The sequence below is a fragment of the Pelobates fuscus genome, chromosome 1 (assembly GCF_036172605.1).
Source record: "Pelobates fuscus isolate aPelFus1 chromosome 1, aPelFus1.pri, whole genome shotgun sequence".
Taxonomy (NCBI): Eukaryota; Metazoa; Chordata; class Amphibia; order Anura; family Pelobatidae; genus Pelobates; species Pelobates fuscus.
The window spans coordinates 301,302,796-301,446,974 of NC_086317.1; the positions used below are offsets into that span (position 1 = coordinate 301,302,796).

Consider the following 144,179-nt stretch of genomic DNA (forward strand, 5'->3'; position numbering starts at 1 on the left):
CCAGTCCATATACTCATTAATAACCCCGACAAGTTCTTAGATAAGTATGGAAATTTATTTGGGTTTCAAATATACGGGACGGGTTTAGATCCTGGGACATTATTGTTTATAGGAATAGAGACTGATACGGTATCCTCCCAGACTCATCAAGTATACCATTCCTTTTACGAAGAGATGAGTATAGATAATAAGATCCCCCATAATGCTAAAAACCTGTTCATCGATTTAGCTGAAAGTATTGCCGGTAGTCTTAATGTTACCAACTGCTATGTGTGTGGAGGTACTAACATGGGAGACCAATGGCCTTGGGAAGCAAAGGAGGTAATGTCCGGTTCTGAGGCAGTTGACCAATTAATATCTTCACAAGCCGATTATCAGATGAGTGTTAGAGGTAAATCTGAGTGGAGATTAAAGACCTCCATCATAGGTTATGTTTGCATAGCAAGGAAAGGAATAATGTATAATACTTCTGTAGGAGAATTAACTTGTCTAGGGCAAAAAGCTTATGATGATGATACAAAGAATACAACTTGGTGGTCGGCTTCAAATGTCTCAGAACCATCTAACCCGTTTGCTAGATATGCCAATTTAAAGGATGTGTGGTTTGATCTATCCATCACATCTACTTGGAGAGCCCCAGCAAATTTGTACTGGATCTGTGGTAAGAAAGCCTATTCGGAGCTGCCACAGGACTGGGAAGGGGCATGTGTGTTGGGTATGCTCAAACCATCCTTCTTCTTGTTACCGATTGAAACAGGTGAGACTTTAGGTGTTAAAGTGTATGATGTGAATCATAGGAAGAAAAGGGGACCCATAGAGATAGGCGCCTGGGAAGATGATGAATGGCCTCCCCAGCGTATTATAGATTACTATGGGCCAGCCACGTGGGCTGAGGATGGTACCTTTGGTTATAGAACCCCTATTTATATGCTCAACCGTATTATAAGATTACAGGCGGTGGTTGAGATTATCACAAATGAGACATCACAAGCGCTCAATCTTCTAGCGAAGCATAACACCAGGATGAGGACAGCAGTCTACCAAAATAGATTAGCCTTGGATTACCTTTTGGCAGTAGAGGGAGGTGTATGTGGGAAGTTTAACCTAAGTAATTGCTGTCTTCAAATAGATGACGAAGGGCAAGCAATAGCTGAGCTTACTAGCCATATGGTTAAACTAGCGCATGTGCCTACTCAGGTATGGAAAGGGTACAATCCAAGTAGTTGGTTTGGTAGCTGGTATGAGTGGTTTGGAGGGCTTAAGGCAGTGGTAGGTGGAGTCCTACTGATTTTACTGTTGTGTCTACTCCTACCGTGTCTTATACCCTTAGTAGTTAGGTCTGTGCAAAGCCTGATAGGAAGTATAGCAGAGAGGAAGGCTGCTGCACAGATAATGGCGATATATAAGTATAAGGCTCTAGATCAGGGAGAACCAATGCAAGAAGATGAATGTTGAAGATTCACATCATAAGATAAGTCTGGTCTGGTTCATGGTAACCTGAGGTATATGCAAACCAAGGTTAAGTGATGCCTCAAGTAATTGTGAAATATCAGAGGCATCAAAGGGGGGAATGTGATGTAATTCCAGTAAAATACAAGTTTAGCAGGCTAAGATTGCCACAAGGCATATGTATGTATATGTGTTTGTAGTATCAGTTGGTTAATTACACGTAGCTAAGATACTGTCATCACTGTACTGACCAGGTGCAGGAATGTAAGAACTGGAATTACGCGTCCCTCTCCTTTGTATCAGATGAGCCACGTGGTTAGACCGGATGGATGAGTTTAGACTCTATTCATTAAATAGGTTAAGGGTATGTGTGGGTGTAGTTAATTGTGGGAGGAGCTACAGTGCTATATAAGGAATGTACTCTATGTATTCAGTACTCAGACTTTGCTGTATTTTGGTGACGCTAGTCCCTCTGAGTCCCGATCGGTGATCCAATAAAGAATCTCTTCCTTCCTGAAGAAACCTGTGTCCATCTCTCTGTGCTTGGCTTCCGTCAGTTTCTCCGGTATCAGTTGCAGTGTGTGTTTGTTATTAGGTGCAGTATGTTTATTATTAGTTGCAGTATGTGTTTGTTATTAGGTGCAGTATGTTTATTACTAGTTGCAGTGTGTGTTTGGTACCTGGTGCAGTATGTTTATTACTAGTTGCAGTGTGTGTTTGGTACCTGGTGCAGTATGTTTATTACTAGCTGCAGTGTGTGTTTAGTACCTGGTGCAGTATGTTTATTACTAGTTGCAGTATGTGTTTGTTATTAGGTGCAGTATGTTTATTACTAGTTGCAGTGTGTGTTTGGTACCTGGTGCAGTATGTTTATTACTAGTTGCAGTGTGTGTTTGGTACCTGGTGCAGTATGTTTATTACTAGTTGCAGTATGTGTTTGTTATTAGGTGCAGTATGTTTATTACTAGTTGCAGTGTGTGTTTGGTACCTGGTGCAGTATGTTTACTACTAGTTGCAGTGTGTGTTTGGTACCTGGTGCAGTATGTTTATTACTAGTTGCAGTGTGTGTTTGTTATTAGGTGCAGTATGTTTATTACTAGTTGCAGTGTGTGATTAGTACCTGGTGCAGTATGTTTATTACTAGTTGCAGTGTGTGTTTGGTATTAGGTGCAGTATGTTTATTACTAATTGCAGTATGTGTTTGGATTTAGGTGCACTATGTTTATTACTAGTTGCAGTGTGTGTTTGGTACCTGGTGCAGTATGCTTATTACTAGTTGTAGTGTGTGTTTAGTACCGGGTGCAGTATGTTTATTACTAGTTGCAGTGTGTCTTTGGTACCTGGTGCACTATGTTTATTACTAGTTGCAGTGTGTGTTTGGTATTAGGTGCAGTATGTTTATTACTAGTTGCAGTGTGTGTTTAGTATTAGGTGCAGTATGTTTATTACTAGTTGCAGTGTGTGTTTAGTACCTGGTGCAGTATGTTTATTACTAGTCGCAGTGTGTGTTTGGTACCTGGTGCAGTATGTTTATTACTAGTTGCAGTGTGTGTTTGGTATTATGTGCATTGTGTTTATTACTAGTTGCAGTGTTTGGTACCTGTTGCAGTATGTTTATTACTAGTTGCAGTGTGTGTTTGGTACCTGGTGCAGTATGTTTATTACTAGTTGCAGTGTGTGTTTGTTATTAGGTGCAGTATGTTTATTACTAGTTGCAGTATGTGTTTGTTATTAGGTGCAGTATGTTTATTACTAGTTGCAGTGTGTGTTTGGTACCTAGGTGCAGTATGTTTATTACTAGTTGCAGTGTGTGTTTGGTACCTGGTGCAGTATGTTTATTACTAGTTGCAGTATGTGTTTGTTATTAGGTGCAGTATGTTTATTACTAGTTGCAGTGTGTGTTTGGTACCTGGTGCAGTATGTTTATTACTAGTTGCAGTGTGTGTTTGGTACCTGGTGCAGTATGTTTATTACTAGTTGCAGTGTGTGTTTGTTATTAGGTGCAGTATGTTTATTACTAGTTGCAGTGTGTGATTAGTACCTGGTGCAGTATGTTTATTACTAGTTGCAGTGTGTGTTTGGTATTAGGTGCAGTATGTTTATTACTAATTGCAGTATGTGTTTGGATTTAGGTGCACTATGTTTATTACTAGTTGCAGTGTGTGTTTGGTACCTGGTGCAGTATGCTTATTACTAGTTGTAGTGTGTGTTTAGTACCTGGTGCAGTATGTTTATTACTAGTTGCAGTGTGTCTTTGGTACCTGGTGCACTATGTTTATTACTAGTTGCAGTGTGTGTTTGGTATTAGGTGCAGTATGTTTATTACTAGTTGCAGTGTGTGTTTAGTATTAGGTGCAGTATGTTTATTACTAGTTGCAGTGTGTGTTTAGTACCTGGTGCAGTATGTTTATTACTAGTTGCAGTGTGTGTTTGGTATTAGGTGCAGTATGTTTATTACTAGTTGCAGTGTGTGTTTGGTATTATGTGCATTGTGTTTATTACTAGTTGCAGTGTTTGGTACCTGTTGCAGTATGTTTATTACTAGTTGCAGTGTGTGTTTGGTGCATGATACAGCATGCTTATTACTAGTTGCAGTGTGTGTTTAGTACCTGGTGCAGTATGTTTATTACTAGTTGCAGTCTGTGTGTTTTGGTATTATGTGCATTATGTTTATTACTAGTTGCAGTGTTTGGTACCTGTTGCAGTATGTTTATTACTAGTTGCAGTGTGTGCTTGGTACCTGGTGCAGTATGTTTATTACTAATTGCAGTGTGTGTTTGGTACCTGGTGCAGTATTTGTATTACTAGTTGCAGTGTGCGTTTGGTACCTGGTGCAGTATGTTTATTAGTAGTTGCAGTGTGTGTTTTGTACCTGGTGCAGTATGTGTGTTACTATTTGCAGTGTGTGTTTGGTATTAAGTGCAGTATGCTTATTACGAGTTGCAGTGTTTGGTACCTGGTGCAGTATGTTTATTACTTATTGCAGTATGTGTTTGGTATTAGGTGCAGTATGTTTATTACTAATTGCAGTATGTTTTTGGTATTAGGTGCAGTATGTTTACTAGTTGCAGTGTGCGTTTGGTACCTGGTGCAGTATGTTTATTACTAGTTGCAGTGTGTGTTTGGCACCTGGTGCAGTATGTCTATTACTAGTTGCAGTGTGTGTTTTGTGCAGTGTCTGCATACAGCACTGTGCCTGTAAGCCAGCTATAACAGTGCACAAAGCCACCAGCAGTATCACTGCAGCCAAGCTCCTGATTGTGAAGGGGGAGAGAGATAGAGACATAGCCTGGTGGGGGAGGGCAGGGGATGGGTGGATAAGTGGTGTGTTCTCCTGTCTGCAGCTGACTGATACCGCTACCCCAGCCTGCGGATTATTATTATTACTATTATACACACCCTGTCAGGCCAGTATGAAATTCCCTGGCTCAGTCTTGGTGTCAGTCTCCTTGTTTGTGGCAGAGACAGTGACGGCCCTCTACCTGTGTTTCACATACAGCTTGGCCGGGGACAGGATCTGGCAGGACCTGACCCTCCTGTTCTGCTTGCTGCCCTGCTTGCTGGTGCAAATCTGCCTCATCTTTGTCCACCGGGATCTCAGCAGGGACAGACCCCTGGTACTGCTACTGCACCTGCTGCAGCTGGGACCCCTGGTCAGGTGAGGAGGGGCCTATAGGCAGCAGGGGGTTAACTTACCTCATTGTAACCTAATGCTGGTACATGTAAGGATACAAGGGATTTAGGAGAGGCTGTTCCTGTTCCACTCTTCCCGATTTATTTCACCCTCTCTGCATTGCATTGTCATCATCCCCTGCATCTTGCCAATCCCCAGTCAGTAAAGCAATTTAAAAAGACAAATAATTTGGGAATTATCCTCTGGCACTTCAGCCCTGATAAAGTATATGTAAATAGATATTCAATGTTTGTGCAAATAACTCTTAGTAAAAGTATTAATAGTAATAATAATAATGACAAAAAAAATTATAATTTCCAAAACAATATTGATCTCTTATAGTGCTGCATATATTCGAATAAAGTATTCAATTTTCAGCAAAGTAAAAATGGTTACTTGACATTTTAAATGAACAGAAATCAGTTATCAGAATTCCAATAAAGTCAAATTATCTTTGTTAGCATAATGTCAGATACAGCCATTGAGCCAATAAATCATTATAGAATTCTGGGAAAGAAAACAGGGCAAGCGATTAATAGGTGTTTTATAGCCACTTTTAGATCTTATGGATAACATTGTTTTGTATATCATAACAGGGTTTGTGGTTTGTATATATTATTGCATGTGATGTTGTGAGGAGAGTTCAACAAGACATGAGACAACTGATCATTGATGTGTTATAAATAAAAACATGTTAAACTGGTCCTATTTATGCTAAATAAGTTGTTTTTTTTATATTCTTTATTTCTGAAAATGCTTTCAATGAGTTTTATACCATTTTTATATATTTATGAAGGATTTGAAAAGAATACAAAAAATAAATGTAACACATATCCATCTATTCTATGTCATATTTTGTGTTCAGCAAGCTAAAATGTTTTATGGTTATTGACAGGTAAACAATGAGTTTTTCCACAACCTTTTCCTCTCCTGGTGAAGAGTGTTTGGCGATAACTTACAATGTAGCTACATATTACAACATTTATGAATATAATGTGTGAAGTAATCACAATGAGTTGTGTAGAATGCATGAAAGTTTTCACATAAAATGTTAAATTCTAGAATGTTATTATTATTTTTTTTTTCTGTTATCTGTGTTAGAATGATCTTCAAATCATTCAAGGGCAAACAAGATAGGTAAAATATGATGCAGCCCTTATCACCCCATTGTTAAATCACCGATATCAGATGTAATCTACTTCCAGGCGATGTCAGGAAGATGACATAATCTGAATATTATTTGGTGACACAGCAACAGAAGAAAGATACGGAATCCTTGCCCTACTGCCACGTGAACACTAATATAAGGGACTAAACAACTCATTGACTTTTTAGAATTAAAATGTTCATCCTTTGAGCAAGGAGTTTCTGCCCTTGTGATTATTAAAGTTAAAGTGCTCCTTTCTTATCCACGCTTTGCTTGTACACATATTTGAATTTTTGTTATAACTCCTTTTTGCGTATAATATTCTTATTTAATACCTCAAGAGATTGACAAAATACGTGAAGGAGACAGAAGACAGTCTGTGGCGAGGGGGACCTGATGTTATTGCTCTTCCTGTTCCTCACACTGCTATCTCATGCCATGCAGCAATGCCAGGAGCCAGAATAAAACACCACTCTAATAACTACCGCCCCGGCATCGCTACACAACGTTAGAGGCACAATGAGGAACTGGAAGATTACAAAAGCCACTGGACCCCAGGGAGAGGATTCACACCAACTCACCCAAAGGTAGAGAGGAAGGAAGGGCCTAAAAAAAAAACCAAGATAAGATAAAACTACAAGAAATAAAATTAATTTGTGAGTGTGTGTGCTCAAATGTGTAAATGTGTGAGTGTGTCTGTCAGTGAGAGTGCGTCTGTCAGTGAGTATGTCTGTTGGTGCGTGTATTTCAAATCTGTGAGCTTGTGTGTCTGTCATTAAGAGTGTGTGTCAGTGTGTCTTTCATTTTGTGTATGTGTCTGTCAGTGAGTGTTTATGTCAGTGAGTGCCTGTCAGTGTGTGTTTATTTATGTGTGTGTCTGTCAGTGAGTGTGTTTCAAATCAGTGAGAGTGTGTCTGTCATTGAGAGTGTGTGTCAGTGTTTCTGTCAGTGAGTGCCTGTCAGTGTGTTTTTGTATGTGTGTGTCTGTCAGTGAGTGTGTTTCAAATCAGTGAGAGTCTGTGTCTGTCAGTGAGAGTGTGTCTGTCAGCAATAGTGTGTGTCTCTCAGTGAAAGTGTATGAACGTCAGTGAGCCTGTGTCTGATTTCAAAGTAGTCGAGACTTATAGATGGAGAGGTGGAGTTGTTGCCATTCATGTCTGGACTGGACATTTGAAAAGGGGAGGAATTAGCAAGATGACCACGCCCACCTGGGTATCAAATGTCTGCACCCAGGCCTCTGTGATGCTAGTATCGCCCTAAATGTATTATCTTTTACTACATATAAATATTCTAAAATACAAGGCTTACTTAAAAAGGGGGGAAACTTATGTTTTTCTAAACCCACTAACAGTGTATTATAGCAAATGAGTGCACAGTTTGTCAAGAGTAATTGGGGGCACACCTGGAACATGCATTTCTAAGTAGAGGTGCTACTGTAAAGAACAAAATATATACAAAATACAGATTAAGGAACAGCACACATAAAAAAATAATGATTACAATTTTACAAGGTTACTTAAAATCACCTATCTTAGCAAACAAATATGGGGATTCAGTTCCACCATATGGTCTCAGTTCCACCATATGGTCATAATGTGTTAAGCCCACTACCCCAATTTAGTTGGGTCCTACACTTATTTTAACATGGGAGATTAATATGCTAACTAAACATAGAAACATAGAAACATAGAATGTGACGGCAGATAAGAACCATTCGGCCCATCTAGTCTGCCCAGTTTTCTAAATACTTTCATTAGTCCCTGGCATTATCTTATAGTTAGGATAGCCTTATGCCTATCCCACGCATGCTTAAACTCCTTTACTGTGTTAACCTCTACCTCTTCAGCTGGAAGGCTATTCCATGCATCCACTACCCTCTCAGTAAAGTAATACTTCCTGATATTATTTTTAAACCTTTGTCCCTCTAATTTAAGACTATGTCCTCTGGTTGTGGTAGTTTTTCTTCTTTTAAATATAGTCTCCTCCTTTACTGTGTTGATTCCCTTTATGTATTTAAATGTTTCTATCATATCCCCCTGTCTCGTCTTTCCTCCAAGCTATACATGTTAAGATCCTTTAACCTTTCCTGGTAAGTTTTATCCTGCAATCCATGAACCAGTTTAGTAGCCCTTCTTTGAACTCTCTCTAAGGTATCAATATCCTTCTGAAGATTCGGTCTCCAGTACTGCGTACAATACTCCAAGTGAGGTCTCACCAGTGTTCTGTACAATGGCATGAGCACTTCCCTCTTTCTACTGCTAATACCTCTCCCTATACAACCAAGCATTCTGCTAGCATTTCCTGCTGCTCTATTACATTATTACTACAATATCACTACAATATTTACTGCTTAAACTGCTTCCAGTGACTCCACAATTTAAGCTTTTCTGTGGTCACCTCCAAAGGGGTGCCTATAGTGAACTATTGGGGTGTGCAGCCCAAAAGGAATCTGGTTTAAATTCCAAATCTATACAAAAATGGGGGAATTATGGGCAGACCTCGAACATGCATTTCCATGTAGTGGTGCTGCTGTAAAGACCAAAATATATAAGAAATAAAGATTATGGATTAAGAATTAGCACATACAAAACAAAAATAACACCTAGTCCTCGTATTAAAATACACCCTTTAGTTTTATTGACGTTTAGATTTTTTCTTCCCTTACTTTGTTTTAGTTCACTTTATATTTTTTTAAATGTCCTTATTATCCTTAAGAAACTGCTACTACTGCTAAGTATATTGTGTGATCAAAGATAAACTGGAAAACAATTTATAACATTCCTTATAAACAGTCAATAAACTAAATTGATACCGGAGAAACTGACGGAAGCCAAGCACAGAGAGATGGACACAGGTTTCTTCAGGAAGGAAGAGATTCTTTATTGGATCACCGATCGGGACTCAGAGGGACTAGCGTCACCAAAATACAGCAAAGTCTGAGTACTGAATACATAGAGTACATTCCTTATATAGCACTGTAGCTCCTCCCACAATTAACTACACCCACACATACCCTTAACCTATTTAATGAATAGAGTCTAAACTCATCCATCCGGTCTAACCACGTGGCTCATCTGATACAAAGGAGAGGGACGCGTAATTCCAGTTCTTACATTCCTGCACCTGGTCAGTACAGTGATGACAGTATCTTAGCTACGTGTAATTAACCAACTGATACTACAAACACATATACATACATATGCCTTGTGGCAATCTTAGCCTGCTAAACTTGTATTTTACTGGAATTACATCACATTCCCCCCTTTGATGCCTCTGATATTTCACAATTACTTGAGGCATCACTTAACCTTGGTTTGCATATACCTCAGGTTACCATGAACCAGACCAGACTTATCTTATGATGTGAATCTTCAACATTCATCTTCTTGCATTGGTTCTCCCTGATCTAGAGCCTTATACTTATATATCGCCATTATCTGTGCAGCAGCCTTCCTCTCTGCTATACTTCCTATCAGGCTTTGCACAGACCCTACTACTAAGGGTATAAGACACGGTAGGAGTAGACACAACAGTAAAATCAGTAGGACTCCACCTACCACTGCCTTAAGCCCTCCAAACCACTCATACCAGTTACCAAACCAACTACTTGGATTGTACCCTTTCCATACCTGAGTAGGCACATGCGCTAGTTTAACCATATGGCTAGTAAGCTCAGCTATTGCTTGCCCTTCGTCATCTATTTGAAGACAGCAATTGCTCAGGTTAAACTTCCCACATACACCTCCCTCTACTGCCAAAAGGTAATCCAAAGCTAATCTATTTTGGTAGACTGCTGTCCTCATCCTGGTGTTATGCTTCGCTAGAAGATTGAGTGCTTGTGAGGTCTCATTAGTAATAATCTCAACCACCGCCTGTAATCTTATAATACGGTTGAGCATATAAATAGGGGTTCTATAACCAAAGGTACCATCCTCAGCCCACGTGGCTGGCCCATAGTAATCTATAATACGCTGGGGAGGCCATTCATCATCTTCCCAGGCGCCTATCTCTATGGGTCCCCTTTTCTTCCTATGATTCACATCATACACTTTAACACCTAAAGTCTCACCTGTTTCAATCGGTAACAAGAAGAAGGATGGTTTGAGCATACCCAACACACATGCCCCTTCCCAGTCCTGTGGCAGCTCCGAATAGGCTTTCTTACCACAGATCCAGTACAAATTTGCTGGGGCTCTCCAAGTAGATGTGATGGATAGATCAAACCACACATCCTTTAAATTGGCATATCTAGCAAACGGGTTAGATGGTTCTGAGACATTTGAAGCCGACCACCAAGTTGTATTCTTTGTATCATCATCATAAGCTTTTTGCCCTAGACAAGTTAATTCTCCTACAGAAGTATTATACATTATTCCTTTCCTTGCTATGCAAACATAACCTATGATGGAGGTCTTTAATCTCCACTCAGATTTACCTCTAACACTCATATGATAATCGGCTTGTGTAGATATTAATTGGTCAACTGCCTCAGAACCGGACATTACCTCCTTTGCTTCCCAAGGCCATTGGTCTCCCATGTTAGTACCTCCACACACATAGCAGTTGGTAACATTAAGACTACCGGCAATACTTTCAGCTAGGTCAATGAACAGGTTTTTAGCGTTATGGGGGATCTTATTATCTATACTCATCTCTTCATAAAAGGAATGGTATACTTGATGAGTCTGGGAGGATACCGTATCAGTCTCTATTCCTATAAACAATAATGTCCCAGGATCTAAACCCGTCCCGTATATTTGAAACCCAAATAAATTTCCATACTTATCTAAGAACTTGTCGGGGTTATTAATGAGTATATGGACTGGGTTGCATTCCATAGACTTACAATAAGGGCTAGTCGGCAACTTAGTCACTATCATGTCTTTGTCTACTGTCTGTCCCCAAGTTGCCCACCCCACACAAGACCAATATGGGCAAAAGTTATAATCTCTATTTGGGCATCTAGGACTTACATATTTATTTTTGCTACTGGGACAAATATATTTATCGTTAGACCCATACGTCCTCTCCCATCTAAGATCCCCACATACATTCCACGGCTTTCTACCACTCGATATCGCTTTACACGCATCAAATAGCAGAACACCCGAAGAATGTACGGATTCTAACACCGTTTTATTAATTAGGGTCCCCTGAGGATCTCCATTCCTGAGAGTCAACCAAATTGTACGAGGCTGATACTCCGGACTGAAGCACTTAGGTTCTCCTACTCCTAAATGGCACACACTATAATCTATATTTAAGTATCTACATCTCGATACATCTCCTTTACATTCGTATTGTGAATGCCAAATTAGGGTTTGGGAAATATGGTTACCTGTTCTCGTAGTCTTAATGCATACCTCACAGCTAGGAGTGTCGGTACCTCTACCTTCCTGAATATAAAAACACATATAAATAAACACTATCAAAAGCACATCTTTCGCCGTCATCCTCAGTCTTCGTCCGTGCGATGGCGCCTCAGCTTCCAGGATGTGAGGGGCTGCAGGGAATGGAGTTCTGCTCATCTTCACAGGTGTCCCTTCGAGACTTTCCTGGCTTATACACTATGTGATGGTAAGCGGACAGGCTTTATTATGGCCTTCTCACTCACACCTGTAACAATAAAATTTGTAATCCACAATAATTCCTCGTTACTCCGACTGAGTAGTGCGTTTCAACCGGATCCTGCAGGGATTCTCTGGATCTGCTGTAACTTGCCAAGAATCGACTGCTGCTGGTTTAACCCTGGAGTGATGTATCCACGGAGTCACTTCTGCTACTTTTATCGCTGTAGGGGTAGACAAAAGAACAACATAAGGACCTCTCCACTTGGGCCCTAACGGTACATTATTCCACTCTTTAATCCACACTTGATCTCCTGGATGATAACTATGAACAGGGGGATAAATATTCACAGGTAATCTATCTTGTACCCATTTCTGTACCTCCTCCATAGTCTTACCCAACTCTACAACCTGCTGCCGGGTAATTCCTTCTCCCAACTGACTCAAATCCCCCCTTAAGTTACCAAGTACGGGAGGTGGTCGCCCATACATAATTTCAAAAGGAGAGAGGCCCATCCTTCTGGTAGGGGTACTGCGGATTCGCAATAGAGCTATAGGTAAGAGAACGTTCCACTTAAGTTGGGTTTCCTGACACATTTTAGCCAACTGGTTCTTAATAGTTCTATTCATTCTCTCTACCTTACCAGAACTCTGGGGTCTATATGCAGTATGAAGCCTCCACTTTATACCAAGCATATGAGTCAGTTGTTGTAGGCACTGATGAACAAAAGCTGGACCATTGTCCGATCCTATAGAACAGGGTAGTCCATATCGGGGTATTATTTCTCGTAGCAGGAATCTCACAACTTCTCCTGCTTTCTCTGTACGAGTAGGACATGCTTCTACCCAGCCTGAATAGGTGCACACAATTACCAGCAGGTAACGATGTCCACCCGACTTAGGCATCACTGTAAAGTCTATTTGTAGATCGGACATGGGGAGTCCCCCCATAAACTGAACTCCTGGTGGCTTTACTGGTCCTTGTCTTGCATTATTCTTAGCACACGTTACACATCTGCGTACAATGGCCTGAGTCAAGTTGGACAATCTTGGTATGTAGAAATGTTTCCTGAGAGATTCTTCTGTACTGTCTCTCCCAGAATGTGTCCCGTTGTGATAATTTTGGACAATTTCTACCGCTAGTGATGCTGGTATGACTATTCTTCCATCTTCTAGCTGATACCACTTGTTCTCCAAATACTTTCCCGGTTCAGTCTTTAACCACTCCTCTTCTTGAGCTGTATAAACTGGAGTCCATTGGGACAGTGGAGTTGGTATAAGAGCAGCTATATGCCCTACATACTCCTGTCTTCCTGATTCAGCAGCACGCTTAGCTGCACTATCTGCCATCCGATTTCCTTTGGTTACATCACCATCTCCTCTCAGATGCGCTCGACAATGTATGATACCGACTTCTTTCGGCTCCCACACTGCTTCCAATAGTTGTAGGATTTCGGCTGCGTACTTGATTTCTTTGCCTTCTGAATTCAGTAGTCCTCTTTCTTTATACAAAGCTCCGTGGGCATGAGTGGTTAAAAACGCATACTTAGAGTCCGTATAGATATTTACTCTTAAACCTTCAGCCAATTGTAACGCTCGTGTTAGTGCTATTAATTCTGCCTTTTGTGCTGATGTTCCTTTCGCCAGTGGCCGAGCTTCTATCACCTTGTCTATTGTTGTCACTGCATATCCTGCATAGCGGATCCCTTCTTTCACATAACTACTGCCGTCGGTGTAATATTGAACATCGGGGTTCTGGATGGGAAAATCACGAAGATCTGGTCTACTTGAGAATACTTCATCCATTACTTCCAAACAATCATGTTGACTTTCAGTAGGTTGTGGCAAAAGGGTAGCTGGATTTAAGGTGTTTACAGTCTCTAAATGCACTCTTGGGTTTTCACACAACATTGCTTGATACTTGGTCATACGGCTGTTACTAAACCAATGATTTCCTTTGTAATCCAACAACGTCTGTACTGCATGTGGGACTCGTACATAAAGTTCTTGACCCAGAGTGAGTTTATCGGCTTCAGCTACTAGAAGGGCGGCTGCAGCTACGGCTCTTAGACAAGGTGGAAGTCCGCTGGCCACTGCATCCAGTTGCTTAGACATGTAGGCAACAGGTCTTTGCCATGATCCCAAGTACTGTGTCAATACTCCCACAGCCATTCTTCTTTGCTCGTGTACATATAAGTAGAATGGTCGTGTGTGATCAGGTAGACCTAATGCTGGGGCACTCATCAAAGCCTTCTTCACATCTTCAAATGCCGTTTGCTGTTCTTGGGTCCATAAGAAGGGGTCGTGCTCTGTACCTTTGATGGCTGCGTACAGAGGTTTTGCCAGTATCGCATAGCTGGGAATCCATATCCTACAGAAGCCTGCTGCCCCCAAGAATTCTCGCACTTGTCTTCTATTCTTGGGTATTGGTATTTGGCAGACAGCTTCTTTTCTCTCTGGCCCCATAATCCTTTGACCTTCAGAGATATGGAATCCCAGATACTTGACAGTTGGCAAACACAACTGAGCCTTCTTCCTGGACACCTTGTATCCTGCCTTCCAGAGAATATGTAGTAGATCGTGCGTTGCTTGCTGACAGATTTCTTTTGTAACTGCTGCTATCAACAAGTCATCTACATATTGTAACAATACACACTCTCCTGGGATGGACTCGAAATCCAATAGATCTTGACTTAGGGCTGAACCAAATAGGGTAGGTGAATTTTTAAACCCTTGGGGCAGTCTTGTCCAAGTCATTTGGCGTTTTGAGCCCGTTACAGCGTTCTCCCATTGGAAAGCGAAAATACATTGGCTTTCTGCGGCAATTCGGAGGCAAAAGAAGGCATCTTTGAGATCTAAGACTGTGAAGTAAGTAGCCCCGCCCGGAATTAAAGCAAGCAGGTTATATGGATTGGGTACAACTGGATGTATGCTAACAACCGCATCATTGACTGCTCTTAAGTCCTGTACAGGTCGATACTCATCTGTACCGGGCTTTTGAACAGGCAGCAATGGGGTGTTCCAGGGGGAAGTACAGAATTTTAGGATACCATACCGTATGAACTTATCCAGATAGGATTGGATGTTCTTCTTAGCCTTCTGTGGGATGTGGTATTGTCTTAGGCTTACTGGATAAACCCCAAGTTTTAGTTCAATTTTTATTGGTGGAATATTGCGGGCCAGTCCTGGTGGGTTGTTCTCTGCCCAAACTCCTGGTATGTTAAACAATGTCTCATCACTCCTAGGGTTTTGGCTAGTCAACACTGTATAAAGTCGCCACTCTTCTTCCTTTGGTACGGATAAAGTCATAATACCTGAAGGTCCATTAAACTTTAAGGATGTTGTTCCATTTGGTAGGAACGTAATCTGCGCTTGTAATTTTGATAGCATATCACGTCCCAGCAATTGGACTGGACATTCAGGCATATAAAGGAATTGGTGTTTTACTACGTGGCCTCCCAATGTACAGAGTCGACTTTTAAGAACCGGTTTTTCAGCACTTCTTCCAGTTGCTCCTATCACAGTAATAGTCCTTCCAGATGGAGGAGCAACTAGATTAGTCACCACTGAATGTTCAGCACCAGTGTCGATCATGAACGCACTCCTTTTTCCCCCTATTGATACATCGACCATAGGCTCCGCTCGACCAAGGGGGATGGAGCCCGGTCGGTATCAATAGTCCTCCATGACAGTGTCAGCCAATCCTACAAAGTCCCTACCTTCTCTATCGCGGGACCTTTGCGCTGCTGGAATATACCTATCTTCCCTAACACTTCCTCTGTTCCCATTACTCCCTCTATACCCATTACTCCCTCCGGGGCCTCCTCTACCTCTCGCTCTGCCTCTAAAGTTTCCGTAGCCTGCCCTGGGTTGGTCTCTCTCGTACTGCTCTCTTTGCGGACATTCGTTCCTCCAATGCCCTTCTTCCTTGCAATACGCACACTGATCCCTACTCAAAGGCTCCCTACTCCATCTATTATTGCCTCTATCTGGGCCCCGTTTATCTACGCCTGCGATCGCTACCGCTAGCATATCAGCCTTTTTACGCATCTTGCGCTCCTCCTCTTTCTTGCTTTCTGTTTCCCTATTCATATAGACCTTATTAGCTACCTCCATTAGTTGGGAGATTGACATACCTGCAAACCCTTCTAACTTTTGTAGCTTGCGCTTAATATCTCCGTAAGCTTGGCTGACAAAGGCGGAGTTAACCATTCGGGAATTGTCTGCGTCTTCCGGATTAAAGGGGGTGTACAAGCGGTACGCCTCCAATAATCGGTCATAAAAGACACTGGGCGCTTCATCGCTTTTCTGGATCACCTCAACTGTCTTCGACATGTTAATGGCTTTCTTTCCTCCGGCTTTCATGCCAGCAATTATAGCGTCTCTATAGGCTCTGAGTTGAACCATATCAGCACCATTTACGTTCCAATCGGGATCAGTGTTGGGATAATGTGTTGCGGCCCATGCTGCTGGATTAGCTTGGTTCAAAGCACGGGCTCTATCCTCTAATGCTTTAATGGCTGCTTGATTTATTCTTGTCCTTTCCTCATTGTTAAATAAAGTCATTAATAACTGCTGGCAATCAGCCCATGTCGGATTATGTGTCTGTACTATTGAGGTGAACAGATCAGTCATGGCTTGTGGTTTCTCAGTATACGAGGAATTATGGGTCTTCCAGTTTAAAAGGTCGGTAGTGGTGAAAGGGACATATACGAAGACAGGGTCAGCGTGTGCCATTTGACCTGCGGCATCGATATAAGCTGACCCGGGATTTAAGCGAAGAGGCATCTGATAGTGCTTTAATTGTTGGGCACCAGTCAACTGTCGGGTTTGGATGGGGCTACGTAGAGAGGCGTCAGTCATGGGTTCCGGTCGGGGAGAGATAGGGTATGGGGATGTGGGAGGTCGGTTTTGGGAAAAGGTCGTAAATAAAACACTTCGAGCCGAGCTAGATGAAGCTTGACCGGAAGTCTGAAGTGGCGCCAAATCAGGATATTCGTTTCTAATGGGGGTGGATTCTGGTTCCAGAAGGGGAGATTTAGTACGAGGGGGGGTGGATCCTGTACTGGAGGAGGAAGCGGAAGTGGATGAGGGTAATGAGGGGAGGGGTGCAGGACTTCCTGCGTTTGCGTCACTTCTTCTTAACGGAAAGTAAGGGGGCGGCAAAGGGATCTCGGACTCAGGGGGCGTGTCCAAAATGGGCCTAACACCAGTCCTAGTGGACGAGCAAGTCCTAGCTACCATGAGGCGACACTGCTCCTCGTGGCATGTCTGGAGCCATTTTGGCGAGTCATTTACGGCCTGTCTCCAACAGTCAATATAAGGAAACTGGCCGTAAAGTTCAGGCCTACCCGATACAGCCACGTGTAAGCGCTGTACCAGAGTTGGATCCAAACTGCCACGTGGCGGCCATGCCGCAACCAAAGTAGGCCACTCCCTAGTACACAAAGTGACCAAACGTACAGGAGACATCTTTACCCCAAAATCACAAACTTTGAATCCCTTTTTAAAATTCTTAACCATACATCCTAAGGGATCCGGAATCGTTGACTGCGACGCACCCATACTTAACAATGGAACGTCGTCGACAACGAATACTATACACGCGTACTATTCAACAGTCACACCCGTTTCCTCTGGCAACAGCACCACGTGGTACGGTTACCAAGTGAAACGTACACAATAACAATAAACACTCAGGGAATTCCCGTACACACACAGCTGCTACACCAGTCACTATATAATCAATATTATGCCCTTTGGCGTAACTACACAGTCACCCACGCTATAATTCTCTATATACGAATTACCCGTCTATAACACACCCCAGTAACATCGTCTTTTACAAATAGCGGTTACAGTACGGTTAGCATAGGTCAAAGCACAAGTTAAGGTCACAATACAATTATTAGTGGTTATGGTGTTAAACATGCAATGGACGACAATGATTAGTACTTATTATATAATGTCAGTAAATATACAGGGTTATGGTACCGTGCACTATAATACAGCAACACACTATTAACACTCTCGCTAGACGGCTGAGCTCGCGCTATCTAACAAGATATACACTTTACTAAAACAATCGTTAACACATTTACAATTCCCAACTAAACTATTGGCCAGTACCTTGAATGGACTACCTAAAACTATATACACCCGTTTTGGTTAGCCACACTGCCCAATCACCACATATACATAGCGAGCTAGAGAACCGAATTTACACAGGCGCCTCTTAGTCGCACTATACAACGAGCTAGAGATCCGAATTTACACAGGCGCCTCTTAGTCGTACTATCAAAAGTCTAGTGGGTTCCAAATTTACACGCCTTCCCACTTAGCCCAGATAGGATGAGAACTAGCGAACCGAATTTACACAGGCGCCGCTTAGTCTCCCGGTCCCTCCGACCTAGCGAACGTAATATACACCCTAGAACGCTAGTCTAGACAAGACACCGGTGTCCGGCTAGGGCTATCTTACACCAGGACCCCGCCTGACTAACCAAATCAAACGGTCTGACTAAAGAGCGTTCGATCGAGCGGTGCGCCTTCGCTCCTTCCCTCCGACAGAGGGGGCAGATACACAGATTCAAAACCCCTTTGGGCCTACCGCACAATCGGTATACCCCTAGTGGGTCCTGCCGTCTAAAACAGCAGTTGTCTTACCTCCTCGTTCCTGAACCTGAGTTCACACTCATCGACGGGGACACCCCAGCACTTCTCACGTAGAGGCCGATGATCTCCTGGACAACAGACCAGTGGCGCCGAGACGAAGGGAGGTCCACGCAGAAGTTCAGGGGTGCAGCCGTAGAGAACGTGGGCAAAGATAGACCGTCTCACGCCTCTGCCTCTCAGCTACCGTTGAACGATGAGCTTCCCGGCCAATGCACCAAATGATACCGGAGAAACTGACGGAAGCCAAGCACAGAGAGATGGACACAGGTTTCTTCAGGAAGGAAGAGATTCTTTATTGGATCACCGATCGGGACTCAGAGGGACTAGCGTCACCAAAATACAGCAAAGTCTGAGTACTGAATACATAGAGTACATTCCTTATATAGCACTGTAGCTCCTCCCACAATTAACTACACCCACACATACCCTTAACCTATTTAATGAATAGAGTCTAAACTCATCCATCCGGTCTAACCACGTGGCTCATCTGATACAAAGGAGAGGGACGCGTAATTCCAGTTCTTACATTCCTGCACCTGGTCAGTACAGTGATGACAGTATCTTAGCTACGTGTAATTAACCAACTGATACTACAAACACATATACATACATATGCCTTGTGGCAATCTTAGCCTGCTAAACTTGTATTTTACTGGAATTACATCACAAAATGATGCCTAATAAATACAGAATGTTGGTCACAGCACAGACATCATTAATTATTTTGATTATGGTTTTATAAACAATTGATAAATAGCCTTAAGAACCCTCATATATTGTTACCATAATAGCTAAGAATACTAGGCATTTATCCCATAAAAAGGTAAGTAAATGCAGTTACCAGATATTTCTACCAATGTCTGTACACAATCTGGTTGTAAGGCTTACGGCTTTTAGTATAAATAATAACAGACACTGGGTACCACGTCTTAACTGATGTATAGGAATGTTTGCTTGCAAGATAGCAATAAACACCACAATCTATTCTCTATTTGACAACATGATAAATATGTTCTTCCTTTATGGTGATGTATGTAAAACGGTGTATGTAAAATAACACGTATGTCCACATATTTTACAGGTGTGTGGAAGTCTTCTACATTTACTTCAGGGCTGATAAAATAGAGGAGCCTTATGTCAGTATCACCAAGAAGAGGCAGCTACCCAAGGGAGGCTGCTCAGATGAAGTGGAGAAAGAAGTGGGTCGAGCTGAGGGGAAGTTGTTTACACACAGATCTGCTTTCAGCCGAGCCTCAGTCATCCAGGCCTTCCTGGGGTCGGCACCACAGCTGACACTCCAGCTCTATATTAGTGTACTGCAGCAGTACATTACCCTGTCCAGGTGTAAGTCATCAGTTCGTTATCACTTCTGTCTATTTGGAAATCGATGACAGCATTTATTAAATACAATAAATATACACCATTACTCATTAATGCTAATTATCTGACAAGCATCCACCTTATAAGGTGTTGCTTTTATAAACAATTTCATAAAAAATAATAATGTATATGTAGTAATTAAATAATATGACAAGATACAGTTACAAAGCACATTGTAGGGCTTTGGAGCCTGTGGCAGGGTTTTCTTCTCCTATAGATGTGTGTTTCATAAATTCCCCAATATATCCAAGTTGGAAAATCATGTGCAAGTCCACCAATCTACATATTTTTTTCAATTTTGGTCTTAATTTAGCAGCTTGTCCTAAGCACAATTCTAGACTTGCATATTCGGGTTTGAACGAATAGCAATTTGCCCAAATTTTAGGAGATTGTCGATTTGTCTGAAATACCAAACCATATGAAGGTAGCAGGAAACAAACAAAGTGGCCGAAAGGACAAACTGTTTAATATGTTTCATGATTCAAAATTTAAAATACCAACTATCTGCATGATGGCAGCACAAGCAGCCAGTGGGAAAATAGTTAAAAAACAAAACTCAACCTAGTCAGGGTTAATCATTATATAAGCACTGATAACTTACAAAATGAATACACATTTAGATGTCTATAATGAGCCACCGATAGCCAAGTGTAAATGATAATAATAGATTATTCTTATTTAAAGGGACAGTGTTCTTACTATTTGCATGTGATAATCACTGACAGCCCAGCTGCAGAGTATTCCCATTATTATGTGGGTAGTGCATTTAGAATGTATTTACTATACAGAGAAATTAAGTGGTTTATTGGGAATCAATTTTGAATTGATAACAGTGTTGCATAAATTGACCAATATATCCAAGTTCGAAAAGAATGTGCAAGTCCACTGGTCTGCATATTGTTTTTTCAAATAAATCTGTTTTGGTCTTGATTTAGCAGCTTGCCCTAAGCATACTTCACTGTATGTAGTTATTATTTTGACATGTGATGCTAACAATGCCACTGTGATGCTCTTTGCACTAACCTAAAAAGGTCATTCCTGCATTCCTGATAAAAGACACAGTTTTCAGCTGTCATTACAGATACTTGACTGATACTCGACTGTTGTACACCTAGATATGTCCTTTACAGCACTATTTTTAAAGGGACTATTGAAGTGCCATAACCACCAATACTTCATGCAGAGATTATAAAACAAGGAGCCCCTCTGTCTATCTTTCCTTATATTCTGTTGCTTATAGCTGCAGACATTTGGAATAAAAATTGGTACAGCTGTAAGCCCTCTCCCTCTCTCTATGATGTCACAGGGAGAAGAAATAATTATACCGGTTTGTGATTCTAGCTTTATAAAGGAGAGCCTATGTTTTGTTCTCAGCTGTCTACATTCATGAGTAAACAAGAATAAAGCGATTACTGCTGTGACTTCTAAAGGCTTGTTCAGTCTTTTCATCTGCTGAATTATATCTATTAAACCTGCTGGCCATGCACTCATACCATGATATACACTCAGTATTCAAATAAAGATCTACATATGGATTTGGATACTTACTAGGTATATTTAAGACAAGTAAACTAGCCTGTCTCTTTTATCAATCTTGCAGTGTTCTACTGGGATGGAGGTTGTGGGTCTGTTTCCCTTGCTCTCTTTTCAGCTTTGGCTTGAAGGTTGTGATTTCTCTATAAAGGAGGTACTTTGGAAAGAGCTAAATGTATCTTATAATGGGAACATAGGCACATTATATCAGCATATTTATTATATCTGTGAGGGAACTAGCATTGACTGATTGTGGCATTCCAAAGAGGTGTCCCTTCCCAGAGCCACATATTTATTGAGCATGAGTTGTACCTGCTGACTATGGAATTTAGAATGCTTCAGTACAGGGAACGGAATTTTGCACCTGCATTTCAAGTATAGGTATCAGCAACAAATGTAAGGAACTCCTCTCAATAATATATATTTATATATAATATTCTTATTGCAAGATAATATCAGACAAACAATTTATCATCATGATTTATCAAAGAACACAAAACTAAATAATAATATAGTGGATGATTAGTTATACACTGATCACTGTGTATCAAATTGTAGTTCACACTATATTTAAGGTTTTTGCCCTATGTTATCCATGTAATTTAAATTATAAATGTAAATGGCAACTCCAAGCATCATTCATGACTACTTCTGTTTATTAGCTTATGTATCCTTATCAAAAAAAGTTTTATAGGGACACTATAGGCATCCAAACAACCTTAGCTTAATGAAGCAGTTTTGGTGTATAGATCATGCCACTGTAGTCTCACTGCTAAATTCTCTGCCATTTGGGAGTTAAAACAAATTTGTTTCTGCCCATGCAGCCCTGACCACACCTCACCTAATTGTACCTGACACAGCCTGGATTTGAAAAAAAACCCAAATAGTTTTATTTTAAATCAGATGTTATTTTACTTTAGAAGTCTTTATTCTGCGCTGTAAATTCAATTTGAATCACACAGGAGGCTCCTGCAGTGTCTATGAGTTTATTAACAGAGCAGGAGATACGAAAGTCTAGATTAAACAGACTGTGCAATACAGGAACCTGAAATATCTAGGTTCTTCTTACGGAAGTGTTTAGGAAGGCTGTGTAAGTCACAGGAGGTTTGTCTAGGGCTGTATAAACAAAGTGATTTAAATCCTCAATTACAGAGAATTGATCTACACAACAAAACTGCCTCATTATGCTAAAGTTGCTTTAGTGCTTATAGTGTCCATTCAAATCCCCTACTACCATAAAACCTGTTGTTTAACGGAACATTTTCTTATTGATTTTTCAGCCATATTTATGAGCATCTCTCTACTGTCCATTGTCTATGGAGCCTTGCGGTGCAACATCTTGGCCATCAAAATCAAGTATGATGATTATGATATCAGCGTTAGACCAGCTGCCTACCTCTGCATTTTTCTTTGGAGAGTGTTTGAGATTGCTACCAGAGTCACCGTACTTGTCCTCTTTAGCTCAGTTTTACAAATCTGGACCCTGCCTGTTGTTTTGCTAAACTTTTTCATTTTCTTCTTTTACCCATGGATCCTCTTCTGGAAGAGCCAATCTCCTTTTCCTGAAAACATAGAAAAGGCCCTATCAAGGGTCGGTACAACCATGGTTCTATGCTGTCTTACCTTCCTGTATGCTGGAATCAACATGTTCTGTTGGTCTGCGGTCCAACTTAAACTAAATGATTCTGATTTAATCAACAAATCTCAAAACTGGTACTGCATGGCAGTGTATTATATGCTACGGTTTGTTGAAAATGCCTCCCTATTATTGTTATGGTACATATTCAAAACAGATATTTACATCTATGTCTGTGCTCCTCTGTTGGTCTTGCAGCTGCTTATTGGGTATTGTATCGCTGTGCTGTTTATGTTGATCTTCTATCAGTTTTGTCATCCCTGCAAGAAACTATTTTCATCAAGTATCTCGGATGGGTTGCTGACATGTTTTAAGTTTTTGTGTTACATGTGTATACCGTCAAGAGCGCCATCAAAGGGAGATAAATTTGGAGCCAAATTATCTGACAGTTCTGAGATCATGGATCAACCAATCTCTAAAGGTATGGAGTCACAAAATGGAAACTCTCACCACAATGTATCTTCCAATGCGTGAAATGGAATTTGGTGATAGAGCTACATTTCTGATGAATATTTTCCAGATAACCTGTAGCACTGTGCAGTCTTTACAAACATAGAAAGTACTGTCATTGCCAAATGTGCAAATATGCAACAGTACCATAATGAGAAAAATGTGTGTACTCAGGTAATAACTGTTGGAGATAATGTTGAGCTTCATCCTTTCATTGGAGAATTGGACAATATGTATTTCACTGCGTCGAAGAAGGGTAGTACATTGCAGTGTGCTCTATTTACATATAAGAGGAGGCGCTTCTGTTTTGTTGCACGGTAATATAGAAAATAATGTATCCAGAATATAAAAACTAACAAGCTGTGAATAGCAGTCACGTACAATAGGAGTTTTTGACAGAAGGAGTCTCTTTAAAGTGGTAAAGATTTTTACTCCCAAATATTTCACAACAGCTTTTATATTTGAATGGTCATCTAAAATTTCAGGAGGTTCTTGCTTCCTAGAATTTCAATTATCTTAAGGATGTATATGTTATTAATGCATTGATGGAGTTTAAAGATGAGGTCTAACAAGTCCAATAAGTTTACATTGCATGTATATGCAGTATATCTATTTATACAGATTGCAGTAATTAATTGTGAGCACTATACTTATGAATCATGTATTTATTAATGAATGTCTATGCCCAGGTGTGTCTATTGTATGGGTATATGTATAATGTTAGTAAAGGTGTGTGTGTGTGTGTGTGCAAAAGCTATTATATAATTATGACATCTACTGATGTGGTAGTGAAATGCACTGTAAAAGGCTAACTGCAGGTATTGTTCATAATTAAAAATGATAGAAAAATAATGTATCAATGTGAAATAAAACTATGCTTTTGAAATGTATGGACATGCTAGTCTTTTCCAATAAGTTAAGTAAACCGTGTAGCTACATATATTGGAAGCTTGTGAAAAATGCATTTAGCATCACCACATGTGATACTGTTAATCTTTCTTAGCACACTGTGTTATTTTATAAAATAAACACATTTTTCAAGTGAAAATTCTCTCTTGTAAATCTTTTTTTTTTTTTTTTTTGAGTGTGCTGGAAAATGCATCAAGATTTACAAGAGAAGCAAATGTAAAGAGGTTAAGGTTTTCTATACACTTTTTATGTTTTTTTTGTTTGTTTTTATTACCAAACTAATAACAATAAAACAAACAGCATAATTACTTCAGGGATATATTATCATTTACTACCATGAGTGGATCTGTGGACACCATTAAAAGAAATATCCGAGAAACAGTCAAGTAAACTGCTTTGATTTAACTGTATATGTTAAATTGATAGGGTCCATTTTAGGATTAATTTAGTTCAATATGACTGCAAACTTATATCCAGGACCTTTCTAAGGTCAATAATATCTGTATCATAAACATGAGTAATAATTGCAGGTAAAGCTAATATAAACGTACCTTTATTCTGGTTAAATACCTTGATATAATTAGAGCAGAAAATTGACAGTAGCAAATTATATAAATGGCCTACGGATGATGTCTATCTATCTATCTATCTATCTATCTATCTATATATATATATTTGTGTAAGGGGGCAAATAGCCGTATATGGAGTAAGGATCCAGCATAAGCGTAGGATAGTATAAAGGGAGCAAGTCGGTTGTGGTGTGCCGAGACCGACGATACGGTAGGCCTGTAAATAAAGAGGGCCCACCAAGGAGTAAGAAAGTAAAGTAAATGGAAAGAAAAGAGAAAGTGTTGAAATGAGGAGTGGGTGGGAGGGTCATTCTGATGCTGACCTCAAGCGATATGAGTCAGGTAAGGGGTGTCCCTTATATAGGGGAGTGAATTAATTTAAGCCCCTCCCACAAATACAGGCCAAACGGCCTCAATACTTGTGTAAGGGGCAAATAGCCGTATATGGAGTAAGGATCCAGCATAAGCGTAGGATAGTATAAAGGGAGCAAGTCGGTTGTGGTGTGCCGAGACCGACGATACGGTAGGCCTGTAAATAAAGAGGGCAAAAATGAATAATCAAAGATTTAATACAGTCAACAAATATATACAAATTAACCAGACATTTCCTTAAATGCATTACAGTATTTAATTCCTGGAAGAATTTTGAACGTAGGAATCTAGGACCGAAAGTGAACACCATTTGTTGTGGGTAGGATAGTATGTTATCTCTACTGTTGGTCCGTGTTGACTCGTTTCGGAATGTGGTAGAGCCAATAGGTAATGAAATATGTGTTTACGTATGTGGGATCGTTGAAGACAATGATCTGTCTGAGAGGTGGTGATGGTAGTGAATTCTCTGGCCTGAGAAAGGCATAAAAGGCAATGTGCATGGCTGGTAATGGCCGACTTGGTAGTATAATTGAATGGTTGTAGATCTAATAGGTCCGATAAGGATGAAAAGTTGGATGGCTATGGATAATCTCTGAGAGGAACGTGGGAGAATGGATTCCTGAAAACCTCTGAGCATATTCTTGTCTGGTATGATAGCATGAAGTTATGGTAGTTTTGGCCATAGGTTATCCTGTGTTGTTGAATGCCTGTAAACTATATAATTAATGGTGTGTGAGATAGTTGAAGTTTAAGGTGGCAAAAAGAAGCAAAACCTAGGAGAAATGTTATGACACAGGTTGAGCTATGTCGTGTTCCAATGAGATTCTTTAAGCCAGGTGAAAAGCTGTGTTATGTGTTCTACAAGTATGGGACGAAAGTGCTAGGTGGGATAGTGCATGCTATGCTGCATGAGTATGTCTAATCCATGATTTTGTCTCTGGAACGAAAGCGTGGCCGTGACTGTATGGGCGGCTGTAGGAAGCGTATGATGAACATGCCTGGAATATAAATGAGACAATTATCGGCAGGGATGTATACCCCCGTCTGGTACATGAAAGTGAAATGTGATAAGTGGCCAACCAAGTGAGTTCCCCAGAAATATCATGACCTTATGGATGAGTAGTGGTGATTGTTGATGATATGACATGTGCCTAGTTGTCAGAGTAATAACGGATTGATGACCCTGACCATGATTTACCACATGCCACAGCAGCTGCTACAATGGGGTAGATCTCCCAAAGGGGCTGAGGTGGTGGAAAAATTTCCAAACCTGGATGCCATGGCCAACAGCTCCAAAGCAATCGTTCCCGGTAGATCGCTGCCAAACCCGTGGTAGACGCCGCATCTGACCATCTGGTTGGAGAAGTGTCAGACAATCCTGGAAGGAACATGCTTTTACCATGCCAAGTGGTTAAGAAATTCCCCCCCATGTGCAGGTCTGCTGTTGCTGAGGTGTCTAGGGACATCCTCTGATCATCATGTTGGAAGTGTGGAAAAAAGGGGAAAGTACTCTGGATGTGAAAGCGTGGTCTTGTGGTATGATTGGCATGGCAAAATTAAGGAACCTGGTAGGGATTGTAGTTCCTTGCAGTTGTAAGTACTAAGCAGGAGGTAGTGATTGATGTAGATGAGAATGTTCCCTATTTGTCTTGTGGTAACTTGCGTGTATGGATGCCGACTCAAGTCATATGCCCAGTAATGTGATGATAGTGTCTGGGCCTTCTGTTTCTTATGGGGTACTGGGACGCCCAAGTGGTCAACCAGACTAAGCTGCCGTGAGGCTTCTAGTGAAAAATATGTTATCTTTGATCAACAAGAAGTCTTCTAGATAGTGTATGACTGTAAGACCTCTGGATATGTTATCATAACCAGCACAGAGTATCTGCGAATATCGATAGTAGGCTAATCTGTAGCTCGAAAGTTGAGCGGGGAAAGGATTGCCCAATTTATGCCATGTAAGTGCCAGTGTGTAGGGTAGATGGTAGCCGTTTACTGCGTTGATTATATTGGTCTTACTTAACCAAGCTTCAACCCATGCTTGAGTGATAGCTGTAAAGGTAGATCAATTGTGTTGTATAGTAAGAAAACTCCTCGGAGGGTATGAAGGAGTTGAGACTTGGGGTAGCGGAGGTGTGTGGTGCCAATAAGTCTATGGTTAGTCTTTGTTTAAGGGAAGATTCCTTGTCACAATACCAATGTGTTTGTGTTTGGTGCCCTGCTGTAAATGGTGGAGATTGGAAGACCCCTCTGCAAATCTTGGCTATGAGTGTGTTTACAGCCAATGGTTTTGTTGTGCTGACTGTAAGTGAGGGCATGCTATATTCCTTGAAGGTGTGTTTATGATACCTGTATGGGAGCCCTTTGAAGCTCCAGAGCTTTAGTAAATCTACTACAAGTCTGGAAGGGTGATGAGTCAGTAGTGTTGAAAATGCATTGGTGTGTACGTTATTTGTAAGTTGTATTGGGACACATGGTTTGTCATGTGCCCTGAACCATTTGAACATATATGCAACAGTCTATATGCAATGCAACTACTCATATCAATGGTCTCTGGTAGTTCAGAGGTGCTGGTACCTGGAGCCTGAGAGCGCTCGTCCATTTGTTTGGGACAAAATCCCTTCTGTATGGGTACCTGCAAAAATAAACATCTCTACATATTCCAATTGCCAACCCAACCAAGGGATGGTCAGTTCCCGATTTACCTGGAATCCCTGGATCTGACCACCACAGATACATCATCATACATATATATGCCTTGCTTCCCCAATGTGCTGCGATCATACGTGCAGGGTTAACGTCTTGTGTGTCATAAGAATTGATTGTACCAGGTAACCGAGTTTTGGTTGGTGCTGGTTGTACAGTAGCGTGAGGCCCAGCCTTGTGAGGGCTGTGGTGACCAACTCGAGATTGCCAGTCTGTCATAAATTTTTTGGCTCATGAGTTTATGAGTGAGGCTAGTATAGCCTGGGTGTCACCTGAGTTGATGTAGCTGGGCCTTCCGCTGCCTCCGTGTTGTCCGTTGATGTATGGAGGAGTTTGAATAACTCTGCTTTCCTTGCTGTAGCAGGGTAGGGGATTTGTCACCTCCTTAGGTCGGTGGTAATGTGTGGGATCGTCCAGGATCTGATTGCTGCTGGACTAGCAACATCTCCTCTGCTTGAAGGTGTATCAATTCTAGCCGGGGTGCTAGGAAGAGGTGATTCTTCACCATCTTTTTGAGAAATACTTAAATAACAATAAAGACTGCAATTATTATTTGTAACCAGGGTTCTTGTACTGGCTTGCTAGCTAAGCCGTAAGGCGAAACGATTAGGCTTGGTGTTTTTTGGTGACTGGTGAGGCCCTGCTAGTTGCCAAGTGGCTTGAGAGGCTCTATCTATGCTTGGCGCGAGGGGATTTTGAGTGGCCACCGAACGTTGTGGCAGGATGTTGGCCTCTCGGTGACAGTAACCAGAAAATAGGAAGGGGAGTGACAGGTGAGGCCCTCTCTATGATACAATGCGAGGCGGCTAGCTCACGAGTGGCCCGAGGGGTGTATGCCTCAGAGTGTGAGGCAGGGTGTTGACCTCGCGGGACCACTAACCAAAGCATAATGCAGAGAAAAAAGGGGGTAATACCTATTGGGCCCTAGAACCCTAATTGCCAGTATACTATTACTATTCCAGGGAAGGTAAGAGATGAATAACTACGTGAGCAGGTGTATGTACTTGGTAGTATGGTATTGAACCTGACAATCCCTATAGGTTTTTTAGTAGTAACTGTAACCTGAATGGATAAAACTGTATGGCATAAGGAAATATGGCATAGACCAAGCTTATCTTAATACGTACAGTATATGTGAAAAGTAAAGTGCCGTGATGTGTAAATATTAAACATCGTAGCCATACTGGTTAAATATGTATCAATCTTAACCCATTAAGTGCCGTATGTACAAGTGAAAATGTGGTCTGTCTCCACCTTGTATGTTGTATGTCCCCTTGCTAGGGGAAAGTCTGTTGCGCGAGCAGCGTGCTGTGAAAAATGTATGTGAACTATATTAACCAGTTACGTATATACAGATGCGTCGGCTATTGTGTAATAATATATGTATTTATACCAGATGTTGATATAGTGCTTGCTATGTGAATTGTTGGATGTCTTATTGAATGGTAGGGGTCAGTGAACATGGTGTTACAAAATGCAAGTGCACTGGAGATCTGCCGAGTGCCCTATAGGTGGCAGTGTAGTTGGATACTGATTGGTATGTTAAATGTTGTTTGTCTGTTGACCTATAGGTGTCAGTGTTTTGGTGTTTGTAAAACCCCATGAAAATTGTCAATGTACTTGACAGACCTGTAGGTGGCAGTGTTGATAGAACCACTGTTGGTCTTGATGTGAAATGTAAATTATTGTGAATTAAACCTGAAGTTGAGCCCGTGCTGGAGTTTAATTTATGGTTTATGGTTATGTTTAAAACAATCTTATGTGTAATTTATATTGGCTGGTAAATTGGATATGACATGTGAAGACTGTTTTGCTGTTGACCAGTAGGGGTCAGAAATGCTGATTGTATGTTAAAATACCCTTTAACCCCTTAAGGACCAAACTTCTGGAATAAAAGGGGATCATTACATGTCACACATATCATGTGTCCTTAAGGGGTTAATCCTACCGTTTGACAGATAGGAGTCAGTATAAAAGCGAAAATGCTGTAGTTAGTTTGTTTGCTTATGAAGTGAAATAAAGTCTAAGAAGCCTATAGTATACCGATTGACCGGTAGGGGTCAGCATGTAGGCGAAAATGCTGTGGTTAGTTGGTTTGTACATGAAGTGCAATAATGTCTGAGAAGCCTGTAGTACACTGAATGACCGGTAGGGGTCAGTGTGTAGGCGCAAATGCAGTGGTTGGTTGGTTTGTACATGAAATGCAATAATGTCTGAGAAGTCTGTAGTACACTGAATGACTGGTAGGGGTCAGTGTGTAGGTGAAAATGCAGTGGTTTATTGTTTTGTACATGAAAAGCAAAAACGTCTAAGGAGCCTGTAGTACACCGAATGACTGATAGGGGTCAGTGTGTAGGTGAAAAATGCAGTGTTTTGTTGGTTTGTACATGAAATGCAATAATGTCTGAGAAGCCTGTAGTACACCAAAAGACCAGTAGGGGTCAGTGTGTAGGCGAAAAACGAGTTGTTCGTTGATTTGTACATGAAATGCGATAATATCTAAGAAGCCTGTAGTACACCAAAAACCGGTAGGGGTCAGTGTGTAGGTGAAAAATGCAGTGGTTGGTTGGTTTTTACATGAAATGCAATAATGTGAGAAGCCTGTAGTACACTGAATGACCGGTAGGGGTCAGTGTGCAGACGAAAATGCAGTGGTTTGATGGTTTGTACATGAAATGCAATAATGTCTGAGAAGCCTGTAGTACACCGAATGGCCGGTAGGGGTCAGTGTGTAGGCGAAAATGCAGTGGTTCGTTGGTTTGTACATGAAATGCGATAATGTCTAAGAAGCCTGTAGTACACTGAATGACCGGTAGGGGTCAGTGTGTAGGCGAAAATGCGGTGGTTCGTTGGTTTGTACATGAAATGTGATTATGTCTAAGAAGCCTGTAGTACACCCAAAGACTGGTAGGGGGTTTAAACAAATGATATGCATGAACATGCAATAGTTTTAGAACAGACTTAGACAAAATGCAGCCGTAAAGTGAGGACCTGACCCGTGAATGGTGCCGTGGGACTGATGCCTGGCGTAACGGGTAGGTCGACTAACGGTTTGTGAGTCACTTGGGCACCATCCACGGCGATGGATTGAAGAAAGAAGGTGGTAGGCCGGAAAAGCCTGTGGCTGGATTCCTGACACAGCTCTGCTTAGAAAACCTCATGGAGTAATCAGGTAAAATGGCGTCTGGATGACCCGGAAGTGGAAATCATTCTGATGCTGACCTCAAGCGATATGAGTCAGGTAAGGGGTGTCCCTTATATAGGGGAGTGAATTAATTTAAGCCCCTCCCACAAATACAGGCCAAACGGCCTTAATACATATACTTTCCATCTCTTCTTCCCTCTACTCCTCTGCCATTGTTACCTCCCTCTTTCTTCCACTATCCTCTTCCCACTGTTTCCCCTTCAACCCACTGGTTACTAACCTAGTCACTGCTGACTTCTCACCCTCATCTCTTCTCATTGCTGTCCCAACTTACTTTTTCATTATGACTTAACCTTCATTTATTACCAGCAAACCTCTCCCTGTGGTACATCTTCCAGTCAGTGTTCTTTGAATGATCCCCATTTCCAAATGTTTCTCTCTTAGGAAAGGGGGATCATTGAATGAGAGAGAGAGAGAGAGAGAGAGAGAGTAAGAGATAAATAATATCAGGAAGTATTACTTTACTGAGAGGGTAGTGGATGCATGGAATAGACTTCCAGCTGAAGTGGTAGAGGTTAACACAGTAAAGGAGTTTAAGCATGCGTGGGATAGGCATAAGGCTATCTTAACTATTGGGCAGACTAGATGGGCCGAATGGTTCTTATCTGCCGTCACATTCTATGTTTCTTGCTGACTTGGCAGAGTTGGTGGGTGAGGTTGTGGGGCTGTTATATACAAATAGTACCTAACTATGTAGCTGGCACTGAGCTATATCTTATTATTGTAAATACAATGCATAAAAGTCATAAAACACATGATGATTGCAGAACACTTTACAATAACTCTCAGTTGGGAAAGTTTATAAAGAAATTGGTGTAAAGAGAAACACACATCCATTTGGTTTGATGAATAGCCCTCTATCCATACCCATGCTCACTCACTAATGTAGGACTAAACAAAATACACAGATGTCATAATAAAGTAGCCCACAGCCCCACATAGAAATAGGCATGAGTATCTGTGTCTAGCTGACGATTGCAAAATATAATGGAAATATTTTATTCCACAGCCTGATATCCATAATTTTGTGACACTGGATTTCTGTAGATTAAGTTACATTAATATAATTACTAGCATTTATAAAGCTCCAACATATTCCGCAGTGCTGGTAGAAGACCTATAAATGATCTGCATTTATGATAAGTACTCAGTGTCATATCTGCTTCAAATTGCACATATATAGATTACAATCATATTTTTTTATATTGCTTTAGCAGACCGTGGTTTCTTGTGCATGGTTATAATTACAACAGTATTCTATTTTGTAATTGTGTCTTAGCAGCAGGTTTTTGTCGTATCTGCTGGTAATCAGTGAATTAGTTCCTATTGGCTTATGTAAAAAAAAAATCAAACACTCAACAATCAAAATTATAGTATTCAAAAATAAGTACTGTGACAATCCTGAAGTCCTTTAACTCCTTAAGGACCAAACTTCTGGAATAAAAGGGAATCATGACATGTCACACATGTCATGTGTCCTTAAGGGGTTAATGTGACAAAGTAGCCAATTTTATCAAGCTAGCAATCTAGGTTTTATATAAGTCAGTCTTTGACAAGAGCCAGTTTTATCTTTTACGGTAATCTTTGTAAACGGGAACCACATTGGTGATTGGTTATTACAACTCTACACAGAAGTCACCCACATTCTAGCCAGGCTATAACAGTGTACATATAAGATGTGACTTTTGTTATAGGAATACAATCTAATTTAAATATTTCACCAGTAATAAAAAATGTATCAGTACTGCAGTGGTTCTTAGTTTCTGCTTGAGAGAAAAGAACTGGTGTGCTTTAAAAACCATGGAAGGACTGGCGAGTATGGGCAGAAGGGTAATTTCCCTCCTTTTAGCAGATATGTGTTTATGTGTAGTGGACTATACTATCCAGTAAAATAGGAAGTGCATTTTGATGTTAAGTCCTGCAATAGTGAAGCAGCAGGCAATATGTGTGGGTTTTTCATGAGCTGGTGGCCCACAATCGTAATGCTATCCAGCCTTGGACTGGCCAACTGGGATATTGACTGGTGCTATGCAGTATCTGTGGCTGATCAGACAGCCAGACTATGATAAGTAGTATAATACATGTGTTTTTATGGAGGTTTTTATGCGTGACCACAGGGTAAGATATAACATTGCTCATGAACACATGCTGGTTGCATATCTGCCAACACTGGCAGCCCCAGGAGTGATACACCAGTTGGAGGAGTTAAATGGGGCCAGTGAAATGATCTTATAGCTGGCTTTTCACAAAATGGGGGGTCTGTCCAAAAAGGGGGCCAAACCACCAAAATTACTGTCAGGTCAATCAATTAAGCAGGCCAATCATTCTGTAAGGATCCTAATACAAAATGCAATGATTCACAGGGACAATATCATTTATTTGAATTTCTCAACATTCACAAACAAAAATTACTATCTAGTGAACACAATGTTATCTGACAATTCTCAAGGCATCCGTAAGCCACTTGACCTTTGGTATTTTCCCCCAGTGGATAGTTCACCATGTTAATCTATCTCTCTCTAAAATGTATTATACTGTTTTTTTTTTTTTTAGCATGAAACATGCTATACATATCAAATTGCATTTAAATTAGCAGGCACATTTTCTAAACCCATGCACATAAAAGGTAAATTCATAAATAAGCAGATAAATTAACCTGCTGTTAAATCTATCAAATGTTATGTTGCTAATGCCATTTTAGTTTTGTCATTACTTCTGTATCCTATATAACAACATATGATACCGCACTCAATAATTTAATTAATTGCTCTATTTAATAAATAATTAATTATATTTGATTAGATATATGCAAAAACATGAGAAGATACTACAACATAAGTTTTCTGAAGATGATATATCCTATGACAATCAACAATATTCCATGCATATATAAATGAACCCCTACAAAGTCCGACTTACTTAATAGTAATAGTGTTTAACTGCATTTATATGTTTGAGAGCCCAGATTGCTATCTGGAAGATTTCTTGGAAAAATACAAAAAATAAAAATTGAGAAAAATGAAAAAAGTGAAAAAAATGTGAAAAAGTGTCGGTAAAGTGCTGGGCGTCTCTCAAATGTCTGTGGGGTGCTGGGCTGCACGTTTGGGACCTTGATAGCACCTTCGATGGCCATCCCCACCGACATTTGAGAGACGCCCAGCACTTTACTGACACCGGAGAGATCTTATATGCATCCAGGGAGGAATAGCAGGACTACAAGGATATATTGAGAACAGCTCATTAAACCATCAAATTGTACATATTACAGCTTTGCCTTCAACAGGACCTGCCTCTACGGAAAGATTGGTGAGATTCACCCAAACATCATAGTGTGTACACACTGGGACTGTATATAAATTATTTTTATATTTTTTCATTTTTCCATTTTTTATTTTTTTCACATTTTTTTCACTTTTTTAATTTTTCTCAATTTTTTTTGGTATTTTTCCAAGAAATAGAGCAATTACTTAAATTGAGTGCAGTATCATATGTTGTTATATGTTTGTTTTGAGGTAAAAGGGCTACCTTGATACCTAGCACCGATACGGATAAAAGAGTGCCTGTACATATAATTATTGTTCTGTATCCTATACACACATATTTTCAGGATGTGATGGAAATGAAAAAGAATATTAAAACTACTTATGTTATCACTTTATAACGTCATGGTATTCTATGAAAATGGAGGCAATCTTAATTATGGTTTTACTTCCTTTTAACATTAGGTGGCAGTATAGTACTTCATTGCATTCATTTAACAGGGATTTCATTGGAACTTCATATAATATATTCAAATTTCTGAGTTGTATAATTGCCTTATAATCTACGCTTTCTGAAATATATTTATGTTTAACCCCTTAAGGACCAAACTTCTGGAATAAAAGGGAATCATGACATGTCAGACATGTCATGTGTCCTTAAGGGGTTAAAAGACATGTGATCTAAAGCAATATCATTTTGCATGCACTTATTTGCTTAAACCCTGACCATTGTAACCAAACTTCCACAAAATGACCTATTGCCTTGTTTTGCAGTAACAATTTATCAGATGCACGGAGGTATGCTAATGCTTTGAATAAGTTTTTTTTTGTTTTTTTTTTATGAAGATGAATCCTTATGAAAATTAGTGATGTCGCGAACATAAAAACTTTTGTACGCGAACCGCGAACGCGAATTTCCGCAAATGTTCACGAACCGGGCGAACCGCCATAGACTTCAATAGGCAGGTGAATTTTGAAACCCACAGGGACTCTTTCTGGCCACAATAGTGATTTAAAGGGGGGCGCAGACCTACTCTCCTTCCCCCCCCCCGGCTCCCACCCCTGGGTGGCGGGTGGGGGCCATAAATATAATGAGGGGGGGACCTACTGTCCTCCCCCCTAGGCCCCCACCCCTAGGCGGCGGGTGGGGGCCATAAAGATAATGAGGGGGGACCTACTGTCCTCCCCCTCTCCGGCCCCCACCCCTGGGCGGCGGGTGGGGGCCATAATGATAATGAGGGGGGGACCTACTGTCCTCCCCCCAGGCCCCCACCCCTGGGCGGCAGGTGGGGGCCATAAAGATAATGAGGGGGGGACCTACTGTCCTCCCCCTCTCCGGCCCCCACCCCTAGGCGGCGGGTGGGGGCCATAAAGATAATGAGGGGGGACCTCCTGTCCTCCCCCTCTCTGGCCCCCACGCCTGTGCGGCGGGTGGGGGCCCTAAAAAAACAAAAAGGGGGGACCTACTGTCCCCCCCCGGCCCCCACCCCTGAGCGGTGGGTGGGGGCCCTAAAAAAAAACAAGGGGGGACCTACTGTCCCCCCCTGGCCCCCACCCCTGAGCGGTGGGTGGGGGGCCCTAAATACTAATAAGGGGGGACCTAATGTCCTCCCCCTGGCCCCCACCCCTGAGCGGCGGATGGGGGCCCTAAATACAAATCTTTGGAACTTTCCCACGCTGTGTAAAATGACACAGAGCACTGTGAGTGGATGGATTGTTATAAAGGGGAATATTCACTAAATGCAAAACATTGTTATATAGGGAAATATACACTAAATGCCAAACATTGTTATACAGGGGAATATTCACTAAATGCAAAACATTGTTATATAGGGGAATATTCACTAAATGCAAAACATTGTCATATAGGGGAATATACCAATGTTTTGCATTTAGTGAATATTCCCCTATATACCAATGTTTTTCATTTAGAATTAAAAATAAAATAAAAATAAAATAATACTAATAAAAAAAATAAAAAAATAAATGATTGCAGCTTCCGAATGAATCTAAAATGGATGCTGTCCAGTAGGTGGGAGGGTCTGCTGCTGATTGGCTGTAATGTGTCTGCTGACTGTGAGGTACAGGGTCAAAGTTTACTCAATGATGACGAATAGGGGGCGGATCGAACATCGCATGTGTTCGGGACATCAAAAATGAAGATGAATCCTTATGAAGATGAAGTGAGTCCAATGCAAACAAATACTGTACTACGGTGACTTCGGGACTGATGCAAATATTGGTTGTGTTCTGTGTTTTTAGAGTTTGATATCTGTTTGACTTACTGATAGACTTGAAGATTAATTTTGGACTGACTATTCAGCTGAATTTGGGCTGATCAGGTATTCAACCAAATTACCAAATTCCAAGACAAAATATACCTGAAATAAAATTAAGCGGACATGTTTGGAGAGGTTCAATATTCAGAATTCTGTCCATGGCGCCAAAATAAATAAATAAAGAAAGGTGATTGATTATGAGCGAATAGCAACTAAATGTTGATTTTTATTCACAGATCAAGTGAGAAGTGAGCAATAGATGGAAAAATAGTTAGGGAAATATATAAAAAATCTAAATTAATAAGTATAGTTAATTTTATTTTTTCACCGCTCACCCCCCTCCCCCTCCATTGGTTACTTTTTCTCAGTTGATCTGTGAACCAAATGGCAGGAAAATGCTCATATCGTGGTGCAAAATGTATACAGCATATTATATTATGTTTATAATTTGCAGCTCATTGTTTGGCCCATGTTTGTCCCTATTTGATTTGTTATTCTGATTCTGGCTGGGGCAAACCAACATCCAACTGAAATTCAGGTGTCCCAAAAAATTATTCTGAAGAACAAAAATGTATCTCCGTGCACAAGTCTACTTACTGTTATCATATGACTGATATAATTTCCTAAAATTAAAATTTGTTACCATGGGTGTAGGAACATAGGGGAAAAGGGCTGACCATGCTGCCAGACTATTTTAAAAATAGTATTAGTGTTTATATCACTGTTTCTCATACTTTGTAGGTTGAATCTACTGTGGTTTCTACAACCCTGCATCTCTTGCTACTACATTGTTGTGTCTCATGGGCACCACCATTCAACCATCAACCAGGTACCCTTTCTGCTTCTGGGAAGGGGGGAGGAAAAAGATAATCACACTGAGCATTATTGAGATGACATAAAAAATCAAACTAGCCATCCTAAACTCTTACTGAAAAGAAGTGTTCATTTGAAATCTACATTAGCAGAGTATGTTTACTTTAGACATTTTTAATTCCTGCTCTGTTCATTACCTGCAAGTGTACATCAGCCTCTTGTGTGAGATTAGATAAATTAGAAAAAAGAAGGAAGAAATGAAACCTTCATAGGGAGAAACAAGATTTTCCAAGCCTGCAGAATTACCTGCTCAGACAAACGCATTGTTTGACCTTTTAAAGCACAATATGAATATTTTATTTAATTCAAACATTTTGTAAAATATGTAGTATTCGATTATTTAATACTGTTATAGATTTTCATTTACTAATATCAATTTTTATATATCCTATTTTAATAGTTTCCGTGCACTCATTGTGGCTACAATACTTTTCTATGAGAAACACTTGATGGACACAACATGAACACGGATGTTAGTACTGGCTAAAAATACGGTGTATCATCAGTATGTTATATTGTTCTAGCAGGTGGACCCAGTCAGTGTCTTTAAGCTTCTTCACATGGAGCTTTCCAACTTTCATACGCTTTATCTGTCTCTTTTCTCCATTTTCCAATAGAATGTCTATGACTTTTAGTACCCCCCCTCTTTTAGCTTCCTACCTTTAGCCTTTAAAACCCTCCTTTAAGGCTTACCTTTTCTTCAAATGTCTCAGACCTGCCCTTCCTTGTATTACTGTTTAATCTGCCAGCTCCCATGTCTCTCTGACATCATGTCTCTGCACTCACTTTCTCAACTTTTATTGAGGTTAATCTGTGCTTGATGGACCCACAAGTAAACAGCACCATTATGCAAATTGAGCTCTTAAATTGTGCTCTTGCTGCTGCAAGATCAAAAGATCTCCATGTTCTCCTTTGTTAATATAAGAAACCTTGTGGTCTTCACTGCGGGAGGGTGAAAAGCACTTTAAATGCATTCACAGCCCTGAATCAGAAGGAACCTTTACAGTGATCTGCATGTAAACAACATACACACTGTCACCCATTCACCCATTCACTTACACAGACAGATATTCACAGCCACAACTCACACTTCCCACACATCTATAGCACTTACAGCCACCCTACAGCAATGCCACCTGCCTTTAAAAGGAACACTCAAAATATCAAACCCCTACAGCCTGCTGTAGTGGTCATGTTCCCAGGAGTCCCTTGGTGCCCTCCCAGAGTAAGTAGTCAAACCATTTAAGAATGGATTGACAATTTACCAGGGTCCCGCTGGAACCCTCTGCAACCACCCATGCTATCGAAAGCTCCTGACACTAAGTTTTGCCCGGACATGTATGACTGCATTCATTGGCTGACAATCTCAACCAATGAGTCGCTCTGCACAGTAAGTCTTAGTTCAGTGGAGCTAACAGAAGCTCAATGACCAGGAGAGGCAGGGGGAGGGGTACATTTTAGACCCAGGTAATTTGTCAGACAATTATTGAATGGTTTGACTACTTATTCTGTGAAGGCACCTGGAGACTCCCTTTAACAAATATACACCTTATATGACATTGCAAAATAACAAAGGGAAATAATTTCCATGTTCACATCCTAATAAAATGTGCGAATGGTCAAATGGATATGAGTATTTGACAGGACATAATGTTCTGTAGTAAGCAAAATCACTATTGGAGGAAAAAGTATGGAGTGAGTACAAGGGGTAAGAGGTAGCATGAAATGTAACACATACATACTGTTAACTTAAATAAACTGCATGATCTGAAACGAGTGAGGAAGCAAATTAATGTAATTTGTCATGGTCAAAAGGAGTTTAAGAAGAAGCATTTTCGGGTCTGGTCAGATGGTCAGAGCATGCAACAAAGTTTTATATTTCATGAGACAAGCCAGTGGTCAGATATCAACAACACAGGTAGAAGCAGAACCAGAGGAGTCTTCTAAAGAACAAAATAAGTGCAGGCATAGCTTCTGGCACAAAGGAACCAGTAAAACTGTGTCACGGGAGTCATACCCCAACACGAAGGAAAGAGGAAACCCACAAAAGGTGGATCCGAAAGACATATTACCAAGCTTTAGAATGGCCGGACGTATTAATACAACAAGAAAGAGGGTCAAGATAAATCAAGGTCAGGAGTAACAGAAATACTCAGAGTCAAGACAAAGCTGGGTCAGGATACCAGAAATCACGAGCCAAATACAAAGCCGGGGTCAGGATACCAGAAATCACAAGTCAGATATGAAGCCGGGGTCCGGATATCAGAAATCACAAGTCAAATACGAAGCTAGGGTCAGGATACCAGAAATCACAAGTCAAATACGAAGCTGAGGTCAAACACAGGAAATTCCAAGGAAATCACAAGGAGCACTTAATGAGGTGCTAACAGAAACCATGATAGGGCAATGAATAGGGGCTACAACAAGCCTTAAATAGGCTTACCTAATTTCTGATAGGTCCACGTCATCTCTGCGATCCAAAACAGATTAGGATCGCAATGATGATGACATGGTCACTTTAAGAGTGGGTGTGAGTGGGTGTGACGCAGAAGTCCTGCCGCGAGGCCGCATAGTTTGGTCAGACCACGTGGCAGAAAAAGGTCTGCAGGGCTTAAGGGAAGTGAGTCCCCTTCAGCGTGCGGCGCGGAGCAGTCGGACCGCGCAGCAGGAGGAGGTCTGCAGGGATCGAGGGAGGTGAGGTAGATAATGCGGGCAGATCTGCCCTGGCCTTGCTGCAAATTGCAGATTGAGCCTGTATTTACTTAGAATATAGAGGCACACTGTCATGCAAAATTCATGATTGCAAGTTGCACCAATGTGACACATAATGCACTCAGGCTCTATACTGATGGCCTGCAATAGACTATAGGACACAGGAAAGGGATCTAACTGTGCCATGTGTCCATGACAATGATCTGCAGTCTAGCTGGATCTTTGTATCTAAGATTTATTGAGGTCTAGTAGGTTGAGTAGGATTGACTCATTCATTGATCCCGATGTATATAAATTGTCTAGGCATTATTCCAACACAAAATATACATTGAAGTTTGTAGTTTAAAATTGTATTTTATTTGGTTGTTTATTACAGTCATATTAAATGTTGTTGGTTTTTTTTTTATCTCAGGTGCATTTAAATGGAAAATTATATCTTCTTTAAATTGCAACTTTTTCTTTTGAGATCTTATATTCCTTTCTTTTTTTTTTAAATAATTTATTTATTATTGTTTTTTTCCTATAATAACAAATATAAATATAAATACATATCATACGTTGCACACATTGCATTGAAATCTTACAGTGTGTGCTTACCAAATACAATAAATACAAAAAAGACACAAAAACAACAAAAACAGGACATGTACATTGCAAACTGCCCAATACAGAAATTCCAATATGCTGACACACAAAAAAGACAAAGACCAAACAGAGTTGACCGTCCTATCCTATTCTTTCAACTCTATCCTCAAATTAAATATTTAGGTTAAATTTCCATTCCTTCAGAAATTGCCACTTAATTGTTACAAAATATGAGCTTCCATTATTAGTTCTCTAGGACCTTTATCCAATCATCCCAAATCTCAAATTGTCTAATATTGATACTTAGATTGGAGGCTATTCCCCTTTCCATTTTACACTGATTGATAATAGCTGCCTTAATTTGTGGCCATGAGTCAATCGTTATGCTCTTCCAGTTTTTTGCAATAGCCATTTTAAAGGCCATCAGTGCCTGAATCAGCAAGTCCCTCTTATCTTTAGATAATTGCGGTAAATTTAGATGTAAAAGCAGGTTGTCTGGAGTCCACAGATAAGTTATGTCCAGTATTTTATTTATATGGCCCATAAATTGGGCCCATGCCTCCTTAATTGGTACACAGTCCCACCATATATGTAGTTCATTAGCTTCCTCTTTTCCGCATCTCCAGCATTTATATTTCTTTCTTATCCTTTCATGCTGGTAACTGTTACAAATTGATTCTGCAACAGGGTGTTTTTCGAAAGACTTACAACAGTTTACAATTGTGCAAACAAACTTTACTTAACCTTTCCTGCTAATAAGTGGTTTGGAACTTCCTCAGATAGTTGTATGATAAGAGCTGTAAAGAAGCTTTGTAGAATGACTGTACTCTCTATGTTAAAATGGGCATTATCAACTGATTTCCATCATACTCCTTTAGCCCACCCTCAGTCATCAGACAACATATCTTTAAAATGGCTCAGTCTGGATCTCCCAGGCAACTCCTAAAGTGTCACCTTTTTGTAGGGGTAATTATAAAAATCCTTTGCACATAGTTGCTCTAATTGTACATATGTTGGAAGTTTTATTTTTGGGATGCTATATATACATATGTGCCCAAAGCTACGGGGAGTAAGACCTGGAGGTTGTAAGTTCTGCTCTATTTTCTTGAATACATAATGCATATTGATAGACAGTATATTAAAAATACTGTCCTGTAAGACTGAAGCATTCTGTTGCTGCAGGAGAAAAATCATAAAAAAAATTTAGGTAGTTCTTTTAGACAGGGCCAGATTTACCTTCCTTGCTGCCTCAAGGCCGGTTTCCTCAATACACCATATATACAATATTTCAGCCACTATGCCTATTGACACAGCCCCTATCCACAAACAGTCCCAATTTACATGATCATACACATACTACAACCCAAACAGCCCCATCCACACACAAACCGCAACCCTACAAGAAGCTCAACCCGCATACACAACTCCACAAGCAGCAAACCTTCACAAATATCCACCACACACACGCAACCCCCAGCATCTCGAGAAACCTTGTATTAACACATATAAACCCAAACTTTTACATATATGTATGTGTTATATATACAGGGAGTGCAGAATTATTAGGCAAATGAGTATTTTGACCACATCATCCTCTTTATGCATGTTGTCTTACTCCAAGCTGTATAGGCTCGAAAGCCTACTACCAATTAAGCATATTAGGTGATGTGCATCTCTGTAATGAGAAGGGGTGTGGTCTAATGACATCAACACCCTATATCAGGTGTGCATAATTATTAGGCAACTTCCTTTCCTTTGGCAAAATGGGTCAAAAGAAGGACTTGACAGGCTCAGAAAAGTCAAAAATAGTGAGATATCTTGCAGAGGGATGCAGCACTCTTAAAATTGCAAGGCTTCTGAAGCGTGATCATCGAACAATCAAGCGTTTCATTCAAAATAGTCAACAGGGTCGCAAGAAGCGTGTGGAGAAACCAAGGCGCAAAATAACTGCCCATGAACTGAGAAAAGTCAAGCGTGCAGCTGCCAAGATGCCACTTGCCACCAGTTTGGCCATATTTCAGAGCTGCAACATCACTGGAGTGCCCAAAAGCACAAGGTGTGCAATACTCAGAGACATGGCCAAGGTAAGAAAGGCTGAAAGACGACCACCACTGAACAAGACACACAAGCTGAAACGTCAAGACTGGGCCAAGAAATATCTCAAGACTGATTTTTCTAAGGTTTTATGGACTGATGAAATGAGAGTCTTGATGGGCCAGATGGATGGGCCCGTGGCTGGATTGGTAAAGGGCAGAGAGCTCCAATCCGACTCAGACGCCAGCAAGGTGGAGGTGGAGTACTGGTTTGGGCTGGTATCATCAAAGATGAGCTTGTGGGGCCTTTTCGGGTTGAGGATGGAGTCAAGCTCAACTCCCAGTCCTACTGCCAGTTTCTGGAAGACACCTTCTTCAAGCAGTGGTACAGGAAGAAGTCTGCATCCTTCAAGAAAAACATGATTTTCATGCAGGACAATGCTCCATCACACGCGTCCAAGTACTCCACAGCGTGGCTGGCAAGAAAGGGTATAAAAGAAGAAAATCTAATGGCATGGCCTCCTTGTTCACCTGATCTGAACCCCATTGAGAACCTGTGGTCCATCATCAAATGTGAGATTTACAAGGAGGGAAAACAGTACACCTCTCTGAACAGTGTCTGGGAGGCTGTGGTTGCTTCTGCACGCAATGTTGATGGTGAACAGATCAAAACACTGACAGAATCCATGGATGGCAGGCTTTTGAGTGTCCTTGCAAAGAAAGGTGGCTATATTGGTCACTGATTTGTTTTTGTTTTGTTTTTGAATGTCAGAAATGTATATTTGTGAATGTTGAGATGTTATATTGGTTTCACTGGTAAAAATAAATAATTGAAATGGGTATATATTTGTTTTTTGTTAAGTTGTCTAATAATTATGCACAGTAATAGTCACCTGCACACACAGATATCCCCCTAAAATAGCTAAAACTAAAATCAAACTAAAAACTACTTCCAAAAATATTCAGCTTTGATATTAATGAGTTTTTTGGGTTCATTGAGAACATGGTTGTTGTTCAATAATAAAATTAATCCTCAAAAATACAACTTGCCTAATAATTCTGCACTCCCTGTATATATATATATATATATAGATCTATACATATATGTAAAAGTTTGGGTTTGCCTATTTTTGCCTATATTTTGCAATTCAATTTTTTTTTATATACTACAATTTGCTGTTTAATGAACAAACATGTTTGGAAACTTCCCAGGTGTTCTTATTTAACATTTGTTACGTTGGGATGTGTCAACATGGGATGTGTCATTGTGTAGCTATGAACCTTAAATAACAATATATAGATTTGCCCAAGTGCGGATGGTTTATCTTGCAATGAGAAAGCACAGTGCAGTATATATTATAAACAGTTTATCACCTACATGTGATAAAAATGCAATATTTTATTAAGTTTATTAATTACAAGCAAACTATCAAAAACTTGGAATAGTTTCTTTTTGGAAGATGAGTTTATACATTTACCTATTCCAGACAGGCAAAGGCTACCATCCTTGCCTACAATTCTTATTTAAAAAAAAAAATAATAATCAAATTTGTACAACTCCTTCTACAACAAGGAAATATCCAAAGAAGAAAAAAAAAAAAAGATTTTTCCCATAGGATATAGGGCTCAAAATAAGATCCTGGTACTTGCTTACAAATCTCTACACAATGCTGCTTCGACCTATCCATCCTCACTAATACACAAACATGTCCCGTCTAGGCCCCTACACTCTGCTGAAGACCTATGTCTAACCTCTGTTTGTTCTACCTCTGATACTTGCCTTTAAAGGGACACTATAGTCACCAGAACAACTACAGCTTATTTAATTTGTTCTGGTGAGTAGAATCATTACCTTCAGGCTTTTTGCTGTAAACACTGTCTTTTCAGAGAAAATGCAGTGTTTACATTACAGCCTAGTGATAACTTCACTGGCCACTCCTTAGATGGCTGTTAGAGATCCTTCCTGGGTCATGGCTGCCTAAAATGCATCCAAACATTCAGTATCTCCTCCCTCTGCATGCAGACACTGAACTTTCCTCATAGAGAATTATTGATTCAATTCATCTCTATGAGGAGATGCTGATTGGCCCGGGCTGTGTTTGAATCATGCTGGCTCTGCGCCTGATCTGCCTCCTTGACAGTCTCAACCAATCCTATGGGGAAGCATTGCGATTGGATCAGGCTACCACTTCTGATGATGTCAGCAGACAGCTTGTTTTTCTGAGGCAATCAGCATGCAGATTTACAGCTTCAGGCTTGAATACAGTAAGATTTTGCTATATTTATGAAGGCATGAGGGGCCCATGGGGTCTAGATGGTGGTTTTAACACTATAGGGTCAGGAATACATGTTTGTGTTCCTGACCCTATAGTGATCCTTAAAGACTTCACTAGGGCTGCACCATTCCAATGGATTCCCCTTTCCCTCTCTGCTAGACTTTTACCCAGTCTCCATTCCTTCAAATAATCTTTGAAAACTTACTTCTTCAGGATAGCATATTAATTAAAATGTCAACAGCTTTCTTTCCTGCAACTGTCATCAAAACAAAACACTAAGCCCTCAGTGAATACTATCCAAGGAACCTACTTTTCTACCCTACCAGAGGCGGCTCTAGACTTTGTGAGGCCTTAGGCAAAACTCGAACATGAGGCCCCCACTAACACCCAAAGAGACAAAATAAATAGGGGTTGCATTGTCTGTCTAAGGTGCGGTAATTATATTGAAGTACGGGGCTTGCAGTGCTGCATACAGAGAGCTAGTCTCTGTATTCATTGTTCAGAGGCTTGCAGTGTTGTGGCTCCCTGTGCCGCTGTGATGTTAATTCTCTGACTGAAGTTATGACATAATGTGCACACTTAATTTGCAATAAATAAATGCATTTATACACGACTGCAGGGTATGGTTACATAGACTTGCAGTCGTGTATACGGAAGTGCCGATGTTTATATTTCTGAGTGTACCTGGTATTGTCTACCTGTGCATGTGCCTGAAAGTGTGTGTGACAGAGAGTATCCTAGTGTGTGAATTCATGTCTTTGTGAGCATGTGTCTGGGACCATATATGTGTGTGGGGTAGCTGCTTGCGGTGTGTTGTGTTTATGGGGGCTGCCTGTGGCCTTTGTGTATTGTGTTATGGCAAAGCTATGTTTCATGACTGTTTGTGTCTATGATGAATGACTTCAGTTAGTGCTGTAACTGGGAGAGTAAAGGGGTAACTATGGTAGGGTGAGTGTGACAGGGTGAGGGGCGGTAAATGAGACTTGGAGGATAGAAAAGGATTTGAGGAGATTAATGCGAAAGCGTGTGTGTGGCATAGTTAAGGGATGCATCACAGATTTGGGGTGAATGTGCCAAGTTTGGAGGAGGGAGTGTGACAGATCGAGAGGAGGTGAGTGTGGCAAGGATGGGGGGGAAGTGTGACAGGGTTTGGGGTGAATGTGAAGGGCAGGATTTGATGGGGTTTATGTGGTAAGGTGAGTGTGGCAGGGTGAAAGGGGTAGTGGGGCAGACTGATAGAGCACCACAACCAGAACAGCGTTCTGTAGTGTTTCGGAACAGTTTGATTTCTTACCTGGGGTTCACCGGGCACCACTCCTTGCCTTCACTTGTTCCTATTGAAAGTCAGCAGCTTCTAACCATTAGCTCTTCTGTGCTAAACTCAGTTGCTGAGAGATAATTGATCTCAGCCAATTAGCTAAGCCCTGCGCCACTGGACTCAGATAGAGGGCTTACTTTCTTCCATAGGAAGTAAAGAAGGTGGGGAATGATGCCCAGTGGACCAATGGGAAGAAATCAAACCTTTCCAAAATGTTTTGACTCCTTAAAATGGAAGAGGGGCAGGGCACTCATTGGTGGTCTGGGTGCAGTGTCCCTGTCCTTCTTAGCCCTGCACTATAAAACATTGCAGTTTTACAACATAATCTTAAACAGATGTGGGAAGCAGACTTGGCGGCGCTCACTACAGAAGTGCAGGCCATGACTGCACGCACTCAAGCAATAGAGGGAGAAGTCATAGACCTAAAGCAAAGCCTCCACACGCTGGGGGACACAGTACGACAACTGCCAACAGCTCAGGAGAATCTGTCCAGCCAAGTTCATCTGCTGGACGACAGGGGCAGATGTAAGAATATCAAAATCAGGGGGTGCAAGAGACTGTGCCATTAGAGGAACTGACTCACTCCATTCGGCGCCTAGTGAACGCGGTACTGCCGACAAGACAGGCCAAAACATTCCTATTTCATGGAGTTTACAGAATCTCCAAATCACCACAGGCCCCTAACGCAGCTCCACGGGACATTATCCTAAGGTGCCAAACAATGTCAGATAAACAGGAGCTGTTGGCAGCACTTTGAGGGAAGACCTTCTATGAGTTTGAGTCATGACGACTTTCATTTTTCCAGGACTTAAGCAGGGCCACACTTCTATGGCGCAAAGAAATGTAATCCTTTACCAAACCACTCCATGCAGCAGGAATAACCTACAAATGGGCGACTCCCAGAACCTTATGGGTGACAACAGATGGAAAAGAATATAAGGCCACGACCCCCAAAGGATGGCCCAAATTTACTGGACACTGGGACTCTCTAACCAGAGCAACACCAAAACGCCGCAACCTTGGGATGTAGACAAGGCTGCATTCTTCCAGCCCAGAGAGAAGAGAAACACATCAACATGTCTTGGACCCCATCAGCAGCCATCTTCCGCTTGATCCAGCTGACCAATTTCAGCAATTCAAAATTGTATTAATTTATGTTTTTTTTTAAGTTGCGCTGTAGGATAAACTTACACAGCTCGCTTTCCACAAGAAGAGAGCAAACCCTCACGAGGCCACCTTGCCTGCTCCGGTGACGAACCCCCCCCACTCACCCCTAGGAAATGGGGACCTACTCACAAAGAGCCACCTGTACCTAACCCTCAACAATTTATAACTAGCTTCACCACACACCTAGTTGCAACACAACGACTCAACATGGTTACGTGCACCCACTTAGGCTCTTACCTATATAGGCTTACAATAGAAGTGCTTCACAAAGGTATGACAAACACTGCCCTGACATAGCCCTACCAAAATACATGCTCGCCAATCAAAGTCAGTGAGACACATACCCACATAAGATCCCCACAGACGCAACTAACATACACCCACGACGAATACCCAGACTGGAATAAGCGACTCTATAAGGGGGTAATATAATGCATCTCTACACCAAATTTACCCAACTGCCTTCAACCACAACGGGACCATTTCACCCCGACTCCTCCAAGGAAGCATGGGTCAACAAACAGACCATAACCCCCCCCCCCCCCCGGCAACTACAACCACCTCCCAGTCCAGAAATATGAGCACTGACCCGCATAGATAGGTGACCCTCTCACCCCCAACCCATACGCCACCAACATTTCAGGCTGTTATATTATATAAAAAATTGTGCGAAATGTATCCTCACCATGATATGTACTATTATGACATGTTGCTTAAATACATGTTTTTGCTGTCATGGTACGGCATGCATATCTTTTATTATTTACTTGCACCAAAAATAAAGAATAATAAAAAAAAACATTGCAGTGCTAAGACTGCCTCTTGTGGCTATCTACCCAACAGCCACGTAAGGCACTTCCTGGCCTTTCATGGAACTTGACTCCGTGAAATGAAGCTTTCTATGAGGGTGTCCATTTGCTTTAAAATCCCCATAAGGAGGGGCGGAGCCTGGCTTCCAGGCTGCATGGACGTGCTGAAACAGAGCTCCTGAGCATAATGGCACGATTCGGGGCAAAAACCCCAATAAAACTGCACGCACAGCACCTGGAGGGTGACAGCATAGTCAGGGACACCCGGGCAAACTGATTGATACCAGTCATTAACTCGCTACTTACCGGGAACCGGCACCAGTACCAAGAGGCCTACCCGAGGCCCTGTAGGGGAGAGGCAGCCGCTCTCCTCGCGGGCGACCCTGCGGATAGAACCTCCACGCTACTCACCTCCTACCCCCCCTCTCTGGACCGGCGGGGGTCATCCCGGTCCGCACTGTGTGTTCGGAGCCACCAGCTACACGAAGGCGCGAAAAAAAGATAAAGCAGTGCTGGCGCCCACACGGCTCTCCCAAGATGGCGGCCATCAACAAGCTGCCTGCACTGAATCAGCTACAGCAAACGATGATCCTACAAGACACCGCACAGCACCTGAATGCAATATTCAGCTGCTTCTGGGCGCAACTCAGAGACCGCATGAGAGCAGCACAAATCACACAGAAACCTGCACGGACGGCAGGTACGAGAGGCAGCTGGCAGCGAGGACAGGGAAGTGTACCCTTGGGCACAGCGACAGGCGACCCACACCCCCCCAAACCACAGAGCCCACCCGGGCTGAAGGCCAAAAGGGCGAAGACCCGGACGCATCGCCCACACGCAAGGAGGCTTTATCGCCGCAAGCGGCCAAAGCCCATCAGACCCTTCATTGCACCCGTCAGGGGAAGAAACTCAAGCTCCAGTAGTTGCAGAGCTTGTGGCGCCGAGATGCAGGCCTACATAACAGCCTGGGGCTGGAAGGATATCTTCACACTGCCCACCGCTGCTGCAGCCTTCAACACCACACCAATCAATGCGCGCTGCTTCACAAGAGACGGCATCGGCTGATAGTGACTCTCTACACAAAGCCTCCAGACAGGTCAGCACCAGGCCCATCGTCACTCAGTTTAAGCCTGTTAAACTAGGTGTCCAGGACTGACAACCATGGAGAGCGGAAAGCATGAACACTCACAACTCCGTGCCACAGTGCCTTACAAGCAAACAGTAATGCTTAATGACGAGCAAATGTTATATATATAGTTTTTTCTTTTATGTCTACTTTTCTGATCTCACATCACGCAACCTACACATTATACCTTAAGCGTCAACAAAGCATGTTAACCACATCATTTCTCACTATGTCTATGAGTATGTATAGCTAAGTACCCCTCTTTTAATCGCCAATTTAGAACCTTAACGACAGCGCTGCTTTTATGTTTTGCTCTATGTCTCTAAGCTACCCGAATCTTAAAGATAGCGTAACAAGCAACCATTTCATCACTGCATAGGCAGACAAGTGAGAAGTAACACTATCAAGTCAATTATTAGAATACTCTTATATGTACATTCTCTGCACAAGCCATGTTTTCCTCCTTTGTCTCTCCTCTAACTATTTTTCCATGGCATGTGCATTATACTGACATATTGAAAACTAAACGTAAACCTAAACTACTGTAATATTATAAAAATGTGCCTACATAACGAATGCCACGACATGTAATACCAATGTTTACCTATTCTACTGGATGTCGCTGTTGTGGCGCATACCAGCTATTTGTTTATTCTGTGCACACCCAAAATAAAGAATAAAAAAAAAAAAAAATCCCCATAAGAAAGCATTGAGAAAGAGCACGATCCAACGCCGAGGAACATAAGCGCTGGAGTAAGGTGATTGACTGGTGGAGCACTGGAGCCACGGTACACTTGCCCTGAAGTTATACAAGCCCACAGGGAAATTTCCCAGTATCTGGGTGGACCAGACCAGCAGCTGTGACCCTTAAGACCATGGTTGTTCTGCCACTGATTATATACCAACACAACTGTGTATTAAAACACTAAAATTATATACAAACACCACTACACACAAAAGCACACCTGCATTTAAAAGTGATCAGTACAAACAAACCCCTGCATTCAAAAGCAAACACCACACACACATACACCACTGCATTCCAATGGCAACAGTACATACAAATACACCCCACATGCACACATATACTATATACAAAAACATGCTTACATTCGAACGCACAAACATTGCTCACAAATACAACCATGCAAGGATGGGCAAAAGGTATATCCCCGGCTGGCATAGCATTGTTGGAATTATACGACAGATGGGGATCTAACTTTTGACCACTCTTGCACTAGAGGGGGCACAAAACACTTTCTTGCACCAGGGCTCTCACTACATTAGTTCCGCCAGTGCCTAAAGTGTCCGTGTAAGCAAAGAGAAAAAAATGTCCTTTAACCCCTTAAGGACACATGACATGGGTGGCATGTCATGATTCCCTTTTATTCCAGAAGTTTGGTCCTTAAGGGGTTAAGTCAATGTTTTATGAAAACATCCATCTTAGGAAACAGGCACGTGTTTAAGGAACTTCCACAGCTATTTGATATAAGAAGCTTTTTATATACTTTAAGTAGTTTAATATGTGATGGTCCTGTGTTTAATACGTGAGTGTCTGCAACTCCTCTTCAGCAGGAGTTCAGCAACACTTGAGAGTTTAATATAAGGGCCTATTTTCACCAACCCCACAGTGGTAAAAGCAGTATTTCATAGTTACATAACTTAATGATTAGTAAAATTTGTGTGCTAGCCACTCGTTGTCATGTTAATTTAATTTTATCAGGCTTATTCTAAAGTGAGAATGTTTATATATCTTTTTAATCTTTATTTAAATTTTCACATATGTATATTATGTAATTATGTACATATTATGTCATCACTTCAATAATAGCTTAACGTTGTCAGATATAACATTTTAAACTTAAGCTCAAAAGAGCAGAACTAGAAAAAAAAATCTCCCAGTCAGGTATTCTTTGAGTTTGTCCGCTTTGGTCTTAATTTTAAAATTTACTTTGAATTCCTTTGACAATCACGTTAGAATACAACCTTGTTCATGATTTTTAAAATAAAGTTTATTAGCAGTGAAGGGGTAAAGCCAGCTGCTATAAAATTCTAATTTGTTTTATGTGTTTTGGGGGGGAGAGATTGTTCTTTTTTAATATAAACCTGCTTTGACTTTTTGAATCACCAGTAAATATAGTTATTTGAATCACAGAGACAGTACATAGAAAAAAAGCAGAAGCAGTTTGTTGGTTAAGTACCGATTTTCACTTCCTCAAATATATATCTCCTAACAGCTGCACTGCAATCACAACAGAAGGGATAGTAGCTTGGTGCAGAGAAGACCCAGAGCATCTCCAAAATGAGCAATTGGATGGTCAATGAAGGTCTTTCTATCATAGTCATAGTAAGTGCAATACATTGTTTACCTACTTTTGTTACTGCTTGCAGGATATTAAGAATATCTAATTAAAATCAGGGGTAGGCAACTTTCGCCACTCCAACTATTGTGGACTACATCTTTAATGTGTTGCCAGCATTATGTCTGTAAGAGTATTATGGGTAGATGTAGTCCACAACGTCTGGAGTGCCGATGGTTGCCTACCTCTGGATTAGATCTATTCATACGATATTTACTGTCTGCTCTGTAAATAATAATAATTCCATTTGCATGTTAGATTTTCTGCAATGCATTACGCATAGAGTGGAAACATATTTGTATGACCAAAAGATAAATGATATAATCATCTATGAATAAGAGTGTAAATGAAACATATTATATTGCCTACTCCCTCAAACCCCAAATTTCTATTTGATTATATATGATTTATATAATGACAAAATTAAAAAAAGAAGATAATTTTTAAATACTGTCAATAATTGCCAAAATAATTGAGCATCATTTGCTGTGTTAAATTCCAATTTTTTTGAAGTGCTTAAAACAAGCAAATGATCACTAGATATTATTTGTGGTGAGGTGACTTGCCCTATTGGGTCACAGTAGCCAAGTTAGAGAATAGTTTCAACTCTGCTGAGATTGTATTTGGTTAAAGTGTTCTGCCGAGTGATTAAAATCTGAAATCATTCCACCCAATTCATAGTGGGAAAGGCCCTAAAGAATCCCTTTGTCTAACCACCTTTGTGTTTTATTTAGAAGTCCAGTTCTCCTTTATATTAAATAAACATGAAAGTCAAACAGTGGTGATCGTATTATTTAAAAATTGTACTGTTATATCTGTTTCACTAATGTTGTAAACTGAACATAACTTCCTTAATCACAGAGAGCAATTAATCAGCAGGTATTTACAAAGGTGTAACCAGGGAATAGGTCAAAGATGTTTTATCATGCATTTTCCTTTTTAAACGTTTACTAAATCATGCTTTTAAAGTACAATAATGGTATTATAAAGATGAATTCTTTGCATTATTACTATATACTTAATCTACTAATTTGAAAGTCGGTAATGAAATGTGATTGTTTCACTGAATCTCACAAGTCATACAGTAGACTTAAATTAAATATTTAAATGGATTCAGAGTAGTATATAAACCTTTATTTATAAACTCCACACCTTTTGTATTAACCACTCACCTTGCTGCATCAAACCTGCACCTGCAGCATTAACCCCAGATTTGCAGTGGTAAAACCTGCACACTCTGCATTTAAATCCTGCACTGTGCAGTATAATTAAAGGAACACTATAACATAAGAAACACAAATACATGCGCTGGTGGCTGTTAAGGTGACCGACCCCCACCTACATGGAGAAAAAAAAAGTTGTTTTATTTACCTTTGCTCCGTCTCAGTGCCAGTTTTTGCTGCTGCCCCACCTCCTTGGCTGAGATCATAGAGATTGATGAACTCAGCCAGTCCTATGCTTTCCCATAGGAAAGCATTGGGAGGCTAGTGTGCATATGCAGCAAAATGCCGCACTGCGCCAATCAAATGGTCTCTCTGAGACCATCTGATAAAAATAGAAGAGTTTTACTCTGATATTTCAGAGGAAGCACCTCTCATATTGGTAATGTTTTCATCAACAGTGATAAAATGGGGGGGGGGGGGGAGGGGAGGCATGGCACCCAGACAACTTCGTTGAGATTAAGTGGTTTGGGTGCCTGTGGTGTTCCTTTAACTCCAAATATGGTTTATTAATATAACAGTGTAACAAATTGTGTAATTGGAGGAGTTATTTCTCTGTGAATATTAATGGGGACTCAGGGCTAAAAATGAAAGTTTGAGTAAATTGGACTCCTGCCTAGGTCAACTCTCCCCTATTAATACCCCAACCTGCTCCTATGAAAACATTTTCCACCTGCTTGAAGAAAAGTCTACCTCACTTTAGCATACCTGATCTGAATATTAATTAACTAGTTGTCACCATTTTGGTCTCCAGATATTTAGCCCATTAGGGCAGGGGTAGGCAACCTTTGGCACACCAGATGTTATAGACAACAAGTCCCATAATGCTGTTACAGCCATAATTCTAGCCAAGCTTCAGGGGAGATGTAGTCCACAACATATGGAGTGCTGATGGTTGCCTACTCATGCATTAGGCCTTCTTCTGAAACTTTTCTCCATTCTCTGTAAGTTGAGAGTTTTTGTCTGTCTCTTGCAGCTTGTGTGGCTGGCACTGAATGCCTATCTGTTTTGGAATTTCTATCAAGTATATGATGTTGGTGAGCGATATGTTTATTCCAGGCAACTTTACGGGGTAAGTATCAATGTCAATTGGCTATCGTTTAAGGAAAAGGCATTTGTATAATATTGCATACTATATGTAACAAGAACACACATCTCCCTTCAGGTCCTATTCTTCTAGTGTATTTTTCCAGTTTCTTGCTGTCTTTAAAGAATAGGAATAGCAAAGAGAAAAAAATCTAATTGCTGCAAACAGGAGATAGTTACTAACACTTACAGTTCTTAAATAGGTGTATTCAAAACTTCAGTATTTAAAGTTTGCAGAAATGTAAGTCTGCTAAACAATGTATAGATCAGTAGCAATTAGAATGATAACAATTGAATCTTCAATATACACAAACCAAATGAAAGTATATAAATTGTATCAACAAGTAAAAAATGGTAATAGTATCAGTCCTTAATGTTTTCAAAACACCATAAACGAGTAGTTTATTGAGTCTTTTGAACTGTATGCTCCTATTTAAGTACTGCTGAAATCCCTTCTATTGCAATTTACTGTCTTTGTCTGATGCTGTACTTGCCTCTGCTTCCCAGTCCCTAATAGCTATTTTCCTCTGTCACTCTTCAGTCTCTGCTTTCTAGATTTTAATGTTCCAGTTTCCTTCCCAGCATGTCTTTACAAGTTCCTCGTATTCTCATCTCCAACACTCAATTTAATACAATTTTTTTTTTTTTTTTACCAGTTTCTATTTTTCTCCACCAATAACCTTTTCCTCCATAAATACAATTTTCCATTGTTTTGCCAAAGGGCTCCTTTACGTATTTCTACAACCTGTGTGCAAGTGGCCCTATTTACTATGGGAGTTATGTATGGTGGATTTCATATGGAAGGGTGTGACTTCGTGTGTGTGATGGGCAGAGGTGGCAAATGTTTTCTATATTTTGTAAGACCTTGGGCAAAGCTTAAATATGAGGCCAAATATTTCATAACCCCCATAAACCTTTGCATGACAGTCCCAATTGATTGCAAAAGACACAGAGAATATAGGAAACCTAAGAAAATGCAAACGCTCAAAGAAACTTCAATTGCTTGCCCTTCAGGTTTGAAAATGCTTTTGCCCACCTGTGCCATTACAGAGAGAATCCATACCATTTGTATGTCAGACTAATCCAGCCCATAAGTGCAGTCCAGAATGCCAAACCTAAAATTCAGATGTTGGAATGCTGGCCTCTGTCAGTCTTCCCTCACATGGACCTCTCCACCCCTTGTACATTTTCCCACTATTCCCCACTTATATATTTCTACATCATCTTTGCTTTTACATCCGTATAACACTCTTGCTTTTCTTTCATTCTTCCCATGTTGCAAGTCTCAATTGTATTCCATATCTTCCTACTTCAGTGCCTATTGTACCTCTTTGCCTATTGTATATCTCTCCATCTTCCACAAACCCCCAATAGTGTATTTGCCATAACCCTTATGCTAGTGATCCTGCACCTAACGAACCCCATTTATGTGTCTGTCTCCCACATTAGTGTTCCTGTCGTTACTCACCCCTACCCCAAATCTACCAACATCAGCGTGTCTGCCCCTAATCCATCCCTATTAGTGTCTCTGCTCATAACCCATCAACATTAGTGTGCCTGCCCATAGACTCTATATCGCCTATCCTACAGTGCGGTGCAGGCTGATATTGAGGCTAAGTGGGATTTCATTGAGACTCTGTGCACGTTGTCTATCGGGTCTCATCACTGCAAGCAGGCTTTGCATAGACATAGAGGGAACTGGTATGATATATTGCTTTTACTCCCTACCTCTTGGTTCACACTGCCAATGCACCTAGAAGCGCTATAGAGAGATCTGGCTCCAGCTCTCTAGGCTGGGAGCAGACATGTGTTATATCCCAACCACCTACACACAGCCTCCCACGTTAACTGAAGCCTGGCGCTGGGCAGATCGAAAGGACAGCAGCTCAGGCGATACTACAAAATTAATTATGGTCCTGACCTTACAACAGACACAGGCCTCCAGTTTTGATTGGACAGTCCCTTTTTTAAGGGAACTGCCCAAGAAAGTGTAGTGTAAATGCCATGCGGACGCTATACCTGAGACCACTTGGATTCCTTGTCAGACCTCATTAACATCTTTGCACATGCCCTGAATTTTTTACTCTCTCATCTCTTTTTTTCTTTCATTAATCAATAGATATGTCCATAGTCACACCTCTCTTGACATTTTGACCTATGTATACATATTGTATGTGTTCATGTGACCCTCTTTACAGAATGACTTTGAGATGCTGGGATACAGATTTTGAGATTAGGACCTCAGCTTTATAGTAAAAATATATATAACATTATGATGTGTATTTAAGAATACCTTGTAGTGCTATGAAGAAAGCATGTTTAAACTCTTTGAAATTACCCATAAAGTACAGATATATTTAGTACATTTGTAAATATGTTATGCCACTTTTTATTATAAAAAAAAATGATGACATCCTGTGAAAATTAAGTAGAGTTTTGTTAAATCATGTTGTCTTCCACATAATGATTAGGGAGTAGTGATGTCCCAAACAGTTCGCCGGGAACCGTTCGCTGGCGAACATAGCGTGTTCGCAGTCGCGAACATGCGTGATGTTCGGTCCGCCCCCTATTCGTCATGGAGGTGGGAGGGTCTGGGAGGGAGGGTCTGCTGCTGATTGGCTGGAATGTGTCTGCTGACTGTGAGGTACAGGGTCAAAGTTTACTCAATGATGACGAATAGGGGGCGGACCGCACATTGCGCGTGTTTGCGACTGCGAACACGCTATGTTCGCTGGCGAATGGTTCCCGGCGAACTGTTCGGGACATCCCTATTAGGGATTGTAGGGGGGCTGCTCACTGGTTTCCATCTGTTTACTGGGTTAAAACTATATCGGCACTACAGTGCTGTTAAAAATAATGGATATTAATGACAAAGAATGATAATTTGTTATACAACCGATTACTACTGTCTGTTCTTGTGGTGATAATAAGTGAGCATTGATTATTATCATCTGCCCATATTCTTTGCTTTTCCAATTAAATTTTTTTTTATTTTGTGAGATTAGTTCTCAGAGACGAATACTGTTGCACTCCCTGTGTGTGTGTGCTTTTATTAATGTTTGTACTACTACTTTGCTACAGTCATTCCTGGCGTTGGCGAGAGCTCCAGCTGCCTGCTTGAATTTCAACTGTCTACTCATCCTCCTGCCAGTATGTCGAAATCTCCTGTCTTTCCTGAGAGGATCCAGTGCGGTAAGAAATATAAACAGTGCTCTTACTTAAGGCAGGAAAACAGCTTGCAATGTTTCTAATGATTTCCAAATACCCATGATAAGGATATTGCAGCCTTTGGAGTCTGATGTTACATCACTGTTATTAGCACCTGACTGTTCTATGTACATAGGCACATTTACAATTATGGAGTAGGCAAATAAAAATGAACTATGAATATATTTGGAATAACACAATTTCCAAAAGGGCATGCTTAAAAATATTACACATATAGAGCATCATGTTTCTAGATTTTTCATTTAAAATTAAGTATTTTTAAGACTCTCTATAGATTCTTAGTAGGCTTTAACGGTGCCAATATATGACATTCTGGCTCTTCTGACATTCTGGTTTTAAACCGCTCCTTTGTTGCCTTGGCTGTGTATTGTTATCTCTGTAACATGATGCTACTACAAGCATGGCTCATGGTGGGGTTGGAGCTCGCTGGATGATTGGCAGTGTTACACATTGCACAGGCCAAAACATTCAGATTCTATCACATGTTTGTTGTGTCTCCAATATGTCTTTTGGCAAAATCCCAACTGGGTTTCATCTGTGTATTTTACAGCGCATCCATGAAGCCCAGCTTTGTAGAGCATCCAGGCCATAGTAGTCCCAAGCATGGTTTCTTTAATCTCATCTACCAATCTTGAGTGTTCTTTGTCCATTTTTCTCAGTCAGACTGCTTGATTTTTAGTTTTTTTTTTAGTGGATGGTTGATACTAACTCGATTTTTTTTATGACAGGTTTGACATTGCTCTACGGATTGCTCAAAGTTTGAATATAGGTTGTATAACACAATCCGGATTCATGATTCTCTGGAACAATATCCCAGATATCTTTTGATAGCTCTTTGGTCTTTGTTATGCTGCTTGTGGAGACATTTACTCTTACAAAGTCTAGGGTCTTCCAGATCATGGGGGGGGGGGGGGGGGGGGGTGGGGGGGGGGGGGGGGGGGGTGGTAGAGTTATGAAACCAATCTACAAATATCTGGAGATTTTATGTTTACTTAACCTTTTGTGTCACAATAAGTCATATTTTACATTAGGTTCATTCAATATATGCAATGATAAATTCACAATAAAATTAATTTTCCAGGTTGTAAAACTACCAATGCCAATTTTTTTTTAACGTTTTAGCATTGAGGAACTATAGTTACACAAAATAACTGGCAGATTGTTAGCAAACGTGCAGCTCAAATTCAGTTTTTCCCTGATGATACTTGACTATCTCTCATTCTCTCACTTTCCTGTTAGAACTTACATAATGCTTTCACTCATCATTTTTTTTCTTGTTAACAAGATAGGAGATGTGGAAGGTTGCTTATTATTGGCTGAAGGCCTGCTACTTTTTGGGAGCTGATACATAATGAGTTAAATCTGGATTCAATTTTTCAGCTTAAGTTGGTTTGAGTTAAATCTGAGCAGGTTAGCAGCAATCTTTGCATGAGATATGATGGATGACATCATACCTTTCTGTACGTTAGTGGAAATATGGATCATTTAAGAAGAGACTGTAAGATGTGATTTGTAGGAAGTTTGTGAGTTACAACGAAAAGAGAGACTTAGGTTGAACCTCTACTGATTCAATATTAATATAATCAAATGTAATATTTCACATTAGCTTGGATTATTTTACTGGACCTGTATGCTTTGCATGTTTACCTACTTCTTCATTCTTGGCTTTAAACATCATTGTAATTGGTATTTAGCTGAAATAGAGTATTGACTTGGGTGTAATATGTGTGCAGTAGCATGAGTCAAAATAATATGTACTGGGATTCTAAAACATTGGACAGAGTAGGACTAAGAGGGAGCACTCCTTCGCCTCTCTTGCAGAACATGGATTGTTGCTCTCTCTGTATAAGGGAGATGCTCACTACAGTCTTCATGGTACCCTCTTGGACGGGAGCTGCATGATCCTCATCCATTTTGATTTAGCTTGGTCTTGTTAAAGGTGTTATGCAAACTTCCCATATATTATTTCACTGAGCATATTTGCATTTATATAAGGAAACGAAGCATTTGATTTTCAATAGCAAAACACTTGGCAGATAAACTGCATCATTCAATATGCTGCATGTATACACTTCCCCTGCAATAGTATAATTATCTTATTGTTCACAAAAGTTTACTCAAAATATTTATTCTGGGAACATGCAAATGTAAAATATAATTTAAGTATTTTAAAACAGAAGATAAATATAGTAAATTCACCTGGCATACACTTTATCTTTTTATCATTTAGATATTAGGATTTAATGTGGTGCATGAAGTGTGCTTTATTCTATGGACAATATTGACATTGGCTTGCTTTTCTAGCAGTGAATCACATATAATTTGTGCCCATACCATGACAACAGAGAGGCCCATAATGAGTTAACTGTACCTTAGCAGACAGAGCTGGTTTAAATGTGAGGCTATCAGATTTTTGTATACAGATAATAAGTTTATACCGTAGCTGTGTTTATCTTTCCATCTAAGTCAAAATTGTGTTCAATATTGTAAACTATGGCCTCGATAACAAATCAACTGATCGACAAACCTTTTATTAGTTCAAATCAATGTAATTACCAAGAAAAAAGAAGTATTGGTCAATAAATACTGTATTAAATAAGATTGATTTTCAAAAACTATTATCCATGCAATTATAGGATTCAGCATTGTATGTGTACTCATAAGTGACAGTTTGTCTTTACATTTTTTTAAGTGTGGAGGTAATTATTAAGAAATGTTATCACAATTTCAAATCTTCATTGACAGATAATGATACGATGGGCATATTACCTGTTAATCAGCAACCAATCAGAACCTGATATGTCAACAATGTAGCTGTACATTTTGCAGCATTCCACTGTACAAAAAATCTGCTGATGTGCTAAGTACAGAGTGTGCCCACATAGACCAGGTTAACTGTAAATAATACATTTCACATCATAAACATTGCTGCATGGATTTAAATATCTCATTTCAAGGTAATAGGTTTTGTACAAGGATGATAAAAACACATTTTTGCGACTCTACCATTTTAATGTGAAGCCCCCCCTGTTTACGTGCATATCACAGTCATATTTATCATGGTCAAATCTGCTAATCACATTATAGAATAAATGTGTAACTATATCGGTCACTAAGCTGACGTTCCAGGTGAAGAATGTTTCAGTAAGCGAACGTTCCAGGTAAAGAATGGCTCAGTAAGTAATAATGACATCTACGTGATGCGGCTATCAGACAAAAAAGTGGATAAATGAACATATTGCATAGTGGAACTACATTATAAAAGCAAAATGTATATTATTAAAATACTAGACAAAGAAAAACAAAATGTAAACAATTCATAACAACAGGAAAACCTTTTTTTTTTTTTTTCAAGAACCTGTTTGCAAACATTAAGTCTTTTGACTAGTTATTACCTAATGTAATGGAACTCATTTTATTGATCTTGGAAGGATGAAAGGTTGAGATGACCTTCTCATTAATCCAATCAGTGATCCTGAAATACCTCAGGTGGATCGCTGTCCACTGGCCTACCTCCTAATTTGGAACCATTTGTCTTAAAAAAATAAAACATACCTATTGCTAAGTGGTGCTGTTATATATGATAAGCTTAATTTTCACCTTCTATCTTACAGTGCTGTGGAAGAAGCATCAGAAGACAGCTGGACAGAAACCTTACCTTTCATAAGCTGGTGGCATGGATGATTGCTTTACATACTGGTAGGTGATCTGTGCAGCTGCCATGTGTGTGGTGACCACTCAGGTAGAGACAAGTGTCTTACCCCAAGGATGTCCTTTCCCCTTCCCAGGATCTCAGTCAGCGCTGTCTTTAGCGCTGATTATAGCAGGATACAGTGATGTAGCTTTTCCCCCCAGACATTAGCCAAGACTTAATGCTAGGAGTAGAGTGGTTTATTTAGGACAAGGCCCACTCATTTTATAAGCAGACCCCTAGCATTAGGTCTCCATACAAAGAAATACAAACCCCTCCCAGACGTCCCAGTGTCTGGAAGATAATTAACTCACAGAACCACACAGAAAATACCCTAAAACCATACTCAATTTCCACAGGAACCCCACAAGTCTTCTTCTTCTTCTTCTTATTTTTTTTGTTATTTATATAGCGCCAACAAATTCCGTAGCGCTGTACAATGGGTGGACTAACAGACACATAATTGAGATCATACCACTGGACGTACAGGAACAGAGGGGGTTGAGGGCCCTGCTGAATGAGCTTACATGCTAGAGGGAGTGGGGTATAGTGACACAAAGGGTTAAAGTAGGGGAATTAAATAGTTTGTTAGAGAAGGGTTTATTGAGGGCTTGGTAGGTCATTTTTGACATTTGCAGGAAAGGAGTCATGGGTTGGGGGATGAGAAGCCTGCTGACAGTTTAATTGATACGCTTTAATGAAGAAGTGAGTTTTCAAAGAGGGAAGGGAGTTCCACAGAATAGGTGCAGCCCTAGAGAAGTCTTGAAGGCGAGCGTCAGAGGTGGGGATCCGGGCAGAGGATAGGCGTAGGTCTTGGGATGAGCGCAGGGGTCTCGACGGGACATTCTTGTGTATGAGGGAGGATAGGTATGTTGGAGCAGCATTATGTAGGGATTTGTAAGCAAGCGCTAGAATTTTGAATTGGGCCTCATATCTAACTGGAAGCCAATGCAGGGACTGACAGAGCGTGGAGGCGTGGGAGGTACGACCGGACAGGAAAATAAGCCTCGCAGCCGCATTCATTATAGATTGCAGCGGTGCAAGCTGGGAACATGTAAGACCGGTGAGAAGGGGATTGCAGTAGTCGAGGCGAAAGAGAACAACAGCATGAACCAATATCTTAGCCGCGTCTGGCGTTAGATATGGGCGGATGCGCGCTATGTTCTTGAGTTGGAAGCAACAGGATTTGACTATCGATTGGTCATGGGGAGTAAAAGAGAGGTCAGAATCGAAGAGAACCCCTAGGCAGCAAGCCTGCGAGGTAGAGGTGATAGTAGCGCCGTTGACTTGGATGAAGACAACAGGAGAAGCAGCACTTGAGGGAGGAAAAACTAGAAGTTCTGTTTTGGACAGGTTGAGTTTAAGGAAGTGAGCAGCCATCCAGTTTGAAATAGCAGAGAGGCAGTCAGAAACACGAGTGGTGGGGCGGGAGGACAGGAGCAGAGCAGAAACCTCTTGTGCTGAAGCAGGTGCAAATGTGCATAGGATGGCAGGGGAAGTGGGGTTGGGTGATGTAATGAGAGGAGGAGGAGATGCTGGAGAGAAGGAGGAGGAGATGCTGGGGGAGAGGAGGAGGACATGCTGGGGGAAGAAAGGGAGAGGAGGAGGAGATGCTGGAGGAGAGGAGGAGGATTTGATGCTGGGGAGAGAAGGAGGAAATGCTGAGGGGAGAGGAGGAAATTATGCTGGAGAAGGAGGAGGAGATGCTGGGGAGAGGATGAGGAGGAAATGCTGGGAGAGAGGAGGAGGAGATGCCTGGGGGGAAAGAAGAAGGAGATGTTAGGGGAGAGGAGGAAAGGGAGAGGATGAGGAGATGCTGGAGAAGAGTAGGAGAAGATGCTGAGGGAAAGGAGGAGGAGATGCTGGGGGAGAGGAGGAGGAGGGGAAGGTGGAGGAGGAGGACATGCTGTGGGAGAGGAGGAGGAGATGCTGAGTGAAAAGGAGGAGGAGATGCTGGGGGAGAGGAGGAGGTGGAGGAGGTGGACATGCTGTGGGAGAGCAGGAGGAGGAGATGCCTGGGGGAGAGGAGGAGGAAATACTGGGGGAGAGGAGGTGGAGATGCTGGGGGAGAGGAGGTGGAGATGCTGGGGGAGAGGAGGAGGAGATGCTGGGGGAAGAAGAGGAGATGTTAGGGGAGAAGAGGGGGAGGAGATGCTGGGGGGGAGAAAAGGAGAGGAGGAGGAGATTCTAGGGGAGAGGAGGTGGAGATGCTGGGGGAGAGGAGGAGGAGATGCTGGGGGAAGAAGAGGAGATGTTAGGGGAGAAGAGGAGGAAGAGATGCTGAGGGAGAGGAGTAGGAGATGCTGGGGGGAGAAAGAGAGATGAAAAGGAGAATTTGGGGGAGAAGAAGATGAGAATCTGGGGTAGAGAAGAGATGTTAGGGGAGAGGAGGGGGAGGAGATGCTGGGGGGGAGAAAAGGAGAGGAGGAGGAGATTCTAGGGGAGAGGAGGAGGAGGAGATGCTGAGGGAGAGGAGTAGGAGATGCTGGGGGGAGAAAGAGAGATGAAAATGAGAATTTTGGGGAGAAGAAGATGAGAATCTGGGGAGAGAAGAAGAGAATCTGGGGTAGAGAAGAGATGTTAGGGGAGAGGAGGGGGAGGAGATGCTGGGGAGAAGAAAAGGAGAGGGGGATGAGATTCTAGGGGAGAGGAGGAGGAGGAGGAGATGCTGAGGGAGAGGAGGAGGAGATGCTGAGGGAGAGGAGTAGGAGATGCTGGGGGGAGAAAGAGAGATGAAAAGGAGAATTTTGGGGAGAAGAAGATGAGAATCTGGGGGAGAGAAGAAGAGAATCTGGGGTAGAGAAGAGATGTTAGGGGAGAGGAGGAGGAGGAGATGCTGGGGGAGAGGAGGAGTAGATGCTGGGGGAGAGGAGGTGGAGATGCTGGGGGAGAGGAGGTGGAGATGCTGGGGGAGAGGAGGAGGAGATGCTGGGGGAAGAAGAGGAGATGTTAGGGGAGAAGAGGGGGAGGAGATGCTGGGGGGGAGAAAAGGAGAGGAGGAGGAGATTCTAGGGGAGAGGAGGTGGAGATGCTGGGGGAGAGGAGGAGGAGATGCTGGGGGAAGAAGAGGAGATGTTAGGGGAGAAGAGGAGGAAGAGATGCTGAGGGAGAGGAGTAGGAGATGCTGGGGGGAGAAAGAGAGATGAAAAGGAGAATTTGGGGGAGAAGAAGATGAGAATCTGGGGTAGAGAAGAGATGTTAGGGGAGAGGAGGGGGAGGAGATGCTGGGGGGGAGAAAAGGAGAGGAGGAGGAGATTCTAGGGGAGAGGAGGAGGAGGAGATGCTGAGGGAGAGGAGTAGGAGATGCTGGGGGGAGAAAGAGAGATGAAAATGAGAATTTTGGGGAGAAGAAGATGAGAATCTGGGGAGAGAAGAAGAGAATCTGGGGTAGAGAAGAGATGTTAGGGGAGAGGAGGGGGAGGAGATGCTGGGGAGAAGAAAAGGAGAGGGGGATGAGATTCTAGGGGAGAGGAGGAGGAGGAGGAGATGCTGAGGGAGAGGAGGAGGAGATGCTGAGGGAGAGGAGTAGGAGATGCTGGGGGGAGAAAGAGAGATGAAAAGGAGAATTTTGGGGAGAAGAAGATGAGAATCTGGGGGAGAGAAGAAGAGAATCTGGGGTAGAGAAGAGATGTTAGGGGAGAGGAGGAGGAGGAGATGCTGGGGGAGAGGAGGAGTAGATGCTGGGGGAGAGGAGGAGGAGATGCTGGGGGAAAGGAGGAGGAGATGCTGGGGGAGAGGAGGAAATGTTTCTGGGGGAAAGGAGGAGGAGAAGCTGGGGGAGAGGAGGAGATGCTGGGGGAGAGGAGGAGGACATGCTGGGGCAGAGGACGAGGAGGAGAAGAAGATGTTTGAGAAGGAGGAGGAGATGCTGGGGGAGAGGAGGAGGAAATGCTGGGGTAGAGGAGGAGGAGGAGATGCTGGGGGAGAGGAGGATGAGGTGCTGCAGGGAGAGGAGGAGGAGATGCTGGGGGAGAGGAGGAAGTGATGCTGAGAGAAAGGAGGAGGAGGAGATGCTGGGGGGAGAGGAGGAGGAGATGCTGGGGGGAGAGGAGGAGGAGATGCTGGGGGAGAAGGAGGAGGAGATGCTGGGGGAGAGGAGGAGGACATGCTGGGGGAAGAAAGGGAGAGGAGGAGGAGATGCTGGAGGAGAGGAGGAGGATTTGATGCTGGGGGAGAGAAGGAGGAAATGCTGAGGGGAGAGGAGGAAGTGATGCTGGAGAAGGAGGAGGAGATGCTGGGGAGAGGAGGAGGAGGAAATGCTGGGGGAGAGGAGGAGGAGATGCATGGGGGGAAAGAAGAAGGAGATGTTAGGGGAGAGGAGGAAAGGGAGAGGATGAGGAGATGCTGGAGGAGAGTAGGAGAAAATGCTGAGGGAAAGGAGGAGGAGATGCTGGGGGAGAGGAGGAGGAGGAGAAGGTGGAGGAGGAGGACATGCTGTGGGAGAGGAGGAGGAGATGCTGAGGGAGAGGAGGAGGACATGCTGGGGGAGAGGAGGAGGAGATGCTGGGGGAAGAAGAGGAGATGTTAGGGGAGAAGAGGGGGAGGAGATGCTGGGGGGAGAAAAGGAGAGGAGGAGGAGATTCTAGGGGAGAGGAGGAGGAGGAGGAGATGCTGAGGGAGAGGAGGAGGAGATGCTGAGGGGAGAGGAGGAGATGTTAGGGGAGAGGAGGAGGAGATGTTAGGGGAGAGGAGGAGATGCTGGGGAGAAAGGGAGAGGAGGATGAGATGCTGGGGGGAGAAAGGGAGAGGAAGAGGAGAATCTAGGGGAGAGGAGGAGGAGATTCTGGGGGGAGAATGGGGGAGAGAAGGGGAGAGGAAGAGGAGAAGCTGGGGGAGAAGGGGAGAGGAAGAGGAGAATCTGGGGGAGAGGAAGAGGAGAATCTGGGGGAGAGGAGAATCTGGGGAGAGGAGAAGGAGTTGCTGGGGGGAGGAGGAGGAGAAGATGCTGGGGGGAGAAGGGTAGAGGAGGAGAAGGAGATGCTGGGGGGAGAGGGGATATGCTGTGGGTAGAGAATGGGAGATGCTGGGGGGAGAGAGGAAAATTAGTTCGGGCAACTGTATGAGTTGTTTTTTCTAAACGTAAACCTCAGTATTCAGGTTTAATTGCCGTGTTGGCACTTTGAGGAAAAAAAGTTGGCATGTAGTGCGGTTTGGGCACTCAGGCTCAAAAGAGTTCGCCATCACTGCTATAGGCACCCAGACCTCTTCAGCTCATTGAAGTAGTCTGGGTGCAGTGTCCCAGGTTCCTTAATCCTGCAAGGTTAATTATTGCAGTTTTCAATAAACCTGAGCCAGCGCTATGGGACTGAATCCAGGTAAGTGACAGAAGGGGTTTGTAACCTTTTCTTCACCACAGGGTTCTGGCAATGAGGGAGGAGGGAGCTATAGTGCCAGGAAAACAAGTTTGTTTTCCTGGCACTATAGTTTCCCTTTAATAAATCCTAATCACTGTTATATACAGTGTATTTGGGATTATGGGAGTCCAGAAACCTCCACTCTTATTTTTGGATACACCTTTCAAATGATTTAATATTTCTGAGTAAACATTTAAAATGATTTCAGATTTTATATATATATATATTGACATGTATTTATACATGCTATATTATGTTTATATTTCAATATGTTGAAAATTTAATTTAAAGAGTTCATCCAAAATTATCTTTTGAAAAACCTATCCAAAAATGTTACATTTAGGCCTAGGTTTGGATCTGTGCCATAATATGTGGATATATTTATAGACTGAAAATGTAATTTATACTACTATCAGCCTTATTGAATAGTCAGTTTTTTGTAATTATTGGCTGTGTGTACATTGAGCAAGAAGTCTTAAATCAAATCAAACTACATTATTCTGTAGCAATTACCTTTTTTTAGAAATACATAACTCTAAGAATAAATCACATAATGCTGCACTCAGAAAGTAATTTAATATACTTATGTGTGGACGACTCAAAGCATGTCAGTAGTGATAGCTGATCATGTTCATAATAATAATAATAATAATAATAATAATAATAATAATAATAATAATAATAATAATAATAATAATAATAACTAGTATTATTATTATATTTATATAGCGCCAACAAATTCCACAGTGCTTTAAAAGTGTGGACTAAAACATGTAATTGTAACCAGACAAGTTGGACACACAGAAACAGAGGGGTTGAGGGCCCTGCTCAATGACCTTACATGCTAAAGGGAGTGGGGTAAAATTACACAAAAGGTAAGGGAAGTATTAGGGAAGTAGATTAGTCCAGCCCTCCGTGCTGACAGGGTGAAGGAGAGGTTGGAGTCAAAGAGAACACCTTGGCATTGAGCCTACGTGGTGGAGCAGAGAGTAGCACCATTAATGTGGAGGGAGACAGACATGGGAGTAGTAACACTTGAGGGAAGAAAGACAAGTTGAGCTTAAGGAAGTGGGCAGCCATCTAATTAGAAATCGCAGAGAGGCAGTCAGAGACAGTAGTAAAGAGGGGAGGGGTGAGATCAGGGGAGGACAGGTATATTTGCGTGTCATCTGCATAGAAATGATATTGGAGGCCAAAGGAGCTGATGAGTTTACCAAGGAGGCAGTATAGATCGAGAACAGTAGGGGACCAAGGACTGAACCTTGGGGGACACCAACAGAGAAAGGTTGGGAGGAAGAGGCAGAGCCAGAGAAAGAAACACTAAAGTGCTGGGTGAGGTAGGAGGAGCACCAGGAGAGAGCAATATCTCGTAGTCCGAGATTATGGAGGATGAGAAGAAGCTGTTGATAATCAACAGTATCAAAGGCAGCGGAAAGGTCAAAGAGAATTAGAATAGAGTAGTGACCATGAGATTTTGCAGCGAATAGAGCCTTTAATACACAAAGTCCTGAGCGCGGAAACCAGACTGTAGTGGGTCGAGCAGAGAATTGGACTTGAGGAAGTCTATCAATCTCACATACACAAGTCTTTCAAGGATCTTGGACACAAAAGGCAGTAGCGAGATAGGGCGGTAGTTGGACGGGCAGTTAGGGTCAAGGTTAGGCTTCTTTAGAATCGGGGTTATTTTTGCATGTTTGAAGGGTGATGGAAATATGCCGAATGAGAGGGAGAGATTGAGAATTTTAGTGAGAGGCAAAGTAAGAGAAGGAGACAGAGTACGTATGAGATGCGAGGGGATAGGATCAAGGGAGCAGGTGGTGGGGCGGGAGGACCGGAGTAGATCAGAAACCTCTTTCTCTGTAGCTGGTGCGAATGAACATAGAACAGCAGAGGAAGTTAGGTTGGGGGAAGTATTGTAAGAGGAATTAGAGAGGTGAAATATCTCTTCCCTGATTGTAGAGATCTTGTCAGTGAAGTGAGTTGCAAAGTTTGTGGCGGTTAAGTTGGTAGGAGGGGGAGCAACAGGGCAAAGAAGAGACTTAAAAGTGTGATATAGTCTTTTGGGTTCGCGGGAGAGTGTGGTTATCAGAGTATTAAAGTAATTTACTTTTGCAGAGGAAAGAGCCAAGCTGTAAGAGCACACATACATTTATAGTGGAGAAAGTCAGATGCAGAGTGAGACTTTCTCCAGAAGTGTTCAGCAGTTCTGGAGCACTTTTGAAGGTATCGAGCCAGCTTGGTGTGCCAAGGTTGTAGTTGGGGGCACCTGCTGCGTTTAAGTGTAGGAGGTGCCATGATGTCTAGTTGAGAGTAGAGGGTGGAATTGTAGAAGGAGATTGCAGAGCTAGGGCAGGTGAAGTTTGAGATTAATCTTTTTAATTCTATTGCATATTAATTAATACAGTACCTTTTAAGATCATGTAAACTGATTTAGCATAGCAACATGTGTTTAATAACATGACGTGAAATTTGCAGATATTCTGGAGATTTTGAATAAACAATGCAAACATTTCCATTATTATATAATTTTATTTCATTATTCTTTGTATTTATTATTATTGCTATTTATATAGAATGTTGATAATCAATATACTAACTTATTGATTACTTATTAGCTATCCATACCGTGGCACATTTATTTAACGTGGAGTTACTGGTGGATGCACGTGTAGAGGCTAAAAATGGTACAATACAGGCAGTTCTTACTGACCTTGGTGATGGAAAAAATGAGACTTACCTGAACTTTGTCCGCTCTAAAGTACCTGTAAGTATGCTCACTTTTTTCTTTCTTTCTTCTTCTCTTCACATTTAAGGCCTTGTTTATTGTAGCAGGAGTCAATTACAGGTCTGGAACAAGGTTGTGGGGGGGGGGGGGCAACAGTTGAGGGACGAAATAAAAGTCTAACCACATAAGCCATGATTTTACTACTAAAACTCAGTATTAATTGTTCAAACCTTCGTTTGTTACCTTTTCTTAAGATTGCGTGCAATGTACAACAAATCTGGAAAAACTAACAATAAAGATTGTCATAAAAAATACAAATAAATAAAGTACCTGTAAGTAGTAATTTAACTAATTCTAGTTCATGCTATGCACACTGGGCAACATAAATAATTGTACAGCACTATGCAAACATATTATACTTTATGTATAGACAAAGGTGTGCGCTCCTGTTCCTGTATGTGTTAGAAATTGGTTCATTTAATGAGTGCTGGACTAATTAGTTTGATAATTGTAAAAGTGTCCCTGCTAATCTCATCATTACACTTAATAATCATTATTCCTAATTTTTTTCCAGTTATTGGGTCAAGAGGGCTCTATAGGTACCATAACCACTACATCACTCTGTTTTGGTTATTGGGCCCGGAGTCCCTAGCTGCCATCTACCTGTAATCTTTTGAACCATTTATGAATGGTTTAACACATGCCTTGCTGTGTCCGGCACTCTTCCATAGAACTTTTTTTTTTTAGCAGTTTTATTGTTATATGTCCAGGATAGTTAACTTTACAGTAAATTACACTATTTCTCACTAGTTTAGACCCGGGTCAAAAGGAAGAAAATGTGCATTTACAAAAAAAAAAAAATTGAATAACTTTTTATTTATAATTATCATAAAACTAAGTTATACACAAAACATAATAATTGGTAAAACAATTATTTTGAACTAAAAGTTAACACCATATATAGACAATATCCTCTTTATATTTTATCAAGGTGGCACATAACCGTAATAAAATGATAAAAAAGGAATTGTGTCACATTGATTAGCAACAGGCCATTGATATGTGTGACCAATTACCATAGATAGTATTTCACAGATACTATGCATTTATAACATATTATTTCAGTAGATAATGACCAATATGCCCATCAGACTGCTCAATGCATGATCTTTCTGGTTACTCAAGAATAATTACAAACTGTGTTTATACATATCATATTGTATTACAGTGTACTTGTGTCTATTTACAGAACCCAATTGGTGGGATCAATGTTGCTTTCACCTTCCTGGCTGGTCTCACTGGGGTAGTGATAACATTGGCCCTGATTCTAATAATCACCTCATCCACAAAAACTATCCGCAGGTCCTATTTTGAGGTTTTTTGGTATACGCATCACCTGTTTGTTGTCTTCTTTATCGGGCTCGTCATCCATGGTGCTGGGTGAGTATTTTCCTTTATATTACATGAATGATTATGATCTTTGAGTCAAACAAACAGTGTTATGGACTGTCTGTAGAGTGAGAGTGTCATCAGTCATTACAACATGCCAACTATGAGTGAACTGAGTCAGCCTGGATCGGCACTCATATCCTTCAGGCTCCCATCAATTCAAGACATACAGTATTCTGTGCTTGGCCATTGATTTTACCAGACCCATATCTCATTTTATGTACTTTGGCAGACTACTTTATGAAATGGTTCCTAGTTATTTAGCTATTGAAATTAATAAAGGCATTTCATATTACAATCACAAAAACACATTGAAAAAGCTTACATCACTCCTCAAACTATTTTCTGAGCTTTCTTTCTTTGAGTAGATTCTTTATTGAAAGACATATGGAATACATTAAAACTAAACAGAGACGCCCTCTCAAACTACAAGCATACATAGTGTGACTTTTTCAATGTGCAAATTTTGACCTTAAATTCAAAATTCACTCTGAATTCAAGTTGAATTCTCACTTTAGTAAAAAAAAAAAAAACATGTCAGTGTGTCTCACTGCTCAATTATCTGCCATACAGGCAATAAATCCCTTTGTTTATATAGCCTTAGTCACACACCCCACTGCATGTGACCAACACAGTCTTCCTACTAATTTCCTGTAAAGAGAAATCTGATGTTTCAAGTTCATTTAATGCACTGTGTGTGTAATTTAGAATTTCTTGTCTCCTCCTCTCTTAATTACCTACCATAGACTGTAGGAGCCTCCAGTGTGTGATTAAATTAATTTAACAGAGCAGGAGATGAGAATGTCTAAAGTGAATAAGATCTGAAAACATTTCAAACCATTAAGTCACAGGGTTTAACTAGAGCTGCATAAACAGAAAAAAAAAGTGATTTATCTCTTAAATAGTAGAGAATGGGACAGTGAGACTGCAAGGGCATGATATGTACACAAAAACTGCTTCATTAAGCTGAAGTTGCCTTGGTGCCTTTACTATCCCTTCAATAAAAAGTTTAAATCACCAACTTCTACCTCCATAGGCTTCGAGCCACTGCCTATCACACAAGTGGTAGAGCAGATAAACAATTAGCCTCTAGGCTGAGATCCAAATGAGCTAACTCCAGAAGTGCTTACCTCACTGGAGAGGATGGTGACAAGAAACTGAGCCCACAAGAGATCAGCCAAAAATTTGCCCATTTCTATTCCAAATTATACAATATCTCTCAAGACGCCCAGACCCACAACCCGGCTGAACAGAAAATCCCAAACTACCTGGATACTGTCTCCCTCCCTCAGCTCAGCGCTAGCCAACTGCAAACAATATCACAACCTATCTCTCTCACAGACGTACTAGACGCTATTAAGAACCTACCCTCTGGAAAATCACCCGGAACGGATGGCTTTACGAATGTGTATTACAAGGAATTCAGAACCACCCGTGCCCCCTACCTTTTAAAAGTGTTCCAAAGGGTGACCAAAATAAGAACATTACTGCCAGAAATGCTGCTAGCCCCCATTTTCATAATTTCCAAACTGCATAAGTCCCCTGATGTCTGCAAAAACTTCTGACCAATATCGCTCCTCAACACAGACGCAAAACTCTACGCTAAAATCCTAGCCAACAGAATTGCCCCCCTTCTCCTCTGCTTAATCCATGATGACCAAACCGGATTTGTTGTGGGTAGACAGGGTCTAGATAATACCCGCAAACTATCATTGGCAATTGAACAACTTAGGGCGACCAGCCGGTGCAGTCTCTTGGTAGCGCTAGATGCTGAGAAGGTGTTCAACCGCTTTGGGTTGCCCTTGCTGACCCAGGTGTGGAGATCCTATGGGGTTCCCCCTTTACTCATACGGCAAATATTTGTACTTTACACAAATCCTACAGCACAGATCTTGCAGACCATTTTTATTTTATCAACTAAATTTCCAGTCTCCAATGGCACGAGACAGGGGTGCCATCACCTGCCCCCTTCTCTATGTCCTTGCCCTGGGACCCCTGCTCCAAAAAATTAGAAAACTATCAAGCGATTCATGGTATATCACTGTGTAACAGGGAGCTAAAAATTAGCGTGTTTGCAGATGCTATCCTACTATATATAACACAACCCCAGACGTCTTTACCACTTATATTAGGCAACATCAAATCCTATGGATTCATATCTTACTACTCCCTCAATACCAGTAAAACACAAACACTGAGCATAGGACTTCCCTCGACACTTTTACAGGAGCCGTTCTTTCTGTTTTGAATGGCGAAAAGATAGCATCAAATGCTTAAGTTTAACCGTCACAAAAAAACCCTCATACCTCTACTCTGCGAACTAAATCAAAACATGGAACAATTGCAACAATCTACTGAAACAGTGGTCACTCACGACTCTTTGTCGTGGACAGAACTTATAGTGGCGTTTAAGATGTCAATACTCCCCACACTACAGTATCTCTCCGCACCTTGCCAATCACTGTGCCCACTTCCTACTTTAAAGCAATACAGGGGGACCTCACAAAATTTATATGGGCTGGGGGCAGGCTTATGGTGTCAAAGGGTCTAATGCAGGCATCTCTTAAGGCCGGAGGTCTTGCAGTCCCGAATGTTCAAACCTACTACAACGCAACTGTCCTATCAACCTCTCTACCTCACCTCCTTACCCATTCTGCCCTTCAATGGGTCACTCTAGAGAAACTAGCTTCGTACTCACATGAACTCCAGAACCTAATGGGCTTTCTAGGAATCTTCAGCCCTTCCCCCCACAATCAAACTGTTTCTAAAGATATGGGACAAAACTAGGCATAAATTGGCCACATCCAAAGGCCTGTCCATAGCTACCCTGATCTTGTCTCTGCCTGATTACTTCCCTACCTTCCACACCTATACCATCTTTTTAAGGGCAAACCTCTCCTTAATTTCCAAACTCTACAAAATAAATACAGCCTACCTCCTACTTCCCCTTACTCATACTTACAGCTCAGGTCCTACCTGTGACACCAACAACGATCGACGACGCATTAAGCTTACATCTTACTCAATGGGAACAAATGTGTATCAACAGGAAATTATCTCCACATTGTAAGCAGATTTCCATGTGTTACAAACTATTGTCCGAACAGCTCTCATTCTGATTGTCAAAACCTGCAACACAATGAGAGGCAGAATTAAATTGCTCTCTGTCTACTAAACAATGGGACTCTATAATTAACCTACCTAAAGGCTTGATTAAATCATCAGCCCATATAGAACAGCACAAAACGATTCTGTATCATTGGTACTTGGTCCCATCCAATTTACACAAAATCTTCCCCGCTACCTCTCTGTAATCTCGCTGAGGGAAACATGCTACACATATGGTGGCACTGTAAATCCCTTCAGACCTTTTGGAAGACGGTACACAACCTGCTCTTACAGGTCACGGAATGCACCCTACCCTTTACGCCCTTGGCACTTCTCCTAATATACCTGCCAATGGGAATACCTAAATACAAACAGAAACGTATACTCCAAATCCTCCTAACGGCACAACAAGCAATAGAGAGAGCTTGGAAATCCACCCTAGCACCTATCTTACCACACCTACTATATAAGATAGATAGCCAATGTATATATGAGAGATGCTTCACAGCCGTCCTTCCTACCTCAAATGTCTTCCAGACAGCTTGGGACATTTGGGTCACATGGAGATCGGACAACCCTTGAATGAGTACCCTTGGTATCTGTAACTCCCGTGTGTGAGTGTAGGTCAAATGTGTCAAGATACACAACCAACCCACGAGCCATGTCACAATCTGACTGGCTAATCTTACTTAATGTGGCCTACACTTCCAGAACAAAACTTATAACAATGTGAGGCATAATCTGTATAAGTTTACTGTACCTGACACCTTTTACTACAATGTAACATATACCACCAAGCTGTAATGTATTCATACAGATGCTGTTATGTACTGCTGATGCTATCCTCCCCCCTCGCCCCCTCCCACCACCTCCCACCACCTCCACCTTTTCTTCGGTATCCTTCCCCTCTCACCCCCCACCCCCTCAACTTATGAAAATTATAAACATTATCAATTTAAAGAAAAAAATGATTCAATCCTAATTGACTTATTTACTACAAGATATACATCATAGCAAATATATTTTAAACCTTCAAACAGAATTTGCTCACTTTTTGCTAATGAATTTAAATAGGTCTGAATGATTTAAATAACTACTACATATGGAAATTGACCTTCTTTTTATGCATTATTTAAATAATACTTTAGAAAATATACAAAAAATATTAACTCACAATAAACTATAATAAAAAAAAAATAATAATACTCACCTTCAAAGCAGTTGCAGCAGCTCATGAGTCTTTCATTTTAACATATAAGTTTTTTCCTATCTTGTATTTCCTGTCCAGACATGCAGGGATAAAGGGAGAGATGTGGATCTATATTATATGCAAAAACATCAATTAAATACCGCACTCATATGCATAACCATATGCATAAAAATTATAATAAGAGAGTCTCTATGTGATATGCAAGAAAGTGAAATAGATTTATTATACACTCGTTATCTAAATTAATTCATCAACACCATATAAAACACTATAGTATATGTCACTACATACAAAATACACTGATAAATCACTATTGTATTCTGATGATTTCCTTCATAGATCACTGGTTATCTGAACCGATTCATCAAAGTAGGTAAATCACTCATATATTAGTCACTACATGTATGGTACACAGATAAAAAGTAAATAAACTCCTTAACAATTCATCTATGGTACAAAAAGCTCCTACTTTGCTGAATTGGTTCAGATAACCAGTGAACTATGAAGGAAATCATCAGAATACAATAGTGATTTATCAGTGTATTTTGTATGTAGTGACATATACTATAGTGTTTTATCTGGTGTTGATGAATTAATTTAGATAACGAGTGTATAATAAATCTATTTCACTTTTTTGCACATCACATAGAGACTCTCTTATAATTATTTTTTATGCATATGGTTTATGCATATGAGTGCGGTATTTAATTGATGTTTTTGTATATATTATCGAGGTCCTTGATGGGGAATACCTCTAATACCTGCACCACCCAGTAATTGAGTGCCAACACAATTAATAATTTTGATCTATATTATATGTACTGCATGCCATATATATACAAGTTTGTTAGCAAGGTAACTCCGCTGGTGAAGATCCAAGGGGCAGTCACATACTGGAGAAAATGGCTTCAGTTATAAGTCGTTCTGAGCAGGGAGACGGTACCTTCTGCACCCTAGCCTTTGTAATGATGCAAAGTTGATATGGTGCTCAGAGCTGAAATTAATCAGCTATGCTAATAACAGGGCTCAAAACTCCCAATTGTCAGTAGCAATTGGCAAAGAAAAATGTATCCCTGACAAATAGAAATTCATCTCTGGCAAGTGTGACATGGAGCCTCCAGACTTGCAGTGGTAAGTAACTTTTAAAGCCTGGCTAGTGACAAAGGGCCCTGCTGATAATATACCAATATTTAAATATTATTGTTCTAGTTACAGGCAATTATTCTACATATCTGTTTCCAGAAGTTTACTCTTGATATTTTAACTGGTTTAAAGCAGTGTATTCATGACAGATTTTCATGTGTTTTATTTCCTTATTTGTTTGTTTGTTTTTTTAGGAAAATTGTCAGAGGACAGACATTTAAAAGTCTAGAAGACCACAAACCAGACATATGTATCCATAATTTTACTGAATGGGGTCCCACCAACCCAACATGCCCTACACCACAGTTTGCAGGAAATGAACCTATGGTATGATTACAATGGAAATGTACATTCAATCATTACTGGAACATGCAAAGACCTTGACATTTGTTCTCTGGTTGGGTTCTGGCTTTGTTGAAGCCCATTAAAGCTTACAAAAATAGACAAAACCATAGACAAATAGGGAAATTCTGCTTTCAAGAAATTGAAGAAATCAGATTTTTAACGTCTAATAATGAGTCCCCCGCACTGATTATTTACTTGTGAAAATATATGCATCCAAAATATGTAACAGATTTTTAACTCAATTATGTTACTGAATAACCATTTCAGATCCATTGAGGACTGTCACAATACAAGGGAATATGTCTAAAGTTGAAAGGGTTTAATGGCTTTAAGTTATTATAATGCTAATATAATAATTACAATTTCATAGCTTAAACTAGTTATTACAAACGCAGAATGAAAGATAACATACCTGTTAGTTGACCCATATTTTAATCAGTAGTCCCAAAATGTGTCTTTGCCAATATCATGCTATGTCATTGTTCTTAACCCCATTCAGTGGGTCATTCTCTGTAGTCCTGTGTGTCAAAAAAGGCATGATTTTACTATGGATTAATAATACAACAGTAATATTCTACAATGACTGAGACACAGGAGCTTTTTTTCACCATAACTTTCTGTACTATTTGGTAACGTGACAATTGACTTTCAAAACAAATATTTAATATACCAGAAGTTATAACAAAAAAAAAAAAATATCGTGCAAAAGTTCATTTATTTCAGTAATGCAACGTAAAAGGGGAAACTAATATATGAGATAGACGCATTACATGCAAAGCAAGATAGTTCAAGCCGTGATTTGTCATAATTGCGATGATTATGGCTTACAGCTCATGAAAACCCCAAATCCACAATCTCAGTAAATTAGAATATTGTGAAAAGGTGCAATATTCTAGGCTCACAGTGTCCCACTCTAAGCAGCTAAGTAAGCCATAACACCTGCAAAGGGTTTCTGATCCTTTAAATGGTCTCTTAGTCTGGTTCAGTAGGAATCACAATCATGGGGAAGACTGCTGACCTGACAGTTGTGCAGAAAACCATCATTGATACCCTCCATAAGGAGGGAAAGCCTCAAAAGGTAATTGCGAAGGAAGTTGGATGTTCCCAAAGTGCTGTATCAAAGCACATTAATAGAAAGTTATGTGGAAGGGAAAAGTGTGGGGAAAAAAAGTGCACAAGCAGCAGGGATGACCGCAGCCTGGAGATGATTGTCAGGAAAAGGCCATTCAAAAGTGTTGGGGACTTTCACAAGGAGTGGACTGAGGCTGGAGTCAGTGCATCAAGAGCCACCACACACAGACGGATCCTGGACATGGGCTTCAGATGTCGTATTCCTCTTGTCAAGCCGCTCCTGAACAACAAACAACATCAGAAGCGTCTTACCTGGGCTAAAGAAAAACAGACCTGGTCTGTTGCTCAGTGGTCCAAAGTCCTCTTTTCTGATGAGAGCAACTTTTGCATCTCATTTGGAAACCAAGGACCCAGAGTCTGGAGGAAGAATAGAGAGGCACACACTGAAAGATGCTTTAAGTCCAGTGTGAAGTTTCCACAGTCTGTGTTGATTCGGGGAGCCATGTCATCTGCTGGTGTTGGTCCACTGTGCTTCATTAAGTCAAGGGTCAATGCAGCCATCTACCAGGAGATTTTGGAGCACTTCATGCTTCCTTCCGCAGACAAGCTTTATGGGGGTGCTGACTTCATTTTCCAGCAGGACTTGGCACCTGCCCACACTGCCAAAAGCACCAAAACCTGGTTCAATGAGCGTGGGATTACTGTGCTTGATTGGCCAGCAAACTCGCCTGACCTGAGCCCCGTAGAGAATCTATGGGGCATTGCCAAGAGAAAGATGAGAGACATGAGACCGAACAATGCAGAAGAGCTGAAGGCCACTATTGAAGCATCCTGGTCTTCCATAACACCTCAGCAGTGCCACAGGCTGATAGCTTCCATGCAGGGCCGGCGCGTCCATAAGGCGGCCCAGGCGGCCGCCTTAGGGCGCCCGAGCAGGGGGGGTGCAAAAATCAGAATCCCCAGCCATCGGCTAGGGATTCGGATTTTTATAATACCGCAGCCTACCTTGCCCTGCTGAGGCTGCCTGCTTCCCTTACTTCCGGACCGGAGGTGAAGTTTCTGCCGCGCCGCCCACACCTGATGATGTCAGCAGGAGGGCGCAACTTACACCTCCCCCAGAGTCCCCTGCGGTCCACCGTCGGATGCATCAGGGCCCGGCTCCCTCTGCTGGCTCCAATATGGCGGCGCCCATGACAGAGTGGAGCCCGCCCGCGTTTGGAGCCAGGCCAGCCAGAGAAAACTGTAACAGGAAGGTAAGGGAAGGAAAGGGGAGGGGAGATAGGCAGATAGGCCCAGGCGGACTTTAGTTTAATATGGTGAGCCGAGTAGGTGGCCTGACTTCCGCCCCCTCCCCCTTCCCCTGACTCCATATTGTCAAAGTCCTGCAGGCAGGCGGCAGCAGACTTACTTTGGAAGAGCTGCCTCTTCTGCAAGACTGCTCCCCATAGTGTTGGAGTGCCTGCAGTCTCCTCAGATCCCCATCACTTTAGAACTGTCTGCCAGCACTTGAAGGGGGTAAGATTGACATTTTTTTATATTTAATTATTATTATTTTTTTAATTCTTTATTATTATTATTTTTTTAAATTCTTTATTTTTATTTTGGTTGTGCATAAAATAACATTGGGCTTGCACAGCTCCAACAGCTGTTGCAAGCATTTCTTTGACAGGTATTACAAACGTAACATGGTATAGTGAGTACTTTCACAGCATTTATATCTATATTTGCTTTGTTATAGTGATAATGCTCTCTGGTAACTCATGTGACGTTAACGGTAAAGCACAGTGATAATGCTCTCTGGTAACTTGTGTGGAGTTAAAAGTAGAACACAGTGACAATGCTCTCTGGTAGCTCCTGTGTTGAATTCTTTATTTTTGATGTGCAGGTGGTTACAGGGTATCGACATCCGCCACAACAGCATGTTTCCAGATTAGATGCAATAGTTAGGCAGTGGCATGAAAAGTCGCACATTTTTATATTTGTGTATCAGGCTTGGTTGAACGCTATACTATGCATATTTTTATGTCATGGGTGTTAGTCGATTAAACATCTTTGTATAAACGTATTGCTTTCAGGTAGAGTGGGTCAGTGGCTTAAGTCGGTCACCCCAAGCCCTCAGTAGCAGGAGCCCCTGCGCGTGTATAAGATTGAGTGGTCAAGCAGTCTGCCGCGGCGTGTCTGTGCAGAGCCTGGTGTAGGCGTTTGGTGTCTGTGCCCTCTGGACTGTGTGTGTTTGCGCGGACATGTTTGTTGCGTGAGGGTATGATAGTGGTTGTATGTATGTGGGGGGGCGGCAAAATACTCCTTTGCCTGTGTAGACAAAATTCCTTGCACCGGCCCTGCTTCCATGCCACACTGCATTGAGGCAGTAATTGCTGCAAAGGTGGCCCAAACAAAGTACTGAGTCCATATGCATGCTTATACTTTTCAGAGGTCCGATATTGCTCACTCCTTGTTTTATTGATTGCATGTAATATTCTAATTTACTGAGATTGTGGATTTGGGGTTTTCTTGAGCTGTAAGCCATAATCATCGCACTTATGACAAATCACGGCTTGAACTATCTTGCTTTGCATGTAATGCGTCTCATATATTAGTTTCCCCTTTTACGTTGCAATACTGAAATAAATTAACTTTTGCACGATATTCAAATTTTTCGAGTATTACCTGTATATGCTATATTAGTACAGTCACTGTGCAAGGGGAAATGAATTCTGTACTGTAACTCTAAACTATGGATCCACATTATGTTTTGTTTTGCAGACCTGGTTGTGGGTGATTGCCCCAATGATCCTCTATGCCTTTGAAAGAATGATCCGGTTTTATAGATCACAGCAGAAAGTTGTTATTACAAAGGTAGATCATGATAAAACATGCTGTTACATAAAACACAAATTACATAAAAGCAAAGCTGGCTCTTAGCATTGCCTAAATTACATTCATCGTTCTTTTAGCACCCATAAGTATTACACAGATGCTTAAATTTTAAGGTATTCTAGTCTACATGCAACATATATACATTGTGCTTATACACGTATATGACACTTATGTAACTTTTTTGATGATTTATTAAACACTTTCTTGTTTTTCGGAAGACTTTTGAGTGTAACCCTTTGTTAGCCTTTATATATTCAACACAGGTTTTTGGCACCTAGGCAGTATTTCTTTATACTTTTCATACATGGTGAGTGCCAAGTGATCTGGGATTTATATGTTTAAAAGCCAAAGGCCTGTATTTGTGGGAGGAATTGGCGTTCCAATAAAATCCCACACCTCCATCTTACCTATGCCGTGCCGTTCAGTTCACTTCTCATTCAGACAAATAGCCCCGCTGCATATCAATTCTGCACACACACATGACAGCAAAAGTAGGAAATGCCAAATGTGTTTTCTGAACAAGAAATTCACCATTCTCCACATGTATGATTCCTGTTTTTTTTTTTTTTATATATATATCGGATGAATGTTAGCAGTTGTACCTTTTATACTCTGGAAGTGAACTTAATGTCTTAGTACAGGGATAGGCACTCCAGATGTTGTGAACTACATCCCCCATAATGCTCTTACACCCATAATGCTGGCAAAGCACCATGGGAGGTGTAGTTTAAAACATCTGCAGTGCCAATGCCTGTAGTATAATGTGTAGACCATGCTTTTTTAATGTTTGATTTATTTATTTCTCGAGGTTGTTAACCATCCATTTAAAACATATGAGCTACAGATGAAAAAGAAAGGATTTAAAATGGAAGTGGGGCAATATATTTTTGTTCAGTGTCCAAAAGTATCCAGCCTGGAGTGGCATCCCTTCACATTGACATCTGCCCCAGAAGAAGACTTCTTCAGCATTCACATTCGAATTGTTGGAGACTGGACAGAAAAATTAGCTGAAGTTTGTGGATGTAATAAGACTGAATTTCAGGATGCATGGACATTGCCAAAGTAAGGAACTATTGAAAAAAATACAATAATTAGATTTAGCAAAGACTTTAAACACAAAGAGTTGATTTGCACCATTTTTGTTAGCAACTGAAGTGGATCAGGGAAGGGAACGTACAACATGTAAATACTGTTATAACAGATGATTGAACTCCGCTACTGCTTCCCTTTCTCAGTTTGCCACATAGCGCTATACAACTATAATGTACCCCAGTCTTTTAAAGACACAACAACAGTTGGAGTGTGCTAAAATTCCCACAGCTGCAAAATGCACAAATGCATACATTGTCTAGGAATGTGTGTGTCACAAATCCCTACAGCTTGGTAGTGAAGCTCATAGTAATATGTACTGTGCATGACTGTCTGCATCCCAAATTATACCCAATCAATAAAATGCAGAGAGCTCTGCGAGACTACACTCATCATCGCGGTATGCAGTGTCAATGAGTGTATCACACAATTGGACTACACTCAGTGCAGTTAGAAAGACAACTGTTAACGTGCCCTCACCCAGGATTGGATATGACTAGTATGCTGGATAAATAGCTGATTTGCTGTGTAGATACAGCAAGTCCACTATACATTAACCACCACCTTTTATCCAACTCCAAAACAGCAGAATATCAGTTATTCAAATTGTGGATTCCAGTCTCTCAATGACCATTTTCCTAATGTGCTTAGCAACAGGGGTTAATTTAATGGGGATGGTGTTACCTTTAAATATTACCTATGATAGTTGGGGGAAAAATGAATGGATTAAAACTACCGGACCTCTGTAATTTGTGAGAGTGGTTGGCACATAATGGCCCAGAAGATTGAGACTCCTTCTTTCAGGATGAGGTGTAAGTAGACATCCCCCAACCAAAAAATTCCCATACATAAATCTGACTTGGTTGTGCTGCTTTTGCCCGATAACAAGCTATTAATAAATAATGTGAATACAGGGTGTGTACATTCTGGAGAGAACCTGGGTGAAATTTAACAGAAAGGGTTAAACTACTCCAGTGACTTCACTGAGTATAACCGCTTTTCGACCAGAACATTACAGAAGATGGAGTCTGGTTGGTCAAACTGAACCATCATAACTCTTGTGTCGGTAAAAGTGTGGGACACACAACGTTTTGTTGGAACATTAATTTGAAACTTTAATCTCATTATGATAACCTCAACCTTTATTAATTTATTTTTATTGTTATTTTATTTATATTTATTAATTATTGTCTTAATTACTTAATTGAATGACATGTTAGTCTTTTTAAATGTTATCTAGGAAGGTAGTATAACTGTGTTTGTAATTTCTAAGGATGGCTGTGGATGGCCCCTTTGGGACAGCAAGTGAAGATGTCTTTAGCTATGAGGTAGCCATGCTTGTAGGAGCTGGGATTGGAGTCACTCCATTTGCTTCTGTGTTGAAGTCAGTTTGGTATAGATACTGCAGTGACTCATCTACTCTCAGGCTAAAAAAGGTAAGTTATTGTGTAGAACACTGTTAACATTATGAAAAATATATGCATTTGGGAAACTATGGGAGGCTCAATAAATGCTAGTGTTAGGAGGGTATGTAACAGGAATGAAAAGGTAGTAATTGATTATACTATCTATGACTTTTATTACGTTATTCCTATTATTGCTATCAAAGTGATTTCTGTACAATGGATCAAACTTTCCTACTATATCCTATAACCAGACTAATGCATTTAATTAGCTGGTCATCCTGAACAATTAGTGAATATTAATAACATATTTAAAGAGAGAAGGATTAAGATCCCAAGGGACCCCTTGCAGGTTACTGGTTCTACAAAAGATGAAGGTAAATGGGGCCCAAGCAAGTTCATGGTTCCGGGTCCTTGTGTAACCACTGGGCCTTAGGCAACTGCTTAAGGTCATACTATAGTTAATCCATCTCTGCCGCTAATGTCCCTCTGTATTCCAGACCTGTTTTTATCAGCTCTCTATAGACACATAAGGTGATATATATATATATATATAAAGGATTTTTTTGCTGATGCAGTGTTAGTTTGATTGATATATCTCTGTTTTACAGATTTATTTCTACTGGCTGTGCAGAGACACGCATGCTTTTGAATGGTTTGCTGATTTGCTTCAGTCTCTTGAAACACAAATGCAAGATCGAAACAATGCTGATTTCCTGAGCTACAACATTTATCTCACTGGCTGGGATGAAAGTCAGGCAAGAAAAATCTATAGTTCAAGTAGAACAAGGCTCCATATAATATAGGAGGGCTACAGAAGGTGTTAATGTGCCTTGTATGATTAAGTGGGAAAGTTACAGTTTTCCAAGATACGAATGTTTCTGCATAAGATGGCATGTTTTAAAAGGGCATAAACTCTTTCGGGCAGTCTGCATGATTTATTGGGGTGGTTGAATTTGGGAGAGGAATTTTTGAAAAGGATAGGGCTGCATGTTCAAAGGGTCACTCTAGGTACCATAACCACTTCAGCCCATTGTTGTGATTATGGTGCCATGAATCCCTTAGCACCACTAAACTATATGTAATCAAACAGCTTGGTACCTTTTTTACACTTGTATGGGTGCTCTGGGCGCTAGTTGTACTTCCAGTCATTCATTGACTGATGCTCTCAGCCAATACAAGAAATAATAATTTTAATTGCTAACGCAGAATAAGGACTTCCACTTTAGTGATATCCAGATTGCAGGTATCTGATGGAGCCAGGTAAGTTTCCAAATGTTCAAAAGCAGTTTGACTACTTACTATGGCATGGCTCTAAGGGACTAATGGCACAGTAACCACTAAAGTGGGTTGTAGTGATTATATTGCTCAGACTGCCCATTTAAGTTAACTAAGGCTGCATGTTCATACAGGGAAGGGAAGAGCTCCTGACACTCTATATTCCATCTCATTCACTTCGGTCAGCCAGCAAATCCCTCCTGTCAGTGCCAAGAATAATGACAGACTCAGGTTCCAGGGCATTCAGCCACGCTGCCCCTACCTTCTGGGACTCTTTACCATGCTCAATCAGACTTTTAAAAAAAAAGCTAAAGACCCACCTCTTCCATCAGGCGTTCAGTCCGCTCATCTGACCATCAGAAACTCCTAACCTTCATGTTTTTATGTTTGTATACAGGGACGGACTGACAGTGGTCAGGGCCCCTGGGCAAAATTAGGACCTGGGCCCCCTGTAGACCAATATAAATGTTGGTGTAGATGTACCGTGTATTTGATTGTATGTGCATATAAAGTGAATGAATGTTTCTGTGTGCATATTCACTGTGAGCTCTGGTGTAAGTCTAGTATAGAGTCAGAGTATAGTTAAATTTCCTTTTCTTTTTTTTTTTTAAATAGGGTAGTAATTTTTATGTGTGTTTACGTAGCATGGCAATATGTATAAAAGGGTATGCAGGCCTCCAAATTTTGCGTCTTAAGTTACAAATCAGGTGTTAACCGTTACGAGGAACACTATAGTGTAAAAAAACAGAAACGTGTATTCCTGACACTATAGGTTTAAAAATAGACGTTTAGGTCCCAGCCCTCCTCTCTCCCCGTTAAAAAGGTGCAGCCTGGGTGTTCTCCTTGGCTGAGATCATCGAATTAGATCTCAGACAATCCAATACTTTCCCATAGGAAAGCATTGGAAGGAAATTGCCCATGAGCAGCAAAATGCCATGCTGCGCCAATCAGCATCTCCTCATAGAGATGCATTGAATCAATAATTTGTATGTGTGCAGGGTCAGAGTACGTGACCATATGGATATATGTTTATGAATGCTGGGTCATGTGTGTGCACAGTCTGTAAATGCAGCGGTGTATTTGTATGGAGAGTGAATGTGCTTGAATGCAGGGGTTATTGTGAATTAATACAATAATAATAACCACCACTAAGGCTGTAGTGGGTATAGGGGTCTGGGGTTAATAGGGACTGTAGAGTGGGTATGGGCTGTAGTGGGTGCAGGGGATCTGGAGGGTGCCTGGTGGAAGGACCTGTAGTGGGTGCAGGGGTTAATAGGGGCTGTAGTGGGTGCAAGGGGGTATAGGGGATCTAGAGGGTGCCTGGGGGTAGGAGCTGTAGTGGGTGCAGAGCGGTAGGTGATGTAGTGGATGCTAGGGAGGGGCTGTAGAGGGGGAAAGGGTTTAATAATGACTTTAACGGGTAAGGGAGTATGGGCTGCAGAGGGTAGAGGCTGTAGTGGGTGCAGAGGGTATAGGGGAATGTAGTATAGGAATGGGAAAATAGGGGCTTTACAGGGAGCAAGGAGGTATTGGCTGTAATATGTGCAGGTTGGTAGGGGCTGTAGTCGGTGCAAGGGGTATACGAATTAAGAGGGTGCCTGGAGTTAGGGGCAGTAGTAGGTATAGGGGGCTGTAGTGGGAGCATGGGATAATAGGGGCTGTAGAGGAGGAAAGGGGGGTATTGGTTGTAGTATGTGCAGGGATGGTAGGGGTAACAGGTGCAGGGGTATAGGGATCTAGATGGTGCTTGGGGGTAGGGGCTGTAATGGATGCAGGGGGTAGGGGCTGTAATGGGTGAAGGGGATGTAATAGGTACAGGGGCTGTAGTGGGTGCAGGGGGTATAGAGCATTTATAGGGCGTCTGAGGGTAGGAGCTGTAGTGGGTGCAGGGTGCTTTAGTGGGGGTATGGAATAATAGGGGCTGTAGAAGAGGCAAGTGGGGTAATGGCTGTAGTGGGTGCAGGGGGTATGGGGACCTAGAGGGTGCCTAGTGGTAGGGACTGTAATGGGTGTAGAGGCTGTAGTGGGTATAAGGTGCTGTAGTGGGGGCATGGGATATTAGGGGCTGTAGAGGGGGCAAGGAGGGTATTGGCTGTAGTATGTGCAGGATGGAAGGGGCTGTATTGGGTACAGGGGGTATGGGGATCTAGAGGGTGTCTGGGGGTATGGGATGTAGTGGGTGCAGGGGTTGTGGTGGGTACAAGGGGGTAGGGGCTGTGGTGGATGCAGGGTGTAGGTGTTGTAGTGGGTGCAAGCAGTAGTTGTGGGTGCCCTGGGGTAATAGGAGTTGTAGTGGGGCTGTAGTTGTTACCTGGGGGTAATAGGAGTTGTAGATGGATCAGGGGTACATGGGGTGTAGAGGGGTAGTGAGGCTGTGGTTGATGAAGGGGATAAGTATAGGAGCTGTTAAGGGGCAGTAGTGGGGGGGGATAAATGCTAAAAACATTATTAATTAAGAAAAAAACAGATTTAAAAAGGATATATATTCCCCCCTCCCTGGGTCTTACCTTTAGCCAGGGAGGGAGGAATCCTTATCCTGGGGGGATGCTTCATGTGCCTCATGCTGCCTGTAACACTGATCAGGGCAGCTCCGCATGGCATGATCTAACTTCCTGCAGAACCAGCCACACGGAGCTGCCCTGAGCAGTGTTACTGACAGCCTACAAGCTCAGTGTGGCTGTGCTCCTCTTCTGGCAGAGGCTCTGCTCCTGGAGCATCTGCCGAATTCACACTGAGACAGGCACACTGAGGGGCAGCCTAGTGGGGTCTTTGGAAGGCCCCTTAGCTGTCTCTCAGTGTGCCCTGCACGGGAGGATTATATTTTTAGCAACAGGGGCCCGCAGAAGGCTGTGCCCCTTACTGAGTGCAGGCTGGCTGGGGAGATTGTTTAACTCCCCAGCTCAGCCATTACTGCACTGCACCGGGCGGGCCCCCCAGAGCCTCGGTCCATGACCGATTTGCCCGAGTGCTCAGTCCGCCCCTGTTTGTATATTTGTAAAGTGCTTTGAGTCTCACAATGAGAAAAGCGCTGTAAAAATCACAAATTATTATATATTATTATTATTATATAAGTGGAGGAGAGAGGTTCATATACTGAGTGGAGGAGAGAGGTTCATATATGAAGTAGCATGTTAAATTTTGGGACTGATGCATAAGGGATGGTGGATGATATTTTAATCATGCAGTGTTTCATGTTTAGCTGTTAGAAGGGCTGCATGTTCAAATGGAGAATTACGGGAGTTTCAGTCTGAGAAAATGCATACTACAAAGGGTTTAAAGGGATTCTATAGTGGCAGAAAAACAAACCTGTTTTCCTGGCACTATAGGATGCTGCAGTGCCTCCCTCCTTCGGTACTGAAGTGGTTAAAACCCCTTCAGTGACTTACCTGAATCCAGCGCCGATGTCCTTCAGTGATGGGTCAGGCTCTACCCACGCTTCTCTTGATGTTGAAGGGGGAGACCTAATGCGCATTCGCGGCAATGGCTGATTTCCCCATAGGAAAGCATTATTCATATATGCAGAACTGTTGTCTTTGTAAGGAATGTTAAAAAAAAAAAACACTGTAAAGTTATTTGATTTATTTTCCATAATCCACCCAACCATCCATGTTTTGTATTATCAAGAGCTATTGACAAAGATGATGTATAATGGGTCCAGCTGGCATCCAAATTACAATAGCAAGTGCGCAACACTTGCCTATAATGATTGCCAGCTGTTGTACTAGTCGTGTCCTCAATCACGCCATACTTATGTTTTCTTCAGTCATCATGCTCAGCTACGCAAAGTGGTCACAAAGTACGGTGAATGATGCAGCTTAGCGTCAGCCATATTGTAAAGATCATTCAGAGTACTGCGCTAACAAAATAACATAAAAAGAAAAATCTTAGATGGAAGGACATAATGCCTTCTATACGTCATGGCAGTTAGGATTTTATGCCAAAAGAAAAAAAGATGCAAACAAAATAATAAGAAAGAAACATATGCAGGTGTAGACAGGTGCACTTTGACATGCTTTTACATTACTTGCAACTATTGTAACGGGGTTAATAAATTGTATCATTATTTGATATTCTTTTGAATTTGTTTTTCAGTGACTTTGCGATTTTTTAGTATTGCTTATTGGGATTTTTTTTCGTCTTTAGGCCACTGCGTTTACATTGCATCATGACCAAGAGAAAGATGTGATCACAGGTCTAAAACAAAAAACCTTGTATGGCAGACCTAACTGGGAGAACGAGTTTAAAACAATTGGCAGCACACACCAGAGGTAAGACGAACAATGGCAATAGATATTCAACCACAGGAAACACTGGCTGAAATGTCAAAGCAAACTGTCAGACACGAAGTTGCATGTACTAACCAGACAAAACAGAAAATAAAAATGTAATAAAGAAGAAATGTGAACAGATTGCATCGATGATGCCGAGATAATCCTTCCACCTCCCAGGTGTGGCATATCAAGATGCTGATTGGACAGCATGATTATTGCACAGGTGTGCCTTAGGCTGGCCACAATAACATTGATGATTACGTTCACTTTAGACGGCAGGCAATAAGAACTTTTAAAGTAAGTTACATCTAATTGAAAGTGAAACCATTTTTTTTTTCATTCATGGTGTGTGTCAAAGCCAGTGCAGGTGTGGCTAGGGCTGCATGTACAAACAAAAGGGATTTAACTCCTAAATTGGAGAGAATTAAGCAGTGAGACTGCAGGATCATGATTTATACATTAAAACTGCTTCCTTAAGCTAAAGTTGTTTTGGTGACTATAGTGTCCCTTTAAGGATATATTATTTGCTTTCCTAGCTCTACAGACAACTTTGATGACTTACTTATAATTTTATTTATTTTTTTAATTCTTTATTTTTGTTGTGGAAAATTTCCACGAGTTTTGGTGATAACATACATTCTTCAAGTGCAGAAAGATAAAAGACAAACATAACAGTAATTAGTGACATGCAAGAGTTAATTGTGACTTAACAGAAGGGTCCCCTGTGTGTGAACCGTTAGGTTTCTGTTTGGATCCCCTGACATGTCCCCGTGAGGTCCCCTCCTTTCTCTCTCTTCGGTCGTACGCGCTGTCTCTTTCCCGCTTTTCACTTGATGCCTCCCTTAGTCTACGATATGGCACATGTGCGCAGCATCCAAACCCATGCCCTGCTTCACTCCCCACTCGCCTCCAGTCCCTCCTAACTGTCTCCCTGTGCGCCCTCTGATTGTAATCGACGGGGTATGACCACGGGCTTTCCCCATGCAGTCTTATTAAAGGAGAGAGAGGTCCCCCGGAGCGTATGGTGGCTGTAGCGCCTAATCTTAGGTCTGGTCTCTATTTGTCACCTAGTGGTGGCCTGAGATGTGATCACCTGCCCCTGGTCTATTTCTCTCACTCCCCCTCCTGTACTTCACTCGAAGGCTGTCCTCTTCCCCGTCTGTCATTTATCTCCTTTGTGGTGACTTACTTATAATTTAGAATGCAAACTAGCTGCACTTCTATTTTTCACTGTGTATTTGATGACTAATGATCAACAGCTTCATGTGATTCTGGTGTAGCCTGTCCCTGCAGGCTTCCATTGTTATTGTTGCCTTTTCAGAGAAAACACAGTGAATACATTTCTGCCTAGTTGAACCTCTAGAGGCAGTAGATGGCTACTAGAGGTGCTTCCTATATTGGCGCTGCACAGTGTCAGCACCTATGTTCAGTGTCTCCACGCTCTACATGGAGATGTTGAACGCTTTCCATAGATATGCATTAATTCAATTCAGCTCTATGAAGAGACGCTGCATGTGCAGTGTTTTGCCTCCCAATGCTTTCCTATGGGATTGGATTGGCTGAGATCATCAAGATGATGATCTGAGCCACGGCACGATTGGTGCGGCGAGCGAGAAATCTAAGTAAAATTAACTTTTCAATGTAATCTAACGGAGGCAGGTGACCTAAACTGCCACTCCAGGACTTTAGAGTTAGTAATACATGTTTATATTCCTAACACTATAGTGGTTCTTTAAACTTTTGTAATAAAAACAATTTGTTTTCATAACTGAGATTAGCACACAATGCTTATTGCCTAGGCATTCAGTACAGGACAGTCACATTCTACATTACAAAGACACTCTAAGCACCATTCCAACCTTGTGTAGTGGTTATGGTGCTAGCAGACTTCTGGTGCGGTCTCTCAGTTCTGTGCCAAACGAGTTTTAAAAACCAAGTGTTTCATAGGTGCCTGCGGCTTGACCACTGTATTGCTTCTACTTCAGAAATGACACTTTTGCATTAATAATTCCAATGTTTTTCATGTTTGGTCAGTATTTATTGGCTGAGTGAAACGTATACAGAAAAAGACACAGGTGGCTGGGAGACACTCAGTTGTGTTAAACTGCTTGAAAACTGTGTCACAGAACCTGGGTGACGGTGTTGTTATTAGACAATAGTGCTTAGGCATCTGCGAGTGTTCTTTTATTAATGTGCTGTATGTCTGACAATTGCAGAAAATAGTAATTTATTATTGGTGTTTTTTACAATTTCAGTTTAATCTGATTTTATATGTGGGGCAGGAAGAGTGGGTTAGTCTATGTGTACTTATGTGCCTATCTCTGACTATATATTAATAGAATGATATATCTATACATAATAATTCCCAGCTTTACCTGGACACCAGATTGGCCTTGGTCAACCTTTCCATTTGCACATAGTATTATTATTGACATACTAATAAATATGGATTATATAGTTTAATAAAGTGGCATGATGGAGTGTGCTACACCGTTATATAATAGTTTCCTAAAGTTCGTAGATAACATTGTTGCTAAAATAAAAACTGAGCATGATCTATTATGTTTTTACTTCCTCTTCTAGTTCTCGAGTGGGTGTTTTCCTTTGCGGCCCAGAAAATCTTGCTGAGGATCTCAGCAAACAATGCATTGCAAACTCCAGCGCTGATCCACGGGGCGTTCACTTCATTTTCAACAAAGAAAACTTCTAATTTCTGAACATAATCATTTATAACAAAAAATGCAGTTGTGTCTATATTTTTTACTTTATATTTTTTATTCTCTTTACTTGGCTTTTCTTAGCTGTGCATTTAATGCATGTAGGAAAGTTGTCTTGCATGGATTATTTACAAATGACCAGAGCTATAACCACAACATACGTGTTCTTTGAAATCCGTGTCATGCCTGACCTATTGGAAACTATTGAAGAATAAATCCCCCCCCCCTAAAAATATAAACTAGCAATAGAGACCACTAGCAATTGGTTGAAAATGTAAATGGAATAAGTAGCTTCTATAATGAGGTAGCAAGGCATTCAATGAAGTACAAACTATAGCAGGGTTATCCAAAAGGTAGATCCTCATCCTAAAGGATGGCAAATTATCATGGTACTTGTAGTTCTAAAACAGTTTGGCACCTCTTTTATAGTGTGTATTTCATATGATGCTCTGCTATCCTATTATGGAAGTTACCTCTTCCATTTCCAATTATACTAAATTCTAGTGATCTGTATTGCTAGTTGATTTTTCACTGTATGAAACTAAGCCTATCGGATGTTCCAGTTTCATAGAACATTCCTGATTTGCAGGTCCTGTCCTGACTTTGTTCCCTGGTGTTCTGCTTTTGGGGTCATCTGGGAACTGTCTCCAACAAGCATAGCGCAAGTGTGTCATTAGATGTGCTTGAGCTATGCTCAGGGGAATCAGGACACAGCAAAGAACACTGAAACAGTTCCCTTGGTGGGCCACCCTACTTGATTGGCAGGCAATCCTGGACATAGTTTTTTGCAGTGCAGTTTTTGAGTCCTTCAAATAATGTGTACAGGAGAATGTTATAGGTATAAATGTACATTTTCATTTATGAACAAATAGAACTTTGAGACCAAACCAGCAAACTCTACTTTGTTCATTTTATTTTAAAACGTTAATACTAATACTCTGAGAACTGGAATACAATAGTAATAAAATATACATAATAAATAATTATTAACAATTTATAATTTATTATACAATTTAGAATGTGAAGCAATAGTCCAAAATCCTCTCTGTACTAATGGCCTAAGTGGCTATTGCTCCCCTGAGCTCCTTGCCAGCTGTCCTTTGCTTTCAAATACTAATTTTTCTTGTACCTGCTGTTTGAAAACCTGGACCGTTTGTCACCTTCGGTTTGACCAGTTTGAGAGAATTGCCTGATATGGCTACAAATAGAACTAAAGAGTTTGTATTAGACATATGCACATTTTAAAATTTATTTTAGATTGGTATATGACAAGGAAAACATAAATCTATTATAATCTATTGTGGAGCATATTTTAGATAGAATCATTCTAAATGTATGTTGCAAGAAAATGGCAAGCTATGTACACATGTACTGTCTAGAAAATGAATGCTTTTATAAAAATAAAATGTTTTCAAATGGTGAGCATTAGTTAAGACTTGAACAATGTTTAGAAAACACGAGGGATTATGTGTATGATAATATTCTAGCTAGGTTTGATTCATGTGTAATTATATATCACACAGAGGTTTTAGCGTAATATATGTTGGTGTGCATGTAAAATCCACACAGGTGCTTTAAAAAAAGTGTAAATATAACATGTCAATTAAAACATTTAAAAAAATATATTTTTTTTTATTCATATATAGGCAATTTGTTTGAGTGAGAATTGTAAAGTAATATCTGGTAGTATGCGCTTATTATGAGTTCAATAGCAATGAGCACAGATTACTATTTAAAGCTTAGTATGAAGTTATGAGACATCCCTTGCTAGTCATTTAGGACATTTGCGCTGTGCACATGCTGTAAAAAGGATTTGTAGGGGCATATTGCTAATAGTTTCCCATTATAATGTCACAGGGTGGTTAGGCGATTAGCTTAGGTTTTCATCAAAAAACGTATAGTTTTGAATGAGCCTTGAGTTCCTTGCCTCACTCTGCATGCTGAAAAAAAAGCAGGTAAATGTTTGTTGTTTTTTCAGATTTACCGTCTACTTCTTTCTTATGGAACTGGGTGATTTTTGGATATATCGTTCACCCAGATCCAGGCTAGCCAGGGATGTATTTTTGAGGTACTTTTGGGGTGTTGTAAAATTTTTAATTTTTCTGTGCCTGGAGATAATTGAGTTGAGTACAGTTCCTGACTCAATTATCTCACAGGCACAGAGGAATAATTTACTGACTGTATAAATGTGATGTCTGTACTGCCAGTAACCAGTCTTTTCCCAGCATTAAGCCTTGGCTCATGTTTGGGGGATTATGTGATACCGGTGATATTATACCTCGTGGATTATTGGTATGTTATTATGGGAAAAGGGCATCCGTGGTGGTGATACTTTGACAGACTGCCACACCTGTGTTCCTCTTACCTGTGCATATTTACTATGAATGCTCAAAATAAAGCTAAAAATAATAGGTGGTGTTTTGGAATGTATCATGGAGATCCAGAGTAATTAAAGTCACAGTGAAAGTGTATACAAATTAGATTTGTTTCAACAAAAATATATTAGTTTTGATGTAATGTTACTTATGCTACTTATGCAAGATCACAAAGACACATTACACCCTGGAATGCTTTTTTCTTTTCTAGCTAACCATGATAGCATGTCTTTGGAATACACAAGAAAATAAGAAGGTGCAGGACAAATTCAAATTCTCAAACATATATATTAAATTATCATACCAGAGATAAAATTACTCTCAAATTTGGATGGTCTTCTTACAATTTTATCATAATAGGAATTAAGTAATGTTTTTCATTAAGACCACATGACATTTATATGAATCAAGTTGGAAAGAACATCTGCCTAAAAACTGCAAGAAGTGGATATAGAACTTGTAGAGTACAATCTGGCAATGATTATTGCCTTGAGTACCAATAGTCCCAAAGGTAAACATATAAATCCGGTTAGGACTGAGACATTGACGCTATTCTCTCTCGCACAACTATTGAAATTTATCTGAAAGTCCTCAGAGTGCACTCTGTCAAGTCGTATGTATTGGGTCTGGAGTTTTTGCCAAGTGACAGTGAGTGATGGGCACAGAGTATATATATATATTTACATGTTGAGATCAATATCAATCTTCTCAGAGTTGAGGTAAAGATGGCTACTCCATTTCTAGATCCATAAGGAATTAGAGTATTAGATTTTCTGAAATCTTGCTTTATAGAAATAGCGGTACAGAGGCATTTGGCTACATTTCATTTGTGTCATGGAGCTTCATGCGCAGACTCTTGATTAGGAAAATGGTCATGTGAGGCAAACAACTGGCAACAAGATGAGAATGAGGACGAAGCTATGGCCAGTGAAGAATGCTAAAGACCAGCTGGGGCTGGTTGGGAAGGGTGGAGTTGTTAAGGTAAGGTAAATCAAGTAGGCAATAAATGGGCTGAGGTCCCAATGATGTAAGGGGACACTATGACGTCCCCTCTTTAGTGCCCTTCATTTCAGGGAGGTCAAGGCATTCAACCCATGTGCAAAGCACTTCAGAAACACTAAGTGTGGGTAGCTTTGACTGAGGCCGTCCAGTGCTGCTCAATGTTAGCCTAGCATGTATTCATGCCAAGCTGACATGCTTTCTACCATTTTTATGGGCAGATCCATGTCTCAACATGTTACTGGTCTATACCCTTGTGTTTTGCGAATGCAGAAATGCCAATGTTGGGAGGTATGCCTAATGTGACTGCATATCTATATTTGTTTACTGAATATGCTAGTGGCATTGAGTTGGCTTGGGTATATTGGTGTGTGCTTAGGACACATATTTTAGTTGGGAGAGCTAGGAAGGACACAGACATGTTAAATGTCACATACACCTGCTTGCATGTGCTTTACATAATATAACTGTACTCACACAAATACTGACACTGATGCATGCTAGAGGTACATATTTTGGCACTGGCTTTTATTAGTGGCAGATAGTGATTACCTGACACTACCAGTAACGTTTTACAATCTGCAAACATGTACTCCCTAACAGTAGCAACAGACAATTTAGCGAGCAGAGGCTGGCTGTTAAAAAGTAGCTACAGCATTGAAAATGAGCCTCAAAGAGTCCTGCACCATAACCACGTTAATTTGTGCGTTAATGTGGTTAGAATAGACTGTTATAAATCTTGGATCTTACTGAACTACTCCAGGTACTTTCCCAGTAATAAAAACATTTTAAAATTGACCTTAGATAGATCAGCCACAGGATGCAATGCCTTAATCATGTTTCATGAAAAAACAAAACAGTTTGCCGTTTTAAGGAAATTTTGCTTGTGGTTAGTATTTCAGTAACTTCCCCTTTTTGTTTAGAAAGGGGATTTTGGAGATATAGTTTTTAAGAGGTTTTGGTTTATAAAAGAAAGTAAAGAGCTATACAAATATACTTGCTGTGTTTTATGATGCTTTAAATGTAATCTCCCCATTAAAACTGTCTATTGTTTTGCTTTGTTGCGTTATATTGGCACTTTTTGAAAGTTGCTTAAAGGGACACTATAGACACCCAGACCATTTTGTCTTATTAAAGTGGTCTGGGTGCAGTGTCCTTGTCCCCTTAACCCTGCAATCTTAAACATTGCAGTTTCAGAAAATCTTCAATACTTACATTGCAGGTTTTAAGACAGCCTCTACCAGACAGCCACTGGAGGCTCTTCCTGCTGTTTCATGATGGTTTTTTCCAGTCCAGCCCTGCAGTGGGTACATAGTATTTGAAATTACCATTCACTGCAAATTATAATTTCCAAATGTGCATTCTGCTGGATGCATTCGGTTCCAATTTTGAGTAAAATTGGTGGTTTATGAATTTTCTAAATATTAGTATAATGTGTGGTTATGAAAGCCATGCTTTTAATCTGGGAACTATATGCATCTGGGCAATTGCTACATATTCTCTTGGATCGACCGCATTTTTACCACATTTGGCTTAGTAAATATGAGAATTGCTATTGTGATTGGAATTCGATCATTTCCACTGGATTTTGTCCATCCAGACAAAAAGTTTTGTGGAATGGATAGACCTGTAAATCACACTGCATGGAGATACTATTAGGTCATATCCTAATTTTAACATGTTAACGGACTTCGCGGAGATCACTTGCAAAGTTGAAATATATCTCAGAATTTAAAAATAATTGCTTTTATTAGATGTTTGAATTTGACATTATCATCATTCTCCCTAGGTTTGGTATTTGTTTTTGTTTTTCCATTCAGAAGCACACTCAGGTCTTATTCAGTAAACCCTTGTGCCTCTCGTGTGCTAAATCCTTTAGTCTTTTTGACCTTTATGAATTCTCAAATGCAACAGACAGTGTCCATAAAGTAGCATAGGGGCCACTGGAGTTTTTCATGTTAGTTCAGCAACGTTAGTGTGTATGTTGTAATTTTGTTGTTGACACATGTCATTTGCAGCATATCCACCCAATGATTACACATACACACACACACACTCTATTTCAAAATGGATTTTCCAATTAAGGGAACATGGTAAATGTAGAACCTAATTCTGACTGATTTTGACACTTCCTCATTGGTTGACTTCTTTGCTCTTAACAAAAAGGGAATACACTTCCATAACAGTACTTATGTTTGAAGATAATATACCTAGAGATCAAACATGAAGAAGTATGTGCAAGGGGCAGTAAGGTATACCCAGAAAGCATGCTGCTTCTTCTCATGGGTCTAGGACTTTCGTAACAGCACTTTTTCATTAATGTTTGTAATTTTTTTTATATTTTACCCAATGTTGTACCTGTTCGTCTTACTTACCTTGTTAATGTACCTTTACAAACAATCAGAATATTTGAATCAATCTGTCTTTTCTGTCATTTCTGCTGCACACCAATATTTTTTATATATTTTAAATGTCACAGTAAATTATACATGTACTGTGACTGTTTAAATGGTGCATTATAAAGAGCAATAAACATGCAAAATCCCATTATACCAATAACTTTGTATTAAGGTTAAAGCACAGCCCTGTTTATACTAGCGTGTTTCATTATATTATACTCTTTTTTTTTTTTGTATATGATATTTCTCATAAATATTCTCCTACGACAGATGGCACATGTTTAGACCATTTGCATAGCCTTGCATTAAATTCTTCTCCTTGGTCGACAATTTGTAGTGGGCAATTTATAAACATGAGCAGGACATAAAACCAGAAGACAGATGCTCTCCCATTAATTATTTAGAACCAGTGACATAAGTATTTAAAGAACATTTTTGAGTTAGGCAACAAGGATCCCAATTAGCTTGTAACACATTATTATCAGCCTCTACATAATTAAGTCTTTATGGCATTAAGTATTAAGTATATAAACAAGTATATCATAAACGGGAAATGTTTAAAAACAAAATGTGTCCCAAGTCTTTGGTTATATATATTGATGAGGTCCTTAAAAACCTTGCAGGTCTACAATGGCACTTTCGGTGTGCTTTTTGTTCCTGCTTTTATGCTTGCTAGTGCTCTATAAATATTACCTCTTTCCTAATGTTTATATTTTAGACAAATTTATCATGTGCAGTACAGCATCAAACCTCCATTCATATTACTATTTAGTTTTTTTTTTAAATAAAAAACTAAATATTAATCAATATCGTTGAGAGATAGAGAGGGCAGATTGCAAGTTTATTCAATCAAATTGAGTTTTAAAGCAGAACAAAAATGTCTAAGGGTAGTAAAATCCCCTTAGTTACTTTTCAGTTGATGAACACGTTTTCTCTTAACCTATATTGCCATATTACATAGAAAAACAAAATATGGCAAGCTTTCGGATGATAAATCCTTAATTATTATCAAATCAGTAACAATGCTGAGCAATTAGAAGAATTTTGGGAGTTTATTAAAACAATGAGGTAGAAATGGCACACAACTTTTCTAAGAGCAATAGAACAAGTGCAGATATTTTATAACCTGAACTCAACAACTCAGTAGATTGATATATCGTACGTTAATTGCAATAATTGCAGGGAGTTGTGAGTTTTCTTAAAACAACACTCCATTTTTTATAGTAGGTTCCTCAAACAGTATAATGACTTCTCCATCTCGAAGGCTAGTCTGGAACACTGTGATAACGATACCAGGGTTGGTGGTCACGAATGGAGCCTATACTTAGTTTCTTGTTTATATATGAAATGTTTAGCTTTCTCTGTTCCTTTTTAGCATCTTTACCACACTAAATCAGAGGAATTGGTGCAAACCAGTGGCCAACCGGACAAAATCTTTTTAAAATCATCATCACAAAATCTGAATGATCCACACAGCTTAACATTTAATAAAATAAACATCAGTTTAATATCATATCAAATGAACATGTAAAACAAATAAATTAAACTATGTGTATCGAATGTGAGAAGCTTGAGATTGTATCAAAGGATTCATGGAGTTATGCAAAGTTTAGTGGAGAAAACGGGCAGATCCAGAGTAGACGTTTGGGAGGTTCACTGTCAAATGCAGCAGTGCAGTTAAAAATCTTCTCCAGTTTCACTGCTCAGTTCACTGCCATTTAGGAGTTAAATCACTTTGTTTCTGTTTATGCAGCCCTTGCCACACCTCTGTTGGCTCTGATTGACACAGCTTGCATGAAAAAAAAAAACAATAAGATGTAATTTACCTTAAACAATTGTATTTAACTTTAATCACATACAGGAGGCTCTTGCAGGGTCTAGCAAGCTATTAACACAGCAGGGGATATCATCTAAATTTAACAGAACTTGCATTAAAGGAAGGATAAACTTTAGATGACTTACAGGAAGTGTTTAGGATGTCTGTGCAAGTCACACGCAGGGAGGTGTTACTAGGGTTCATAAACAAAGTGATTTAACTCCCAAATGGCAGACTTGAGCAGTGATACTGCAGGGGCATGATCTATACACCAAAACTGCTTCATTAAGCTAAAGTTGTTTTGGTGACTGTAGTGTCCCTTTAATGTGAGTTTTATTGCTGTAGCCATGAGTAACGTGCAATGTGTATGAGTATCACAGAATTCCACAGCTATAAACCTCATAGTAACACATTTTTTTGCTTTGAGGAAAGAGGGAAGGATAGGTCGGTATAACAGGGAGAGAGAGGAAATGATTGGTGGTATATATAGGTAGAGTGAGGTAAGGATAGAGTAAAAGGAGATGGAGAGGGAGGCATCAGTAAATGAACTTAATTAGGATCGCCAGCTCTGTCTGTCACAGAGGCAAACTGCCTCCAGAAGATATGGCACCAATTGAAAACACAATTTGTGTTCCAACAGTGAAAGGATTAATTTAGGATTTTCTATATATTGCACTGTTAAACAGACTGCTAGAACCCGCTACAGCCTCCTGAGTGTGATTAAAGTTCAATTAACATAGCAGGACATAAGAATATCTAAAGTAAACACACTGTGCTGTAAGATCTGATTAAAAATTAAACCATTTTTTTTCAATGCTGGTTGTATGAATCCAAGCCAGAGGAGGTGTGCCTAGAGCTTCTTACAAAGAAACTAAAGTAATTTAACTCCTAAATGGAAGAGAATTGAGCAGTAAGACTACAGGGGCATGATCTATACACCACAACTGCCAACTGCTTCATTAGCTAACATTGTTTTGATATGTAGAAAAGTCATTTACATATTTGTTTTCTAAGAAATATCCTGATGAGAAAGTAAATATCTAAGAACTGTTTCCATGTTTAGATTTCTGCTAAAAGTATTCCTGTACTACTACTTCCCATTTTCTAAGAACTATTTCACAGCTACTTCTGTTTACAAAATAATAATATTAAAAACACAAGAAAAAAAACCAAAGCAAACATAAATTATATGGGAGAATTATAGGAAAATATGATGGATCTCAGCTATAGGTGTTCAGGTGTATATATATCTACATCTCACAACTGCCATAGCAAGTCATGTGTAATGGGGAACTTAATACAAATGTCAGAGATATACTATTACAACATAAAATAAACCTTTACTAAACCCCATATCACATGTTGGTGTATATATATGGTAGCAGAAAGAACATTTACTTACATATGGACCAAATATCCAAATCATATATATGGCTTTCACAGCTCAATAAAGAAACAAGGTAAGGATCTCTTTGCAGCACCGGACACTCTTGATCCTGGTTTGATCATCAGACATGTACAGAAAGTCAAAGGCCTTAGAGGTCTAGTATTAAATTATAGCACTTTATTTCAGATGTTCTATAAGTAGTGATGTCCCGAACGGTTCGCTGGCGAATAGTTCCTGGCGAACATAGCTTGTTCGCGTTCGCCACGGATGGCGAACATATGCGATGTTCGGTCCGCCCCCTATTCGTCATCACTGAGTAAACTTTAACCCTGTACCTCACAGTCAGCAGACACATTCCAGCCAATCAGCAGCAGACCCTCCCTCCCAGACCCTCCCACCTCCTAGACAGCATACAATTTACCGTATATACTCGAGTATAAGCCGAGTTTTTCAGCACATTTTTTTGTGCTGAAAAACCCCAACTCGGCTTATACTCGAGTCAATAGTCTGTATTATGGCAATTTGCATTGCCATAATACAGACTGGGGGCTGTGGGGGCTGCAGAGAGCATTTACTTACCTCTCCTGCAGCTCCTGTCAGCTCTCTCCTCCTCTGCGCCGTCCGTTCAGCACCTCGGTCAGCTCCCAGTGTAAATCTCGCGAGAGCCGCGGCTGGGAAGTAGCTGCTCCTGGGCATCCCAGGATCGGGAGATCGGCCGCCTCTCCCGCCCGGTGAGCACCAGGCCACACTTGCCACGCGGAGGTAAGTAAGACTCTGTCGAGTTGCTAACCGCTATTAAGCATGTCGGGTCGGTCAGGTAGGAGCAACATTGCTGAGTCATCCCCTTCTGGGGTGAAATTCGCTTGTTGATAGCTGCTTAAAGTGAGATATTGAGGGAGCTCACACGAAGCTCCCTCAATATCTCACTTCCCCCGGAAGCTGCATTCTTAGTGAGAGGAGGGACAGTGTAGCTGCTGCTGATTTAATAGGGAAATCGATAGCTAGGCTAGTGTATTCAGTGTCCACTACAGTCCTGAAGGACTCATCTGATCTCTGCTGTAAGGACAGCACCCCAAAAAGACCTTTTTAGGGCTAGAACATCAGTCTGCTTTTTTTTTTCCTGTGTAATCTAATTGCATTTGCCTGCCTGCCTGCCAGCGTGTGTGTCAGGCTCACAGCGTATACTGTGCCCACTTGCCCAGTGCCACCCCTCATATCTGGTGTCACAATAGCTTGCATTTAAAAAAACCGAAAAACTTTTTTGACTGTAATATAATAGCAGTCAGTTTCCTTCACACGTGTGCGTTTCAGGGCCTGCTAGGGCACAGTGTCACACCAGTGCAACTCATATCTGGTGTAACAGTAGTGTACATAAAAAAAAAAATTGAAATTTGACTGTGAAATAATAGCAGTCAGTTTCCTTCACACGTGTGCGTTTCATGGCCTGCCAGGGCACAGTGTCATACCAGTGCAACTCATATCTGGTGTAACAGTAGTGTACATTTAAAAAAAAATACAGGGGGCTTGTTGTCACCTTTCGGGGACCCTTGGTGTTGTACGTGGTTGGGTGGAGGAAGAGACCTTCAATGACATCAGTGAGGACAAGGAACGGGACATGGCTAGCTTGGTATCCAACCTTGTGCAAATGGGGAGTTTGCGGTTGTGCAAATGGACTGTTTGCGGTTGTTTGCGGTGTGTTAAACGGGGAGTTTGGTCTGTCACTGTGAAGCGGGCGTAACCCTTACACTACCTGATCGATACAGCATCATACCTGATGTTTTAAAGCACTGTATTCCAAACAATTTAGGAATGTTAGGTGATTTATGCCCTTTATGGATTAAAACCAGACTCTGCATCAGCTATGTAATTTTCCATGGGAGTTTTTCCATGGATCCCCCTCCGGTATGCCACAGTCCAGGTGTTAGTCCCCTTGAAACAACTTTTCCATCACTATTGTGGCCAGAAAGAGTCCCTGTGGGTTTTAAAATTCGCCTGCCTATTGAAGTCTATGGCGGTACGCCCGGTTCGCCCGTTCGCGAACATTTGCGGAAGTTCGCGTTCGCCGTTCGTGAACGGAAAATTTTATGTTCGCGATATCACTATCTATAAGTAATGTTATTATAATATGAGTGGTTTAGCATTATTAAAGGAACACTCCAAAAGCACCTCAGTTAGCTGCACACAGGACTGGTTGGGAGATCATCACTACTGATGATCATTGAATGGGTGGGTGGAGGAGACCCGGGAGACTCCTAAGCATTTCAGTGTTATCAATAAATGTATTTATTTTAATAACTGGAATGTTACTATAACTGACCTCTTGCAGGCCTCCTGAGTGATAGACATATATTTATATACATTTATATGCTGATGCAGCATCCAAGCAATTAGACATTCCACAAGCAATTTGGAAACAATGTGAACACTTTTTGCCAATTAGATTGGACAGATGCCTAGCATAAATTACAATATCCAAACAAAAATAGACTGCCTTTTTAAAGGGTCAGTCTAAACCTTTAACAACTATGCAAGATTGCAACATTCATGCTGTATAGATTACCATGCACCAATCCCCAGCTCTGAGAGTGGATTATTAATACAGGTTTATTAAATCTTGCAGCTGTAATAGAGAATTCCATTAGTTCTAGATTGTGCTTGTTTGCATCTAATACTAATATTATAGTAATATTTCAATGAATGCATGTAGTGTGTGGTAACAGTCCCACCTAGTGGTGTTATTGTGCATATGACAATGGGATAATACAGCAACAGAGAGGTATTTTCTAACCTTCTATGGTCCTCACAATTATATCTATTCCTCCTCCACCCATGCTTTATTCCATAATCCTCTTCTGCCCAGTCATTCATATTAGTTCCCATCCCTCACAGACATATTTTCTAGTCTCCCCATGATCCCTAGTCTCTAACAGCCCTATTCTCTAATGTCAAACCCTGCCTTTTGACTCCTACTTACCTTACAGGGACAGTCCGGAGTAATATGCTTTGTTTCTGGTAAAACATTTTCAGACTGAACGAGATGGCCATTTGTTCAAGTTGACATTTACCCCCTCACAACCAGACATCAACTGTTTTTTTTTTTCTACACCCAGATTTTGCACCCAGTATTGTTTTAGGTGTAGTTTGTGAATTTCTGTAATCAGGAAACTGTTTTATATATCCCAAAACTAACTTCAGGGGCAATGTTTGGGGTTACTATACTAGTGATTTCCCATTTGTGGGTTAGGTTGGTAAGATAATGGTGAAGATAAAAAAGGCTTAAATCTACCTTAAAATCAAGAAAATGTAAATACTAGTTTTGTTATACTTGCTTGCACATAACCACAATACAACCCAAATGATTGACCATGTACCACTCTCCAGAGGAAAAGCGAGAGGAATAAACTTCTTAAAGTGACACTTCAGGCACCCAGACCACTTCTGCACATTGGAGTGGTCTGGGTGCCAACTCCCACTACCCTTAACCCTGCAAGTGTAAATATTGCAGTTTTCATAAACTGCAATATTTACCTTGAAGGGTTAAGTCCTCCTCTAGTGGTACGCTATGTGAGGACCTCCAGTGTCGCCGAAATCCCCATAGGAAAGCATTGGAAGCAATATTCAATGCTTTCCTATGGGGTGGTCTAATGCGCGGTTTGTTTTCCTGGCACTGGAGAGTCCCTTTAAAATAAGTCTGGGAAACATGCACTATACGCTTACTGTTATGTTAAGTGTTATGTGGTTATAAAATGAGGCTTCTATTTGTTGGTTTTATAATTTTTTATTACTATTATTTTTGTCTTCCGATTGCATCTACATGATACTGATCTCGGATCCAGAGCCTGATCTCGGGAGGGGCACTTGTAGATTATTTCAAGAAATAATCCAGACACAATAACCACTACAGCTCCGTGTAGTGGTTATGGTGTCAATACTGCCAGGATCCCCTCCCAGAGTAAGTAGTCAAACCGTTTAAGAACAGTTTGACAACTTACCTGAGGTCTGCTGGGAAATGGGGCTGTAATAGGGCATAGGAGCAGTGGTGTGTGTGAGTGGTGCAATGTGTAAGGGGTGCAGTGTGTGTGTGTGTGTGTGTGTGTGAGGGGGACAGTGTGTGAGCAGTGTGTGTGTGTGAAGGTTGTAGTGTGTGAGTGAGGGCGGCAGTGTATGTCAGGGATGCAGTGTATGTGTGGGACAGTATGTGTGTGTAACAGTTGCAGTTGTGAGTATTGCAGTGTATGTGTGAGTGTGGGCAATGTGTGTGTGTATGGGGGCAGTATGGGTGTATGGGTGGCAGTATGTGTGTATGGGGGGCAGTATGTGTATGGGGGCAGTGTGTGAGTGTATGGGGAGCAGTATGTGTATGGGGAGCAGTATGTGTATGGGGAACAGTGTGTGTATGGGGGGCATTATGTGTATGGGGGGCAGTGTGTGTGTATGGGGGCAGTATGTGTGTATGGGGGCAGTGTGTTTGTATGGGGGCAATGTGTGTGTATGGGGGCAGTATGGGGGCAGTGTGTGTGTATGGGGCAGTGTATGTGTGTATGGGGAGCAGTATGTGTATGGGGCAGTATGTGTGTATGGGGGGGGCAGTATGTGTGTATGGGGGCAGTATGTGTGTATGGGGGGCAGTATGTGTGTATGGGGCAGTATGGGGGGCAGTGTGTGTATGGGGGCAGTATGTGTGTATGGGGGGCATTGGGGCAGTATGTGTGTATGGGGGCAGTATGTGTGTATGGGGGCAGTATGGGGGCAGTATGTGTGTATGGGGCAGTATGTGTGTATCGGGGCAGTATGGGGGGCAATGTATGTGTATGGGGCAGTATGTGTGTATGGGGGCAGTATGGGGGCAATGTGTGTGTATGAGGCAGTATGTGTGTATGAGGGTAGTATGGGGGGCAATGTGTGTGAATGGGGCAGTATGGGGGGGCAATGTGTGTGTATGGGGGCAGTGTATGTGTGTATGGGGAGCAGTATGTGTATGGGGCAGTATGTGTGTATGGGGGCAGTATGGGGGCAGTGTGTGTATGGGGGCAGTATGTGTGTATGGGGGGCAGTATGTGTGTATGGGGCAGTATGTGTGTATGGGGGCAGTATGTGTGTATTGGGGCAGTATGGGGGCAGTGTGTGTATGGGGGGCAGTATGTGTGTATGGGGCAGTATGTGTGTATGGGGGCAGTATGGGGGGCAATGTATGTGTATGGGGCAGTATGTGTGTATGGGGGTAGTATGGGGGGCAATGTGTGTGTATGGGGGCAGTATGGGGGGCAATGTGTGTGTATGGGGGCAGTATGGGGAGGCAATGTGTGTGTATGGGGGGCAGTATGTGTATGGGGCAGTATGTGTGTATGGGGGCAGTGGGGGGGGGCAATGCGTGTGTATGGGGCAGTATAGGGGGGCAATGTGTGTATGGGGGCAGTATGGGGGGGCAATGTGTGTATGGGGGGCAGTATGGGGGGCAATGTGTGTGTATGGGGGGCAGTGTATGTGTGTAGAGTGGGTGTGATAAGGGTGGGGGGGGGGCTTTTTAAAAAAAAATAATAATATATATATATATATATATATGTATATGTTTTATTTAATTAAAATAAATATTGATATCCCCCCTCCCTTCTTACCTTTACTGGGAGGAGGGGGGACATTTCTTGGGGATTCCCTGGTGGTCCCAGTGGGATTCCCTGGTGGCCCAGTGGGGAGAGTGAACTCTAGCCCGCGCTCCAGGGCTAGAGTTCACTCTCGCGAGATTTGGAGCGTTGCCGTGGTAACCGCGGCAACGCTCCAAGCTCGCGAGAGGAGGACCCGGAGGAGCTGCAGGCAGAGCTCCCGGGTCCTCTCTCCTCCCTCTCCTTCCCCCCGCTGGCTGTCAGCACAGTGCCTGCGGACCGGGGAGGGAGATCTCTGATTTCCCTCCCCGGTCCACAGGCACATTGCAGGGCTGGCAGGGGAGAGGGAGACGGTCGGTTTTCTCGGGGGGGGAGGGGGGCAATTGCCCCGTTGCCCACCCCCCCCTGGATCCGCCACTGACTCCACTAGTATCTGGTGTGTCATCCTACCATATGGAGGTTGCATAGTGGAATGATAACCATATGGTACATAAAATGCAGTTTAAATTTTTCTGCACTGGATCTGTCTGGCACAATATACCCTGCTGTGGGTAGACATATTTTAAAATCTCTGGATTTTTACTTAATATGTTTTTGACTTAACTCTTGTCATTATTTGCTATTATTAGTTTGAATATACTCAATGTAATATGTATTGGTTTTATTTATAGGTTTATTTTACTGTTTTGTGGGGTTGCCTGTCCCCTAATAAAACTGGTGATACAAAAAGTGCCCAGTCAGTACTGCGTGAAAGGGTCTATTAAGCAGTGTAATTTGTTTATGACCCTTCATTCAGAACCTAAGGTGACCATTTATGTAATAGAAATAAATTGCAGACAAAACTTTGATTTATCGGGGGCGGGGCCTGACCGTGGAGCCGAGAGGACGTTAGCCTCCACAGCTCCAACCAACGACGGCAGAAAAAGAGACATAAACTGACCAAAACGGCAACCAAATGACAAATAAAGGCCACCAGGTGAAAGGGTGAAACTGGGATTCTCACGACGATACTCTCCAAGCAACTATTGCTCCGGCATATACCCGATAAGGCCCGATAAGACCCAATGAGGCCTACCAGCAGGGTGGGCACGGGAGAGGCGGCCGCTCTCCTGACGCCAGGACCAGCTGGAAATCTGCCACGGAGCCCTTGACCCCCCCCCTCCCCGGACCGGTGGGGGTTATCCAGGGCCACCCCCAAACGATCCCCCTGACAAGAGGTACTCAGATGAACCGATCAAGCAGTCTGGAGGTCGCTAGTGTGGCCTACAAAATGTCGGACGGCACACAAGCCGCAGCCCTAAGCGAAGCCTGGAGGACACAGAGCTCTGATTTAACAGCATATTCTGCTCCTTTTGGGACAAGCTGTAGATGCTCGCGTGGCCCCCAGAATCAGTGAACCAGCCCAACGGCATACCTAGAGGCCCGTCATGGGAAGCGCAAAAGAGGGACATGGCACGACACTCAGACTCCCTCTCCAGGCCCAGCAAGCACCCGAGGAAGGCCACCCTGACAGCAGAGGCCCGGAGCCACACCATGGGCAGACGCAGCCAGACAAAGGTAAGGCAAGCCAAAGGGACTCCCACAATGCAGCGGCAAAAACCACCTCACCTACCAGCAGCGACCCAGCATAAGAGTGGCAAGGGACAACATTACTGTACAAAAAAAAGGCAGACCACGAGGCCTATAATGACGGAAGCGGAAGACCGACTTCACAGCTACAGCCAACGACTAAACCAAAAGGTGGGACCCACAACCGGGACTATACTCTACTCAACAAGAGGGCCTCCTACCCACGCTGAGACACTCCTCTCCCACACCACCGGACCACAGGGATCGAGGCTCGCGCCTCTGCTGCAACGAACAGCACTGCCGGAAAGCATCCAGCCCCAGCAAGGCATCGGCTGATCCAAACGGGACCGGGACTTAATGACAGGCAAAGAGCCTACTGTCTCTTAACCTTCAGTGCCCTAGATGAACTAGCACATATTTTAGATTGCATTTAATATCTTTAATTGATCATACAGGGGACTGCAGGGGGGGCATCACTCAAAGTCAATCAACTAATTACTAAATATATCTACGCACAGTCTAGCTCAAATCCAAGTTGTATTTTTATTGTTGTATTGTTGATCTCCTTTGTATATAGCATCGGTCTACTCAATATTATTCTATGTCTAGATAGACTTAACATACATAACCTTCTTGTATTTCACTTTATGAGCGCTCACAAGCTATGCTAAGCATGCTTATGTACAAAAAAAAAAAATGTGCATATACTCATGCCACTGTTTAACCTGTCTGAAAAGTGTACACTGTTGTGGCATTTGACCATGCAATGTATTTACCTGTACGACAAAAAACAAACAAAAAAAAACCTTGATTTATCAGTCCACCATATGTTTTGCATGCTATACAGCCAGCATCATCTGAATTTTTTTTTTAAATTAAGGGAACCTGGAAGTTAGATAGCTGAACAGCGGGGTAGCAATGCTCAAAGCCATCAAAGATCTATTCTTATTGATTCTATTCTGAATTCTACTTATATCGCAAGAAACTAATTTGATCATTATGTTTCAAATACAAATTCTCAGAACCAACTGTGTTCCACAAGATATCAACCTGTGCTTTTCTTAGAAACCAGTTAAATTGTTATTCCAAGAACTACAGGTGAGCTGTTCTTACCTGGCCAGTTATGGTTCATAACTAACACCTTATGTTGTAGAATTATTAGGCCCCTTTAAATCTATACCCTTATATTTCTTTCTCATGCTCTCATAGTCTTATAAGAATGCTTTGTTCATAGAAAATGTGTGTCAGCAGGAAATGTTAGGTTCCTGCTGAATGAAACATTGTAGCAGCTAGTCTTAATAAAATGTGAAGTTACTAAAAGCCTTGAGAACTAACCTTGAGAGACTAATGTGCCAAGTACTCAAAATGGCTGGCTGCCATAGCCCCCCTCCCATCGAGCGAGCCTCGTGCTAAACAAGAATGGCGCTTGTATCTTATGTCCACTCCCGTGTCAAAGATGACGACATCCCATGATGGGAGGATGCCCAACTAACCACTTAACACCTAAACCAATTAATAATATTGATGGGAGGGCACTGACATAACCACTTAACACCTAAACCAATTAATAATGTTTACTTGTTGATATCTTGATTTTCTTCAATGATGTAATAATGCCTTTATAAGGGTCTGCGCACCCACTTTTTTTTTTGCAGTGCATATTGAGTTAACATACGTGCGTGAGGTACCCCAACGGCAATCCTCACGTAATATTGAGACATAGGTAACAATGGGGTAATTGGGAATACGTGCACTATTTTTTGTTTAAGAAAGTAGTATAGGTAGATTGTCACACTAGGAGTCATTCAAAGAGTACGTTGCTATGTATATTACATTCTATTAGATTCTCAGCTAGATAGGTTAAAGGCTTTTCTGCTCTGAGTATTACAAGTATGCTTATGGTTAGTGCTAGTGGTTAGTGCTAAGCTTGACTGCTAAGCAAATGTGCTTATATCAGATAAGTCATAAAAGAGAGTCCCAACATGTTAATTTGTGAAACTTATGTGCTAGTCCTCCGACCTGCGCCTCATGGTTGAGGGCCAGTGCATCGCTTGTGGGGCGGCTTCAGCCAATTCCCTGCTTGCAAGGGAGTGTAATGGCCGGAGAAAGCGCCTGACTGGGATCCGCTTTGGTCGTCGTTGTGTGTGGCGGTTCGGTCACTCGGGCATGAGCTCTCAGGGGCATGGTGGGCGGTCGGTGGGGTTCCGCATTGAGTCCGGTGTCCAGATCGGCTGGCCCCTGGATCAGGACTTCCTCGTTGGGTCTGAGGTGTGTAGGGGTGCTGTATGGGAGTGCGGATGCGAGGGGGTAACTAGCGTGGTCTGTGGCGTAGTTCCGCAGTGCAGTTCCCTGCTCGGGGGATCCGTCGGCTAGCATGTCGCTTTGCTGTGTACCTTTCGGGCTGAGTAGCCGTCGCTTCATCCATCTTCCCATGCGTGGTAAGTATATTGATCTGTGAAATGTTTTCTCCATGCCTGTGTTTCCAGCCTTTCTCGAAGTTGCAGGGTTTGGTGCTTGGCGGCCATCTTGGGCCCGACATGCGGTCTGTAGTACGGGCGGGAGACGTCAGGGTGCAGGCTTGTTAGTTTGGGTCTCGAGGGTGTAGACCGGGATCACCCCCCCCCGGTCCAGAGGAAACGGGGCCGGTATCCCCGCGGGTCCGACTCCAAGCCCCGAACAGTAAGCGACAGGGCAGCGGCCGTCCACCCCGCTCGCCTCCGGAGTAGGCCTTAAGAGAGTCGGGCAGGATTCCTCCTCCAGGGGACTGTAGCCTGTTGGGCCAGCCTCACCCTGGGTCTCAGGGCTCACTGCCCGGCGGGGGGCCACCGTTGCCGGACGGTTTTGTACCAAATTTCATGGAAAAAGAGCTGTTTCTGATGTTAGGCTGCCGGAGCTGGTCTCGCATGCGACCAGCCAGCTCGGCGGTCCGGCCCCGCCCCCTGCGCACCCACTTTTTAACAGATGCCATTAAATTTCCTGAAGTTCTTTCATCTAACCTGAACCTTGTGTCAGTGTGAATTTATTATTTCTAAATTTGGACAGGAACAGATAGTCATTCAAACTTATTGGTTTGCTGAAAAGAAATCTTTATCTGTTCCACAAGATATCAACCTGTGCTTTTCTTAGAAACCAGTTAAATTGTTATTCCAAGAACTACAGGTGAGCTGTTCTTACCTGGCCAGTTATGGTTCATAACTAACACCTTCGATCAGGGATAAGTAACCCTCGGCACTCAAGATTTTGTAGACTACATCCCCCATAATGCTCTTACACCTACTGTATAATGCTGGCAAAGTATCATAGGAGGTGTAGTTTAAAACATCTGACGAAGGTTGCCAATGCCTGCCTTAGACAATCGATGTGATGTAAGAACCACATATTCCTGGAAACTGATCAATTCTACATTTTAAAGCTGCAAATAAAATAGGCTGCCAGTCATTATATAAGATCTATATGTTAGAGATATTTCTTCAGGATACCATATTTAATTGAACTGTCCCTGTAAGAGCCCATGAATGGTACAAACAATCAGGCTATTCAGACTATGTTTTACCTTACACAATGTAGAATATATCTGAGTGGCAACACTAGTTACAATGTATCTTCAATTCAGAAAAAATGTATGTAACATTCATGCTGTTTGTTTAAAATAAAATGGATTACTTCAAAGGACGAATGAATGTGCACACAGAGATCAGTTTACGGAACAGCTGTATACATCTGGGCTGTCCATTCACACAGGACTTAGTTCTGCAATACGCTATTGTTAAAGTGGAGACATTGATTCAGCAGGTTACTTTAAAAAACATGAAGGTCGCTAGTGTGGCATACAAAATGGCGGCAAGGAATGTGAATAAAAGTGTGTATACAGAGAACATCTGGTGTGATCCTTAAAATGAACAGGAGCATGGAAGGAATAATTGTTTCACTTAAGAATTAATTGAGAGATGTACAGACACAACTGCTACAAAACGAACAACTAATTCTTGTCGTTCAGCGTACAAAAAACACAGTCAAACCATATGCTATGTGTTTATGGGTCACAAAATGTTTTTACAGTTACATTTCAAAGAATCAGTAGACAATCATTTCCTGAAATCTGGATCTGGGTAAGAATAACTGTTGGAATCATCATAGAATGAAAACGTGGATTTTTCAAAAACTGAAAGCAAAACGTGAGTGGGCAATTGCTGACCCATTCACCCTTCCATTCTGAGAAGAACAAAGCTTTCCCATACATCTGGTTTGTAGGGCGAGTAACCATCCTTCAGTGTGGAAAACAGCTTATACCAACTACATGTGCACAGGTAGCATGCATAGTCAAACAACAAGACGCAATCAGACAGGCCAAATGAAAGGCATTTAAAAAAGGGGGTTGCCGCAAGGGAATTTAATTTAAATGATTTTTTTCCCATGAGGTAGGTAAACAAGGAGATGATCTGTTCTAAATGGATTGCCCTCTGCTGCTCCATATTCTTTCTTGCATGCCTGAAGTGGAGTTCCAGTGCAAGCTGAAATCCTGTCATGGATTGTGTGTGGGAAACCATGATTTTTCTTGCTCCTGCTTCAAGAGCTGGCTAGCCTTCACACTATAGTGGCTTCACTATTGTGTTTGACTTTAAGAGTAAACACTACACTGCGCACAACACACAGTACTTGCACACTTGCACAGCACACTGGTAAAGAAAAAAACTGACTTTTTAAGGATGATGTACCTAGTCTGTACCACTATAGCTGTTGCAGAACACTGGACTGAACACCTCATCAGATCTCTCGATCCTTGTCTGGTGCAGTCGTTAACGCACATCTACAACTGCTCTCTTTCTTCTGGTGTTGTCCCAGCTCCCCTTAAATGTGCTACTGTTGCACCTGTCCTCAAAAAGTCATCTCTTGACCCAACTTCACCTTCCACCTATTATCCCATATCCCTGCTCCCTTTTTCCTCAACACTGTTGGAAAGACTTGTCTTTACCCATCTGACTTGCTTACTCAATTCCAACTCTCTCCTTGACCCTTTTCAGTCTGGATTCCCCCCCTCCCCCCCACTCCACAGAGACTACTCTGATTCGAGTTACAAATGATCTAATTGCAGCTAAATTCAAAGGCCACTACTCCATACGAATTCTTCTTGACCTCTCTGCTGACTTGGACACTGTTGATCATGGCCTCCATCTCCTAACTCTTCAATCTCTTGGTCTCTGTGACACAGCTCTCTCATGGTTCTCCTCCTATCTCTCCCAACACTCCTTCAGTGTCTCTTTTTCCAATGACACCTTCTCCTCTCCTCGTCCTGTCTTAGTTGGAGTCCCTCAAGGTCCAGTTCTTGGTTCCCTTTTGTTCTCTCTCTATACTGCCTCTCTTGGCAAACTCATTAATTCATTTGGATTCCACTACCACCTATTCTGACAACACCCAGATATATCTCTCCTCCCCTAACCTCTCCCCTGCTGTCCTACACCGTGTCACCAATTGCCTTTCTTCTATCTCTGACTGGATGTCCTCCCGCTTTCTGAAACTCACTGATTCTCCTCCTTCACTCTCCCTGCAGTTTGATGGTACCTGCCTCACCCCATCCTTTCAAGCTCGCTGTCTTCATGTAATTTTTTATACTAGCCTCACCTTTGTGCCTCATGTCCAGTCTGTTGTTAAAACCTGTCAATTTCCCCTTAAAAACATTGCCAGCATATGCCCCTTTCTTACGCAAGATGCTGCCAAGGAGCTTGTTCATGCTCTAGTAATCTTGCATCGATTACTATTCTCTCATAATTGGTCTCCCCAGAAGCCGTTCTGCCCCTTACAATCTGTGGTGAATGCTGCTGCCAGGCTGATCTTTGTCTCCTTTCACTCCTTTCACTTTTTTGTCTCCTTTCACTCCTCTCACACCTCACCCCTCTGTCAGTCCTTACACTGGCTTCCTGTCCCCTATAGGTGTCAATTTAAAATACTAACCTTACCTATGAAGCTCTAAAGAACTCTAGCCCCTCTTACATTTCTTCAGTTATTCATAGGTATGCCCCCTCTCTGTCTCTCCGCTCCACTAGCGACCTTCACCTTTACTGCAGGTTAACGCCTGCAAGACTTCTTGGACAGCCTGTGCCTACCCCTGTCAGACTCTCCCCTAGTCTTCAATCCTCAAAACCCATATTTTCAGGATTGCTTATGGCCTCCAAGTGTAACTTCTATCTCTCAAACCTTCCTCTCTCCTATTGACCCACACTCCACTCTCACCTCCAGTTCTGCTACTTTCCCACCATGTCTTCTTGCTGACTCTCTAAATACCCTTCCTATTGTGTTTTTATACCCCACCTCCTCTAGACTGTAAGCTCGTTTGAGCAGGGTCGTCAATAACCTATTGTTCCTGTTACATTTTGTTATTGTCTCATTTGGTAAATTCCACTTTTATTGTAAAACGCTGCAGAATAAGCTGGTGCTAACTATTGCTAACTACTACTACTACTAATAATAATAATAATAACAATAATAATAATAATAACACACTTTACAGAGCATATTCTTTCTACAAACAGTTGAATAAAAGATCTGCCACATTCAGTGAATCAAAGTTGGTGTAAGTGGCACCGGAGGTGGCTAGGCACAGCAGTAACCTAATCACCTACTAGCCCCACACTAGGATCAATTAAACAAATAAGCAGGCTAAGTCTACAGTATCAGCCACTTAAAGTTGGTTTTAGTGGCACTGGCTAAGCACAGCAGTAAGCTAACCAATTACTTAACTAGTATCATACTAGGATCTATCCAGAAAAGAATATAATGTAAAAAATAAATAATGGAATCTGAGCACTCCAAATAGAGTACTGCAGACTTTAATTGGAATCAACACATGAGATAATGTTTCGGCCACAAAATGTAGCCTTTTGTGTCACATTGTGTGGTGAAACGTTGTCTCCTTTTGATTCCAGTTAAAGTCTGCATTACCCAACTCTGAGTGCTCAGATCCTTTTTAGGATTTCATTAAGGGCACTAGCCAATCCCCATCCATTTTTGCACCAGAGAGGACTGTAGGATATGAGGGATACTAAATTGTGTGCAGCCTCTTTTACTGTAGATCCACTGCCATATAGGGAGCTAGTCTGTCTCCCTTAGTAGCTGAAATTAAGGTGTCTGGAAGTGTCCTGCTTGAAAATATATACATTGTTTTGCCCTCTGTTGCTCATTTTTCACTTGATCAATGAATAAAATGAACAGTTAGTTATTGTCCCCTAGTCGGCAATTATTGGGCAAACCTCTTGTCCATCATAGCTACTTATTTGCTTTCCATAAAACTCAGCATCTTCTCCATTCCCTCTCCCTTTTCATCTGAATCACAAAACAAACTGATCCCCCACAATTCAGATGAATCATGATTTAGAAGAGAATGAATGCACAAGTCTAGTAGAAAACAAGTGAATGGTCCTTCCCCAAAAATAAGTCACAATTTGATCTTTGAAGACACAGATTTAAAAGATTACTGTCATCACACTTTCACTTCTTGTTTTTTTAAGTCTATTACATTTAATGAAGCTTAATTATATATAATTATTTTAAATGATGTATATTTATTTGGGAAAATTTCACTTTTTTATCTGTCGGAGCAGCCACGTTGGGTCAGATGCAACAGCTATTTAGCCCAAGTTTCATTAAATTTAATAAATATTTTTAGAAATTAGCAGTGAAAATTTGGTGACTGTTGTCCTTTAACAGGGAGGGGACTTTGCATCAAACACCCCTCCTCTTGCACAGGGCGCCATGGACCAGGGAGGCGCCCTGACAGCTGGCACAGCTCGCACATGGCTGGTGTCAGGGGAGCTAAAAAAGGTACATGGGTGGAGGATTAATTATTCTCCACCCGGGTCTCTTAATTTTTTTTTTTAAATGGAGGGGGCGGGGCTTGTCAAGAGGCAGAGGCGGGGCTTATACATACCCGAAGCTGTGTCTGTGTGTGTGTGTGACTGTCTGCCTGCATGTATGTCTGCCTGCCTGTGTGTGTGACTGTCTGTCTGTGTGTGTGACTGTCTGCCCGCCTGTGTGTGTGTGTCTGCCTGCCTGTGTGTGTGTGTGTGTGTGTGACTGCCTGCCTGTGTGTATGACTGTCTGTCTGTGTGACTGCCTGCCTGTGTGTGTGTGTGTGTGTGTGTGTGTGTGGCGGTCTGTGTGTGTGACTGCCTGCCTGTTTGTGTGACTGTCTGTCTGACTGCCTGTGTGTGTATGTGTGTGTGTGTGTATATGAGTGTGTGTGTGTGTGTCAGGGTGTGCATCCAGAGACTGCTGAATACACACACGCACACACACTGCTGAACACTTACATACACACCGCTGAACACATACACACAGATTGCTGTCAAACACTGGCAAAACTGTGACAATGCTCTTTGGAACAGTATCTAAATTACAAAAAAAACAAAATCCCCATCTATGCATCAAAACAAAATCAAATAGTACACTGACCGCAGTCCACTCTTTCAAATACTTGGGTATGTTGTTAGACCCCAATCTATCTTTTGGCCTCCACATAGAAAAACTTGCATCAAAACGTTATCCAAAACTAGGTGCCCTGTGCAGAAACAAATCCTGCCTAAGACCTGCAGTAAAGGAAAGGATTGTGCAGCAAATGCTGATGCCAGTCATTGATTATGGGGATGTAGTGTGCACCACAAACTCACCACATGCACCTGCACCACAAACTCACCTAAATAAGCTTAATACATTGTATAACTCATTCTGCACCATTGTGACATGCTAAAAATATTTTATAAATAAATTGCTGAATATGTACACACACAGCTGATTACTTACCCACAGACTGCTGAAGGCACACACACACAGATTGCTGAATACACACACTGCTAGGTACACACACACACACATACACAGAGACTGCTGAATACACACACACATACACACACACAGACTGCTGAATACATACACACACTGCTGAAAACACACACAGATTGCTGAATACACACACTACTAAACACACACACACAGACAGCTGCATACATACACAAACTGCTGAATACACACACAGAGACTGTTGAGCACACACACTGCTGAATACATACACACACAGTGCTGAAAACACACACACACTGCTGAACACATACACACACACACACACACATACTGGGGGCATTGAACGCAGGACATCTCAATCAGCATTGGAAAGGTTATCAAAAGGTAAAAAAAGTGGAAAAGAAAGGGGCATGCTGTGACGTTTTACCTCTGCCCTCTCCACACACAGCTCTAGCATCAACAAGTCTAGCAGAGCCTGAGAGTATTGCACACGCTGGTGGTCGGTGCCAGTATTGCAGAGCATTCTCCTTTATAGAAAAATAATGGCATTTGCATTGTCTTTTTTTTTCTTCATACCGGCAGCAGCCACACAGCATCAAATATCGGCTGTGCCGGTAAAATACCGTCCAGGTGGCAACCCAACGACTTGAGCCATATGATTAATAATAAAGGGTGGGAGGACCTAGTATAACACTCAGGCATCCACATAAAGTGGTCTTGGGTGAGGGTCTCTTAGCAATTATGAAATAGTGGGGGGCGGAGGACATGCAATCATCCCCCTCCCAAACAAAGTCATGTCCCCAATCACGTAGCCATTCTGCAATTACTCTACCTAACCCCCTCACTTCATAATAGTGAGACGGGTCAATTAAACTAATACCTGCTGGGAAAAAATTACACTTACCATCAGAAGTCTTTTTCCTTCTAATTCTCCTTATCTCCAAAAAGGGCCAAATAAAAAACAGACAGGAGCAACAGGAGAGAAAGATCAGCCTGGCGGCAGCATTCATCACAGATTGTAGGGGGGCAGTACGACTTCTGGGGAGACCAATTAGGAAGGAATTACAGTAGTCCATGCAAGCGATTACTAGAGCATGAACAAGCTCCTTGGCAGCATCTTGCATAAGAAAGGGTCGTATGCGTGAAATATTTTTAAGGTGGAATCGACAGGTTTTAGCAACAGACTGGACATGAGATGCAAAGGTGAGGCCAAGATCGAAAATGACACCAAGACAGCGAGCTTAAAAAGGATGGGTGAGGCAGATACCGTCAACCTGCAGGGAGAGTGAAGGAGGAGGATCGGTGTTATGAGGAGGAAAAATAAGAAACTCCGTTTTAGAGAGATTGAGTTTCAGAAAGCAGGAGGACATCCAGTCAGAGATAGAAGAGAGGCAATTGGTGACACGGTGTAGGACAGCAGGAGAGAGGTCAGGGGAGGAGAGATATATCTGGGTGTCGTCTTAGGCAGCATATATTACATTTTCACTTATGCACATTACACTTACACCCAGTGCTGGGAAAATATAGAGAAGGGACATACAAAAAGTGTAAAGCGTTATAGTTTGCAAGAGCATCAGAACTACATTTCTTCCTTTGCACTCCACTGGTGTGCTGGCACCTGATTTTTATTTTAGATTTTTTTTTTTTTTAATTCTTTGCTTTTGCTAGCTACTCTGCACATACAGTGTACAGATGCAACTGAATGCTTTTTAATTTGAGCATAGTATTTTGTGTACCATGACAGACACACTTTAATTTCATTACGTATTTCTAGCAGCTGTTAATGGGTACTGCTACGCTACCTCTTTGTTACTCAATTGTTAGTATGTGAGTTCTGTTTATTATATCGGCTGTTAGTAATGGATTCAGCAACACCTTTCGAAATCAGTGGTCAATGAATGCCTTGAACGAGCCTAATGGTGATGAATTCAAGCAAGTGGCTTGAATCGCTAATGTAGTCTGTTGCTTTGTGTTCTACAGCGCTATAGTATATCAGCATCCTCGGATATGGGGAGTTGGCAGTGGATGATATAGGTACTCTTTGGTGTGCATACACGTACCCTTCAAATCATTTTAAACAAGCATTTTTTTTCTATGTCATACAAAGTATTAATTACTGTTAATGGTATGCGAAGGATACAAAATTTAAGTCGAGCACTGCAGAGGTGTGATACACTTTGCATAACAGAATTAAAGAACATTTGGATAAGCCCATACCATCATTATATCATACAAAAAAAAGCATGTATAAATACATATGACAGCAATTTATATCACAATTTCTTCACAGGGTTATGAGCTAAGGTAGAAAACCAAGCTAAGTTTCAGGTCTCATCACCTGTAGAGATATTACGCAAAAAGGTAATTTGTACTATAAACACAATGCAAAAAAACTGTCTAAATAGGCCACACGAGGGAGCCAAAGTGCAGCACTAGGAAATAATAGAAGAAAAGGGACTTGATCTGTCTAGAATTAGATCAAAACATCTTCTCCTTTGCAAGTGATATATTCATAGCTAAGCCCTGGTTATATAAAGATTGTTCTGTGGAGTTAATAAACTAGTCCTTATTGACTGCTCACATACAACTACTGGCGCAGAACAGGGTAATATTTTAATCAACCATTGTCGGTTTATTGTTGTCATATTAAATAACATCTCATATCGAATGGCTCTGTATTATTAGCATGGTAAAACCACATTACCATTGGTAAATCACATAGCTTGTCAAGGGTGAGGAGGTTTGCTAATCAGAGTAAACGCCAATCAGGATATGCTATATGCAGCCTTACTTTGCCTACCCAATATAATATAAAAAGGAACACTCCATTGAAGTATGTTTTATTTTTTTACAGGTTAGTAAATATAAACTTAAAGAACACATGGATGTATTTTGCCTGTATGTTTTCTTTGGGATATATGAAAAACAGATTGTAATTGCTGCAGAGCTGCTGTCTGCATCCTTTGCATACCCTCCACCTTTTCCCCAAGCACAGTCTTAAAGTACCAGAGAATACCACGAGGATTCTTAATGAGAAGCCACGAGTGTTCTCTGGAGCTAATGAAAAAGGAAGAACTAGCCGTTTGACAGCCAGGGAGGTGTTTCTTACGCCAATTATAAATGTGTTGATTTCAATTGAAATTGACACTTTTATCAACTGTCAAGAACATGAAAGACTCCAGACACTTAAAGCATTTCAGCAAGCTGAATTGCTGTATGTGTGTAGAGTGTTCTTCTAAGTAATTACCTAAATAAAGTGTTGGGGATCCACATGAACTCCATTGAATTGGGCGGGAGCTGGTATGTGGAAATGAAGAAAAAATGCCTCTGGGGGTCCCCAAGAACCCCAAGCTAACTAACCATTCTTCCTCAAGGCGCAATTCCTTTATTCTCCATAAAGAAAGACAAGAAGTATAGCTGCACCTTGAAAATTAGCGGCAATCAAACACAATCTCAAACTGCAATGACTGATGCCTTGCAATCCTTCAAATGTCAGCAAAGTAGATGTTCCAAATACACTTCCTTATAAGAAGCGATCACATTTACTCCGTTCACTGATAAGAAGAGCTTTAACATGTGTCACCTTATCACCTGCTGCAGATACATGTGGTTTAATTCCGAGTACACCAAGGCAGATATCAACATGTTGGCCATGACTAAATCACAAACCCTTTAAAAATAATTTCAGAAAGCATAGACCAACAAAAATGAATACAAACCAAGTGTACCCAGGCACATAACTGCAATACGTCAAGCAAAGGGATTTGTGAGTATTACAATCAATACTGCTACAGCCTACAAGACACTCGTGTTAAACAGCCCGCTTGCCTATTTTATTTCATACTCATATTTCTTCATGATCACAACCTTTAGGGGTTAGAGAAACTGAGTAAATTAAAACTCATTGGCAAAATCAAGTCATAAATAACTAAAAAGAATACAAAAATAAATTCAAGCTATAATCACAGTTTGGCTATCTTAGCTGACAGTGTGCGGTTTGGTTTTCATTCTATCCCATTTGCTACTAAGTGAATAAACAAAATATGTTTTCTTATTTTTTTTTTATTTAATATACATTAAAAACATGTATACACACAAATGGGTGGATGAATGGGTTGATGACTGGATGGCTGGATGGCTGATGGGTGGGTGCTTGGATGGTGGCCATGAAGGGCTTTTGAAGACATCTTTAAAAAAAAAAACACACAAGTTCAAAAGTTAAAAATGTATGCAGAAGCCAGAGATTGTATTATTTCCCCTAATATATACAGATATCACAAAAGTGAGTACACCCCTCACATTTTTGTAAATATTTTATTAGATCTTTTCATGTGACAACACTGAAGAAATGACACTCTGTTACAATGTAACATAGTAAGTGTACAGCCTGTATAACAGTGTAAATTTGCTGTCCAATCAAAATAACTCAACACACAGCCATTAATGTCCAAACCATTGGCAACAAAAGTGAGTACACCCCTAAGTGGAAATGTCCACAAATGTTCTGCCCGAGATTAGGGGACTAACTACTCAGATGATGCAAAAACTCATTGCAGCGTAACTACTACAATGAGCTGTGCTGATCATTGTGCTTTGAGTGCTCTCTGAAAGCCCCTCACATTCAGTTTGAAATTCTCGTTTTAAAAAACGAAATAACGCATATAGCAAGCAGTTAGTAATTACATTCTGCAGGACATATAATACATCTATTATACAAACAACATGCATACATTTGTAAATAATTCTTCTGATGGCAGCAAGAGTTACTAAACTGGCAGGAATCTGGGCTGATAGTATAATCTATATTATACTATAAACAGGGGCAGTCAGCTTCTCTTGTACTCATACTTTAAATGATTTTATTACTATATCTTTGAATATTCATTTGTTAACCACAGGCCACTTTAGACTTCAGACCCATTGCACAAAATGTTAGACAATTTTTAAAGTGAAATAGCTTGGCGGGCACATTTAATCCTGTTTGACTAGCCATTCATTTAAGATAAATTGTAAAAAGCATCTACTCAGTTAGAAATAAGATATTCACATTAATTGTGTATTCAGACAATGTTTTGGCCAAGCCATAATAAGTTTTTATCAAGCTACGACACAAAGCTGTTGTGTTTTTTTTTTTAGCATTTATTAAATATCTTGGGAATAGTCTCTCAATGTATGTGTTTTTCAAATTGCAAACACTGTTGCTGTTTGCTGACGCATTTTGTCCATACATGTCATGTGCTGTTGTTACTTTTGAGACTTTTCCCCTCCTCACATTGAACAATTTTGCTCTCTCAGTATTCTGAATGATGCCCCACCTATTTGGCTTCTTTAGAACTCTAGTAATTACTTCATGTTGATTTGAAAGCTCGCATATCAAAGTGCTAATTGTCAGACACCTTTTATATCTGACACACACTGCTAATTAGTTTTGGGCCTAATATGATCCACATTTGCAGTTGCCTGTATTTGTGTATTAGGTACTTCATATGATGCTCCCATTAATATGCATACTATGATTGGTTTCTATGCATATAATGAAACATATCTTGCTCGCTAGCATCTCACTGATATGTACGGATTAATTGTATTTTGGCAGGTTTATTTTACATCCCGCAGAGTGTGTAATTGAATTTCTGCTCTCTGTTTTTCACAAGATTTTAGATGTGTACTTTTTTTTAACTATTTATTTTTCCTGTGCGATAGACCTTCACGTTATATCCGCACTTCCCTGCAGATTTTATTTCTGACTGATAACATCAGCTCAGGATAATGAAACAAGTCAGGCTTAGTGTGACTGGATAATAGATTCCTGGTGACCTCACATCTAATGATTTACGTCCAGAATCCCCTCTCTTACAGTAATGTTTAAATTGTCCCCATCTATACGATATCTTTTGTAATTCAGCCAATCAGTTTCCTACATTTGAACATATGGCTACATTAGCTCTCCATTCTGTTGTGTTTCACTATGTTTTAGAACTTTGAGTGGTCCACTGGAGCAGAGCTGATTTCTTATCCCCTTTCTCTAAACGGAGTTTGGTGGGGGTTTTTTTCTATTAGATACTATGTTTTGTTATTAATAATGCATGTTTTCTCATTCTGTTATATATCATTTATTATCTCCCAAATAGGCTATCTACATCACATATATGAGCAATAGTAATGTCCATTATGTTACTGTTTAGTGACATATTTATATATATATATAATTAACAATACACAAGATCCAGCGCACTCCCCTATCCACTAAACAGCAACTTCAATGTTGACAGATTTTATTAGTTTGTAAAAGTTTTTTTTTTTAAAAAAAAACACCTAATCTAGGCAAAAAAATGGGGATTTAGTTACATTATATGATCATACATTGCATAAGCCTGCCACAACGTCAATGTACCCCATCTTTGGCAGGTCCTACTCTCACAGTCTAATGTCTGCCCTTATGAGATTAACCACTTACTTGGGGAAAAATTCCATCTGAGGCTCTCTGCAGTACAAGGCTAAATAGGGACCTGAGATGAGGCACCTGTAACAGGGAGGGGTGCAAGTAAGTGGTTAATCTCATAAGGGCAGACATTAGACTGTGAGAGTAGGACCTGCCAAAGATGGGGTACATTGACGTTGTGGCAGGCTTATGCAATGTATGATCATATAATGTAACTAAATCCCAATTTTTTTGCCTAGATTAGGTGTTTTTAAAAAAAAACAAAAAAACTTTTACAAACGAATAAAATCTGTCAACATTGAAGTTGCTGTTTAGTGGGTAGGAGAGTGCGCTGGATCTTGTGTATTGTTAATTGTATAATATGGCCCCCAGCAGCACCCCATTTAAGCATGTTTAGGTGAGTGCAACCATCCCCCCATGTTTCCTATATATATTTGGGAGTATAGCCAACTCCTTGGTTTTGCACCCCTCCCTGTTACAGGTGCCTCATCTCAGGTCCCTATTTAGCCTTGTACTGCAGAGAGCCTCAGATGGAATTTTTTCCCAAGTAAGTGGTTAATCTCATAAGGGCAGACATTAGACTGTGAGAGTAGGACCTGCCAAAGATGGGGTACATTGACGTTGTGGCAGGCTTATGCAATGTATGATCATATAATGTAACTAAATCCCCATTTTTTTGCCTAGATTAGGTGTTTAAAAAAAAAAAAAAAAACTTTTACAAACTAATAAAATCTGTCAACATTGAAGTTGCTGTTTAGTGGATAGGAGAGTGCGCTGGATCTTGTGTATTGTTAATTGTATAATATGGCCCCCAGCAGCACCCAATTTAAGCATGTTTAGGTGAGTGCAACCATCCCCCCCATGTTTCCTATATATATATATATAATATAATATTGATTGTGAAGCAGTGTGAAAGTATTATTTCATTGTTTTTTTGCACCTCTATAATTTTAAAAAGCCACAAGCTAAATGATAATATGGACTAACCCAGATGGATATTTACACTAGCTATACTGTGTGCCATGCTGTGTGCTCATAAGAAAATGTTAGTGAATAGTCCATGTAACTTGAATCGCTCAGAGGATTCTGACTAGGTCAATACTTTGCATGGTTTATTGGACACTGCAAGGCAGATTAGGGCATCTTTATGTTGAAGTGAGATAGGTAATAAGTGTATGATATGTCAGTAGCTCAGTATTGAGCTGATTAAGGAATTATGTCAGTCAGGCATATTCTTTCATGCAAGTTGCCTTTAAAATTTTAAAGGAACAATTAAAGTTAAAAATTATATATATATATATTTTTCAGAGTGTTAGTATAGATTACTGTACCTACACTTTAAAATAAAATAAAATGAAAATTGCCTTTATTCTCCATGGAGCAGCTGCTACCAGTGAAGTTATCAGTATTGATAACGTCTGTCCTATAGAAAGCATGGGGAACAGCAATTGCTGCTTTCTGATAATCTCATAGTGAAGCAGAGGAATGGCTAGGGTCCCCAAAAATGCTCAAGGCTGGAGCCCAAAACAAACATTGCTGAGCATTCATGAAAGCCCCACACCTGGACCCTCCACAATTCCACCTCTTAAAGGGAAGGTTTCTAAGGAAAGTCATTGCATGTGTGGGTATGTGTATTTGCGAGGCATGATAGTAAGGATGTGTGTGAATTCCTGGGTGTTAAGAATGTTATTTTGTGCGGTTGTATTAGTGTATTTTAGTAAATGTGTGTGCCTGCGTACAGCGTAGTACATGTGAGTCATAGCACTCTGTGTGAATTCCAGGATATATTTAAATGGACAATATTTCAGGACTTTTCTCTCACTTCTTCATGCTCCCTATCTCCAGTCTTACTCTCTACCCACCTGTGTCTCTCCATCTCAACAACCCACACTTAAAGGTACACTATAGGCACCAAAACAACTTTAGCTTCACGAAGCAGGATTGGTGTACAGATCATGCCCCTTCAGTCTCACTGCTAAATTATCTGCCATTTAGGAGTTGGATCACTCTGTTTATGTAGCCCTACGCACTCCTCCTTGCACATGACGTACACATCCTTCCTAAACACTTTCTGTAAAGAAGTTTACACTTTCTTAATTGCTAATTGTTTACACGTCTTTTGTTGAAAATTCGGTTTAATTTAGAGTGTCTTCTCCCTTGCTCTGTTTATAGCTTGCTAGACTGCAAGAGCCCCATGTATGTAATTAAAGTTCAATTTGCAGAGCAGGAGATAAAAACCTAGTAAGTTACATCTGATTGAAAATTAAACCATGTTGTTTTCATGCAGGCTGTGTCAGTCACAGCCAGGGGAGGTGTGACTAGTGCTGCATAAACAGAAACAAAAGTGATTTAACTCCTAAATGGCAGTGAATCTATGATCTATGGCATGGGTCCTCAAACTCCGGCCCCCAGATGTTGCTAAACTACAACTCCCATGATTCTTTGAATTACATAGATAGCCAGAGAATCATGGGAGTTGTAGTTCAGCAACATCTGGGGGGCCTGAGCTTGAGGACCCATGATCTATGACAATGATCTATGCACCAAAAGTGCTTCAATTTGGTGACTATGATGTCCCTTTAAGTTTTGTCCCCCTATATCAGCTCCATTCTTCTCTCTCCCCCTATATCAGCCTCCACTTTTCTCTCTCCCATATCAACCTCCACTTTTTTTTCCTTCTCATCCAGATTCATATATTTCTATGTTATTACCCTCTACGTTGCCTTATACCTGCAATGTGCTGTGCCCAGTTGGGATGCTTCACTTGCTGGCTCTCATCTTCTCAAATAATGTTATCTTGCACGGCTAGACTGGGTTTTATGGGTGGAAGTGGGGATATGATGTCAATTCCTATTCCCTCTACTCTCCACTTCAGTAGTTTGTATATTGAGGCATTGCCGATTGGCCAGACACATTGTGTATTATAATGCAGGGCCTGCAACTATACCTGATAGCATAGAACCTCTGTGCCGGTTGGGGAGATGAAAAGATATTGGGGATCTGCAGTACTCCCTATGTCTAAAACATTTGGGACTGCAGAGCACCACATTACGGCTATAGCCCACCTACAACGCCCCCTACCTACGAGTCTGTACGGAAGCATTGAATCCAATTGATTGTCAAAAGATCTTCATGAGGAAGAGGCTCTAGTGTCAGTCAACCTGTCAGCTGTTAAAGAAAAATTATTGGACAAATGTAAACATTGCCATTTACCTGCAATTACATTGTTTTACATTGTTAGAAAAAAAAACCGTATCTATGTACCAAAAACACCTAATTAAAACTAAATGGTTTCGATGCTTGGAATGCCACTTTAAATTATGCATTCCTGTTTTTGCAAAAGTATCTTCAGCAATCAGATTTGTATTCCGTGATTTTCCATACACACCCCTTTTCACGTGTGTAAAAAGCAATATTCTGGTGCACAACACAGCAAAATTAGATGCAAAATATGAAAGTGCCCAAACGTATTCTGAAAAAAACCTGCAACACTCTTTATACCAAACCACCACTGTTTTGACGCTGACCTGGTGGCAGTGAAGTCAGCATGTGAGCGTCATAGAGAAGGATAGCCCTGGTTTGGAAAATGTGCCTAATTGGGGCCAATGGCTTTATACATATGGGTGGGAAGAAGATGGGACCGAAGGGTGTGCGTAACAATACTTTAACATTCATGGACCGCCATCATTGTGGTACTGGTATAAAAGATAAAAGGTAAGTTAGACGATAACAGCCCCTAATGAAAATACATATATCATGTTCTTTATGATACATGATATGTCTAATGCTTTAGGGGCTGTCATAGCTAAGGATGAAGGTGGCATAAGAGATTAATGTTAACAAACTATGTTTATCTTGTGGTTTTATAGTGTAGAAAGAGCAAACTCAAATCCCCCATATAGCTACTTATTACAAAGATTATTATGCCACATTAGACACATCAAATTAGCAGCTGCAAAATTACAGTTGGCGTTTATACGATGAGGCAGATGAATCACTACATTTACTGTAATGGACATACTCTTGTTGGAGGCTGCTCCTTATTCTGCATGTGTTTGGCCTAATTTAGTTTTATTATATTAAATTAGTTTACATTTCCTTATGCAGAAGATGTGCATGTGCTAGATCATTTGGAAAAGTGAGTAATTAAACTGCATCTTCTGATTTTTCTCTCATAAGCTTCAATTAAACAAAATTTCTTAGGCATGTAGTACTTATGCTTAGGGATTTTGTTTAAAGCAAAACTTCCACAATTGAGACAAGCGTACAACATGATAATTTACCTTTAACCGTTCTTATCTTTCTGTAGTATAGAAATGAATTGACCCACAGTGCTGTGTACGTGATTGCATGCACAGCACAGTACTTGTGTGGTGTTTCTTTGCTAGTGCCAATGAGTACATTTGAATAGGTGCCAATATTCTCTGCTGACAACAGGCATTAAGGGGTGGTCCTGCTCATCAAGGGGGGGGGGGGGGGTGTGACCCCTTAAGGGTCTGATCCCTTTGACAATGGGTATCCATGTACGGATTGGGACTTTCCCTATGGGACATTCCTAGCAAATTGTAGATTATTCGAATTTAAGAAATAATCTTAATTTTAGTAATGACAGGAATATTTTGCATTCTTCCTTTACTATACCTCTATATAACAGCACACCATGTAAAGAATATCAACCAATTAAAAATCAGGAAAGCATATAACAGGCATAACACAAGAAACCAATTCCTCTTTCTTTGAAGCAATAAATCCAACTTTAATAATATTAAAACATAGAGTCCTTATTAACAATGCCAAAACATGATCCAGAAATACCGTATTTTTCACTCTATAAAACGCACTTTTTTCCCCCTCAAAAGTAAGTGGAAATGTATGTGCGTCTTATAGAGCGAATGTGTAAGTTTACTTACCTGTATTGTAGTGTGGTCTGGCAGAACAGCGCGCATCGCGGTACAGGAACTTAAATCTCATTGTGCGCACTTCCTTTCAGTTCGGCCGCGGTACAGGAAACTGAAATTTAAGTTCCTGTACCGCAGTGTGCGCTGTTCCGGTCGGTCACGCTACAATACAGGTAAGTAAACCTACCGGGGACCAAGGGGGGAAGAGAGGGGCACTAAGGGACACTATGGGAGGGAAAGATCACTATGGGACAAGGGAGGGGGGGAACACTATGGGATGGGGGGGGGAGAACACTATGGGACAAGGGGAGTGGGGGAAAACACTATGAGACAGGGGAGGGGGGTTAAAGATCACTATGGGACAGGAGAGGGGGGTTAAAGATCACTATAGGACAGGGGAGGGGGTTAAAGATCACTATGGGACAGGAGAGGGGAGTGGGTGGCAAGGAACACTATGGGGCAGGAAAGGGGGGGTGTTAAGAAACACTATGGGACAGTTTGTTCAGAATATTTTTTTCTGGGTTTCCTCTTCTAAAAACTTGGTGCGTCTTATGGTGTGGTTCGTCTTATGGAGCGAAAAATACGGTACTCAGAAACATCTTCAAATTTACACTGAAACAAAAGAAAGGGTGAAGGTCATGAATGGCAGGAAATACAACACCTTTCCAATGTCTTAACTTCATCATCATAAACTAGTGAAAATACAAAATTTACATTGGAAATGCTTACAACAATATATACTGTTCTAACCATATTTCGTAGAATAACAATGTAACCATCATAAACATTAAATGTAAAAAACAATATTCATGACATACAAACTAGTTGCACAGAGAGGGGAAATATTTACCTCCTGTTACTAAAATTAAAATTATTTCTTCACGAAAGCTAGAGTAATCTACAATTTTACCACATGGCAGGTGACTTCATAATTTGCATTTATAACGCTCACCCAGAAACGCAAAAGATGCATGGGAAACTGGACGGAACTAAAATCTTACTTGGACCAATCCGCCAATATAAGGATATCAACCAACAAAGCTCCTAATGACAACGCACAAGACAACCGTACCCTGTGAACCCAGTGTGCACCAAAAAAAAGGGGGTTATACTAGCTAGAAAGAAAAGCCAATAGACCCAACATGCTAATGTTGTAACTGAAATTGAATTGTGAGATTTCACATTAGAAATAAGCAAGTGTCCTGAAAAGGAAGAACGTAACAGTGCAGTCCTTGCCATGTAACACTGAAGGCAAGTCACTACGCGTAAAAGTGGTGCTCGGTGAAAGAACAGGTAAAAAATGGAGTTATTAAATGCTAAGTTTTTTATTAAGTGCTGACTTCTCTTCTCTGCAATACAGACGATCTTCCCAGATCTGTTACACTACTGAGCGATGCAACACCCAAAAGACAAAAATCTCCGGATATGCCCATCCTACAACAAATCCATCCTGTTAACTCAGGACGTACATGCAGAACTCCACGTGCAAGCCTCGAGCGGTTGTGTAATACTTAGGTCAAATACAGACTTTATTCTAGAGTCAGACGTCAGCGTCTGGGAAGCCACCTGCACAGATAAGTCGACAGGAGGTGCTTGGGCAGATTTACACATCAACTGTCTAGAATTGATTGCCATTTGGAACTTGGGCAAGAATTTGTAAAATTGTTGCATTCTGTAAAAGGTAAACTATAGTGCCAGTTGAAGACATAATAGGATATTGTGGTTATCACTTGCTCCACAATAGGGAGAAAGGGTGTCACGGCATCCAACCTCCGAAATTGGAGGGCAGTCGCTTAAACTGTGCTCTCAAAAAGGGATAACTCTTAAACATAAATTACAGAAATCAAGAATGATACTCAGTATACGCCTCCAAATCCTAAGGAACACATAGAGATAGAGCACAGAAAAGTGAAAAAGTAGTGTAAAATAAAGAAAGAAAACCCTACCTTTATTGAATCTAAGATAAAAATGGGAAGAGCCCGATATACTAATTACCACAATGAGAACTAGGGGACAGGGCTAAACAAACTAGACCTCTATTAAATAGTACTAGTAAACTACTTGAAGTATGCCCAAACACCAATCCTCTTGGTAAGAGGGTAATCCAGGTACCGCAACCCACGTGGGACAGTGCCTATAGAGGCCTGACCACGCTCAGTAGAAGCAATATGTACCTAAGTCCACGGAACAAGACCAAATAGGACCTAATGGTAAAGGTAACTAATAATGAGTTATATGTTGTCCCTAGGTTACCTCGGCACCGCACTAAGCTAGTGCCTACCTGAACCAACACACCCTAGTCTCAAAGTAACAAATTAAAGTAAACTAAATAGTGCTCATAGTGCTATCAACAAAGTGTAAAATAAAGTGAAGTTAAAACAAAACGCCCAACATGTTCACACGCCATCATCAGGAGCAAAGTAAATGAGCTCCCAAGAAAAGTCTGTCTTAAGTACCTTCCTTACTAATGAGCCTTATGTGCAAAAAACAATTGGATCATTTGACAGGTAAATTAGGGGGAGGAGGCTAGTTAAGATTGAACCTATAAGCTAAAGGGGAGGTATCAAAGTATCCAGCTGACATACCTGTGCAATCAGACTTCTAATGCACATTCTTAATGGGACATTAATACCATTAATATTAATAATACATGCATATTATTGCATTCGGCTATGGACTTACACTGGGTTTCGTGGGCCACAGGTACCCAATTAAGTTGTCTTGCCGCATGGCATAATTTGTGTAGCTGGAGTTTGGAGAAAGGAAACGATTCCTTTACAGTTCCTGTCCATGCCATTTTGAATTTCCTTTCTACCTAATTTTCTGAAGGAAAATCCTATAGGATGATACAACTTTTCTGCTCCACCATCACAGCAACTAATGTTCCAATACAGAGGGTCTCTATTGGGAAAGACCTTTCACTTTGTCGTCTTATGCTTGGGATTAATTAGCATGTCTGCCTGGCTCAAGCTGACAGTTGGCAGAAATATGGAACCAGATGGTTAAAATCTTTTTTTAAAAACCAGGGGAGATCAAAATGATCCTTATATTAGTATAAAAGAGGTGTAAAACCTCTGCTATGCCTCCATTATGTGGATGGGAGTGTGTCTAGTATTAAAACAAAGAGGGGGTGAGCATGCTGCAGTCCACCACCCCTACTGCTTCACCCATGGACTTCAATTTGGGAGTATTAAAACAAAGAGGGGGGTGGACATAGTACTGTCCACCCTTCCACGCATGGGCTTCAGGTGGTGGTTAATGCCACAAGAGGGTGTGGATATTCCATTGCCAACATCCCTCAAATAATAGGGTCTTCCCCCAAATGATAGAGCTATTTCCCCCAACTCCCTGATAGCTAAGGGTCCCCAAGTTGCTAACCTCCCACCCGAGTTAAGAAATATCCCTACATAACACATAACACATCCCCTTCATACATACACTCCACTCCCTGTGAGCAAACTCATGGGTGGGCCTTGTAGGCAGAAGGCTTATGGGCAGGCCTTTTAGGCATACTCACAGGCAGGCCCTGAGGGCCCAGATCTTGATCTGTATAAGGGGCCACAAAAAATGAACCTGTTTGTTGATTTTTGTGAGCACGGCCTCCAGAGAGCCTATTTTAAAACCAGACCAGTGGAGCCAGACTGCAGCCTGTGCCCATCATCATCCTCTTGTCCTCATCTGGTGGTAAGTACGCAATTCAGTATATTATTAGTGGCACTAATCTCTAATTTACCTCACATTAAAGGGACACTATAGTCACTAGAACCACAACAGCTAAATGTAGTGGTTCTGGTGTCTATACCCTGTCCCTGCATGCTTTTTTATGTAAATACACTGCCTTTTCAGAGAAAAGACACTGTGTGCAGCACTGGCATTGTCTCGTATGGCAGATTATATGGGTGGAGCATTGTTATGTCACATGGTGGGCAGAGCATATATGGGGGGGGGGGGGAGATTTTTTTTTTTTTTCTGTAATAGTGAAGCCCCCAAAAATGTAAAACTTACATTAATCCTTACATTCAGAATTGTTCTTAACTCCCACAACAACAAAACATTTTGTTTCCCATTAGTATCCCAACACTACTATTAAAACACTACACCTGATCCAGCGAGTCAGCCGGTGTCGATTGATGCCTGTCTTTGTCTCCCCCCAACAACCCACATACCGACAATGGGCCGACACTCTCAAAAAACCCAAACCGCAACTGAGAGCAGGGATATAGGAGAGATGCTCCAGAGGCCTACTCCGCACAAGCCCGCACCCGCAAAAGTTCCGCAAGCAGAGGCACCTGACCCTAACACGATCCGGGAGCAACAGGGACAGGAGGTTACACAGCCTTTCCCACAGGACTCCTCAGACGACTCAGCCCCGACCACCAAACGGGACCTGAAACTCCTGCTGGCAGTTATCCATAAACTGCTGGCAGACGATTCCGCCATCATAAAAACGGAAGTGCAAGCGGTCACAGAACGGGTGAGTGCCACAGAGAATGAAATGGTGAAAGTGCAGACCGACCTGTCTAAACTAGATGAATCAATGCTGCAGATCCAGACTTTTTAGCAAACCTTCACACACAAGCTGGCAGCGGTGGAAGATCGCCAACGACGTACGCAGCTCTATGGGGCAAGACACCCCTGACATTTGAAAGCTCCACTCTCAAGTTCTACCAAGACCTCACAAAGATCACCCTCCTCCAACGTAAAGCTTTTGGCACTGTTACTGCCCAATTTTGAAATGCAAATATGGCTTACAAGTGGGGAGCAAAGTAGTCTGTTATAGTAACCCACGCCGGGACTTCTCACACTTTAATATCAATGAGAGAGTCACCAACATTCCTACGCAACTTGGGACTATCCACCCCAAGCCCTGAGGCACCTGGACGCTCACCAGAAAGACTTTGGAATCCATTAACAGTTGTCCCCTTTGTCCCAAGGATATCTAGATCACAGAGAGTGGCCCCATGACTACTGGACATATGGCGCCCTGCTGCACAAGCAGCAGAACACTGCATGGACTTGTGGACTAAATAATAGTCTACTTTTTAAAGGCTCAACGGACTAAAGTTATTAGTATTATTCTATTTTTTTTGTTTCTTCTCACATATGTTGTTCCTGTTTTGTTAGTAATGTACCTTGTGCTATGCTCTCGGCTTCAGAATTGCCACCACCACAAGGCACACATAGACTAGCTATACACAGCAACTCACACCCAAAACGCTACCGGCTGACGTCCTCAAGCTTTACTCTCCATCTCCGCTGCCCCCCTGGTTAGGGGCACCCCCCCTGGATGCCAGGGGCCTTGCCTTAACACTGCATTTGGGCAATCTAAGACATGACCCAGTCTTTCACTACAAAAGCCCAGCATCATGCTGCAAGGCAACCTGCACATCTCCTCCGCAAGCTTATTCGACTCACGTTACTTACCTCATATGCTGTCCAATGTCTCGCCAAACTGCACATATGTTCTGCTACTCGGGGTGCATATGCTCCCTGACACATCAGGGACAAACTTTGCCTAACTTGTTGTACACAGGACATTCTATATGTCATGTTTCGTATCCCTCTTGTCCATTGTCCTATAATGTTTTCTACTATTTAAAAATTGGTGCATTATCTTTGACGAACGTACCACGCATACTCTTGCCTACATGTATTATCACCTTGTCTCATGTTATCAACTTGAATTAATATGCACATCAAAAATAAAGATGCATAAAACAAAAAAAGGACCCGAATCACAAAAAAAAGCTGTGTGACAGAAAAATTAATCTACGTTTATAAAGGCATTCCCATTCTTTGAAATCTAAGTCAGAGCTCTCAGAAAGGCAAGTCTCATCAAGTCTCACTAGGATTGCCAGGAAATACTTTGAGGCAGTTTTGCTTTTTTGGCACATTTTCTGAAGGTTAAAGATATTAGTTTTATGGTGACCTCTCAAGATTATTATGGTGAGGGTTGTATGCTACCAGCAGGCAAATAGTAATTAAAAATATTTTTAGCTATTGTTAGCCTGCCTAGGTGTTTTCTTTGACTCCAACTTCTCCTTCATCCCTCAGGTCCAATCAATCACCAAATCCTGCCGCTTCCATCTCAAAAATATTGGGCGCATCCGACCCTATTTAACGCCTGATACGGCAAAGGTGCTTGCCCATGTCGCTGTCCTCTCTCACCTTGACTACTGTAATCCGTTTCTCAGTGGTCTTATGTGTTCATTGTTTCGTTACAGTCTATAATGAATGTGGCGGCGAGGCTCATCTTCCTGTCCGCCAGCACATCCCACGCCTCCCCTCTATTTTCAGGTCCTACATTGACTTCCTGTGAGATATGTACTCAATTTAAGATCATGATACTTGCTTACAAATCTCTACACAATGCTGCTCCGACCTACTTATCCTCACTGTTACACAAATATGTCCCATCTAGGCTCCTACACTCTGCTGGAGACCTATGTCTAACCTCTGTTTGTACTCCTACCTCTGAAGTTCACCTTAAAGACTTCTCTAGGGCTGCACCGTTCCTGTGGAATGCCCTTCCCCTCTCTGTTAGACTTTCACCCAATCTCCATTCCTTCAAAAAATCTTTGAAAACCTACTTCTTTAGGAAAGCATATCAAATAAACGGTGAACAGCTTTCCCTCCCCGCACCCTGATTCCTCTCCTGAAACTGTCATCAAAACAAAACACTAAACTCTCAATGAATACTATCCGAGTAACATACTTTTCTACCCTACCCTTACCTTCTGTGTCACTATACCCCACTCCCTCTAGCATGTAAGCTCATTGAGCAGGGCTCTCACTCCATCGGTTCCTGTGTGTCCAACTTATCTGGTTACAAATACTTGTCTGTTAGTCCACCCATTGCACAGTGCTACGGAACTTGTTGGCGCTTTATAAATAATTATAATCAGGGCCGTCTATAATATGAATAGGACCCTGGGCAAAGCATTTTCTTGGGCACCCTAGGCCTTGCCCCTTCCTCCCCCCCCCAATTACACCCAACCCCCAATCACACTGACAGACCTTCTGACACATACACACACAGACAGATATATTAAAACATTCGCAGATACATACTGACACACATACACTGACACACAAATATATACTTATATACATTCAGACATACTGACACACACATACATACATACAAACACACAGAGACACATACACTGACAGATATACTGAAACACACACAGACACATACACTGACAGATGTATTGACACACACAGACATACTGACACACACAGACATACTGACACACACAGGCATACTAACATACACACCGGCAGGCATGCTGACACACACACACACACACACGCACACAGACATACTGGCATACACACACAGACATACTGACATACACACACACACACACACATACTGACACACACACACAGACATACTGACACACACACACACACACAGACATACTGACCCCCACACACACAGACATACTGACATACACACACACATACATACTGACATACACACACAGACATACTGACACACACACACACACAGACATACTGACACACACACACACAGACATACTGACACACACACACACATACATACTGACACACACAGACATACTGACATACACACACACACATACTGACACACACACACACACACACATACTGACACACACACACACACACAGACATACTGACATACACAGACATACTACTGACACATACATTTAGCCACCCTCCAGGTTCTTACCTTTTCCTGGAGGGTGGTTTCCCTGGGGTCCAGTGGCAGGCTGAGGCAGATGGGAGTTCTCCTCTGGAACTCCCCTCCTCCTGCCTTTCTCCTCCCGTGCGGCTATTATCTCCGGTGGGAGGAAGTGACGCGCGGCACTCACTTCCTCCCAGCTGGTACAGGAAGGGGTCCGGTCGCGCTGTTTAAGCGTCACAGCGCCCGACCGGGCCCCTGCTCACACATGCTTACCGGGTGACCCTTAGTGCATGGGCCACCCGGGGGGGGCCTCCTTAGTTGGCGGGCCGGTGCGGCTCTGTGCAGCCGCACCGCCGGGTACATGGGGGCTGCTCAAATCGCGGGGCCCACGGGGCAGCTGCTCTGGGGCCCCCCAGGAGCAACTGGGCCCGGGGCAGCTGCCCCGTTTGCCCGCGCTAAAGACGGCCCTGATTATAATAAGAATAATAATAATCCTGCTGCATGCATTTAGTCAAAAGCCTTGTAAATATTCTGTATTCCATACTTTATATAGGATTCGGATGCAAACACAATGACTTTCAAACAGACACTGAATGCATCGAGCTGGTACAGATTCAGTCAGTTTCACCAAGTTCTATTGTAATTGGCTTAACCCCTTAAGGACCAAACTTCTGGAATAAAAAGGAATCATGACGTGTCACACATGTCATGTGTCCTTAAGGGGTTAAAGGAACACTATAATGTCAGGAATACAAACATGTATTCCTGTTATTATAGTGCTGGTGTGGCATTTTAGGTCCCCAACTCCAATCTCTGCAGAGTGAAAAAGTGAATTTACTCACCTTTTTTCCTACACCACACTGTTCTCGCCATGGCTGGCCCCCCTGATCCCATCTCCCTTCCCACAGGAAAGCATTGAGAGGCTATTGCACATGTGCAGCAAAATGTTGCGCTGCTCCAATCAGCATCTCCTCATAGAGATGCATTGAAGCAATCCATCTCTATGGGTAATGTTCAGCACCTCCGTGCAGAGCACAGAGATGCTGAGTACCAATGCTGCACACTGCACAGCACTGTAATTGGAAGCACCTCTAGTGGCTGTCTGAGTGACTGCCCCTAGAGGTGTAACTAGCCTGTGCTACGACTGCAGGGACAGGCTATAGATACCAGAGCCACTACATTAAACTGTAGTGGTTCTGATCACTATAGTGTACCTTCAAGTAAATATGACAAAAGCCATCCCATTGGAATTTAGACATTTTTACTGTATTTTGTCCATCCAGACCTATCCAGACAAAATCTGGTCCTTGGGAAATAAACCCTACAATGTGAGGTAACAAAAGCAGTGGAAGAAATGACGTACAGATGTTAAATGCAAGAAAAATTATTCAAGCCTCATGTAAAAATGGAGCAGTATTCCCGTTTTGACAGTTACAGATATTTATGTCCAATGGCTTAATTTTTACCACAGGCATTTAACCAAGCCTATATTGTGGGGCAAATGTTTAAAAGTGGCACAGTTACCATGAACACCATTAAAACATCCCTGATAACAGCTCCAATGTTAAATTATTGTTCTAAAATTCCTCTTTACACATAACCCACCATTGTTTTGTTTGTTTTTTTAATAGTGGAACAAACAAAAGTTTTATATAAACTACAGTTTTTTTTTATAAACTATAGCACAGATCTGGTATGTGAACTCTACTATGTAACACACATATGGCTATGGTCAAGAATAACATTTACCTTTTTTAACTAAATGTGCAGACATTAATAATGTGATCCCCTTAAGAATTACTCAAAATGTACCGTTTGCTCCTGTCATTAGCCCACCATCTCAAAGGAAAATAAAGAAAACATCAATAATTTGATTATAAAGTGTTCTGCAAATAAGACCAGGAAGCTATCGAGGACAACACATCCCACCAGACAATTATGCTTCACCTTATGATTCACTGGGCAGTACTGTTGGTTACAAAACCCACACTTCTGAATATTACTATCAGTCATTGTTAATGTCTTATCAGAATGTCATAATGACCCCTTCAAACACCAACCAATGTGACATTAGAGAGAAATTTGTGAAATGTCCAGTCAATATTTGCCAAGATCATATCTATGTTAACTCTGATGGTCCATTACATGGACATGGCAACTTTAATTTACAAACCGGTGGACAAATCCCTGTCTATATATATGCCATAAAACTGTTTTCAGGAATTCATTAGTTTGTCATGATGCAAAGTTGAAAAAAGTTGTTAAACATTTGATTGTGTATATAGTATATGCAGAGGGAGACAGGCATCTATTAATACGACGTCTTCTGTTTGTACAGCATTTCCTTCATTTACTCTCTCTGATTAAACAGGATACACTCATTATATTTATTGTATTCATATTGCAGATGTCAAAGTAGAATGTCAGGTCAAGCAAACAAGCCTGTGATTCTTGGCCGAGTTAAAATACGTTTCATAGAAGACGTCTGTAGAGACTTAGTTAAGTGGCCTTTGACACATTGATGTGTATGTGAATGATTTTGGCGTTAAAAGCGCTTTCTGCAGTAAAAAGATCATTCATTACGTTTTTCAAGGCCTCATCTACAATGTGTGCATGGTGGGGATGGATGCAGTTGAATGATTTTGTGAGTTTGAGCTGAGTTTTCTTATAACGTAAACCAAGCTCAATATCCTCCTTCAGTTTTACTATGTTTTCAATTATATGTGTAGGTTTCAGAAAGCAGTAAAGGAAAATCAGGGATATTTACGTTTTACAAGTACAAGCTGTTTTCTACACATTTCATCTTCCCATTATCTATGTTGTCCTAAGCACTGACTTAAACACTCAAAATACCAAAACCACTACATCTTAATGTAGCCATTTTGGTGTAAAAACCCCTGTGATCTGCAGTCTGACAAAGGTTTGAGGAAATTAACAAATTTGTCTGTAAGGATGACTCTGGTGGCTGTGGATTAGACCGACATTAACAGTAATGATCATCTCAGGAGAGGATGAGCAGCTGCCGTGGCAAGTCCTGATTGATGCTGAATAGATGAGTTTAATTTTTTTTATACTTTAACTCTTATGTTTTCTGTCCCCCAGCTACTGTGGCTAAAAACTGTTCAACACTATATAATATTGAGAGCAAGCTAGGTATAAAATGATCAGATCAGAAAAAGTATCAAATTGAGAGAGCTGTTAAGTTAGAATATTAGCATGAGAATTACATCATAATGACAAGGAATGACATCATAAGTTAGTGAAAGGGAGCAATTAGAAGATATAGTGATGGATACACAAAGTAATCAGTTAGGGTTTGGAAGAGGTGAATGAGTTTGGAACTTGGGATTCAATGTGAACTGAAAATACAGGCAGACATACTACCATTACTAACATTAAAAACAAGCACCAGAGAAGTAGAATTGGATCCACAAAGGCCTCACCAATGGGCTGCTCTCTGTTCGCGCATGCCCTCAATGCTTCCATGTGTCATGTGCTTCCATGTGTCATTTGTTTGTCTTCAAAAAATAGAATTTGCTAAAATTGACCATGCCCAAGATGACCATTCTCCATAAGAGCTCACACAAATGACATCAAAACTGCACAGAGTCTTTCATTGTGATGTCACACTGTCACTATTCCTGATTATAATGATGAAATATTGTGCAATAATTGAAGGAGACAAAAGTTTAAGCAGTAAATTAAATTAATTAATGTTATCACTGTTGGCATACACTGTGCAGTTAACTTGGTAACAACAGTGATAACAAAAGCAGAACAATAATGACAGATATTTACAGCGTATACAGTATTATAACCTACTGAGGCAATCGAGAGGTCTACACAATAAAGTATAATCTCCACAAAGGGAAACTCAACTTCCCAAATACCCCAAAAATAAATATAACAAATTAAAATATGCATGCATTGAAATATGAATTCTTTTAATTTGGGGTATATCTAAACACAGTTTGCGTAAGTTTCAGATCTCTTGTCTTCTGCCTTTGCAAGCCTTCCCCTTCTTCCCCAGTCCAAACTTTCTGTGGCTGTCCAATCACAGACTTCCCAATGCAGCTCAATGAGAAGCCTTTGCATGGGAGGTTCTTTGGGCAATTGCTGCCTCTTGAGTTTAGCTCCACTGAAATAACCAAACCATGAACATGAATGAGGGTCAAGAGCCAACAAAGGAGCAAAGAACAATTCAAGATAGTAGTCTTGAACGAAGGGTTACAGCCAGTGATGATGATCTTATCTAATTACTTTATGACCACATGAACTGAGGCTGCAAGGCAACAGGGTTTCACATGGCAAGGCTAACCAGGACAACTCAATAATCCAGGAATGAGGCCTACTGAGGGCAAAGGGTACATTCATTAAAGTATGCTAAATCATGACATTTCTGAGCAAAAAAAACACATCGCTGGGCATCCTAACACACACTTATTTTATATCTTTTGAGTGAATGTTTTGATTTCCTACCAATCACTGTAATACCCTTTATTCTAGCTCACTCTTCAGTGAAAATACATTTTATGAAAATATCTGGCGATCTACTTCTTCCTTTCACTAGATTCAATTTCACAGTTCTTCTCTGATCAAAGACATTAGATGGCTGCTCAATTCAAAATCAACACCTCCAACTCACACCTAAATTGACTGCAAGGAAGAGAACCTAGCTACATCCTCTCAGCATTTCTCACCATCTCTAGATTACATCTCCAATATCTCCTGTTCATGCCCACTTTGCGCACTTGGCTCCCAAAGGAAGTCATGCTGAACCTGTTTCCTTAGAAACTGATACTGACTCACACTGCCATACTTCTCAGGTGTGTAGCACTTCCTGTCATTCCGCCGGCGGCCGGGTACAGGAAACAGGTTCCTGTCCCGCGTTCCGCGCCGCCCGGCCACGCTACATGGGCAGGAGGGGAGGGTAAGGGCCACTATGGGAGGGAGGGAGGGAGGGGGGGTATAAGGACTACGAGGGGGTAGGGTATAAGGACCACTAGGGGAGGGAGGGAGGGGGGTATAAGGACTACGAGGGGGGGAGGGTATAAGGATCACTAGGGGAGGAAGGGGGGTCGGGTGGTATAAGGACCACTAGGGGAGGGAGGGGGGTATAAGGACCACTAGGAGAGGGAGGGGGGTATAAGCAGTGGTGTATCCTGGTTTTGTGCTGCCCTAGGCAGGACAAAACTCAGGCGCCCCCCCTTACCCCCCCCCCCGCGCCACCCCCACCCAACCTTTCCCCCCGCCCCGCATTCTAAATACACACACACACATTCACTGACAGATACGCATACACTAGCTAACAGAAACACACACTCGCTAACAGAAACACACACACACTAACAGACACACTCACACTCAGTAACAGACAAACACACACACTAACAGACACACACTCACTAGCAGACACACACACTCACTAACATACACACACACTCACAGGCAAACACACACACTAACAGACACACACAGTCAGACACACACACACACACAGACACTAACAGACACAGACACTAACAGACACACACAGACACTAACAGACACAGACACTAACAGACACAAACACTAACAGACACAGACACACACTCACCCACGCACATTAACACATTTTTTAAATTTATTTTTAACACACTTTTTTTAAATTTATTTTTAACACATTTTTTAAATTTATTTTCAACACTTTTTTTTAATTTATTATTAACACGTTTTTTTTTTTGTATTTATTTTTAACACATTTTTTTTATTTTTTTTTTAATACATTTTTTTTATTTATTATTAACATGTTTTTTTTTACATTTATTTTTAACACATTTTTTTTAAAATTTAACACCCCCCTCCCCCAGCCTCCTTACCTTTGGGAATGGTGGGGGGGTGGGGGGTGTCTCTTCCTCCCTGGTGGTCCAGTGGCTGCTGGGCGATCGGGCGGCACTGCCTGGCGGGCGGGCGGGCGGCCGGCGAGGGAGCACTTCCCCTGAGCTGTCTGCTCAGCTCCCTCGCCAGCCGCAGAGTGAGGCTGGGAGCCGGAATATGACGTCATATTCCGGCTCCGCCTCCCAGCCTCACTCTGCGGCTGGCGAGGGAGCTGAGCAGACAGCTCAGGGGAAGTGCTCCCTCGCCGGCCGCCCGCCCGCCAGCGCCGCCCGACCGCCAGTGCCGCCCGACCGCCGGCATGTCTGTTAGCCGCAAGGCTAACAAGACATTTGCCTTGGGCATTTGGGGGCGGCTTTTTTTGCCGCCCCCTGGAAAATGCCGCCCAAGGCAAATGCCTTGTTTGCCTTGCGGCTAATACGCCCCTGGGTATAAGGACTACGAGGGGGGAGGGTATAAGGACCACTAGGGGAGGGAGGGGGGTATAAGGACCACTAGGGGAGGGAGGGGGGTTAAGGACCACTAAGGGAGGAGTGGGGGGGATAAGGACCACTATGGGGGGGGGTAAGGACCACTAGGGGAGGGAGGGGGATAAGGACCACTAGGGGAGGGGGATAAGGACCACTAGGGGAGGGAGGGGGGGTTAAGGACCACTAAGGGAGGGAGTGGGGGGATAAGGACCACTATGGGGGGTAAGGACCACTAGGGGAGGGAGGGGGGGGATAAGGACCACTAGGGGAGGGGGATAAGGACCACTAGGGGAGGGAGGGAGGGGGGATAAGGACCACTAGGGGAGGGAGGGGGGGATAAGGACCACTAGGGGAGGGGAGGGGGGAGTAAGGACCACTAGGGGAGGGGAAGGTAAGGGCCAGTAGGGGTGGGGAGGGGGGAGCAAGGACCACTAGGGGAGGGGAGGGCAAGGACCACTAGGGGAGGGGGAAGTAAGGACCACTAGGGGAGGGGAGGGTAAGGACCACTAGGGGATGGGTGAGTCAGGACCACTGGGGGAGGGGGGTGAAGGAACACAGGGGGAACGGGGGTGGGGAGGTCCACTAGGGGTTTGGGAGAGGGAGGACCACTAAGGGGGGGAAGGGCCACCAAAGGGGGGTAAGGAGGGAGGACTACTAAGGAGAGGGGAGGAGGGTAAGGACCACTAAGGGGGGGGGGAGATTACCACTAAGGGGGTGGGGGGAGTAGGGGAAGGTCTACTAAGGGGTTTGGGAGAGGGAGGACCACTAAGGGGTTTGGGAGAGGGAGGACCACTAAGGGGGGGAGGGGGAGTGAGAAGACCACCAAGGGGGGACTGCAGAGGGACAGGGGGCCAAGGGAGAGCACTAAGTGACAGAAGGGGAGAACACGGAGGGACAGAAGGGAAGGGGAAATCAATAATTGACCGGAGGGGAGAGCACTATGAATTTTTTTTAAAAAAATAAAGAGCTGTTCCCCTCTCAGTCCCTATCCTACCCCACAAACCCTCTCTTTTACACTACACACATACACAATGCTTCCCCCCCCACACACACAGAAACATACAATGCATTCCTACTCACACACAGACACACCCGAAACACACAATGCATCCCTTACGTTCTCTTACATAATTAATGCACCCCTTACAGACACACACTGCATTCAATTACATACACAGAAACAAACCTTGCACCCCTTACACACACACACACACACACACGCACACAGAAACATACAATGCATTCCTTACACGCAAACACACACTACATCCCCTATAAACACACTACATCCCTTACACAAATTGCACACATAAAACATCCCCAACTCATGGATGGGCCATGTAGGTGGATTTATGGGTGGGCATTGTAGGCGTATGCCCCCTGGGGGCCCAGACCTTGAGCTGTGTAAGGGGCCCTAAAAAATGGAGCTGCTTCCTGTTCGTTAATTGTTGTGAGCACTGTTAAAAACAGAGAGCCTCTTCTACACCAGACCTGTGGAGCCAGACTGAGCCAGACTGAGCCCATCATCAGCCTCTTGTCCTCATCTGGTGGTAAGTAGGCAATCCAATATATTATTAGTGGCACTAATCTCTAATTTACCTCACATTAAATGGATTATAGTCACCAGAAGCACTACAGCATAATGTAGTGGTTCTGGTGTCTATAGCCTGTGCCTGTAGGCTTTTTAACATAGCACATTTTGTAATTTTATATAACGAAGTTTCTACGAGGTATAGATCAGCTTGTCAGTTATGAGTGACTAAACATTAGGTACACAGCGTGGTTTTCTAACTGACTATGGCATATAGTTGAGGGTTACAGGCTTATTTAGAGTAAGTTTCCACCAGGTATAGTGCGCCATCGGCATCGTAATGCAAGAAATCAGCACAGAAGTGGCATGCACATGGAACATGAGCTTAAAACGTTTAACAGTATCTAACAGTAGCTTTAACTTTATCCCTATCAAAGAGGGTGTGCAGTGGAGTATCTTTAAGCGAAACAGGCTTATGTTTAGATCGATTGCATTGAAAGTTAGGTTAACTACATGGCATGGCAATTCGGAGAGGGCCATATAGTGGTACCTATGCCATTATTATCTGGTATGTGTAGCTTTGTGCAATGCATTTCTATCTAGTGTATTAAGGTATAGCAGGTAACGAGTGTAGCAGGTAACGAGTGTACAAAACACAACAAAAATATGGCACATTTAGTGAGGGATATGCTTTGCCATTGTGGAGAGACGGTCCAAATAATTCCTCACCCCCTTCTTATATCTAGTCCAGAGTACCCGTGAATGTCCAGGAAGAGAAGGGTCAGGAAGGTATGGATATATAGCGTGCTGACAGTCCATATTTGTGAGTGAGAGTCCTTCAGTGTCTGGTAGGGGTGACTAGGTCTCTGTCTGCAGCTTCTTCTGCTATCAGCCGATGCCTGTTCTGCTGGGCTTTGTGTGAGCCTCCTGGGTCAGTGTTCTCCCGCCCTTGCGCCGCCGAGGGGCTCCCCCCTTGTGACTCACGCTGGTCCCAAGTCTCCCTGCATCCTGATAGTCGTT

At 41.5% G+C, this 144,179-nt stretch overlaps 2 protein-coding genes across 2 annotated transcripts; both read left to right on the plus strand.

Annotated features, from left to right (window-relative positions):
• Nucleotides 1–4,734: 4,734 nt before the first annotated feature.
• XK (X-linked Kx blood group antigen, Kell and VPS13A binding protein) lies at nucleotides 4,735–24,508 on the plus strand. Its single transcript, XM_063444621.1, has 3 exons — nucleotides 4,735–5,107; nucleotides 19,593–19,855; nucleotides 22,705–24,508. The coding sequence occupies exons 1-3, from the start codon at nucleotides 4,863–4,865 to the stop codon at nucleotides 23,532–23,534; spliced, it is 1,338 nt and encodes a 445-aa protein (XP_063300691.1). The 5' UTR covers nucleotides 4,735–4,862; the 3' UTR covers nucleotides 23,535–24,508.
• Nucleotides 24,509–51,946: 27,438 nt separating this feature from the next.
• LOC134614339 (cytochrome b-245 heavy chain) lies at nucleotides 51,947–91,555 on the plus strand. Its single transcript, XM_063457994.1, has 13 exons — nucleotides 51,947–52,053; nucleotides 54,263–54,358; nucleotides 57,454–57,564; nucleotides 61,215–61,299; nucleotides 69,261–69,409; nucleotides 70,620–70,810; nucleotides 76,475–76,607; nucleotides 80,460–80,552; nucleotides 81,382–81,635; nucleotides 82,936–83,098; nucleotides 83,677–83,823; nucleotides 88,487–88,611; nucleotides 91,198–91,555. Exons 1-13 carry the CDS (start codon nucleotides 52,009–52,011, stop codon nucleotides 91,322–91,324), a joined length of 1,719 nt encoding a protein of 572 aa, XP_063314064.1. The 5' UTR covers nucleotides 51,947–52,008; the 3' UTR covers nucleotides 91,325–91,555.
• The last annotated feature ends 52,624 nt before the right edge of the window (nucleotides 91,556–144,179 follow it).

Excerpts from the sequence above, each read along its gene's own strand:
- XK (XM_063444621.1), top strand. The coding sequence starts at position 4,863 with ATGAAATTCCCTGGCTCAGTCTTGGTGTCAGTCTCCTTGTTTGTGGCA. Across the intron at positions 5,108-19,592 it reads CAGCTGGGACCCCTGGTCAG|GTGTGTGGAAGTCTTCTACA; the intron begins GTGAGGAGGGGC and ends CATATTTTACAG. Across the intron at positions 19,856-22,704 it reads GTACATTACCCTGTCCAGGT|CCATATTTATGAGCATCTCT; the intron begins GTAAGTCATCAG and ends TTGATTTTTCAG.
- LOC134614339 (XM_063457994.1), top strand. The coding sequence starts at position 52,009 with ATGAGCAATTGGATGGTCAATGAAGGTCTTTCTATCATAGTCATA. Across the intron at positions 80,553-81,381 it reads AGAAAGTTGTTATTACAAAG|GTTGTTAACCATCCATTTAA; the intron begins GTAGATCATGAT and ends TTATTTCTCGAG. Across the intron at positions 81,636-82,935 it reads GATGCATGGACATTGCCAAA|GATGGCTGTGGATGGCCCCT; the intron begins GTAAGGAACTAT and ends GTAATTTCTAAG.